The sequence below is a fragment of the Heterocephalus glaber genome, unplaced genomic scaffold (assembly GCF_053883595.1).
Source record: "Heterocephalus glaber isolate CG9 unplaced genomic scaffold, H.glaber_assembly_v1.0 deba00001553, whole genome shotgun sequence".
Taxonomy (NCBI): Eukaryota; Metazoa; Chordata; class Mammalia; order Rodentia; family Bathyergidae; genus Heterocephalus; species Heterocephalus glaber.
Genome location: NW_028258344.1, coordinates 9,397,763 through 9,524,082, shown reverse-complemented (window position 1 = coordinate 9,524,082; position 126,320 = coordinate 9,397,763). Strand labels below are relative to the sequence as shown.

General features: G+C 35.4%; 1 long non-coding RNA gene across 1 annotated transcript; it reads right to left on the bottom strand.

Annotated features, from left to right (window-relative positions):
* Nucleotides 1–5,290: 5,290 nt before the first annotated feature.
* Nucleotides 5,291–75,477, bottom strand: LOC106009197 (uncharacterized). Its single transcript, XR_001183284.2, has 3 exons — nt 75,407–75,477; nt 74,605–74,693; nt 5,291–5,943 (listed from the first exon to the last, which is right to left on the bottom strand). It is a non-coding gene; the product is annotated as an uncharacterized LOC106009197 (long non-coding RNA).
* Nucleotides 75,478–126,320: the final 50,843 nt, after the last annotated feature.

Below are 126,320 nucleotides of genomic sequence, written 5' to 3'. Positions count from 1 at the left end.
GGAAAGAAACAGCTCATACTCTTGGCTCATGTGCTGACAGAGAGGGCTCTGCATGCCCGCTGTGGCACCTTGCCATAGGTTCGCCACCACTGAGCCTAGGCTGAGATATAGTGTTAATTTTGGAGACAGAGATGTGGAGGGGAGGAGCTGGGCTTCCCAGCAAGTCTGCTTCTGAGTAGCCAGAGTTCTGGAAATGTCCTATATTTTAATCTAGGTGGAGTGTTTATATGTCTCACACACACATATTTGGATTTTTAAAATATATATGTTTTTCACTATAAATTATACCTAAAAGGCCAAAAAGTTGAGGATCACTTTCTTTACAATTAATGTGTATTATTTTGGCAGGATTTACTTTTTCACATGTAACAGTTCAACTCTGGATTCTTTTAAGTGCCTGTATGTGTCCCTCACAGTGAGTGGTCGTGGTGGTTTGGGAGAAGATTTGCCTTTTTACCAGCAGCCCCTGTCTGCTCTGTGGGTGTTCAGAGCTGAGCAGCTCAGTGCTCCAGCCTATTCCCAGCTTACCCCTCATGTTTCCTTCCCAATACACAGTGTACTAGCAGGGATTCTTTTCAGAGTTTCACTGTACCAGGGGCTTTTCCATTCTTGCTTACAGTCACCAGTATCTAAATCTCTTTCTGGACCCTTATACTTGATGCACAGGTGGTTGGTGCTTCTCCTGAGATTATTTCAGAAAATCAACACGGAGTTTAGAAATATGTGACATGAACTAAAAAATCCTTAAATGGAAAAGAATAGGCTAATATAATGGAAGCCAAACCCCAATAACAAAAACTGCGATGAAGTTTTATTTCTAAGCAGTGAGGCTCTTCTGATCTCTTAAAAAATCAACACATTAATGGTACATTTGCAAACAAACTTGTTTTTACCTAGTGCTGACATTCAGGCAGGCAGGGCGGGGACGGGGGTTAGAAAAGAGAAAAAGAGGGAAGGCCAGGGGACTGCTTTGCTGAACCGCCTTGGTTTCTGAGCCTCGGCTGATGGAATTATTGTTTATTTTTTTAATTTTCTGAGGTAGGCCGATGACAGCTGAAGAAGACTGTATTTGCCGAAGAGCAGCATGAGGGTAGAGAGGAGCAGAGCTCCTGAGGGAGACCTAATGGTTCCTCTCCTTCCTGCACAGAGATAAAGACTTATAATAAGCGTGTATGTTCACCATCTGGCTCTGCGCATGTGGTCCTTATGGAGGAGAGAGCAGCACAATCTGTAAGTGATCAGGAGCCATGGCGCTCTCTCCAGAGAATCCTCGATGCAATCAAGGTGACAGATGGCATGGCCACTGCTGTGGCCTCATGGAGAAGATCAAAATCACCTTCAATAAACTCTGACTGAAATGGGCATGAGCACCTCAAAAAAGTCAGTTTGTCAGTCAAACTGCGACAGGGAACTGCATTGGGGAAACACGGCGGCCAGCTCTCTGTTTTCAATTGTTTCCGTCTGACTGGGCCTGAACTATGATCTTTCTCAAATTGTCCTTTCTGTTTAGCTGAAGCAGGCCAGCAAATTGCCATATTCATTGGTTTATTGAGGAAAATTGAAAACACGATGTCCTCAATTCTGGAGACGTGCAGCTGGCAGGTGCCAGGACACCCAAGTGCAGAAAGGGGACCTCATGTCTATAGCTCAAGTTTGCCCAACTTTAGGTGATCTTTGGATACAAAAACAAAATGCAAATGTGTGCCCAACAGCAGTTATGTAAAGGGTATTAGATGTCCAATAAATGTCTGCAGAATAAATAAGTGGTTGAAAAAACAAAAGAGAAGGAAGGCAGGAGAAAATAAAGAAGGGAGAAAACAAGAAAGTCAGGGAGGGAGGAAATGAACTCTAGTGTTGTTATTACTATGCATTTTTACATCAGGCCGCTGACATCACAAACTGATACCTGTTTCCATTTCTACACATGTTTATTGCATAAGGGTTTTTGTGGACATGAAGCCTTGGACATAAGGCTATGAAATACAGATCTATTATTTTGTCTAAGTAAATCTTATGGGATTTGCAGGTATCAGCAAGTTCAGACAAGTTTCCATTTCACTCCCCAAATGAAAAATTTTCAAAACTTCTAACTGCTTATAAATCTAGAAGGAAGTGAGTAAAAGCTACTTGCAGTGGCAGAAAAAATATACTACTATCTTTTGTTATGTCAGGACACTGATTTTGGGTCAAAGATGATGGATCTTAATGAAAGAAATCTCTCCTCCAATTTCTGTCCTCCTTCCTTGGCAGAGTTCCACTGTTGTTCTTTCTCCTGAGCTCCAAAACCTAGAGATTGAAAGTGGAAGTTGACTTTCCCAAACTCGTGCCCCCTAACCCCAATATCTGTTTTCTGATCCTGGTATCTTATATTAAAAGACTGTGAGGAGACTTTAAAATTCCAACTTCCAATTGATTTTCCTATTTGAAAGTATAACCTTCTGATTTTGTACATTTGCTTAATTTAAAATCCAAATCTGTGCCTGTGTTTTAGTCATCCTCCTCATTGTAAATTATTTGTTTGACAGTTGAGAAATATTTTATCATTGGGTTCTGGATTCTCATAAATGCTTCACTCCTCTTATAGATGCAATCTGAACGCTCATGTTCTGGCCCAGAGATTTATACACATAGCTAAAGAAATCTCGTTCTTAATCTGTGTACACAAAATAAGAGAAACCATGAAAAAGGGCTCACATTTTGAGTGACAGATGTGGCCAGCTTTTTGTACAGGACTCTCTTTTCACAGGTCATGCAGGTAAAGCAGACTTATTTCATGTCACAGCAAAGTGTGGCCTCCTAGAAGCAAAAAACTATATGCGTTCTGGAGAAGATATCCTCTGAGTGCTGAATACCTACTATGTGGCAGCTTTGCAAATTTGAGAAGTAAATCTCTATGCAGGAAAAGTAGATATAAAAGCCACTTTTTATGGGCACTCTGGTTGTCTGCCCTTTCTTCCCTGAAGTTGTCTTTCTGGGAGGCAGGCGTGGCATCCCTAGAAATATTTAGTTCTTATGCTACATTAGGGTCCAGTGTGGGCTGGTGGAAGCATGCATGCTACTGTCACACAGGGACACTGTGCGATTTCTTGTCTTGGCCTTTGGCTCTCTGGGATGGCAGGCTCTGTAATAGATGTGTTCATCAAAGCTGCCACCAGGAGGTGTGGCAGGATGGGTCATTTCTCTTTCATCAGCAGTTCTTGCCCTCAGACTCCAGTTGCTACAAAGAATGAGGCTTCTGAAAGACAATAGGTCTGATCCCTTCTTGAAGAGAGATTACATGGGGAGATGCAGCATGGTCCAGATGGTAAAGGTGGCTTATTCTGGAACATAGATGTTCTGAGAGTACATCTAGCCTGAAATTTAGTAATCAGAGTTTGGCCTAAATTCAGATAATTACGTTCTAGCCTGTGGCATGGACTATTTACTGCCTGATCTATGGAAGTTATGTAACCATATATCATTGATTTCTTGTATGTTTTCTGGTTCTCTATTAACAAATTGCTTAGAGAAAGTTTCTTTGGATAATTTTTAAATTTTGTCAGCAGAGCTTTTTCTTTAAAATTCTGCATATGTATTTTGCATTTGTTCTATTTTCATCATCATCATCATCATCATCATCTGTCCATCCACAGAGAGTGTGACAGTTAAGAGGATATAAAGATACCCCACCTGCTATAGAAATTCACAAAGGAACAGCCAGGAGAAGATGGCTTGTAGTTACTATAAGGGCAGTGTCTCCAAGATTAACTAAGTAATTTTTAATTGTGGATTTTTTTTTTTAAAGATAGCTACAATGTTGGCTTCTTCTTTAGCTAAGGGACCTATTTTTTTTCAAGGCTGCTATAAAATCAGAGATGGAAACTAGAACTAAATCAAAGGTTATACAGAAATTTAAACAAATTATTATATTCATAAAGGTATGAATAATATTTGGTTGACATTTTTGTGTTAAGGGTTGTGTGATCCTTTGAAGGTGTTAGACATTCCTATTTGGTTAGCCGTTGGTTGCTCAAATTTATTTTTTGCATTAATTTCAGAATCTTTCTCTTTAACTATATTATATTAGATTGAGGAATATGCATGTGAAAGAATGTGGCCTTATAAGAGAAAAAACTGAAGCAAAAGTAGATGATTGCATAGTAAATTCACAGCTTATACTGTATGCCACAAATTTTGTTTTTGTCTTGCAAACAATAATGAAGTAAAAACAAAGAAAGGCAAAATTGAAGCCTCTTATATACACATTGTTGTTCCCATTTTAACTGTTCAAATTATTTTAGATTATTAGGCTGCACAATACCATCTGAGTTACATGTACATTGAGCCTTGTTTAATTATAAAAGAACTGTGGTATCCAGACATGCTGGTGGATGCTTGTAATTTCAGCACTCTTGGTGGGTGAGACAGGAAGATTGCAAGTTCTAGCCCTACCTGAGTGATTTAGTGAGCTCTCGTCTTGAAATAAAAGATAAAAAGGAATGAGGATGTCACTCAGTGTGTCAGTGTAAAGGCCTTGAGTTCAATCCACCACCATCATCATTAAAAAAAAAAAAAAAGAAAAGAAGAAAGGACTATGGATTCAGAAGATTTTTAAAAAATAGAATATTGAAGTTAAACAATAAGACATTATTTTGTCATTGAATAAAACAACTTAAAAGGATCAAAAGGCTAAATTTACATGTACATATTTTTTTCTTCTATCCTCAGTTTATAATATCAAAAAATAGTTTTCTTTCTTCAGCTGCTTTTTATCAAAAGGAAGAGAGAGTAAAATAGTGGAACAGGGAACCAAGAGAATGGGGATGAGAACTGGGTTTGACTAAGGAAGAGACCAAGAACAAGGATCTCCAATTGTGGTCTGGGCTGTGAAATTAGGCTGAGTTCAAATTTTCTACAATGGGGCTGTCTAATGTTTTTGAGTTTTCCCCTTCTTGTCTATCGAGACAGCAGGATGTGGATGGAAAAAGAATAGGCTTCAGAAATACCTCCACCTGGGTTGGAATCCTCATTTCAGCTCTTACTTGCCTTGTACTAATCTCTTGGAGCCTCCGTTGTCAATTTTAAAAGTGCTGATAACGAGCTTCCCTCCAAGGTCTTTATAAGATCTAATGAGATTACACTGGCAAATCACTTACTACAGAGTTTGGTATATGGCATATTAGAGTGAAATATTACTTTCAAAGCAAGGGGCTAGATCAAGTGCTTTTGAGCTGCATTATTTTCTGATTTAGGTACTAGTATTTAGCATCCAGATTTTAGAGTAGCAACAAAAGTTTGCTGACAGCCCAACCCAACCTCACCAGCATCATATATGTGGCAATCATGGCATAGTAGGACATAGAACATGTTAGAGGCATAAATATCAGTTTGAGTTAGTTTTGTGCCTAGCATGGAAGGAGGACACAACAAAACCCTAAAAACGTGGTCACCTGAACCACAGTTTAATCATCCACCATGACTAAGTGACCTATCTTTTTTCAAGGCTGCTGTAAAATCAGAGATGGAAACTAGAACTAAACCAAAGCACTATGGTTCACTGTTACATATTTTCTTGATTTCTATCCAACCTTATTTTAAATATCCTTAGGGATGGGTTTTCATCCCTTTTCTTGGAAGATTTTTCTTGTATAATAATTTTTACTGTCAGAAAGTTTTCTTTTCATTTGGGGTAAATTTTTCTTTCCTTCTTTATACTCTTGTAGTTATTCTGCCCTGAACCTGATTAAATAATTCTTCCTGCCTGTTCAGTATTTCTCCTGTCAGATTTTTGCAGTCAATTATTAGTCCCCCCTCAGCCATTACTTAGCAACTCCAGACATAATCTTCATCTTTAATCATTTCTCATAACTCACTCCTCCATCACCACAATCATTATTCTCCCTTCTCTGAATTAATCCATCTGCTCTTTTGAAGGTAACCTCAGTGTCTTCGGTGTATCTTCCTCTGGAAATAAAACACATAAGCATATTTACTTATTTTACATTTTCTTTGAAGTTATATACTACAATTTTGGAAACAAAGAAAAAATTAAACTGTGATTTTAATACAACGAATGATTACCATACTTTTGTCTTTTCCATTTTTATCTTTCGAAGTATTTTAAGTGTAAATACTTTATACTATTGAATTTTGCATCAGACCTTGTGTTAAATCCTTCATGTGCATTTTCCCCATTGCACCACAGCAGCCCTGTGAGCTAGCTTTGTAACCCCCATTTCACAGATGGGGAAATCAAGATTTGGAGGACTTAAGTAAGTTATCTATCTGGCTGCAAGGATCACTCTTAACCATTGCACTATCTTGCCCGTGCTATTTTTTGCCATATCTGTGTCATCATCATTATTTAAATGGCAATATATTAGATGAAAAATTATTAAGTAACTACATTGATGGTTCTTTAGAGTGCTTCCAAGTTATCACATTACAGTCAGCTTTAAAGGGAACATATTTAAGCAATGTATGTCCTAAACTGGAGAATTATTCTTTCTCCTATGTTATATTTTTAAAATTCTTAAATCAAGAAATCATCAAAATAAATATTGATGGATTTGATTAACTTTAAAATGAATTCCATTTAGCATACTATACCATTAAATAAGATTGAAAGACAAATAATGAATTAGGAAAAAGTATTTGCATAAAATTTGATAGGTGATTTATCAAAATTCATAAATATTGTTTTCAATACGCAAAAAACATATAAATGAGTTGAGAAATGGCTGTAGGTGGAAATCTAGTTCACTGTATGTCTTTCTGGTTTCAGATGACTATGACTTGCAGGCTGGATTCAGCTGCGATGGTTGATCAGAGTGACCACACATGGTTTAGTTCGTGTGGCTTGGGTGCCTCTCAGCATGGCAGCTGGGTTCTGAAAGGGAATGCCCTGAGGGGAGGCAAGCATTCCAAAGGAACCAGGTGGGAACTGCATGGTCTTTTACAACCTAGCTTCCAACATCACTTTGTGATATTCATGCCAAAGCTGTCAAAACTCTACCCAGTTTCAAGGGAAAGAGGCAGATCCCACTCTTGATGGGAGGAATGTCAAAGAATTTGCAGCCATTTTTTAAAACTTTCACATTCCATGAGAATGTTTGATAAAAATATGAGAGCTTGTTTTGTAGATATGCAGAGCCACTGTTCTCCCACCCAAGTAGAAATATTTTATAGTTGCTCTAAAATTAGGAGCTTCCACGTTTATAAACTTTAGAGAGAGATTTCACAGTTCTATGGGTTCAAGGTCATTTCTTAAATCTTTTTCTATCAACTTTCAAAATTTGCCAGAGTTGGGCAGATGAAATCCACTAACTTCTACCCTGATTACTACCCTCCCTAATCATACTGCACTAATCTATTTTCTTTCTGACTATTGGTGATATTATTGAAGCTATTCTAATGATAGTATTTTTTTCTGAAAAAGTATTTGCTAGAAATTTAATTTTATTTGATTTCTCTTTTCTTCTTTATTTCCTTTTTGTTATTTTAGATAAACATTCATTGTTGTCATCAGTATTTCCCGACTTTAAAGGTCAAAAGCATTTATTTTTCTTCTTTATTTTCTCTTTGTATTTTTTGTTTTGTTTTGTTCTCCTTGTCAAAAAAAATCATTCCACACTACCCAGTTGTGTTACCTGATTCCTGGGCCAGTTTTGAGCAGTGAGTTAGCATGATTTCTTTTTTACTTATTAAAATGAAACCAGAGACAAACTTTGGAAGCTCATGGCCAGAATGATCTTTCTCAGAGCTTTCCTGATCCTGGGAACGATGTCACAGGAAGCTGTGCAACTCTCAAAAAAGAGTCTATCCTTGGCCAGCAGATGGTGAGGACCTCAGCTGTGTGGAGCCCAGCTCCTTCCCCATTGCATGCCCCCCAGTGACCAGCTTAATCACAGGGGTCCCTGTAGCACCCCCTCCCACATGCCTCTGGCCTCCTGGTTGTGCTGCTACCTGGTTCCACATTACAGAGGCACAGGGAACCATAAAGACCATTGTCATGAGCTCCACAAGATAGAGCAGAACTGAGCAACAGAAAGAGGGCCTCTCTCAGGCTCCTTGATGAAAACTGAAGCCCACTGGAAAAGTGAAGAGAATCTCTGCAATAAAGGCACACCAGATCACCGTGCTTGGTGAGTTGGAGGGATCATCACCTCCCATTGGAACCTGGACTATCTTCAGGGGAAGGGAAGCTGGAACCTGCAGTAGAACCTTGCAGACTTCAACCCTGCATGAACACAAGGAGCTCAACTTGAGACTTCCAGCCAGAAATCTGCCTGAATCTCACGGGTCTGCTACTGCCTTGCTGAGACTCAATGACATATCTGCACACTGTTGCCCACATTGTCTATTGTGACAACACAGACATACCCTAAAGGAGGCCCTTCACTTTTATTTTTTGTTATTTTCAAAAAATTTTTTTGCTTATTTTTAAATTTAAATGTTTATTTTTTTCTACTCTTTTCAAATTTTTTACTCTTTTTGCTTCTTTTCTCTTTTCTTTCTCTCACTCATTCTCTCACTGTCCCACATTGTTCTTCATCTCCCTTTTTGTTCCTGTTCTGGCCCTAATTTGGATTTCTTCTTTATTTTTCTTTTCTTCTCTTTTTCCTTCCCTTGAGTGTCATTATTTTAAAGGAAAGTAGGTACAGTTTCTAGGTTCCCTATTGCCGTTAGGTTGTTCTGTTATCATCTTTGTTCTTTCATTCTGTCTTTTCCTCTTGTCTTTGACACTTCCTTAGAGTTTGCATGATCTTCCTGTGTCCTCTGCCCACACTGCTAACCTTCTCCTATCCTTCTTCCTATCTATCCCTCATCCCCAACTCCTAACTCCCCATCCTAAAGAGTAAATTTGCTATACTGAAGAGTTTATTCACTATAAACATATGTTGGGCTGGTCCACGATTTTGATTTAATTCACAGAGTTAAAGGTGATAGATTAATAACTACCACAAATTGTCATTTTCTAAGCTGTACTTGATGCTATGGTGTTGCTGATTGTATCACTTGGGCTAAAGTATTGTGATTAATCTAATCAGATGTCCTTCCTGGTATAATGAAAATGAGCTAGGCTCAGAGTCATTAGAGACTCAAAATCTAAAGACCAGCTATATCTGTAAGACACCTCTGAGAAGAAACCATTCTATGAGGGTTCTAAGTGCAAGCAACAAAGATACTTACAATAAGCAATTTTGAAGTATCAACTCAGGAATTAAACCAAGGGCAGTACCAAAAACAAAAATGAGAAGACATTTGAGCAAGGCACAAACTCAGACTTCCACTGTACCAAAGGCAAATGCTGGGGGAAATGAGGTGGAAAAGTCTCATAATCAACCACCTAGACACCGTGAACTGAGCAAAGGAAGTAACAAAACAGATGAATGAGGCTCTAGAAAAATTCAAAATGGAAATAATTTCCCAGATAATTACAAAGATGGTGAGCAGAGTGAAAGACATAAGTGGCTCTAGAACAGAAACAGATAAAAAAATAGATGAGTTCAGGACCATAATGGAAGCCACAAATGTCAAGCACAGGAAAGAAATGAAAATCATGAACACTCAATATAGGAAAGAAATAAAATCCATGAAAGAGATTCAAACAGATATCCAGGAGATTAAAAACTTCATTGAAAGTATACACAGCAGACTGAGGCAGTCTGAAGATAGAGTATCAGATATAGAAGACAGGACAGCAGTCAGTGACCATGAAAACAGAGATTTCTTAAAAATAGTAAGGGGCCACAAGAAATCAATCCAGGAGCTGCTAGATGTTGCAAAGAAGAATAACATAAGACTGATAGGAGCCCACAAAAAAGCAGGAGAAAGTACAATTGACATAAAAAAACTGTTCACAGAAGTAATAGTAGAAAAATTCCCAGACAAAGGTAGAGAATTGGACATACAGTTAAGTGAGCATATAGAACTCCAACTAGCCATGATAAAAAAAAAAAAACTACACCTAGACAAGGTCAAGATTCTAGAAACCCAACAGAGGAACAAAATCCTACAAGCAGTTAGAGAAAAGAAACAAAACACCTACAAAGGGAAGCCCATCAGAATCACAGCAGACTTCTCAACACAAACCCTCAAGTCAAGGAGAGCCTGGAGTGAAGTATTTCAAGTCCTAAAAGAAAATAATTTCCAACCTAGACTGCTGTATCCTGCAAAATTATCTTTTGAAATTGATGGGGAAAGTAGATGCTTCCATGACAAAGAACACCTGAGAAATTTCATGAACACTAAACCAGCACTCAAGACAATTCTAAACAATATCCTAGAAAAAGACAATGAAGGTCACAACTCCATGAAGCCCAACATAAGGAAGACACCAGGCAAGGCAAGAAACTAAAGTGAAGGGGGAAAAGTAAGAAATAAAAGAGCCAACAACACTAAAATATCATGACAAGGATGAGTCAATATCTATTAATTATAACCATCAATGTTAATGGCCTCCATTCACCAATCAAAAGAAATAGACTGGCAGAATGTATTAAGAAGCAAAATCCAGCAATATGCTGTACTGAAGAAACACACCTAACTCAAAAGCAAATTCAGACTGAAAGTAAAAGGATGGAAAACAGTTCTCCATGCAACAGGAACCCAGAAAAAAGCAGGGGTAGCAATCTTATTTGCAGAAAAAGTAGATTTCAAGCCAAAACTAATTAAGAGAGACAAAGATGGTCACTACATCCCTGTGAAGAGAACAATCCAAGAGAAAATATGACAATCATAACTATATATGCATCAAATACGAATGCCTCCAACTATACAAAACAAAAATTAATGGACATGAAAAACCCAATGAGCATTAATATAATTGTAGTGGGGGACCTCAATATCCAACTATCACAAATAAACAGATCATCTAGACAAAAAATAAACAACAAAATTCTAGAACTGAATCAAGCTATTGAACAAATGGACTTAATAGATGTTGACAGAGTGTTCCACCCCACAAAATCAGAATGCACATTCTTTTCAGCTGCAAGTGTGTCATTCTCCAAAATAGATCACATGCTAGCTCATAGGACATGTCTAAGTAAATGTAAAAGAACTGAAGTTACCCCTTCTATATTATCAGACCATAGTGCAATAAAATTGGAGATCAATAACATAAGAAACCACAAAACCCCCACAAAAACATGGAAATTAAATAACACCCTCCTGAACAACCAATGGGTCACAGAGGAAATTAAAGAAGAATTTAGACAGTTTATGCAAGTAAATGATAATGCTAGTACAACATACATGTATCTATGGGACACAATGAAAACATTTCTAGGAACGAAATTCATAGCAGTGAATGCCCATATTAGGAAAACAGAGAGAGCTCAAATAAACAACCTAATGCTGAACCTCAAGCTCCTAGAGAAAGAAGATCATGACAAACCCAAAGCTGATACAAGAGAGGAAATTATAAAGATCAGACCAGAAATCAATGCAATGGAGACTAAGAGAATGATACAAAAAAAATCAATGAATCAAAGAGTTGGTTTTCCAAAGAATAAAAAAAAATCAATAAACCTTTAGCCAACCTTATCAAAATAAGGAAAGAAAGGCTCAAATCCATGCAATCAAGAATAAAAAAGGTGAAGTCATAACAGATCCAGGAGAAATCCAAAGCATCATCAAATCTTACTTTGAGAAACTGCACTCTAATAAAATGGAAAACACAGAAGAAATGGACACATTCCTAGATACATATGAATTGCTAAAGTTAAATGAAGAAGATATAGAAATTCTAAACACTCCAATAACAATGAGTGAAATTGAAAACATAATTAAAAATTTACGAACAAAGAAAAGCCCAGGTCCTGATGGCTTCACTGCTGAATTCTACAAGACATTTAGAGAGGAAATACTGCCACCACTGTTTAAACTCATCAATGAAATTGAAAGGGAAGCAATACTCCCAAATTCATTCCTGGAAGCAAGCATCACCTTGATCCCCAAATCAGAAAAAGACCTGACTGAAAAAGAGAACTATAGGCCAAACTCACTAATGAATATAGATGCAGAAATTCTTAATAAGATACAGCAAAAAGAATGCAGAAGATCATCAAGAAGATCGTACACCCTGATCAAGTGGGATTAATCCCAGGGATGCAGGGATGGTTCAACACATACAAATCAATGTAATACACTGTATCAATAGAGCCAAGGACAGAAACCATATGATCATCTCAATAGATGAAGAAAAAGCATTTGACAAAATCCAACCTGCATTTATGATAAAAGCCCTACAAAAAATTGGAATACACAGTCTCTACCTCAATCCAATAAAAGGCATGTATGATAAACCAACAGCCAATATCATACTAAATGGTCAAAAACTGAAATCCTTCACACTAAAATGAGGAACAAGACAAGGATTTCCACTGTCTCCACTCCTGTTCAATATAGTCTTTGAAACTTAGCCATAGCAATTAGATAAGAGAAAGAAATAAAAGGAATAAAGACAGGAAATGAAGAAGTTAATTTGTCATTATTTTCAAATGATGTAATATGCTATATAGAAGGCCCCAAGAACTCCATCAAAAGTCTTCTAGACTTAGTAACTAAATTCAAGAAAGTAGCTCGATACAAGGTCAACACACAAAAATCAATAGCTTTCCTCTACATGAACAACAGACACACTGAGAGAGAAATAGGGCAAACAATTCCTTTCACAATAGCATCCAAGAAACTGAAATACGTAGGAATCAACATGACAAAAGAAATCAAAGAACATGTCTCTGAAAACTATTGCACTCTGAAAGAGAGATTGAAGATGATATTAGAAATATTAGCAAATGGAAAGACATCCCTTGCTCCTGGGTAGGAAGAGTCAACATTGGGAAAATGGCCATAATTAGACAGTTGCTATATAGATTCAATGCAATCCCAACTGAAATTCCAGCAGCATACTTCACAGACCTTGAGAAACCAATCCAAAAATTCATTTGGAACAAGAAGAGACCCAGAATAGCAAAAGCAATTCTAGGCATGAAAGATAGGGTAGGAGATATCAGAATCTGCAACTTGAAACTATACTACAAAGCTACAGTGATAAAAATAGCATGGTCCTGACAAAGAAACAGACCCAGGGACCAGTGGAACATATTAGAAGATGCAGACACAGCTCCAGACACACTCAGCCACCTCATCTTCGACAAAGGAGCCAAACACCCTCACTGGAGGAAAGATAGCCTCGTTAATAAACAGTGCTCGAAAAATTGGGTTTCAACTTGTGAAAGACTAAAACTAGACCTATATCTCTCAGCATGCACTAAACTAAAATCTAAATAGATTAAAGATCTAAATATTACAACAAAAACTCTCAACCAGATGGAACAGAGGTTAGATAGAACTCTTGTAGACATTGATGTAGGAAAAGCTTTTATGAACAGAACCCCAGTTACCTGTGAACTAGCACAAACTATCAACAAGTGGGATCTCTTGTTATTAAAAAGCTTCTGCACAGCAAGAGAAGTGATCAACATTGTGAAGAGACAACCCACAATGTAGGAAAACATTTTCACCTGCTGTTCCTCAGACAAAGGGTTACTATCTAGAATCTATAAAAAACTGAAAAAAATCAGACCTCCAATTTTAAAGACCCAATCCAAAAATGGGCATCTGAAATGAACAGACATTTCTCAGACAAAGAAGTAGAAATAGCAAATAAATACATGAAAAAATGTTCAACATCACTGGTCAATCTAGAGATGCAAGTGAAAACAATGCTGAGATTCCACCTCCCTCTGAAAGAATGGCTGCTATCATGAAATCAACCAATAACAAATGCTGGCAGGGCTGTGGGGAAAGAGGAACCCTGTTCCACTGTTGGTGGGAGTGTAGACTGGTGTAACCACTGTGGAAATCAGTATGGAGATACCTCAAAGAACTAGGACTAGAAGTCCCATTTGACCCAGGTATGTCCCTACTGGTATCTTTCCCCAAAGAATTAAAAGAATCACACCACAGAGATATATGTTCACCCAAGTTCATAGCAGCACAATAGTAATAGGTAAAACTTGGAAGCAGCACAGTTGCCCATCAACTGGAGACTGGATTAAAAAAATGTGTTCTTTTTAATAAAGTGGAATAATACTCAGCCACAAAAAATGAGAAATTAGAGTCATTTATAGCTAAATGGATGCATATTGAGGCCATACTCTTAAGTGAAATAAATAGGACACATGTGTGTGTGTAAATACTGAATAGTTTCTCTAGTGTGAGAAACTGAAAGTGTAAACAAGGGTTAAAATGATTAAAATGAATAATTGATAATTTGAAATAGGAAGAAGATATCGAAATGTGTATGGCATGTGGGAGGGGAAGGAAAAGAGAAGAAGGGAAAGGAAAAATTATGAGAAAAGAAAAAAATGGAAACATAGTCTTTGTAAATAGGGAAGTGTGGAGGGGGTGAAGGGAGGACAGGAAATGGGGAAAAAATAAGAATCAAGATACTTCATGTACAGGTACAAGCACCCAATGATAAATGTAAACATATTGTATACATAAAATATACCAATAAAAATATTTAATAAAAAAAGTAGTTTTGATATAAAATAGAGTACTACTATGCCATGAAAAATGAGAAATTAGAGACATTTATAGCTAAATGGATTCACAGTGAGGTGATACTCTTAAGTGAAATAAATAGGACACACATGTGTAAGTACTGAATAGTTTCTCCAGTGTGAGAAAATGGAAATGTGAATAAGGACTTAAAGCCATAATAGATAATATGAAATAAGAAGAAAAGGGGCAAAGGGGAAGGGGAAGTGGGAGGAGTAGGGGAAAGGAAAGAAGACAATGGAATTAATATAAGAAAAGGAAAAAATTGAAACGAAGTCTTTTTAAACAGGCAGGGATGGAGGGGTTGAAGCGTGGCAGGGGAAGGGGGAAAGATAAGAACGAAGAGAAATTATGTAAAGGTGCAAATTTCCAATGGTGAATACCATTATATTTTATATCTAAAAAGTACCAACAAAACTATTTTTAAAAAAAGAATACAGGGGGTCATCAAGAAGATTATACACCCTGACCAAGTTGGATTTATCCCAGGGATGCAAGGATGGTTAAACATACATAAATAAATAAATGAAGTACACTGTATTAACAGAGCCAAGGATAAAAACCATATGATATTCTCAATAGATGCTGAAAAAGCATTTGATAAAATCCAACACCCATTCATGATAAAAACCCTACAGAAAATTGGAATAAAAGGTCTTTATCTCAACCTGATTAAGGCTATCTATGAAAAACCAACAGCCAACATTATAGTAAATGGTCAAAAACTGAAAACTTTCATGCTAAAATCAGGAACAAGACAAGGATGCCCACTATCACCACTCCTGTTCAATATAGTTCTGGAAACATCAGCCACAGCAATTAGAAATGAGAAAGAAATAAAAGGAATAAAGATAGGAAGGGAAGAAATTAAACTGTCATTATTTGCTGATGATATGATACTTTACATAGAAGACCCAATAAACTCGGTCAAAAGCCTTCTAGACCTAATTGACAGATTCAGTAGAGTAGCTGGATACAAGGTCAACACAAAAAACAAAATAGCCTTCTTGACACAAATAACAGAATCACTGAGAGAGGAATTAGGGAAATAATTCCTTTTACAACATCATCCAAATAAATGAGATATCTAGGAATCAATCTAACAAAGGAAGCAAAAGACCTCTACATAGAAAACTACAGCACTCCAAAAAAAGAGATCAAAGAGGATATAATTAAATGGAAAGACATCCCTTGTTCCTGGGTAGGAAGAACCAATATAGTGAAAATGGCCATACTTCCAAAACTGCTGTATAGATTTAATGCAATGCTGATTGAAATTTCAACAATAAATTTCACAGAACTAGAGAAAACAACCCCAAAATTCATTTGGAACCAGAAGAGACCGAGAATAGCAAAAGCAATTCTAAGCAACAGAGACATGGCTGGGGGTATCACAATCCCCAACTTGAAACTATACTACAAAGCTACTGTGATAAAAACAGCACGGTACTGGCAAAGAAACAGACACGAGGAGCAGTGGAATAGACTAGAAGATGCAGAAACAACTCCAGACATACTCAGCCACCTCATCTTTGACAAAGGAGCCAACCACCCTCATTGGAGGAAAAATAGCCTATTTAATAAATGGTTTTGTAAAAACTGGGTTTCAACCTGCCAAAGATTAAAACTAGACCCATATCTATCACCATCCACTAAACTAAGATCAAACTGGATTAAAGGTCTACATATTAAAACAGAAACACTAAACTTGCTGGAAGATAAATTAGGTAGAGCTCTTGAAGATATTGGGCATAGGAAAAGACTTTATGAACAAAACCTCAGTAGCTTGGGAACTAGCACAAAGAATCAACAACTAAGATCTCATCTCATTAAAAAGCTTCTGCACTGCAAGAGAAACCACCAATAGAGCTAAGAGACAACCTACAATGTGGGAAAAACATTTTAGCAGCTGTACCTCAGACAATGGTCTATTATCTAGAACATATAAAGAACTGAAAAAATCAGACCCCCCAAATTTAAAGACCCAATTCAAAAATGGGCATCTGAAATGAACAGACATTTCTCAGACAAAGAAGTAAGAGCAGCAAATAAATATATGAAAAAATGTTCAACATCATTGGTCATTTGAGAGATGCAGATGAAAACAACACTGAGATTCCACCTCACTCCACAAAGAATGGCTGCTATCCAGAAATCAAACAATAACAAATGCTGGCGGGTTGTGGGGAGAATGCAATCCTTCTCCATAGTTGGTGGGAGTGCAGACTGGTGCAACCACTCTGGAAATCAGTACGGAGATATGTCAAAGAACAAGGACTAGAGGTCCCATTTGACCTAGCTATTTTCCTGCTGGGTATCCTCCCCAAAGAATTAAAAGAATAATTCCACAGCTATATATGTGCCTCCATGTTTATATAGCAGCACAGTTTGTAATAGGGAAAGCTTGGAAACAGCCCAAGTGCCCATCAACTGGAAACTGGATAAAGAAGATGTGGGGTTTTTTTGTTTGTTTATAAAATGGAGTACTACTCAGCCATCACAAGAACAAGAAACTAGAGACATTTATAGCTGAATGGATGCATATTGAGGCCATACTCTTAAGTGAAATAAATAGGATCCACATGTGTAAATACCGAATAGTTTCTCTAGTGTGAGAAACTGAAAGTTTAAATAAGGAATGAAGTGATTAAAATGAATAATTGATAATTTGAAATAGCAAATAAAGGTCTAAAGGTGTAGCGGAAGTGGGAGGGAAAAGGGAAAGGAAAGAAGGGAAAGGAAAAATTATGAGAAAAGGAAAAAATGGAAACAAAGTCTTTGTAAATAGGGAAGTGTGGAGGTGGTGATGGGAGGACAGGGAATGGGGAAAAAATAAGAACCAAGATGCATCATGTACAGGTAGAAGTACCCAATGATAAATGTGAAGTTATTGTATGCCTAAAATGTACCAATAAAAGAATTTAAGCAAAAAAAGTCTATCCTTTCTCAGAGATGTTTATTAAAGCGTAAATAATATTTTTCCCCAAGTCACTTCATTATAGATGTTACCAGTGTAATTTTGGAAGAAACAGTGAAATTGCCATTCAATGCTAGAATCTTTTCAATTGTTTTAAACTTATACTAATATGTGGTTTATAAAAATTCTCTTCCATAGTATACTATCATAAATCTACACACCTGTAGTCATCATTTATTAATCTCTCTCATTTGTTTTTTTCAGTAAACATTTTTTAACTTAATTTTAATTCACCAAGTGCTTTCACTTTTATCTATATCCTCCAGCACCTCATATGCTTATAGGTGGGGCTCTTGTGAGGTGATTGGATCATGAATGTATGATGTTGCATCATGGGTGTATGATACTGGATTATTCCACTGATTGCTTCAGCATAGTTTTAGGTGGGGATGATGGATTTACTGAAGAAGACCCACCCTTAGGTGTGGCTGGCATCAACCAATAGACTTATATTTTAGATTGGATAAAAAGGGAAAGAAGAAGGAAGTCTCACTGCTTCCTGCTTGCCATGCCCCTCTGCCATGCCATTCTGACTTGGGGCCAGCTGACAGACTGAAACCTCTATAAATTGTGAACCAACCTAAACCTTTTCTCCTTTAACATCTGTCAAGTATTTCATCCCAGCTATAAAAAATGTAACTGAGATATCAAGCTTTGCACTTAAATTGTGGGTTATATAAAGTAACTTTTGTTGAGCTATTTTATTTAAATACATAATAAGACTATATAAAGTAGCTTTTGATGTCCGCTTAATATATGCTGGATCCTACACTTATTGTTTTGGTAATGAGAATAACACAGCTGCAAGAGAAACAGAGAAACAGAGATACATAGGAAGAGATTTATTGTGGGGATCTGGCTTATATAATTATGGGCTCTAGCTAGGCAATTCCAAAATCTGCAGGGCATGAAATTGTCAGGAATGGCAAGCTAGACCTTTTGTTCATGGGCTATAGCTGCTGTTCATAAATGGAATTTCTTTTCTTAGGGAAGCCTGACCATGCTTTTAAAGCTTTTCAAGTAATTGAATCAGGCTCCCCTGAATTTTCTAGGCTACTTTCTCTTATGAAAGTCAACTGATAAGGACATTAATTACATTTATAAAACTCCCCCATAACAATCAATGAGTGTTTGAATATCTGGGGATGTAGCCTTTCAGGTTGGCATTTAAATAATTTCACCTCTTTTCACCTGGGCAGCCAGGCATATCTCCTAAAATCAAACCTAGTCTCCAATCATACATAGTCTCCATAACAACAAAATCATACAGCTACCTACTATGATATAATTCTATGTACAACCAAAACTGCACTAAACTTTTACTCAGAAGATATGAAGTACTGAGTGATGTTCACCTTTCTTGTTTGATATCCTATAACTTAAAAGCTGTGACACAAAGTTAACTCTATTAATCTTATGATAGATGATAAAGAATATGATGAATGATAAAGGAATAAAAGAAGAAAACACAAACATCTGGTCCATATATTTACAGTTATATTTATAACAAATCAGGAAGAAATACAGCTACTGTGGTTCTTGCTTTTGCATTGATCGGATTTTTATTTTGCTACCTGTTCCAAATTCCCATTGCTCTTAGCAAAGGCCTAAACTCAGATCATGGTTCTTTACTCCCATTCCTGAAGGCTTTGGGTTTTTATTAGTTACTCTCTGAATTGGGTTGTGTACTTTTCCATAGACTTCAGTGACAGGACACAGTGGTACTAACAGATGCCCTCTAGAGAATTTCTATGTTCCAGACTTACTCTTCTCTACTTCCACTCTATAGTAGCAACCCAATTTCTTGACCCCAGCCTGGACAATTACACCTTGGTTTTGCTTGTTTATTGTAAGACATGAGGAATCTAAAATGACCAGATTATAGTCTCATTTTTCACTTTAGTACACTCATTGCTTTATCTACTGGTGCAAGAATTCCTCCCTTTAAGACCTCTGACAACCTAAAATAATGGTGACAGGAAACAAAAATGACACTAGTAGATGCTTAAAGGTGATATTAATTAAAGATACTCCTATTTCCATCCTTTGCTTCCTAATTCCATGAGTCGTGGGCATATGAAAAACTACATAGCATCATACATTGAATACTGATTTAGATGCATACAGTCTCCTATCTCTGCAAGACATTTCAGCCTAGAGGACAATGTAACTGAATGTTCACAAGGCCATTTCCCATTTCTCTTAAACTGGCTGCCTACAAATGGTGGGAAAGATGGTAAGATCAGTGAATTCTATGAGCATAGGATGTTGGCTCCACTCCTTTTGCTGCAAAGGGATTTCCTTTGTTATAAACAATGCCAGATGCGATACCAGGACAGAAAATTAAAGTATTCTGTATGTTCACCAGTGTTAATTTTGGCAATTATTAAATAATTATCTATCCCATGTTAGTTAAAAACAAGAAGAATGACTTGATCCTTCCTTAATAAAATGACACAGTTGAATCCTGTTGTAATTCTAGGGAAGAAAAAAAATAGAAAGTAGGGAAAGGTACATCATACCTATTTTTCCCTTTACTTAATCACATGCTTTATTTTTTCCACTTATATTTTTTCTGTAGAGCAATTTTCTGGGCAGCAAAATATTCATTTAAAGATTATGATTAGGAACATGCGTGCCACTAATTTTACTTAATATGATTTCTTAAATGTCACTTGTTTGTTTCTACTTCTGAGGTGGGAGCATATTACTATTTTGATGTGTCCATAAGTGTGATATAAAATGATTTATTATATTTAACTGATTATACTTTATGCTGAGAAAGGGCTAAATTTATACAGAGAGAAAGTTATCCATAGCTTTTCATTGTAAAATTGGGTTTCTTTTATTTATTTAACTTGTAATTATTTTCACTCAGAGGTATACACTAAAAGATTGAAATTTAATTTTAACATATTTCAATTTTTTCATGAGATTTATTTTTAAAAATCAGAAATTGTATACTAAGTGTTAAAGATACAAATACATAGGACTCTCTGCTCAAGAGACTGGGAGGTATAGTACACTTAATAAAATGCTTTCTCTTCCCATAGGCCAAATAAAGACCACCTCCTTCCAATCTATTTGCTTTGCATGCTACACTAAACATCCATCTGAAACAAATTACAGAATTTTCATTTAAATAACAAAGTCTTATTTACAATAAGTGGCATTTCGTCACCTTCTTATATTATTGAAATGTGTTAATATCAATACAGGATATTTGTAAATACCGAAGGAATTATATAGTCCAACTATAAATACATAAATTAATATGTAGGACACACTAAAGATACATAATCCAAAAAAGATTTCGGGAATTTCAAATTTTAAATGAAATAAAAAGTATTTAACTAGGTAATACATTGCCAAAGAATTTTATGATTTCCTTATATGGAATTGAATGATGATTATCTATTTGTGATAAAGATGGGAAAATGAACTATATAACTTTTCTGTTAGGTCAATAACATTTTATGTATTAAAAAATGGAGATATAATAGAAAAGGGATATTTCATAAGAGAAAAAGTACAAAAAATAAAATCTATAGTAATCTCAATTTTCAGAAATAAACATTTTCTCCAATCTTTTCTTTAACCCAGAGATGTAAATTATGTTTTATGTTCACACATTCATTTAATGTATAGCTGTATTTTTGCCTAACCTAAGTCATCTTGTGTATATTCTCATTCTTGCATTTATTTACCATGTTATGAGCATTTTCTCAGTTGCATATTTTTAAAACATAATTATAACACCTACAACATATTCCTTTTCAAGTATTCTTCTTTAATTTCTTAGAGCATTCCTCTTTTATTACCATTTATGACTATTTCTTCCAGAAGTATACATTCCAAATTTTATTGTAGAAACTTTTTATCTTTAAAAATATCTTTAATACTTCTGTGCTCCTTCCAAGTGTAATGCCTCTGTTTGCCTGATTCTGAACTTAATATAAATGGAATCATAATGTTTATATTGTGTTCTTAGTTTCTGGCACTTACTTTTACAGATTTTTAAAATCATCTATGTTGTTGCATATAATTATTATGTGCTCCTTTTCTTTGATATACTGTATGACATTGAATGGATATACACATTGTATTATGTGCTTTGGGCTCTTTTTCCTCCTTCTGGTTTGTGGATATTATAAATAGTTCTTCGGTATATTCTTGTTATGTACATGTCTCTGAGTACACGCACATATGTACATTTCTCATGGTTATGAACCTAGGGTATGTTAAATTTTGTAGGAGGCCATGGAGTTGGAGGGGACACCTGCACAAGGTCCAAAAGACCAATCCAGTATTGAGTTTAATTGCAGTTAATAAGCTTTGGTTGGCTGCAGGAGGCCCTCTAACCAATTAACTAGTTAGGCTGTAACCAGTTGACTGGGTGATTGACTATACTTTAGCCATTTAAGTTTTTTTTCTCTTCCTCAGGTCTGTTTATCTATAAATAAGGTCTGATCATATTTTTTGGTTGGAGCTCTCAACATATGTTCTGGTTCAGGGAAATGCCTGATTCGAATTATTATTATTTTTTTTTATTATATCAGCTGCCTTGACATAGTTGATCCAAGAAACTTTCTCTTTAAGAAGTGAAACTACCATTGGGTAGACGTATCTTCAACTTGGTTGATAATTTCAAATTTTTGTCATGTGATTATACCAAGTGCCTTTCTTCAGACATAGGAGTTCAACATTTTATATTCTAGGTAATATTTGATATTGTTGAATGTTTCAGTTTCTTTGTGTGCATGTGTGTGTGTGTGATATCCATGTAACACATAATTATATATTTCTTATCTGAAATGCTTGGGCCCAGGAATGTTTCAGATTTTGGATTTTTGGAGTTTAATAAAATCTTGGGGATAAGATCCAAGCCTAAACATATAAATCATTTGCTTCAGGGTACATTTACCCTGAAGGGGTAAATTTATGCAGTACTTTTAGAGCACCTGCATTTTGACTGCAGCATGAAGTCAAGCACAGAATATTCCACTTGTGGCATCATGTAAGTCCTCAAGAAACTTCAGAATTTGGAGCATTTTGAATTTTTGCATTAGTGATATTCACCATGTTTGCATATACATTGCATATGCTTCTCATGATTTTAACTTGAGTCTAATATGTCTAAATATACTGTGGCTTATTTTGGGCATTTTTTTAATCCAGTTTAATATTTGATAAAATCTTTGAATCTGTGAGTTAAGGCCTTTCTAATTTTGGGAAATTCGTAGTTCCTACCTCTTCAAACATTATTTTTGTGGAAGTTTCTCTCTTTCTGGAACTTCAGTCACGTGATTCTTATCCTCTTCACCGTATACTTCATGTTTCTTTTCATCCTGTTTTTTTTTTTTTCGGTACTGGGGATCGAACTCAGGACCTTGCACTTGTGAGGAAGGCAGCAGAACCACTGAGCTAAATCCCTGGCCCTCATCCTGTATTTTTTATCCTTTTGTCTCTCGGTTTTATTCTCAATAATTTATTCTGGTCTTTATATCTTAAGTTATATTTGATATCCACTTCATTATTTAATTTGAGCTTTTTCCTTTAGAATTTCTATTTGTTTACTTTTTCTTATCTGCTAGTTTTTCATAGTTTCCAGTTTTTTAAATCTTTTATTCTTGAATATTACATAGATACCTAATAGATGATAAATGATTTCATGTTTATTTTATCTCATAAGCCTGATTATTTTTATGTTCAAACATTTTATTTGCACCCTTTTCCAAGACAGTCAAGGGCCACTGAGGGACTAAGCACTCAGAAGCACAACATCTGCTTCTAGGTGGTTATTCCTTGCCACTAGGGGCTTGCTTGGCTGGATTATGACTTGTTGTAAAGTGCTAACATGTTCCCACTTCTCTTGGACATGAGTGAGTGGTGGTTGTCCTTGTGATGAGGGTTGAGGCCCAGGATACTTTTCAAGGGTGGCTTGATTGTTTACTTCCTCTGACTTTAGAGTGGGTTAGAAAAAGCCAGCACTCAGGGGGCACTCTAGGAAGTGAATCTAGGCTGGCAAATCCCTCCCAGATAAATGACAGGTGCAACTACGGCTTCTCAGAGAGTAATGACAGGCCCCCTTCTGTTGGGACAGGTCCTTCACAGATGGACAAAGAAATTAGGTTGCTACCCCCCTCTTTGTTTTGGACGTATATCATCTTGCAAATTTTCCATTAAACATATGCTACTTACTTTGTTTTTGTCTATATGTACAAAATCATGTTTTGTGCATTTTGCCCTCAGTTGTCTTTTATTTCCATTGAATCTATATATAAGAGAGTAGACTGAGACATAGATCTGGTAAGTGTCCAATCCAAGTAGGTCCTTGGGGTCAAGATCCATTAGACTAGCAAAAATTTCAAAATGGGTGCCTTTAAGTTCTTCACAAAATGTGTGTGCATTCCTTCCCTTGTGTTTTTGAAAGAGGGTCACTTTCTTTAATTTCTTTTTTTTTTTTTTTTGGTGGATCATATAGCTCTGTCTTCACCTCTGCTTGGCCTGTAGAGGAGTTTTTCATAAATGCATACATTAACTATAGTGGATCTTCTTGCTAATTTGTCATGGAGTTGTATATGTAAAAGATTCAGCTTTCTCTGGGAAAAAAATCTTACCATATCAAGTTGCATTATAATTTCAGCTATTATATTTTCCTTGTTAAGTACAAAAGAAAAGAAAATATAAAAAAGAAACTGACTTCAACAATCACAACGTTTATCACTTGAAATGTGAAAAACAGAAAGTTAATATACTCAGAGGAGCTCTTAACATTAAATCAATAGCTTCTTAAATAAATATAAGACTAACTAGACTGAGACCTTTAAAATTCTTACTTCAAGGTAGTCTTTACAAAGACTGTGAAACTTTCTGAAACTTAGCCTTTCTGGGTATCTTCTTTTTTCTTTGTGCTTTATATAACTTTCTGAGTTACCCTTTTTCATAATGTAGTAAGGAAAATACACTGTAAAGTAGCCTAACTAGAGTGTGGGTCTATAGAAGTTGAAATCTGCTAGAGACAAGTTAAGAGCTACAATTAAAGGTTTTCTACACTTCAAAAGGTTATGCAAAAATTTCCTATGAAATTTAGGACTCCATTAGCTAGATAATAATTATACTGAACTAAAGATCTGTACTAACTAATTAATTTTTAGCCCCCTCAGAAGGTAAAAGTTATTTAAGCATAGTAGAAAAGATTTAAAGAACACAATTATGTAAAACACAAACAGAGGCTTCTCTCCTCAGGTCAAGGGTCGGCCAAGCAGCCTGAGTCTCCTTGGCTGTGTTCCGGTTCCTGTCCACAGCATAGTGAGGTCCCGGGAGTGGCTTGGAGCCCTGCCTTCATCTAGTGTTCCTCTTAGCCATGCGAGCACCTGCAAGGCCCAATTCCACCCCCCACCACCACCTTATGGCTCTTCTGATACCTGGTCCCTCACTACAGAGGCACAGGGGATTATACTTCACATAGTTAAATGTGATAGATTAATAACTACCACAAATTGTCATTTTCTAAGCTGTGCTTGATGCTATGGTATTGCTGATTGTAACGTTTGGCCTAGCAGGTGATTGATCTAATCAGTTTTCCTTCCTGGTATAAGGAAGATAAAATAGCCTCAAAGTCATTAGAGCCTCAAAACCTAAACACAGTCCATATCTGGAAGACACCTCTGAAAAGCAATCATTCATTCTACAAGGGTTTTAAACACAAGCAACAAACATACCTGCATTAAGCAATTTTGAAATATCAACCCAGGAATTAAGTGAAGGACAGTACCAAAAAAAAAAAATGAGAAGACATTTAAGCAAGGCACAAATGCAGGCTTCCATGGCACAAAAAGGAAATTCTGGGGGAAATGAGGTGGAAAAGTCAGATAATCAACCACCTGGACATCCTGAACTGAGAGCACAGGAAGTAACAAAGCAGATACATGAGGCTCTAGAAAAATTCAAAGCAGAAATAATCTCCCAGATAAATACAGAGATGGTGAGTAGAATGAAAGACATGATTAGAGGCTCTAGAACAGAAACAGACAAGAAAATAGATGATTCAGAAACATGCTGGAAGCCATGAATGCCCAGCATAAGAAAGAAATGGAAACCATGATCACTCAACATAAGAAAGAAATGGAATCCATGAAACAGATTCAAAGAGATATTCAGGAGATTAAAAGCTCCATTGAAAGCATGCAGAGCAGACTAAGAGAATCTGAAGACAGAATATCAGATATAGAAGACAGGATTGCAGTTAAGGACCAAGAAAACAGAGATTTCTTAAAGATAGTAAGGGACCATGAGAAATCAATCCAGCAGTTGCTAGATGATGCAAAGAAGAATAACATAAGACTGATAGGAGTCCATGAAAAAACAGGAGAAAGTGAAATTGACATAAAAAAAAAACTGTTCACAGAAATAATAGTAGAAAACTTCCCAGAGAGAGGTGGAGAATTGGACACACAGATAAGTGAGGCATATAGAACTCCACCCAGCCATGATCAAAAAAAAATCTACAGCTAGGCATATAATAGTCAAGATCCCAGAAACCCAACAGAAAAACAAAATCCTACAAGCAGCTAGAGAAAAGAAACAAATCACCTACAAAGGAAAGCCCATCAGTATCATGGCATATTTCTCAACACAAACCCTCAAATCAAGAAGAGCCTAGAGTGAAGTATTTCAAGTCCTAAAAGAAAATAACTTCCAACCTAGACTGTTGTATCGTGCAAAATCATCTTTCAAAATCGATGGGGAAATGATATACTTTCACGAAAACAACACCTGAGAAATTTCATCGACACCAAACCAGCACTCCGAACAATTTTATGCAATATCCTAGAAAAAGACAATGAAGGTCACAACTCCTTGAGGGACAACAGAGAGAAGACACCATGCAAGGTAAGGCACTAAAGGGAAAGGGGGAAAAATAAGAAAAGAGCCAACAACAATAAAACATCATGGCAAGAATGAGTCAATATCTCTCAATTATAACTATCAGTGTTAATGGCCTCAATTCACCAATCAAAAGAAACAGACTGACAGAATGGATTAAGAAGCAAAACCCAACAATATTCTGTGTACAAGAAACATACCTAACTCAAAAGTAAATTGGTAGACTGAAAGTAAAAGGTTGGAAAACAGTTCTCCATGTTTCAGGATCCCAGGAAAAAGCAGGGGTAGCAGTCTTATTTGCAGGCAAAGTAGCTTTCAAACTAAAACTAATTAAGAGAGACAAAGATGGTCACTACATCCTTGGGAAGGGAACAATCCAAGAGGAAAAGATGACAATCCTAAATATTTATGCACCACATATGAATGCCCCCAACTATACAAAACAAATATTAATGGACATGAAAAGCCAAATAAGCACTAATACAATGGTAGTGGGGGACTTCAACACCCCTCTATCACAAATAGAGAGATCATCTAGGAAAAAAATTAACAATGAAATTCTAGAACTGAACCAAGCTATTAAACAAATGGACTTAGGAGATGTTTATAGAGTGTTCCACCCCACAAAATCAGAATACACATTCTTTTCAGCTGTGCATGGGTCGTTCTCCAAAATAGATCACATGCTAGCTCATAGGGCAAATCTAAGTAAATGTAAAAGAATTGAAGTTATCCCCAGTATATTAGCAGATCATAGTGCAATGAAATTGGAGATCAATAACATAAGAAACTGCAGAACACCTGCAAACACATGGAAATTGAATAACACTCTTCTGAACAACCAATGGGTCACAGAGGAAATTAAAGAAGAAATTAGAAAGTTTCTACAAGTAAATGATAATGCCAGTACAACATATAGGAATCTGTGGGACACAATGAAAGCAGTTCTACATGGGAAATTCATAGCAGTGAATGTCCATATTAGGACAACAGAGAGAACTCAGTTAAATAACCTAATGCAGAACCTCAAGCTCCTAGAAAAAGAAGAGCATAACAAACCCAAAGCTTGTACAAGAAAGGAAATTATAAAGATCTGAGCAGAAATCAATGCAATGAAGACTAAGTGAATGATACAAAAAAACAATGAATTGAAGAGCTGGTTTTTTGAAAGAATAAATAAAATTGATAAATCTTTAGCCAACCTTATCAAAAAAAGGAAAGAAAAGGCTCAAATCAATGCAATTAAGAATGAAAAAGGTGAAGCCACAACAGATCCAGCAGAAATTCAGAGGATCATCAATACCTACTTTGAGAACCTGTACTCTAATAAAATGGAAAACACAGAAGAAATGGACAGATTCCTAGATACATACAAATTGCCAAAGTTAAATGAAAAAGATATAGAAATTCTAAACACCCCAATAACAATGAGTGAAATTGAAAATGTAATAAAAAATTTACCAACAAAGAAAAGCCCAGGTCCTGATGTGTTCAGTGCTGAATTCTACAAGACATTTAAAGAAGAACTATCGCCATTAATCTTTAAACTCATCAAGGAAATTGAAAGGGAAGCAAGGCTTCCAAATTCTTTCCTGGAAGCAAGTGTTACTTTGATTCCAAAACCACGGAAAGACCCAACCCAAAAAGAGAACTACAGACCAATCTCCCTAATGAACATAGATGCAAATATCCTCAACAAGATACTGGCAAACAGAATACAGAGGGTCATCAAGAAGATCATACACCCTGACCAAGTCCGATTTATCCCAGGGATGCAAGGATGGTTCAACATCTGTAAATAAATAAATGTAATACACTATATTAACAGAGTCAACAACAAAAACCATATGATCATCGCAATAGATGAAGAAAAGGGATTTGACAAAATCCAGCACCCATTTATGATAAAAATGCTACAGAAAATTGGAATAGAAGGTCTTTATCTCAACCTGATTAAGGCTATCTATGAAAAACCAATAGCCAACATTATAGTAAATGGTCAAAAACTGAAAACTTTCATGCTCAAATCAGGAATAAGACAAGGATGTCCACTATCACCACTCCTGTTCAATATAGTTCTGGAAACATTAGCCATAGCAATTAGGCAAGAGAAAGAAATAAAAGGAATAAAGATAGGAAAAGAAGAAGTGAAACTGTCATTATTTGCTGATGATATGATACTTTACATAGAAGACCCAATAAACTCGGTCAAAAGCCTTCTAGACCTAATTGACAGATTCAGTAGAGTAGCTGGATATAAGGTCAACACTCAAAAGACAATAGCCTTCTTATACGCAAATAGCAGACCCATTAAGAGAGAAATTTGGGGAAATAATTCCTTTTACAATAGCATCCAAAAAAATTGAAATATCTAGGAATCAACCTAACAAAGGGAGCAAAAGACCTCTACACTGAAAAGTACAGCACTCTGAAGAAGGAGATTGAAGAGGATATAAGAAAATGGAAAGATATCCCTTGTTCCTGGTTAGGAAGAATCAATATAGTGAAAATGATCATACTTCAAAAACTACTATATAGATTTAATGCAATACCAATTGAAATTCCAACAATATACTTCACAGAACTAGAGAAAATAATCCAAAAATTCATTTGCAAGCAGAAGAAACATAGAATAGCAAAAGCAATTCTGGACAACAGAGACATGGCTGGGGGTATCATAACCCCCAACTTGAAACTATACTACAAAGCTACTGTGATAAAAACAGCATGGTACTGGCAAACAAACAGACCCAAGGATCAGTAGAATAGATTAGAAGATGCAGAAATAACTCCAGACATACTCAGCCACTTCATCTTTGACAAAGGAGCCAATCACCCTCATTGGAGAAAAGATTGCCTCTTTAATAAATGGTGTTGGAAAAACTGGATTTCAACCTGCCAAAGATTAAAACTTAGACCCATGCCTATCACCATGCACTAAACTAAGATTGAAGTGGATTAAAGAGCTAAATATCAAGACAGAAAGAGTAAACTTGCTGCAAGATAAGTTAGGTAGAATTCTCAATGACATTGGCATAGGAGAAGACTTTATGAACAAAACTTCAGTAGCATGGGAACTAGCACAAAGAATCAACAACTGGGACTTCATCGTATTAAAAAACTTTTGCACTGCAAGATAAACTACCAACAGAGCTAAGAGGCAACCTACAATGTGGGAAGAAATTTTTAGCAGCTGTAACTCAAAGGTCTACTATCTAGACTATATAAAGAATTGAAAAAAATCAGACCACCCAAATTCAAAGACCCAATTCAAAATGGGCATCTGAAATGAACAGACATTTCTCAAAGAAGTAAAAGCAGCAAACAAATATATGAACAAGTGTTCAACATCACTGGTCATTTGAGAGATGCAGATGAAAACAACACTGAGATTCCACCTCACCCCACAAAGAATGGCTGCTATCAAGAAATCAAACTATAACAAATGCTGGTTGGGGTGTGGGGAGTAAGGGACCCTTCTCCATTGTTGGTGGGAGTGCAGACTGGTGCAACCACTGTGGAAATTGATATGGAGATACCTCAAAGAACTAGGACTAGAGGTCCCATTTAACCCAGCTATTCCCCTACTGGGTATCTTCTCCAAAGAATAAAAAAATCATACCTCAGCGATATATGTGCACCTATGTTTATAGCAGCACGATTTGTAATAGCTAAAACTTGGAAACAGCCCAAGTGCACATCAACTGGAAACTGGATAAAGATGTGGTTTTTTTAAAATAAAATGTTGTACTACTCAGCCATAAAGAACGAGAAATGAGAGTCATTTATAGCTAAATGGATGCATATTGAGGCCATACTCTTAAGTGAAATAAATAGGACACATATGTGTAAATACCGAATAGTATCTCTAGTGTGAGAAACTGAAAGTGTAAATAAGGATGAAAATGATTAAAACGAATAATGGATAATTTGAAATTGGAAAAGTTCCAAAGGTGGAGGGGTGGCCGGAAGGGAAGGGGAAAGGGAAGAAAGGAAAGGAAAAATTATGAGAAAGAAAAAAAAATGCAAATGAAATCTATGTAAATAGGGAAGGGTGGAGGGGGTGAACGGTGCATAGGTAATGGGGAAAAAAATAAGAACTAAGATACATCATGTTCAGGTACAAACACCCAATGATAAATGTAAATGTATTGTATACCTGAAATGTACCAATTAATATATAAATAAAAAATAAAAAATAAATAAAACACAAATAGAAAATTAGGGATTTCCCTAAGTGTATATTTTAATAGCAGATTGAGTTGTGACTCAAAAATTTAAATTAAATAAAAATGAATTGTAGACCTAAGAAAAACTTTGAAACTTTATTTTAGGATCAGCCAAACACTAAAATAAGGGGAATCATGTTGTATGTTTTTGTAAATGACCTCAAACTTGAGTTAGAGAATTTAAGAAATAAATGTACATATGAAATTGACAACCTAGAAAACATGCAGATAACTGGGTATTTCTAAATAGTCTTCAAAATAACCAAGTTATAAATTCATCTAGCTACTGATTCTTTTGGAATCCTGAAAGAAAAGCCCTTGAAGAAACTTCCCATACTGGTTAATAAGTAATAGCACAGGGCCAGAGATTTAGCTCAGTGGTTCTGGCACCTGCCTCGCAAGTGCAAGGTCCTGAGTTTGAGCCCTGGTGCCAAAAAAAAAAATAATAATAAGTAAAAGCACAATAACCTAGAACCTGTCCATTGATGTCACTACATGAGATCGATACATAGTAAGGTACCGATTTTTATTTTGCCTTCTACTTAACACTTAAGGGATTTGTATTTATTTATGCAACAGTGTAGCTTTCTATTTTATGAGTTTTGCAATATCTACCATTTATAATTCCCTATTGTAAGACATCTAATCCTTCCAAACAAAATGTTTAAGTTGTCTGGAAAAAAACCCAAATTGATTCATATTCTATAACAAAATTTCATGAGGAATTTTGCCTTAATGTGAAAATGATTCCTTATGTGAGCTGTTGAAAACAAGTAAAAAAAGGACTTTGGTTTCTTGGAATCTGTCAGATAGTGAAAATCTCTAAAAATTCTATGAATTCATCCAAGACATTTGAAATCATTATCAAAGAAATTTATGTTCCTTGTGGTACAATCTACAGATTTATAGACTATTTCAAAGCAAAAATGTTTTAAGGTTTCACATAATATTATAGACTATGCATGTTAACATATTTCCGTTATATATGTTTCAAAAAGTTATAGGCATGATCTGATGTTGCATGAGCAAATTAGACTACAGATAAAGGAAAATTAATTAGATTAGAGTTCATAAGAATCCAAGTCAATATATCCTGCCTATATAAACTTTTCTTTTTGTACAAACATGGAAAGGATAAGCTATGCTATAGGGAAATTAATTCAATAACATGGTGTACATTGAAGAACTGTTACCTATGAAGGCCCACCTCCCAGTTTAGTAGCCAATGCTCACCCTCCCTGTCTCAGAACAATTACAGGTACCATCTAAATTAGTGAAATTACCTTCAGAAATTTTACTAGGCCTGTAAATCTTAATGTAGCTACTGGAAGCCATCCAACCTTTTTATACTAGTTGAGTAACTAATGATGAATTACTGTTACTCTCAGCTTGTACATTCACTAGTTAATCTAGCCACTCTATACCCCTTAATGAAGGAGAATCTATCTTTCTTTAATTCAAAAAGAATCCGTGCCCAGAACAGAACTTTTGAGTACTCCAATACCAGTGATGACTTACTATTGTTTGTTTACGGGTCTCATAATACAAATAAGGACAGTTTTGTCTGAATTTAAGTAGTCCAGTTTCTCTTGTAAATCTTAACTCCTCATTATGTATATCTAAAATGTACCCATAAAATGAACTTTAAAAATCTAAATTTCTTAGAAGAAGCCAAATTGTTTAAATGTCTGATCTGTGCAGCCATCCTTGTGACATATAAAATACCAAGAGAACAAATATAAAACTAGTAGCCGTAATGTTTTAAAATAATTTCATTATTTTAAATACTAAAAAGTAGTTCATAAGAAACTTTCTTGGATAAATATAAATACTAACCATCAAATGAAATGATGAATAGTTATTATAATGTGACCCTAAGAAAATTGCTGTAAAAAACAGGGAGTTATATGCTATTAGAACTGCTCTAAACTAGATTATAATGATAGTTGTCTAATTTAAAATCTGCCTAAAGCCATTGAACTGTTCGCTTAAAGTGTGTAAGATTTAGGTAAATGAACTCTTAATAAAACAGGTTTTTGATTTTTTTTTTGGTACCAGGGTTCGAACCCGGGACCTGGCACTTGTGAGGCAGGTAGCAGAACTACTGAGCTAAATCCTCAGCCTAATAAAACACTTTTTAAAAAGTTAAAAAGTATCATTGCAGCTGTGTATTATACTGTCTAGATCTTGTACTTTGAATGTATTATTGAATAAGTTGTAAATAATACAGAAATACTTTAAAATACTATAAGAAGTTCTTGAGAGTACCTCCAGAAGTGGATGACCTGAGGTTGACAGCACATTTAAGAACTTGGAGCAAGCCCATGATCTCATGGAGCTGAAAGCTGCTGCCCAAGACCACAGGAAGGAAATTCTGTGTTATATGAACTTACCTTTGCATAATCTTTATTACAGTTTCAGTCATTTTTTTTTACTGCTTCACAGTTACTGTATTTTCAATTTATCTACTATGTTCAAATTACTATAAACACATGACTTGCATAAATTCATTTTAAGGGTCTTTGCACTAACATGGTTGTAAGGCTGGTAACTGTCAAATTATAAAGGGAAGAATTGAGGCCTTGTGAACCATGCACAGTCTGTATCATACCTTCTTTTCTTTTTCCTTTGTCTACTTCCAAGTTTTTTAAAAATGTAAAAAACATTCTTCTTTGGGCGTTATTACACAAGCCTATAATCCCGACACTCTGAGAGGCTGAGGCAGGAGGATCACTAGTTTGAACCCAGCCTGGGCAGTTTAGCAAGACCCTGTTTCAAAAAAAAATGGGGACTGAGGATTAAGCTCAGTGGCCATAGACCCTGGGTTCATGACCTAGTATTGCACACCCCCCCCCCCACCGCCCCTTCTCAGTGTGTAGTCTCCATTTGGGCCTGTGCAGAGCTAGGTGGAGTTTGTGAGAAAGCCACCTCCTAAACCAATGCAGTGGAATATCTGTGGAGTCCCAGAGATGGGAACATGCAGTGGATTCTTACCCTTAGAGGGTCTAAATTCATACAATAACTCACTTCTCATGCTGGGTCCTGGATACAGCACCCTGGATGTTTACTGGGAGATACTATGAGATTCTTTATCAGAGCAAAGCTGCTGTAGAGATTTTAGGTTATTTATCCAAATGGTCTGTAAGCATATGAGGATTATGAAAGCATCCCATAGCTAGTATTGCTAGTATTTATGCTGGTAGGTTGCTGGGATTCTTTCTTTCACCTTTACACTTTGCTGTAGCTTATATCTAGATGTCCCTCCCAAACCTCATGTGTTCATAGGTACGGCTTTTGGGAAATGATTGGATCATGGGTCCATGATACTGATCAGTCCTCTGATGGGTTTATAGCTGGTTGTGATGTTGAAAAGTGAAGTCTGGAGGGAAGTGATAGTTCATCGTGGGTGTGGCTTGGAGGGTCTATATCCCTCATCTTCCCTTGATCCCACATGCTGCTTCCTGCCTGCCGTGCAGTGGATGTTTCTCCCTGCCATGCCTCTCTGCCTTGGAGCCAGCTGACTGCAGATTGAAACCTCTATACTATGAGCTAAAATAAACCTTTCATCATTTAACTTGTAGGTATCGGGTATTTTGTTCCAGCAATGAGAAAGTAACTAAGATAATCTTGAAAAGAGGAGAACAACCCCTGCCCTGGGGTGGCAGGTGCCAGGTATTTTGCTTCTTTTTCTATATATTGTCTAGGTCTCTGAATCATACAAGGTTTCAGACTCATGATCTTAAAACGTAGGTATAGACCTGTTACTTTGCTTCTTCCTTGTGGAGGAGAAGGTAAGCACTGGGTGTCTCCATTCATCTTGAATCCTTTGAACAATTATTCTTTAACATCACTCAATACACAACATATAATCAATTTAACCCACTTGTTTCAAATTTATGAGCCAAACTCTGCATATTATGATTTTGTGCATCATAAGTCTTTTTTGCTATTATCTTTTATAATCTGTTATTTTAATACTCCAGTTAATTCCTTTAGAAACTTTCTTCAATTTTTTTCATTCATGAGTTCCTTGGTTTTCTTCTATGTAGTCCCTATGCTCCTGTGATTTTTTGAGAACATTAATCAAATTTCTTTCAAAATTTTGGTCTTTTTAAAAAGAAAATCAAAATTAAAAATATAATCCTCTTAATCATCAGAGGAAAAGATTCCTTTGTCTTGTGTAGTATTTCTACAAAATGAGCCATCTTTCTTTTCTGTTTATTCTGTGTGCATGTGCGTGTGCATGTGGCAAAAAACTGCAGAAATGTATTGTTTCATTGTACTGGCAGCTAGAAGTTTGAAATCAAGGTGTCAACAGATCAGATGATGCATTCTCTGACAGCCCTGGGGTGAGGGAATCCTTTCCTTCCCCTTCCCAACTTCTGATGGTTTTCTGTCAATCTTCATTCAGTATTACTTGGTTCGTACATGAATCATGCCAATCCTCTATCCAAATGTTCCTTCCTCATAAGAACACCAGTCAGATTGGATTATCATTCATCTTAATTATTTCATTTTAATTTAATTACCTCTATAAAGACCCCTTCTCCAGTTAAGGTAACATTCTATGTATGGAGGCTGAGGGCTTCAATATGCCCTTAATGGAAACACAAACGTAATAGGTACAATGCTCAGCTTAATAATAAACCAGAGACTGTAACAATAGCAGCATAAAATATTCTATACTATTTTGTATTCTATTTTGAGGAAGTATGGTTTTTCAGATGTCAAAAGAAATCTTTCTGGAACTTAGCTCTGGATCATTATAATGATGACTAAGTTATAAAATTTTTCTGCTTTACAATAAAAAAGCATTTTAAGGGCAATAATTAAATACAGATTAATAAAAATAAAAATTAAAAAAATATGGACATATGTCATACCATAACTTTTATACACATATATTTCTTATTTTCTTTCATTCTGGCACCAAACACCACTCATCAAATGTCCCTCAGTACTATAAGCATCATTTTCAGTGGAATGGCCTGCAAGGTCTCCAGATATCAACAGATAAAAATCATGCGTTTTCCAACCATAATCATCCATGATGCCACCCATCTTCAGTGACAATTGTTAATTTCAAATCTACATGTGGCTTCCTGAAGATTGGTTTCCCCAATATTGCTGAAAATATGCACTTCTTTCTTCTGAATACCTACTGCACATGGAACCATGGCATTCTGTACAAAATTAGCAAAATACTCCAAATCAAGTGATTTTACTTTTGTAGCAGTTATGAGGAATTGAATTATCTCTCAGGTATAATAAAAAGTGAAATCATCCACCTTCTCTCTGTGTAGTCACTGAGGAACTGATACTGTGGTATCTCCACAGAATTCAGAGGTACAGCACAGCCGTATAATCCTGGATGGCCACACTCTGTTCCTTGTCCAGGTGCCTCCTCTTTGGGGACCTGTGCCACAGAGGGTGCCTGTGGGAGCTGGAGTTGGAAAGTTACCCACTATAAGCAAAGCAGTGGGGTGCTGCTCACAGCTGGTGAGAGGAGAAAGCTGATTGTTATTCATATTGAAATGGTAGAGGTTGCTTTAGTTCTAGAGTTTCCAATAGGTGGGGCAGAATAATCTAAATTCCTTTAATGGCCAGCTGTGCTAGAATATTTTCCCTCTTATGTATAACCTTAAAGTTCCAAGTTGGTGGAATTTACAATGGCTAGCTGGTGTTCTTCTAATGCAATTATTATGAATTAAAGTTGGATTGTTCCATTCAGTACAGGATTTTCTAATCCAACTGGATAGTCAAACATAGTTTATTGTTTAACAATCTGAAGGCATTTAAAAATGGTTATCTTCTAATTTCTTCAAAGATAATTGCTCTGCTTTGATAGAGAGGTAGAGTATATGGTGTTCTATAATCCAGCACTGTTAATAATTCATCTTAGTCAATTTTCCAATTGGTTCTCATTAGCACTTGGATTTTGACATGCCCTTTTATATTGAATGTCTGAGGTGGTCACCTGTTTTTGTGTGGGAATATTTTTGATATCTTCATGGGTATTTTAATGGGAAGTTGAGCAGAAACATTTTAGGTTTGGTTCCATTTTAACCTGACTGTCCATAAATACCATCATTACTTTTTATTTGCAGGATTCTGCCAAAGGACAGAAAAATAATATGATAAATAAAATGCACAATTTAGAAAGAAAAGCTATATATATTTATATTCGGGAGGGAAAGTATAATACCAAAATAAGAGAAAAATATGATAGAAATTGGATATGTTGCTTTCTTCCTTACTTGTCATTAAAGAAGGAACAAAAATAAAAGGAAGAAGGGGACCTAATATAGTCCCCTATATAAGACACATATTTGTGACACATACTCAATTTTGAAAGTATGCCTGGGCATATATTTAGTTTCCACTGAAACTATGTTTTTAATTAGGTGGAGATTATGATTGCCTTGTTTATGATGATACTTTGTCAATGGAGGTAATTTTCTCTAAAAATTAGGAGACTTTTTGGGGGGGGGCGGTACCAGGATCGAACTCAGGACCCTGAGCTTGCGAGGCAGGAGGGGTAGGGGACTTTGTAAACAAATGATGCAGTTAGTCTTGTTTTCTTAAGAGAAACTATTAACAGAAATAATTGCATAAAATAAGATATACATTATTTATGGAAATGCATGCAGCTAATAACTATTACTGTTCATAAATTTTTACTTCATTAACATCTCAAAATATTAGATAAAACAGGATTTAAGTAAAGATTTGTTTATCACATTTTACTCTTTTAAATCTGATTTTCCTTCCAGTTTTCAGAGTTTTTAAAAGATAACATTCCTGAAGACTTTTTTGTAAACATCTTCTTTAGGAAAAGTTGAGGGGACAGCAGAAAGGAATTTGTTGGCTGGATTTTTATTTTTTTGCTTTTTCTGACAATAGCATAACAGCCTTTAACTGTTTGCTTTGCATCTATATCCTTTATATATTCTTTATATTTTCTGGGGAATTTCCAGCTATGGTGACCCTTTTATATCTCTCTTCACAATTAAAGCATCTTTTTGTTTCTCTATATGAGTTATCAGGACTAAATCCCTATGTGGTCCCTCTTTAGATTAAATGAAATTAAAATCTGAAATAATGACCCCTCTGTATAGTTTGTCATTATTTCCTCTAAATTAAAAGGATAGTGTTTGTTTAAATGATACTGCTGTCATTCTCCTTGTTTTTCCTAGTAATATACCACACTGCTTGATAAATTTAATAATAGAAGTTGAACTGTGAAAAGAAGTTGAACTGTGACCATGCTTTTTACTTTAGGAATTGTATTAATGAATGTTTTCTATATCAAATGAAATGCAAATCATGTGCTCACATAGTTGTGAACACAATGATACCTGCCTAAAGGGTTCTCCATATATATTCAACACATAGTTATACCTTAACATCTTTATATACATTTGCTAATATGACTCAGTCAATTTCTTCACCTATGCCTGAAAGAAAGGGTCTAAAAATATTTAAAGTTGATAAATCTAAAAGAATTTCCCTAAATTAGAGCAAATGTACATTTTTGGCACTCTGTAACTGCCAAAGTAGGTAAAACCATTACGCTAATAGTTACCTTGAATTGATGTAGTTCAAAATTGTCAGTACAACCAGTATGAAAATCTGTAGGAGAGTCCTCAAAAAACACAAGCTAGATATTCCATTTGACCCAGTTATTCCTGTTCTTGGTAACTTCCTATAAGAGTTAAAGACATTGTATTACAGTGATACATGCATACTCATGTTTACAGCAGGACAGTTCATAATAGCTAAATCTTGGAAGTGGTCTGTATGTCCATCAACAGGTGAATGGACAAAGAAAAAGTAGTGTTTATACCCAATGGAGTACTACTTTCTATAGAGAAGGATGTGTGTCATTTGTAAGAAAATGAATGTACCTTGAGACTATAATGTTAAGTGAAATAAATCAGACACACAAACTTGAATCTTGTTAGGTTTCTCTTGTATGAGAAATCCAAAATATAAAGAGCAAAATAAAATAGATAATAGAAAGTTGTGAGAGAGATCTTTTCTGAATGTGTAAGGGGATCAAGAGATAGAGGGGAGGGATGGTAAAAAGAATAGAGATAACTATATAGAAGACCCCAAGAACTCCACCAAAAGTCTTCTAGACTTAATAACCAAATTCAGTCAAGTAGCTGGTTACAAGGTCAACACACACAAATCAATAGCTTTCCTCTACACCAATGACAGACTCACTGAGAGAGAAATAGGGCAAATAATTCCTTTCACAATAGCATCCAAAAAACTGAAATACCTAGGAATCAACCTAATGAAAGAAATCAAAGATCTCTTCTCTGAAAGCTATAGCACTCTGAAAAGAGACATTGAAGAGGATATCAGAAAATGGACAGAGATCCCCTGCTCCTGGGTAGGAAGGATTAATATAGTGAAAATGGCCATACTTCCAAAACTGCTATATAGATTTAATGCAATTCCAATTGAGATCCCAGCAGAATACCTCATGGACCTTGAGAAAACAATCCAAAAATTCATTTGGAACAAGAAGAGACCCAGAATAGCAAAAGGAATTCTAGGTAACAGAGACATGGCAGGGGGTATCACAATCCCCAACCTGCAACTATACTACAACTACTGTGATAAAAACAGCATGGTACTGGCAAAGAAACACACCTGAGGACCAGTGGAACAGATTAGAAGGTGCAGAATCAATGCCAGACACATTCAGCCATCTATCTTTGATAAAGGAGCCAAACACCTCACTGGAGGAAAGATAGCCTCTTTAATAAATGGTGCTGGAAAAATTGGGCTCCAACTTGCCAAAGATTAAAACTAGACCTGTATCTCTCACCATGCACTAAACCAAAATTGAAATGGATTAAAGATCTAAATATTAAATAGAAACTCTGGACCAGTTGGAACAGAGGTTAGGTAGAACTCTTGAAGACATCAGTGTAGGAAAAGATTTTATGAACAAAACCTCAGTTGCCCTTGAACTAGCACAAACAATCAACAAGTAGGATCTCTTCTTATTCAAAGGCTTCTGCACAGCAAGAGAAACCACCAGCAGTGTGAAGAGACAACCCACAATGTGGGAAAAAATCTTCACCTGCTCTTCCTCAGACAAAGGTCTACTATCTTGAATCTACAAAGAACTTAAAAAGATCAGACCTCCCAAATTTAAAGACCCAATCCAAAATGGGCATCTGAAATGAACAGACACTTCTCAGACAAAGAAGTAGAAATAGCAAATAAATACATGAAAAAATATTCAACATCACTGGTCATTTGAGAGACACAAATGAAAACAATGCTGAGATTCCACTTCACTCCAGAAAGAATGGCTGCTATCATGAAATCCACCAATAATAAATGCTGGCGGGGCTGTGGGGAAAGAGGAACCCTGCTCCATTGTTGGTGGGAGTGTAGACTGGTGCAACCACTGTGGAAATCAGTATGGAGATACCACAAAGAACTAGAACTCGAAGTCCCATTTGACCCCACTATTCCACTGCTGGAGATCTTCCCCAAAGAATTAAAAGAATCATACCACAGTGATATATGTGTGCCCATATTCATAGCAGCACAGTTTGTAATAGTTAAAACTTGGAAACAGCCCAAATGCCCATCAACTGGAGACTGGATAAAGAAAATGTCGTTTTTTATAAAATGGAGTACTACTCAGCCATAAAAAATGAGAAATTAGAGACATTTATAGCTAAGTGGATGCACATTGAGGTGATACTCTTAAGTGAAATAAATAGGACACACATGTATAAATACTAAATAATTTCTCTGGTGTGAGAAACTGAAAGTGTAAATAAGGACTAAATGTATAATAGGTAATGTGAAATAGGAAGAAAAGGGGCAAAGGGGAAGGAAGTGGGAGGGCTAGGGGAAAGGATAGAAGGGAATGGAATTAATATGAGAAAATGGAAAAATAAGAACAAAATCTTTGTGAACAGGAAGGAATGGAGGGGTTGAAGGAAGGGCTGGGCAAGGGTGAAAAATAAGAACCAAGAGAGACTACAAATTTCCAGTGATGAATGTCATTATATTGTATACCTAAAATGTACCAATGATTAGAATGAATAATCGATAATGTAAAATAGGAAGAAAAGGTCCAAAGGTGTAGGGGTAGTGGGAGGGGCAGGGGAAAGGAAAGAAGGGAAAGGAAAAATGATGAGAAATGGAAAAAATGGAAATAAAGTCTTTGTAAATAGGGAAGGGTGGAGGGGGTGAAGGGAGGGCTAGGAATGGGGAAAAAATAAGAACCAAGATGCATCATGTAAAGGTACAATTCCCAATGAGAAATGTAATTGTGTTGTATACCTACAATGTACCAATAAAAGAATTTAATAAAAAAAAAGAATAGAGATGAAAAAGAATGGAGATGTGTTATATACATGTACCAACTCTCCACAAGGAATGTAATCATTATGTACTGTAAATATGTACTAATGACAGATTAACACTAAAATACTGTCAGTGCCTTGCTAAAATTATGTGCATGTAAACTTTAATATTCATTTGCATCATTCTAAATTTTTAAATTTTATTTGGCCATTTGAAATTGTAAAACATAAAATATTTGTTTAAATTGTACAGTGTCTTTGGAGGGATGAGATTAATTGTTTTTTTGAAATACGCTTTTTATTTTGAGAGTACAGGGATAGACTCACATGCAGTTCTAAGAAACAATACAGAGATCCTCTGTACCTCTTACGTATCTCCTGTTCCTAATAGTAACAGTTGCAACACTGGTGTAATATAACAACCAGAATATTCACATTGAGGTAGTCAAGACACAGAAAAATTCCATTATCACAGGTCCCTCATGGTGTCCTCTTGTAGCCATTTCCATTTCCCTTTCATTCTTTTGTTTTTTTTTTTTTGGTACCAGGGATCGAACTCGGGACCTTGCGCTTGCGAGGCAGGCGGCAGAACCACTGAGCTAAAACTCCAGCCCTTTCATTCTTTTCTTAACTGTGCCATCATTAATCTATCATTGATTTCTGTAATTTTGTTCACTGAAATACCTGTACATGAATGCTTAGGGCAACTTTATCCTTAATGGTCAAAAACTGCAAATAATCTAGCTTTCTTCAACGGGTGCCTGTTTTAAGCCAAGTACAGTTTACTTGTATCATGACGATTACTCAGCAGCAGAAAGGAATGGACTACGAGGACCCACATCCACCTGGATGAACCTACAGGGCATTATATTAAGTGGAAAAAGCCAATTTTAGTTAAAAACTGTGTCATTCCACTTAAGTAATATTCTTGATAACAAAATTATAGAAATAAATGATGTTCACTTTTTAGAATAAATTTCCAGATATACAATTACCGTGTCATATGGTAGTTGCATGTTTACTTTTTTAAATGAAAAATTAAAACTAAGCTCTTCTTTAGATTGGCTGTGGTCTTTTATATTTCATCCAGCCATTTCTTTCACCTTCTTCATCTTCTTCAGCATTCGTTGTTGTCATCGTTTCTTGTTGTATCCCTGCTAATGAGCGTGTAGCAGTGGCTTGACAGGGTTTTAATTTTGCATTGGCCTCATGGCAAGTGATATTAAATAATTTTCATATGCTACTTTTCTATATATGTCCTCTTTCCTGAAATATCTTTTCATGTTTTCCCTTTTGTAATTTTATTTTTTGCTGTTACGTTTTAAAAGTTCTTTATTCTAGATAGTAAGCCTTGTTGTATATGTAACTTGTGAATATTTTCTCCCATCCGTTGCTTATTTCTTCATCTTCCTAACAGCGTTTTATAGAACAAAGGTTTTTATTTCTGATGAAGTCTTAATTTATTACTATGTACTTTTATTGATCGTGCTTTGGTGTTGAACTAGTTTCAAATTTCAAAGATTTCCTGCAACTGTTTTCTACAAGATTTTACATCTTTAATTATATGTTAAATTTCATTATCCATTTGAATTAATTTTTGGTAAGAAGTAAGACTTTGGTCTAGGCTGATTTTGGTGTTTATTTTTACTTCTGCACATTTTATTAAAAAGTATGGGTGTTCGTATATGAGAAACTCAAAGTATAAATAAAGAGCAAAATAAAAGATAGGATCTTTCTCAAAGGGCAATGGGATCTGGAGACAGAGTGAGAGGGGAGCGAGGGAAAGCAAAGGGGATTTTAAAAAAAGAATGAAAATGTGTTGTGTATTTGGACCAACTTAGCACAAGGAATGTAAACATTATGTATTGCAAACATATGTGAAAAAACAGGAAGGGGATCGAGAGATGGATGGAGGGGGAGGGAGGGATGGGGAATGGTATGAAAAGTAACGTGTATTGTGTACATGTACCAATTCTCCACATAGAATGTAACTATTATGTACTACAAACACGTACTAATGACAAAAGCTATCTTCTGTTGAAATGCGTTTGTACCTTTGAAAAAAAACAGTTGAGCATAGTTGTTTTGGTCTATTTCTGTTAATATGTATCTTTTCCTCTACCAATACAACATATTCTTAATTCTTTTAGTTATATATATATATATAATCGGGTAGCTTGATTTCTCCCACTTTATTCTTTTCCCAAATTGCTTTAGCTCTTAAGTTCCTTTGTCTTCTCATATAAATTTCTGAATAATCTTTTTTGTATCTATTGCATTGAAACTAGATGGCAACACGGGGAAAATTGCTATCTTTACTATGTTGAGTCCTCCACTTCAAGAATATAGTCTGTCTCTGCATTATTTAGATCTTTATAAAAAACATTTCTTTTACCTGTATTTTATGGTTTCTAGTGTTCAAGTCCTATGCTTTGGTAAATTAATACACAATTATTTTACTTTTGTAAATAATTATAAATGGCATGTTTTTAATTTAATGTTTATATGCCATTTTTAGCACATAGAAATACAATTTAGTTTTACATGTTTATCTTTTATTTGTGACCATCTGAATTCAGTTATCTAAGAACGTTTTGGTAGACATCTTGAAATTTCCTAGGTAGATAATTATCACTGGCAAAAAAGTATGCTTTCGTTATTTTTTTTCTCAATTTGAAGGGCCTTTCTTTTCTTGTCTGTAATGCACTGGCTAGAACATCTAGCATTATGTTGAAAAAAATAGGTAAGATTAAACATCCTTGCCTTTTTAAGAAAAAAGTATTTAGCCTTTCACCATTAAATCGAATGTCAGTTGTATGTATTGATCTTGTGGATGCTCTTAGTCAAGAGAAAGATGTTCCTCCCCCTTTTCTATTTTCTCTGATATTTTTAAAAGCATGAATAAGGTTTGATTTTAGTCAAATTTTTTTGTCCCTGAATTCAATCATGAGATGTTTTTTATTTAGGTTGTTAATATATTAAGTTACATTGATTGTTATTCAACTATTGATTGGACTAGGTTGTCATCCTTGGAATGAACTCTTCTTTGTCTTAGTATATAATTCTTATATATTGTTGAATTCTATTTGTTAATATTTTTAGGGGTGTTTGTATCTAAATTCATATGGATGCTGGTATGTGAAATTTTTCACTATTTTTGGTTTTGTATCAGAACAACTTTGTAAAATGCATTAGGAAGTGTTCTCTCTTCTATTTTCTGAAAAATCTGTGTAGAATTGGTACTAATTCTTCTTAAACTATTTGGTAGAATTTACCAATGAAGTTCTCTGGGTTTGGAGATTTCTTTATGCAAGATCTTCAATTACGAATTCAATTTTCTGAGCAGTTATAGGGCCATGTTTTTTCTAGAGTTGTTTATAATTTCTCCTTATCTTTTATTATCTATTCCAAATGACAGTTCTTCATGATAGTTCTTAATAATAGTTGCTGCTTTTTCTAGTATTGGTATAGCTAGTACATAGTTACATATTAATCATTGATGTATTTGTCTCTTGTCAGTCTTGCTGGATATCAATTTTATTGAATTTTTCAAAAGGAGTTTCTTACAGTCCTATATTGTTAGGTCATTTTAAAATTTATGCTATCAATATATTTCTTTTAATATATTTAGACAACTTGCTTTGAATATAAATATTAACATATTAGGGTTTAGGCCTGCCAATTATTTTGTTGGTGTTTTTTCATTTTTCTCTTTTTTTTTCTCTGACTTTCTATTGGGTTACTTAATTTTTTTTCAATTTCCACTTTTATTTACCTTTTGTGTTTTTTGAGTATATATTGTATAGCTCTTTTAGTCATTGCTAGATGTATTACATTATATGTAACATCAATATATTAATGATTAATAGTTCTAGCTAAGTGCACAAAATTTACTTCCCTGTATGTAACATTATCCCTCCCCATTGAGAATACAGTTGTTTTAAATATTTCCTCTATGTACATTTGTAACCACTTCAGATAATGTTACCATCTTTGCTTTCACTCTCAAACATAATTCAAAAGATTTAACAGGAAAAAGCAAGTTTCTTATACATACTCATATTTTTAGTTTCTGTATTCTTTTTTCCTAATCTTCTAAGATTATAAACTTTCTGTTTAGAGAACTTTTTAAGCCCTTTCTAAGGGATAGATCTATTGTCAATAAATTATCTTAGTTTTCCTTCCTTTGATAATGTCTTGATTTCCACCCCCTTCTTGGAAATTATTATCTCTGGATTTAGGATTAGGGATTGACACTTTTTTTCAGCACTTGGAAAACATACCATTTCATCTTGGTCCTTTTCATTTCTGCTGAGAAATTTGCTTTCATTTGAAATGCTTTTTTTTTTTTTTAATATAGTGTTATTTCCATCTTGCTGCTTTCAAGACATTTTCCTTTGTTCTCAGTTTTCAGATGTTTGGTTACAATGTGTTAGTGTGAATTTCTTAAGTTTTATCCTGTTGGAGGCTTTTCAGCTTTTTTTAATCCGTAGGTTTATATTTTTGTCAATTTGGAAAGATTTCATCTTTTATATCTTTGAGTAATTGTTCTTCCTCTTCTCTTTCCATGACTTCACTGACTAGAGCATCATATCTTTTGTTATAGCCTCACTAGCTCCCGTACACTTTTTTTTTGGTCTGTTTCTTTCTGTTGTTCAGATTGGGTAATTTCTATTGTATCTTCCAGTTCACTAATGTTTCTCATTGTTTCTTACACTCTGCTGTTGTGTTCATCTAATGAGATTTTTTTCTTTCAGTTACTGCAATATTCTGTTTTAGGCACTGAAATTGCCACTTAGTTTATTTTATATCTATCATCCCTTTGCTGAGACTTTCTAGTGCTTTGTTGATACTTCGTATTTTCTTTTGTCATCAAATATGTTATTAATTGCACCATGAAATATTTATCATGGCTGCTTTAAAACCTTTGTCAACTATTTCTAGCATCTCTGTCATCTTGTATTGGTATCCATTTTTTAAAATATAAATTCAGTTTCTGTTCTTCCTTCTTAATATGACCAATGACTTTCATTTGAAATGTTGGCATAATTTGGACTACTGTTATGAAGTTCTGGATCAGGTAATCCTTAAATGTGTGCTATGTACCATGCAGGGTTCTAAGATCTTTCTATATATCACACTATTTAATTATGCAACATCTACAAGAAGAAGTCACAATATTTTACCACAATGATGAAATAATTTGCTCTAAGTTAAAAATACAGTTCTGAAAAGGCAATACTAAACTATATACAACTACAGCAAAGTCAGTAAGATTTCTCTTAGGACTGGCAGTCAGGAGCACTGGAGAAAGCAGTGATGCAATCAAATTGTTTGGTTGAAAGAACTTACACCTCCTACAACTGAGTAGAAATATCTCAGATATGGAGTAATGGCTCATGTCTGACACTGCTATACCAAACATACTAAAACAGAAAGTAAAACCTCCCCAGAAGGTTTACCCACATCACACATTTTCCCATTCATCTCAAAGTGCTACATCATTAAACTGATAGAAGTTTACCTCAGACCATCTTCCAATTAGAGCTTTGAGAGAATTTTAATATTTCAAGGCCGAGTAAGGAGATCAAAAAGAAATTCACCTGTGCCTTTCTCATATAATACTTACCCAAATGGAGAGCTTATCACATGCTCATCCTTCAAAACCAAAAACCCTGCTATACCTATTCGCACACATGCGCAGACAGAAACAAGCCTGTCAGATTCTGTAACACAGAAGAAACATAGCAATTAAGAACCAAAGAACACTTTCAAACAGGCACACCACAGGAAACATGTAGTATATAGAGTGCATGTCCTTGTGCACTCAATAAATTCAAGACATGATTTTTTAAAAACAGGAAATAAAACATGAAATGATAGGACAGATGAGATAATTTGAAAAGGCAGTTAAGTTTAAAAAAAAGCAGAAATTTAAAAAATAGTTGGATGATTACATTGAAAGAAGGCAACACAGAATTACTACTGAAAGTAAGGGAAATTTTTGGAAGAAAGATAAATAGTTGAAGTAAGGAAGAACAGGCTTGATAGTCCCTAATATTTTATCAATCAGGAAATTCAGCCTGAGCAAGTCTTCCAGAATAGAGAAAGAAAGAGGGATGAAAATGAGGATTAAAAAAGTGTTCAATACTGAAAACAAATAACAAAAATACAACAAAAAAATCCTACCCCTTGAAGCTGACAGAGCTGATTATATACTAAGCAAATCTCACATGTCTGAGCATACTGCTTATATTTAGAGAAACAAGAATGTACAATTATAAAAATGAAAAAATAAAAATATATGATGCCTATCAAAAGGAAATTACACCAACTGTCGACATTCTCTTCTGCAATATCAAAAGGTGGAAGATGACATGTAAAGAGAAATATCTTTGCATTTCAGGTAAAATATTTATTACCCAAGAATGGTATATTTTGTCACAAAATAATTTATACATAATGCTACCTATGGACATCACTGGATATAGAGAAGCTCAGAACGGTATCTATAGTATTTTAAGATCCACTTCCACAACCAGCATATGAAGTGACTTGAGGAAGTCACACCAGGACAGACATGGTTAATAGCACTGAAAACATTTAAATATTAATTAGTCCAAAAATCTCATAAATATAGTTAGAAAGTAGAATATATTTGCTATATCAAGATCTATAAGTAGATCTTAAAGAGAAGATACATAGTATAAAGAATAATTTGGCAGTGATATCTAAACATTAAATTTCAGTATATCGAACTTATCAAGAAGCATAAGGAAGAGAGATGAAAGAAAATTATAACAGTCTAACTTTCTGTGATATATAATGTAGATGATAGTTTTTTACATTGCTATTAAAATTAGAGCAATATATGTCCAAATATTTTATTTTATTTATTTATTTTTTATTTTGGGTACTGAGAATCAAACTCAGGTCCTTGTGCTTGCGAGGCAGGCAGTAGAACCCCTGAGCTAAATCTCCAGTCCCTTGTCCAAATATTTTAAAGTAATAATGTTACTAATGTAATTTAAAGCAGTCTGTTTTCTTAATTACTAAAAAAGAAAAACATTTTTATATGTAATATTCATGAAAAACTGATAGAAAACAAGTGAAATAAAATATAAGCCCCAATTACTTAGAATTCACAAAATAAGATTATTGAAGTTAAATGATGTGAGTGAATATAAATAAGTCAAAAAAATTTTGCAGTGGCTAGCTGTATTTTATATTTTGTGAGAAAACAAAAATCATCCCTGTGTAGTATATAATAGATGTATCTAAGATACATTGATTTCAACAGGCTAATGATAAAAGCATGGGCAAATACTCATCAGGAAAGTTTATTCTAAGGCCCCTACTGCTCAAAATGTTAATATACCAAGCACAATTGAAAGAACATAGATGATAGAACAAAGAGGATAAAAATTTGAACAAGATAAAAATGTGAACTTGTGATGAACACTCACTAATAAGTTATGTAATTATTTAAATTAGCTGAAAATAATTGTGGGGAATTTTGATGCACTAAAAGAATTAATAAATAATTAGTAAATATGGAGAAACTGAGTAAAATAATTAATGCTCATTTTATATAATGTATGTAATTTTGAACCATGCAAAATGAGACCACGTATTTTCTCTACTTGCCTAGTTTGCAAAAGTTGATTATATATTTAGCAATAGGAAGTGTGAAAAACTCTAAAAGGAAAATTATAAGAAATTTTCTGTAACTCATCAACAAAACCAGAAATGAGTAGTTATCAAACAGACATCAGTTTTAAACTATTCTTATCCATAGATTAAAGTAGAAATTAAAGTTTTTGCAATTATGAGTTGTTAAATAACTTAAACAAGAATCATACTTATAAATCTTGTAGGAGATGACTGAAAACTTATTTGGAGATAAACTTGTGATATAACTACAGAAAGAGTAAAAGTAAATAAATTTAACATTACTTGAAATATTTAATGAAATATATTCCACATATCTATTTCTATATAGGTATATGGAAGTCAGGAGGAAGGAATTGACAAATATATAAGCAGAAGTGAGTGAATCAGAGAAATGATACCAGCAAGCAAATTCAATAATAAATTAGAACAATTTACTATGATCACATGATCAAGTAAGACTTATTTTTAAAATGTAAAAGCAGCCCAATGTTAGGAATAGTGGAGTTATTTATAACATAGATAGGTCAAAGGAGAAAAAAGTCACTATTGTGATAGATGACAAAAATTTACTTGAAAGAAAGCAGTTATTGGTATTAAATATTGTTTATTGAAGTAGAAGTAGAAAGACATTTCCTTAACTTTAAAACACCTATCTTTAAAGCACCCAGGGTTAGGAGAGCCAGAAATATATGACATCAAAGCCCACAGCTACTGGGGACCCCTAAAATGTTACTGGAAACCTCTGCTGTAGGCTCTAGTATGACTCAGGCCTGAGAAAAAACTAAAGGACAAAACTAATAGAGACAGAAAGTGGGGTGGCAGGACATCCGATGCTGGTGCAACTGACAAAGGTGCTGGCCAGTCCAAGCCACTGATATTTATTAGTAATCAATGGGAGTAAAGGCAAGCTACGTGCAAGGGGCAGGACTACATGTGCAGATGTGCTGTTGTGCAGTTTCTATGGAAATTAATGTAAGCAAGGCTCCTAAAAGACAAGCCAAAGCATTCTTGAATCAGGAACAGAGTAGACAAATATATGGTTATAATTAGAACATAGTCCTTCTAGTTAAGAAAGTTTTATTTGTGGGAATGGAATTTGAGTCCGAGTTACTCTGACCTCAGCATGTAGGCTTTGGCTAGACTTACTTCTATAAACAAGCCAGTTGTGGGGTTAACTCTTTACAACCTGCAATGCTTATAAGCTTGCTTTGGAGCATATATTGCAATCTCCCTTGCACAGCCTTAGTGAACTACAAAAAAGCACAGAGTTTTGGTCCAAGGGGACACTTTCCACATGGTAGGCAACAGATGAAAAGGGATTCAATTGTATGTGCTTGATCAGGTGCCTTTTGGGGAAGAGGTTGGTTGTTTAAATCTGAGACTCAGAAAAACTGAAAAACAACTTTACTGCAGGGCTCCCAGTGTTACCCTCTTATAATAACTGGGTAAGAGACAGACATGGGAGATAGCCACAGACAGTGAGAAAACTAGAAAGAGATTCTCTTAGAATATTAAATTCAGGCCTGGAAGGACCCTATCCCCTGCAATGAGAAACCAGGCTCACCTTAAATTGTTCTCAGAAACAGCTGAGACTGAAAGTGCCTGCCAGCATTAAATATTTGAACCCTTGCCCCATTGCCTATATCCAGTACAGATCTGAAGTCTGAGTGCCTTGCCAATGTGAGCAAGGACATGTCTTGGCAGAGATATTGCCACAGCCAGGGATAAAAAGAAGAGCCTCTGGAATAGGGGGCACACCTCACAAATTCACAGTCCGTATGGCTAGGCAGAGAAAATCAACACTTGGTAAATTCCAAAACTGTGAATCCTAGAAGGAAACCACTCATTCAAAAATACAGACCAAAAAAAGTTTTTTGTCCATTTTTAGATCCATTTTCTTTCTTTTTTCTTACTGTTTTTATTCCTTTTCCCTTTTCTTTTTTTCTCATTTTTTTTCTATTTATTTTTTCTCCCTTTTATCTTCTGTCTTTTGTTTTTCTTTTATTACTACCTTTATCTTATTCTACAAATATCCTTCTATTCCATGATAGGATCCTTTGTCTTAATTTTTTCTATTTGTTCTCATCTCCTATTAATTTTTCAAATTATTCTTTTTGCATTCTCCCATTCCCAACCCTCTATATCTTTAATAGTATAAGAATTAACTATATGTTACTAGTATTGAATTCTTTTCCATCATTTGTGCAAGTATAGTTATCACATTTAGTAGGTATTTACAGTATGTCAATATTTGGTTTATCTTAGGGTTTATATTATAATTATAGATTTGTTTTCTAAGGTTAAGGATGGTATGTTATTGGTTTTTATGGCATACCTTTATCCAGTTTGTCATGGATGATACCATTGCTGATTTACTTGATATTCCCAGGGTTGCATAGTTGTTACTATTAATAGGTTTTCTTTATATGCCAATACCTGGATTAATTTTGTGGCATTAACAATACTGCATTCCATTGGGTGCTGAGCTAATTACACTGGATCCCTTCCCCATATAAACAGAGGTAATTGGATCTTGGAACAGAGGCAAAGGACCATAGTTAGCTACTCCTAGAGTGTATCATTAAAACAAAGACTAACTAAGGTGTGTGTAGATCCCAGTAAGGAGCCCATGTGAACCAGAGCTGTGTGGGTGTGCACAGCTCCCAGCCAGGGCCCCACCCAGACCCCAGCAGCTTGGGCCTACAGGCTCCAGCCAAAGGCCCATCTGGAAAAGAGTTAAGCAGACAAGCAAGCAACAGCCAGAGGCTAGCCCAGATATCATTGGTAAGTGTGTACAGACCCCAGCCAGAAGTCCTCTCAGACACCAGTGACTCAGGTGCATGGAGCCCAGCAAAAGGCCCTCCCAGAATACAGCTACACAGAGGGACAGGCCTCAGACAGAGGCATGCCCAGATACCATTCCAAGTGTACACAGACCCCAGCCAGAGCCCCACTGGGACAAAACAGGGCAGTGTAGGGATCCAGAATTCCCCCTTTCTAAACCCAGGAATTGGTACACTGGTGAGTAGCAGAGAAAAGGCCTTTTGGTGGCTTGCTGAGAATTGAAGACCACTGAGCAAAAAGTTGCCTCAACAAAGGTGCACCAGGCTGCATCTGTTGAAATGAGAAGACATGTAAACAAGTCTCAAAATCAGACTTCCAGATCACCTAAGGCAACCCGAAAAGGCATAGAGATGGAACAATCTGATACTCAACCACCTGGACTCCCTGAATTGGCAAGAAAGAGGATCTGGAAAAAATGAAATCAGAAATAATTTCTCAGATAATAAAAGAGATTATGGCCATAGTAAAAGATATGATTAATAACTCTAGAGCAGACACAGATTAAAAGAAATAGAGGATCTGAGGAACGTGTTGGAATCCCAGCATAGGAAACAAATGGAATCCATAAAACAGATGCAAACAGATATACAGGAGATTAAAAACCCCACTGAAAATTTACACAGCAGAATCAGCCAATGTGAAGACAGAATGTCAGATATAGAAGACAGGATTGCAATTAGTGATAAGATGGAAAACACAGAAGAAATGGACAGATTCCTAGATATGCATGAATTATCAAAGTTGAATGAAGAAGACCTAAAAAATCTAAACAACCCAATATCAATCAATGAAATTGAAAATGTAATTAAAAACTTATCAACTAAGAAAAGCTCAGGTCCTGATGGCTTCACCACTAAATTCTACAAGACATTTAGAGAGGAACTACTGCTACTACTGTTTAAACTCTTCAATGAAATTGAAAGGGAAGCAATACTCCTGAATTCATTCCTGGAAGCAAGCATCACCTTGATCCCCAAAGCAGAGAAAGCCCCAACCCAAAAAGAGAACTATAGGCCAATATCACTAATGAACATAGATGCAAAAATCCTCAATCAGTTATTGGCAAACAGAATGCAGAAGATCATCAAGAAGATCATACACTCTGACAAAATGGGATTCATCCCAGGAATGCAGGGTTAGTTCAACATATGGAAATCAATAAATATAATACACTATATTAGTAGAGTCAAGGATAAGAACCATATGATCATCTCAAGAGATGCAGAAAAAGTATTCTACAAAAAATAAAACACATTCATGCTAAAAACTCTACAGAAAATTGGAATAGATGGTCTCTACCTCAACTTGATAAACACCATCCATGAAAAACCAACAGCCAATATCATATCAAATGGTCAAAAAATCCTTCACACTGAAATCAGGAACAAGACAAGGATCCACTATTATCACTCCTGTTTAATATAGTTTTGGAAACATTAGCCACAGAAATTAGAAAAGAGAAAAAAATAAAAGAAATAAAGATAGGAAATGAAGAAGTTAAATTGTCACTATTTGCAGAGGACATGATACTTGATATAGAACTTCTGTATAGAAGATCTTCACCAAAATTCTTCTACATTTAATGACCAAATTCAGTAGATTAGCTGGATACAAGGTCAACACACACAAAAAAATTAATAGCCTTCCTGTCCATGAACAACAGACTCAGTGAAAGAGAAGTGGAGAAACAACCCACTTTGAAATAGTATCCCCCCAAAAAACCCCTACAAATCAACCTAACAAAGGTAATCAAAGACCTCTACTCTGAAACTATAGCACTCTGAAAAAAGAGATTGAAGAGGATATCAGAAAATGGAAAGACAACCCTTGCTCGTGGGTAGGAAGAACCAATATAGTGAAAATGGCCATACTTCCAAAACTGCTGTATAGATTCAATGCCATCCAAACTGAAACTCCAACAGCATACTTCACAGACCAGGAGAAAACAATCCAAAAATTCATTTGGAACAAGAAGAAACCTAGAATAGCTAAAGCAATTCTAGGCAACAAAGACAAGATAGGAGGTATCACAATACACAACTTGAAACTATAGTACAAAGCTACTGTGATAAAAAAAACCCAGCATGGTACTGGCAAAGAAACAGACCTGAGGACCAGTAAAACAGATTAGAAGATGCAGAAACAGTCACCTCATCTTCGAGAAAGGAGCCAAAAACCCTCACTGGAGAAAAGGTAGCTCTTTAATAAATGGTGCTGGAAAAATTGGGTTTTAACTTGCCAAAGATTAAAACTAGACCTATATCTCTCACCATGCACTAAATTAAAATAGAAATGGATTAAAGATCTAAATATTAAAATAGAAACACAATCAGCTGGAAGAGAGGTCAGGTAGAACTCTTGAAGATATTGGCATAGGAAAAGATTTCATGAACGAAACCTCAGTTGCACATGAACTAACACAAAGAATCAACAAGTGGGATCTCTTCTTATTAAAGAGCTTCTGTACAGCAAGAGAAACCACCAACACTGTGAAGACACAACCCACAATGTGGGAAAAAATTTTTACCAGCTGTTCCTCAGACAAAGGTCTACTATACAGAATATAAAAAGAACTTTAAAAAATATCAGAGCTCCCAAATTTAAAGACTCAATCCAAAAATGGGCATCTGAAATGAACAGACATTTCTCAGACACAGAAGTAGAAATAGCAAATAAATGTATGAAAAAATGTTTAACATCAATGGTCATTTGAGAGCTGCTAATGAAAACAATGCTGAGATTCCACCTCACACCAGAAAGAATGGCTGCTGTAATGAAATGAACCAATAACAAATGCTGCCAGGGCTATAGGCAAAAAGAAATTCTTCTCTATTGTCCATGGGAGTGTAGACTTGTGCAACCACTGTAAAAATCAGTATGGAGATACCTCAAAAAACTAGGATTAAAGGTCTCATGTGATCCAGCTTTTTCTCTAGTGGATATCTTCACAAAAAATTAAAAGAATCATACCACAGTGGCATATGTGCCCCCATGTTCATAGTGCACAGTTTGTAATAGCTGAAATTTGGAAACAGCCCAGTTGCCAATCAACTGGACACTGGATAAAGAAATTTTTTTATAAAAGAATGAGAAATTAGAGACATTCATAGCTAAATAAATGTATATTGAGGCAATACTCTTAAGTGAAATAATATGCAAAACACATGTAAATATCAAATAGTTTCTCTGGTGTGAGAAACTGAAAGTGTAAAAAAGAATTAAAAGGTACAATGGATATTGTGAAATAGAAAGAAAGGGTCCAAAGGGGAAGGGGAAGTGGGAAGGAGTGGGGAAAGAAAAGAAGGAAATGGAAGTAATATGAGAAAATGAAAAAATGGAAACAAAGTCTTTGTAAATAGAGAGCGGTGGAGGGGTTGAAGGGAGAACAGGGGAATGGGGAAAAAATCAGAACCAAGAGAGACTATGTAAAGGTGCAAATTTCCAATGATGAATGTCATCATGTTGTATACTTAAAAGGTATCAATAAAATTAATTTTTTTAAAAAAGAAAGAAAAGCTAACTAAAGGGATCTCCATGCTAACAACAAATTAGTTTCGTTATAAGTGAACTAAGCACAATGAAAACAAACAAGCAAACAAAAGACAAATAGAAAGATGAGAAGACAAGACAACAAAGTGCCTCCCACAACTCCCAGCTTCCCCAGAGCTGATCTATGGGAACATCAAAGGGGAGGAAAGAAAAAGCCTCACAGGCTAAAGATTAGAAAACATAACAGAGGAGATTTAAAAACAGATAATGAGGTGCTCAGTGGGCTCACAGAAAATATAACTACTCAAACAATGGATGTAAGAAACAAAATAATCAGGATGTTTATAGAAGACACTAATGAAAAGCTAATTCAGCTTTTAAAAATGATTAAAGAAGAATGACCAGTGTAGGAAAGAACTAGTGTCCATGAAAGGTTCCAAACAGAAAGCTAGGAGATTAAAAATTATATTGAATGTATGGGTAGCAGAAGTGATCGTGAGGACAGAAAATCAAAATTCGAAGATAGAGATCCTTTTGAAGACCAATTACTCAGAGATACCTTAAAAACAAGAGAACATGAAAAATGGATTAAACAACTGCTAGATGACTCTAAGAAGACTAATTTAAGCTTAATTGGAATAAATAAAATGTCAGAAGACAGAACAAATGTCATACAAATTTTTTACAAAAATAATAGCAGAAAACTTTCCAAATACTGGAAAAAAATCCATACAGTTAAGTGAGGCATACAGAACCCCAAAGAACCATGAGCAAAAGAGAACCTCTCCATGCCACATCATAGTCAAAATTCCAAAAGTCCAACACAGGGACAAAACGGTAAAAGCCATTAAAGAAAGCAACAAATTACTCATAAAGGTAAAGCTATTGATTAAGGACACAATTCAACAAGAAGAGATAATAATAGATGCTCACGCTGCATTAGTGATGGGTGTATCTTCCTTGTTTCTTCTGCTGATCATTAACGAAGCTCAGGTAAAAGTTGAGTAAGACTTGTATTTCTCATGAAGTGGTTTAGGCTGGTGCACTGCCTCACAGGCTTGTGGCAAGGAGGATGAAAACTCTTAGAATGGTGTCCAGCACAAATATGTCATGCAAGTATCATTAATCCTGTTATACAACAGTTTTGTGCAGGTTTCACCGGATGCATTAAGAGATGCACATGTTCTCTTTCCACAAGCATAAACGTAAGTATTTATTCTTTCAAAGAATCAACTCTTAGATACATTAATTCTTTGTATTTTTTATCTCAATTTCATTGATTTATAATTTGAGACCCATGGTCTTTAAAATGTATACTATCAACCACTCTGGAGCAAACATAGTAAGTAATAACATTGCCAAGAACTATTATATTTACTGTTGTTTTATCTTGGGTGACAATCTGTTTTGTACATTTCATTTTCCTCAGTAAAATCAAAAGGAAACTTTTCACTGTTCAAGTGTAGTCATGATCACAGCAAGATCAAATGAGTTCAGTGGGGTACAGAGGAGAAAAATATGAGTGAACACTGATGTATGGTCCTCTGAGCAAATGAGAGTATATGAGGAGAAACTATATCTAGAATGTTTTAAATGTCTTGTGTGTAGAATGATTTGTTCCACTGTAGGAGATTAGAACTGGCTTTTGAGTGCAGAATGGAGTTCTCCTTTGTTTCAAGCCTCCTCTGCACTTGTACAGGCATTGTTCATTAGCAATCTCAGAAGGGAGTGGGTAAATGTGAATTCCTGGAGAATAGCATCTTTGGGTCTTAGTCATCTTCATTTTCAATACTTAACTATTGCTTGCTATGTAATAATTTCTCAATACTTTTTTGCAAAGTGGGTTGAACCAATTTATTCCAAAACTCACATCATTTTCTTTAATGTCTTTATCCCCATCTTATCCCTTACTGTTAATAAGCTTGAAGAAAAACCTTCTCAAAATATGTCTCTTATAAACTGACCATTTGGTAAGGATAGCTTAAAATTAGTATAGGAATAACGGGTAGATAGTCACATGTCTTTGTTATTTTTCTGTTGCTACAGCAAAATACCCCAAACCAAGAAATTTATAAAGAATAAGCATTTTTAGCTCATGGTTCTGGACGCTGGGAAGATCAAGAGCATGGTGCCAGCATCTGCTTGACATCTGGAGAGGGCCTTCTTGCTGCCTCAGAACATGGAGTAGGGCATCACATGTTCAGAAAAGGTGCCAGAGCTCACTTCTATAATAAGCCACTGCCTTGATAATCAATTAATACACAAGTCTACTAATCCATTTATTTATTTATTTATTTATTTATTTATTTACTTATTTATTTGTACCTGGGATCGAACTTGGGTCCTTGCACCTGCAGGGCAGACAGTGGAACTGAGCTTACTCCCTGGTCCCCCACTAATCCATTTATGACGGCCCCCAAGACCCAATCACAACCCACAGTTGCATCTCCAGATATCATTAACATGGGACTAGAAATAAATTTCCAATATATGAATTCTAGGGGACAAACATTCAAACCATGGCATCATGTCCTTCTCATATTCTTGTTTAGGAAATTGTAAGGAAACTAAAACACATTTAAACTTTTTTATGATATAATAATTTTTACAGTAATTTAATCCTACATTATAATGGTTTTGTTACTATACTTTAATCTGGGTCATTCAGAAGATGGAGAGAACTTGATGTTCTATCAAAACGTACCAGAACAAAATAACTCAAATGGATTGGAATCATTTTTTTTCTTTTCTTTCTTTTTTTTTTGCCTCTCAAATAATTGTAGATGTTTTGATTTAATCCTCTGTGGATGTTTATTTTAACAATGAGGGAGTGTAACTAAAAGACTATTGTGATTATAGGTTTCAGAATGAATTCAGTTTAAATTTGAATGTATTACTCTTTGCTTTTGAGATATATTTATGTCAATATTGCTTTGTAAAAAAACTGGCAGTGATGTGTTTATAATGAAAATCATTATATTTATTGAAATCATATCTTCTGTAATGGCAACATCCTTAGGGAGGGGATGGAAGATAGTACTCATTAGATACTTTTCTTCATTCGTGAGCCAGACAGTATATTAGTTTTATCCAATTGCCATCTGCCATCCATTTTGTATACAGTATGCCTAAAGAGCTCACTCCATATAAGATTCTAGGAGATAAAGGTAGACCATATTGTATTTATATTTGTAAATACTGTATGCATTAAATTACAAACATTTATGTGCCATTAAGGTCTGGATAAAGGAAATACAGAGTTAAAACAGACATGTTTCTCTTGCTCAAAGCTGGGGGTTGAGGATAAAGTTTGGCTAGAAGTGTGGTTCATGTGTGTGTATAGTTGCATTTGTCATAACTATGTTGAATGTGTCACTTTGATCCATTTTCAATTAATTTTCTCACAACCACTTGATAAAGTCATAGTGAAGAATTTCTGAGTAAATGAGTTGATTTATGATTGCACTGTTGAAATACACAAGGTATAGAGTCAATGACACAATAGAGGTACCGAGGAAACTCACATTTAATCAATTTTTTAAACATGTAAAGAATTTTAAATTGTATTATGTGAAATTATGTAATGATATTACACAATAACCATGGCAATACATTTTGTCAACACTGCGCCAAACAGTTTTGAAATGAGATGAATAAAATTGCTTAATTTTTGAAGTTGCATAGTTTTAGTCATACCTGGAAATACGAGTTTTCAGCAAGAAATATGTACTATAAAGTAAAATCTACTTCAAGGAAAAAATTTTAAATGACAAGAGTGAAAAATGAACCCTAGTCAAAACATTCAAATAAACCTATATACTTGCTTAAAGGAGTCTACACTGACTCAGAAGAAAACTTGTATTCAGTTTGAAACTGAAAACTTAGTTTGAGATTTTGAAAATAGAAACCTCAATGTTAAGTGTTAACTGATGCTTTAGTGTGAATCACTAGAGAGGCAGGGATGAAGCAATTTCAATATACCTGTTGGAGTTTAGTGGATTAGGTGGTACTGTTACAGTATGGCAAAGATCTGGATGTGTGCATGTATGTGTGTGCCTACACATGTGAGCATGTATGTGTACAGGAAAACACACTCAAGAAAATGAGAGGAAATGAGCCAGAGACTTCTCACATATTGGTGGCATCTGTGGAAATGTCGCCATATGAAAACCATATGACTGTTGGCAGACTGACATGTCATCTCAGGCATGTAAACTTGACCACTCTGAGCTCGGGGTTTATCAGTTTGTAACAGGAATATTGATGCAATTTTAACTGCACTCTCTTTGTGCAGGGACACTTTATCCATTCCAAATGCCTCTAATCCCATTTCCACCCTTGAAACTATCTCCAAAGAAAAGTAATACAATATACATATATAATTTTTCCAGTGGAATTTATATCATTTGTATAAATTAGATCAACCAAATGATTGGAAAAGTCATTATCAGTGTATTTAGTTTCCTTATCTCTGCATAAACCTTACTGTAATCATCCTATAAATTCCATTAAAAATGAACTGTTGAAGACAGTGGCAACAGTAGCAATGTTTTGTGTAGTAAAATTGGTCTTTAATGTCTTTTCTTGTGTGATAGAAATATACAGAGAATGTTTAAAAAGTTTATTACAGTAAAAGACGCATTGTCATTAATCCCCCTCAAAATATTCCCCCTCAATTTGAATACATTTATCCCATGGCTCTTGCCACTTTCTGACACAGTTCTAGAAGTATTTTGTGAGAGTCTTTATGAAGTGTGATGAAGAAAATAGTGGATGCTGCTGTTGAGTACCACTCAAGGAAAAGGTAGATTCATAAAAATATTGTGGTGTGTCCTTATCCACCTATTCACTGGATTTGGCACCATGTGACTTCTGGCGCTTCCCCATCATGACTACGAAAGGTAAATGTTTCAACAGGAGCAGTGTTTGATTCACGACAGCGGAACAAAAGACACTAATGAAAGATACCTCCCAAAACTGCTTCAGAAAGTGGCAAGATGGGCTGGGGATTTACCTCAGTGGTTATGCTGCCTGTCTCACAAGCACAAGGTCCCGAGTTCGATCCCGAGTTCGATACCCAGTACCAAAAAAAAAAAAGAAAAAAGAAAAAGATAGTGGCAAGAGCCCTGGGATAAGTGTGTGAGGTTAGGGGGAGAATAGTGAGGAGGACTGATGACAATGTGTCTTTATTGTAATAACTTTTTCAAAAATTTTAAACATTCACTATTTTCTTCAATCACACCTCAGATTGAAGGGTGATCATAAACCTCCCTATAAATTGGTTAAAGGAGGCCTATCTTGTGTGATCTATACTTTGTATATTTTCCACAAGAGGAAATTGTTGGAGAGTTGAGTAGCTTTGGGCAGGAGGAAGATAGTCTTACCTGATATTTTCAAGGTAAAACAATAAAGGGTGTGAAAGAAACAGCCTCTACAATGTTTAAAAGGAAATTCTCTTCTTCTGTTGGTATGGTCTTTACATGGCTGCTTTTTAACAAGTGACATTTTTGAAATTCTATTTAATTTTCATAGCCATGGTGGAGAGCACAAAGGGGATATTAATCGATTTTTCATGAAATCTACTAAAATCATGATATTTGTACTTATTTGCACAAACTAAAACTGAAGATGACTGAACTCAGCTCTAGTCTTTGGGGAAACTACCAGGTGGGTGGCATTGGCTTCCTCTTGGAGAGCCCAAAGCCTCTTTTCCTCAGTCCACCTTTTTATTAACACAGGGGTACAGTTTTGTGTGTGATATCCTATAATGAGTGTTTATAACTGCTTTGTCTCTCTACCTTAGATACTTGGAGCTCTCTCTAAAGCCCAATTGGCAGTGAAATTAATAACTTGAGGATAGTTGTAAAACAATGGGGAGCATAGAAGTAGGTGGAAAAATTTAAAGGCACCTTTTCCATACTTCCTCAGAGGGGACCTGGAGGTATGGAAGCCAATTGCCCTGAGCAGTAACCAGTTCTCTAACTGTACTTCATTGTCTTGGACTAGTCCTTTTTTCTTAATCATAGTGAAATGCATAGAAATCAGCTTCTTTTTTAAAAAAAGAAGTTTATTTATTTCACAGTTCTGGAAGTTCAAAGCTATGGTACTGGCATTAGCTGGGCTTCAGTGAAGACCTCTCAGTTGACGGCATCACAGTAACTAGAGCAGATGGGAGAGGAAGAGATGATATCTCCAAACAGGAAGCTAGAAACTGATTCTGGAGTTGGGCTCACTATTACAAAAACTTGCTCCCATGACAGCTCTCCTCAGTCTCTCAGTGACCTAAGGACTTTTCACTAGGCCCCACCTCTGGTTAAAGGTCCAACTAGCTTTCACCCCTCTCTAGCAAAAATGCATCAAGCACATTAACCTTTTGGGGGACACATTCAAACCATATCCAAATCATAGCATGGCTTTTTACCATTCCCTGTATTGTTGTCCCTACTACCTCACTACTAATTTCTAGGGTCACATTCAAATAAACAAGTTGTACTGAGGGCTTCATGTCTGGCCCTTCTTTGGGGGAATTCAAAGTTAGGAAGTGTGTCTTTTGTGTCTCATAGTGTTTCATAGCCTATTTGGGAACGTCTATCACCCGATGTAATTTTCATGTTATGTCCAACATGATCTTTATCTCCATGATCCATGATCCCGCTGTTTTGAGTTATCTCCGGGCTATGACCTTCACCCAACTTTTTTCACACCTGATAGAAACTTCCCTATTTTGTTTTTGCTTATTTCCCTTGAGTAACCTGAATAAAAGGACCTTTAAGCATGTGTTCAAATGGCACCAATGAGCTATATTATTTATACTATTTGATATATTAACTGATATTTTACCAAGTCTTAAAACAGTAAGTCCATTCATAGGAATCTGTGTTCTCATGCCAATATTATTGACAAATTCTGAATCTGCCCTGCCAAATCCCTTCAGCAAGAAACAAATGCCCAAAAGAAAGGGTCAAATGAGAAACTAGAGAGCATAATATAATCCATGATTCAAGTATCATTATATGGGAGTTGATGTTTATTCAAGAAAATCTTGTGTGTGTTTGAGTAGAGCACCTGACACAAGAAAATACAAAACAATGAAATTGACTCAGGGATGGTTTATGCACTATGAGAATTTCTGTCTTTACAAAACTTTCTCCTTTATGACATCCTTTACAAACAAAGATTCATTACAAATACAATTTCCTGTAATTATTTCCCTTACAAGTCAATCCTCCTTGAGGTATGGGAAACATTTGTATGTTTTTTATTTCTATCATGTAATCCTGTACTTAGACATTCAGCAAACATTTGTGGAAATAAACATGAAATACCTAACCATTTCTCTTAAGTGTTTATATAGCATCAGTTATTTAGCAAATTCTGTTTAGAGTGGATGAGTGATCTAACAGTGAAATTTAAAACAGTATTAGGTGGTATTGTGAATAGAAGATGACTTAGGAATGATACACTTTTTAAAAGATTGAATAGATCAAGAACATACTTAGCATCATCGAATAACTAGAAGCAATGGCTTGAGAATGAGACAGACGATCTCGATTTGCCAATTAAGAGCTAGATGACGATTTTTCTAACATATACAAGCCTTACTTTAAAAGTTGAGTAATAATACTTACTTCATAGTTGTTGTTTTTTTTTGGTAAAAGTTAAATGAGATCAAGTCCATAAAGACTTTAACACATACCTACCCATGACTGTTTTTATTCTTTAATTTCCCAGGTTTTTCCATAGCTAGTGAATGATAGATTTATGGTTTAAACATTATAAAATGTATACATGTAGCAAAACATCTCATGATACCCCCAAGAAGTGATAATTTTATCTATGAGTTAAAAATAAATGTGAATAAAAATATTATGGCTAAATGACTTTCAAACTAGACTTCTTTTATTTGTAAAAACTAAGACAAAGCAAGTATCTCTGAAATCCCTTGTAGTCAATGAAAACATAGTGTTTGATATGTTGGTATTTTTTCAGTATATGACTGTGGCCTTAAAGTGTGCTTTGACTGATTTAATCCATTAAGTGACCCACAGACTACTAGGTCAGGTAAATGACAACTGTAGGGATTCTATTTGGGGCCTCAGGTAAACAATTTGCATACTTTATCTCCTAAGAATGAGATCATCTAGATATCTCTGTCCTTAAGATTGTACTAGCCTAAATGATGCTCTTAGGGGAATAAACAAGCTACTCTTTTCTCTGTTGGGTGGATTCCCTGTACCATGAGCATCGTAGTCCATGGAGATGAGCTCATATGGCAAGCATCACATGGCTGTCCTTTGTACTTTGTCTTATAATGGATTCCATAAGGCCCAAGAACTATTAACATTGGAGCAAAACTTGGCATGGATGTTCACTCCAATTAAGAAAATGGTTATCTTTTCTTACTATGAGCTAGAATTTAGCTTTTTTCCTGTCTAAATTAAAGTTTTATTATAAAATGTATAGCTGCAGAAATTAATGTCTATTCTAACAATGAAAAATTATTCTAGAAACCTGAAGTCAAACATTTAAAATAGTCTCTATAACACTAGATCTCAACCTAGTTCTGTTACAATCACAATGCCTGATATCTTGGCCCTACTCAGACCCTCAAAGCCTGTTTGTCTACTTAATGGTCTCTGTTGTGATTTAGTGTGCACTTAATGCTGATAGCCTGTCGTCTAGAAGAAAGCTTTCTCCTGTCTTCCCTCTCAAATTTCAGTTTGCTTTTTTGCAAGTGAGTTTAAGCAATCGCAGAAGCCAAAACAAAGACTTCAATTAATTTATATTTTGAAAAGCAAGCCTATCAGTATCCTGTGTTCCTAATGTTATAAAATGTTCAGAATTTCAAAACCTTCCATGTGTAATAGGAATTTTGACTCAGCTTGCAGAATTATATGTACAAGAAACATGCAAGAGAAATCCTGATAGTTTAGTTACTATTTTTATTATTTATATATGAATTGGTACATTTTAGGTATACAATACATTTACATTTCTCACTGGGTGCTTGTACCTGAACATGATATATTTTAGTTCTTATTTTTCCCCCATTACCTATGTGCCCTTCACCCCACCACCCTTCTCTATTTACATAGACTGTGTTTCCATCTTTTATTTTTTTCTTTCTCATAATTTTTCCTTTCCCTTCTTCCATTTCCCCTTCCCCTCCCACCACCCCTACCCCTTTGGACCTTTTCCTATTTCAGATTATCAATTATTCATTTTAATCATTTTCATCCTTATTTACACTGTCAGTTTCTCACACTAGAGATACTATTCAGTATTTATACACGTGTGTCCTATTTATTTCACTTAAGAGTATGGCCTCAATATGCATCCATTTAGCTATACTTTTTAAAGAATGACATCAAGAATAAATGTACAAATCCAAGATATCATTGGGTCATTTTTTTATGCCCACTCTTTCCTGGCAAGAAGGTGTTCTATCCCCGATCCTCGGTAGAAGCCATGAGGACTCTGTAGGCTCAGTGGATCTTCTAAACTGTGCATAATAATTGAGCTGCCCTGTATATTCAGATCTACCCACTCCCTCCTCTGAATAGTTCTAATGGCTTTATTTAGGCCTCCCTATTGGCAAACTACCCCAGTTTGGGAAGTCTCTGTCTACCTTCATGAACCCCAGCAAAATAGATCTGTCCTTACTCTTTGCATTGCCTATAGCTGCCTGAATCTGTAACACACAGCTCTTACAGCCTTCATGTTAAAAGGGTAGGTTTTGTGAGTAAACCCATTCAGAAAGATCAGAATATTTCCTTTTTGGAAGAAAGATGAAGTCATATTCCAACAAAAATCTGCCTCAATAAAAGTTGTTTTTAAAAAATCTGTTCAGTATATATCAGAGGATCAAATTACACCCATCTGGAGAAATGCATGGGAAAAAAATGCAGTAAACAGCAAACCACATCTATAGTGTTTCTTGCAGCAAACAAAGAAAAGCTGGATGTATCAACAGGCAGGGTTAGGGGTCTTTTGATTAAAAAGTGCTTTTGGAGGAGGACAAATCAAGCTCTTTTAGCCTTTCTGATTGTTTTCATAAGGTATGGACAGGGGGCAGCTGCACATTCCAAGTCATTCATACAGGAAAATACCATTTTCAGCAGCCTGAGAATGGCTTTGAGTGAGAGCAGATTTCCATGTAGGAATGATCTATGGGCCAGGGATTACACCCCTTTTTGCTCACACAAGGACTGATTGCATGACCCACAGCTGGAGTTAATCCAGATTTCTGTTTAATTAAATAGGAGCCATGATTCTATTACATTATATCAAAGCCCAGGAAGGTGACACAGAGGTGAAATGGCAAATGTAGATTTTCAGTCCTTAGTTTCTTATGTAAGGAAGGGATTAAAAAAATTGTTGTTATACGCATGTTTATTTGTGGAAAAAGAATATAAATATAACTGAGACATCTATGATTGTTTGAATTTCCCATCAAGATCATCCTTCATAAAATCATATATTTTTGTAAGGCAAGAGGTTTGGTGGGTAAACCTAAAAAGATATCGGTGAAACAATTCTTTTCTTCAAGAAAAATACACTTAAGTGTCCCCTGTGGAAATGGCATTACAAATAACATTATAATGGACCCAGCCAAAAGTATGGCTAGCTAAAAACAATACTGGAAGGGCACTGCTTACATGATTTAATGATTTGATGAACCACAGTGTTTACTATTCTTACTATTCAGAGCTTAAGTGTTGATTAAAACCAGTACTTGAATGGATGTTTTCATTGGAACTGAAACCAACAAAGGAAGGCTTTGTTAAAAGGATAAAATCACCACTTTAAAGTAAGAACTACAGTGGACCCTCAAGTTATGACTGGCCTGACATATGAACAACTTGCGTTACAACAGAAATTTTAGTTTTAACTTATGCCAAAGTCTTGTGTTATGACCCCAGTGCTGGCTGCTTGCACATCCAGATTGTCTCAGATACAAATGCAACCTTTAAAGAGTTCTGGAAGGAACATTACAACATCCTTTCCTGTGTGGGATTAATTGAGAAATCCTGAGCCAGTGTCTAAGTACAGTGAGACCTGCCTGTATACAGGAGAGAGACTTTGAAGGCTGTGTAGAGGAGCCTAACCAACTTGAGTTACAACCAGCCCTAGAGAGCAAATTGAGTTTGTAAGTGAAGGGTCCACTGTACTTGTAAGTTATTACGATTAGCTATAACATGATGTGTATCTGTGTCTATATGTATATGAAAGGTCTATATTTCAGTAAGATTTTCATATCAACCATCTTCCCACTGAATTAAAACTTTCAGTGGGAAAAAGGGAGTAAACTTTCAGCTGGAGAAATATGTCTGAGGGGCTCTCTAGCCCTTCACTCTCCATGTCATATGTTTTCTGTAATATTTGTGATAGAATTGTCACTTCCATGTAGAATGGTCTTTATTACTAGTTTTAGAAACTGAATCTCTGCCTGCATTTGCTCAAAATTTCTGAAGTAAAGAGACTTTGTGAACTGTAGGAACAGAAGGTGTTTTTTGGTGATGATTGCAATTCAGGTACCTTTTCCTTTAACATACTCTAAAACAGGCCTCAACAATGGATGGTCCTGTATAAGGATTTCTTGTTTGCATGATATTACCATTCTTGGCTTTCTTTCTCAGTCTGAATCCTGTGATCACACTACACTTGAACAGTGAAGAGAAAATTTTCCTTTTGGTTTTACTAGGGAAAAGAAAATGTAAAACCCAGATTGTCACCTAAGATAAAACCACAGGAAATATAATAGTTCTTCGCAATGCTATCATTTATGTTTCCTCAGAGTGGTTGATAGTACACATTTTAAAGACCGCAGGTCTCAGATTATAAATCAATGAAATTGAGACCAATAAAAACCCCCAACAATACAAAGAATTAATGAATCTAAGATTTGCTTCTTTGAAAGAATAAATACTCACACATATGCTAGCGGAAAGACAATATTTGTATTTTTTAACACATCCAGTGAAATCTGCACAAAACTGTTGTACAACAGGATTAATGATATTGCACAACACACTTGTGCTGGACACCATCCTAAGAGTTTTCAACCTCCTTACAACCAGTCTGTGAGGCAGTGCACCAGCCTAAACCACTTCACCTGAAATACAAGTCTCATTCAACTTTTACCTGAGCTTTGCTAATGATCAGCAGAAGAAACAAGGAAGATGCACCCATCACTGATGCAGTATAAGCATCTCTTATCATTTCTTCTTGTTGAATTGTGCCCTTAACCAATATATAGTGACCCTCATCTAATCAGTTTTGGCCTGAAATCTACTTTGTCTGCTTTTAGGATAGGTACTCTTGCTTTTTTCTGAGTTCCCATTGTATGAAATATTGTTTCCTATCCTTTCTTTTTAAATCTGTGTCTTCCTTTTGGGATTAAGTGTGCTCTAGTAGACTATACATTGTTGAGTTTCATTTCTTGCTCCTTTTTTGCCAACTTATGTCTTTTGAGTAGGGAACTGAAACCATTCATATTGAGAGTTATTACTGAAAAGCATTGACTTATTCTTGTTGTTGACTTATTTTCCTGTCACTGACCCCTCCCCCTTTCTGCTTAACTGTTTACTCTATCTGGTGTATTCATTCTATTAATTTTGGTATTTTGGGCTTCCCTGTCTCTTTCTAGGATATCTTCGAGAATTTTTTGTAGTGCTGGTTTGGTGAATATGAATTTCTTGAGGTGCCCTATTCATGGAAATACCTTATTTCCCCATCAATTTTGAAAGATAATTTTGCAGCATATATAAGTCTTGGTTGAGAAATGTTACCTTTTAGAGCTTGGAACACTTCATTCCAAGTTCCTCTAGCCTTTGAACATTGTGTTGAGAAGTCTGATATAATCCTGATGGGTTTTCCTTTATAAGAGATGGTTGTTTTTGCCCTAAGGATGTTTCAGATTATGTTCTTGTGTTGGACTTCTGGGATTTTTGACTATGATGTATCAAGGAAAGATTCCTTTTCTGGTAGTAGCTATATGGATCCTATATGCCTCATTATATGTTAAATTATATGTTAACATTAAATGTTAAATTCTTTTACTTTATTTGGAAAGTTTTCAGCTATTTTTTAGAAAACAAGTTTTTTTGTGCTATTTGTGCTATCTTCTGATTTTTTACTAATTCCTATTAATCTTAGAGTAGTCTTCTTTGCATCATCTAGGAACTGTTGGATCTATTTTTTCATGCTGTCTTGTTGTTTTTAAGATGTCTTTCATTAATTGGCCACTAACAGTAGCACTGTTTTCTAGTTCTGAAACTCTGTCACTTCTACTTCCTGTACTTTCAGTAGAATTTTGAATCTTCTGAATTTCTTTTTGTATCTCTTTCACAGTCTATAATCCTTTTCTTTGCTGTTATATATGTTTTGCATTTTTTAGTCCTTCTAGCCTCATTCTCGTGTCTTATTTAGACTCACTGATGATTTTGTTTAATTGAATCAATGCCTTGTTACTTATATCTATTGTGATGTTGCCAATTGCTTTATTGAACTGTTTATTTTCTCCTCTGATACAATTCTGGATAATACGAGTGTGAAGCTTTTGGTTTTCTCCACTTAAATTCTCCATGGATCAACTTTGAGGGAGTTGGGAGTATTTGGAGGTGTTTTGTTGGTTTGTCTTCTCATGTTTCTATTTTTGCTTGTTTTATGTTGAATTTTGTGGATTTATTGAGGTGGAAAGTTTTTTTTCTAGAATGAGGACCTCTTTAGTTCATATCTATTTTTCAGTAGTACTCCTTGGGCATAGCTAACTATTGGCCTTTATCTCTGTCCCAGGAACTAACTACCTCCACTTACTTGAGATAGGAGATCGCAGTTCTTCCAGAATAGGCCACAATATTGTTAAAGACCCATAGACAATGTGAATATTACTGTCTCAAAAAAAATTAATAGCAACAGTTACAATACCTTGGCTAAAATGATAAAATGAGCATCAAATATAGCATGAAATACAAACTGAATATTGACAAATTCTAAAAGCTAATAAAGTGCCATCCTTGTCCACAGGAAAAAAAATCTATGGTTATGTATGAATACTAAGATAAACCAAATATTGACCTACTATTGACCTACTAAATGGAACAACTTTACTTTTACTAAGAATAGCACAGTATTCAACAGCATAGCACAATGTTAATTACTTGTCTGGAGATTTATAAAGCTTTGTAGTTATACTAGTAAAAGTGGAAGGATTGGGAAACCAGAGAAATTTTTTAAAATTTGAAAAATTAATTGATAGGATATGAAGAGAGAAAAGTAAAATGGAGGTCCTACTAAGGAGTAAAAGGAAATTAATAGTGACGGAACAGTTTCTAGAAAGAATAAAGAAGAAAAAAGAAGGAAAAAATAAACAGCAAAAACAAAAGACAAAAGAAGAAAGAAGAGAAAAAAAAGTTGGAATGGAAAGGATAAAATGGGGGGAAAAAAGAAAAGAAAAGAAACTAAGAGAAAAAGTAAAGTGGAAGAAAAATCCTTAACCTGAAAGAACCTAATGAGGGAAAGACAAAAATATTACAAAGTTGGAAAATCAAACTAAGACTGAGTGAAATAAAAATTCCTCTGTTATTGAATGAGAGGTTTCTTTCCAAGATCTGCAGTCTCGGTGTCCAGGCAGACATGATTTTCTATACCCAGCTTTAGAGACTATGGGTCTTTGAGGTATTCTCCTTCCACCAGAGGGCTCTCTGTTTAATCCCCTCAGACTGGTTACCATTCAAGCCAGGAATGTCTTCCCTCTCATTGGTAGATGGGGAATGTGATCAGTCCTCTGGTCTTTGCTGGGTGTAGGCCACAAGGCAGAGGTTTAAGTAACTGTTAGACTTAATGTCAATAACGTCATGGGGTCTAGTTGCTCCCTTTTTCCCCAAGTGTTGTCTTCATTCAGGCTTTCATTTGCTGGTTATTCTTTGCCTCTGTTGCTCCATGTTATGTTCCCTTGGGGTTAAGGTGCCATTCCTCCATTAGGGGCCTACTCTGTCACATGTGTGGTGGTGTGCTGCTCCTTGTCTACTCTGTCATGTGGGGATGTGGCCCCACTCCTCCCATTTGGCTCCATTTTCTCACATGGTGGGGGTGTTGCTCTTGGTATACTATCTGCCAGGTGAAGGGTGAGGGTTGCTCCTCCAGTGAAGATCTGCTCTCTCACATGGGGGTGGGGTCCTGTTTCTCAGGCTGGGGTCTGCTCTTTGACCACAGGTGAGTGTTAAGAGATGCAAATGTTCTCTTTCCACAAGCAATTTAAAGAAAAGACGTTCAAAACAACCCCAGCTGCAGGAGTTAGTGTGTAGGAGTTTCCATGCTATTTCTTTAGGTTTGGGTTGCCAGGAACAGAGCTTGAGACAAAGAAGTCAATGTAAGTGGTTTATTTTGGAGGTGAAACAGTGGTACAGGAGTGGGTGTATGCGATGAGGAGGACAAAAGCATTCAACCTGGGTGAATTATCAACCAAATATCTACCATGAATTTCTCATTTCCACTGGACAACTCAGGGAGGCCATGTAGAACCAGAGCTTCAGAATTATTCTAATCTAATCATAAAAAGAGGAAGTTGGTATATTTTATACCACTTTCTATCAGGAATTTGTTGAGAGCTGCTTGGCATTAAGAAGGAAGACTTAATTTCTGATCCTTTCAGTCCTCCCTGGCAGGGCAGCTTGAGCTCAGAGAATGCCCTCAGGCAAAGAGAATCAGAGCTTGCAATTGGCAGTTGGCTAGCACATATATAATGGTAAGGTTGGAAGGGATATGGACATGCCATGCACTAAGGTTGCTGTACTCTAAAACTGCTTCTTGTACTTCTGAAAAATGGAAGAAAGAGACTAGTTGAAAAATTTAAGCCCTAATTTTAAAAAGTAGGGTGGAAATCAGGAAAATATATATGAAAGTTCTCATAAATAATTACTTCTGGAAAAAGTTTTAAACGTTACATTAAAATACTGTATATATTTTATGTTAGAATTATTAATATTACTTTATTATAAATTATATACTGTTATTTTACCCTCACATCTGATCTCCCATCCAAATGTTGAAAACACTTTATGATCTGAGAGTTATATCTTTTTTTTTTTGGTACCAGGGATCAACCTCGGGACCTTGCACTTGTGAGGCAGGCAGCCTCACCAGTGAGCTACATCCCCTGCCTGAGTTATGTCTTGTTTTGAGATCCCCTTCATGCCTTGGAAATCTACTTCCTGTCTCCTGAATTTCACTTCTTAAAACCGTGGGTCTCTGCCCTTGTCTTCCATCTCCCTAGTTCTATCTCTGTAAATACTAGCATCCATTTCTTATATTCTAAACTCCACTAAAGAACTATTTTATCATAAACATCATTTTCTCTTATTTGATTCCATTTTTTCGGTACATCACCATCAAATTGTCTTTTTCCTTAGTCTCATTTCATACCTCTTTTCTACCTCAAATACCAATTTAAAGTTTTATAATTATGCAAAATTTGATTTGATTTCTTAAATACCTTCAGTTAAGTGTTATTAAGGACAAATTGTTGATTAACAGACAAAGCAAGCCCTTCCTTTATGAAATGCAGCATTTGTTGACAAGAAAACCACTGAAAAAAATAACTTAAATTAATCTATATTTTAAAACTGCCATGGTATACAAAGATGATATTCAAAGCTTGCAAAATTACAATCTAACCCTGCTGAGTGTGTGTGTGTGTGTGTGTGTGTGTGCGTGTGTGTGCGAAAGTGAAAGGGGATCTTTGGAAAATATCTCTGACATTTGAGCTGAGATGTGAAGGATGAATTGGATTAAATATTCTCCCAGGTGTATGCTCTGTTCAAGAGAGCAAGTATATGCTTAGTTTCTGCAGCAGTGGAAGGGAGGGCCCTAGAAGCAGCTCAAAGGCCAGAGTGGCTGGACATAGAGGACAGGCATAAAATAAGCTCAAGGGGAAAGTAGGGAATAAATTAGACTAAGAGCTATGGATTTTTGTCTTTATTCAAAGACCAATGAGAAGATATTAAGTTTTTTTTTTTTCAAATAAAGGAGTGGTATGATTAGAGTTTTGTTTTAAAATGATGAAAACAGGGAGACTCATTGGGAGATTGTTGGAGTGATCCACCTGAGAGATGATGGAACCTTAGACTAGCCTCATAGATAAAATGGCATGTTCAGGAGATAGGAGGTTATTTTCACTGAAATGAAGACATCATTTTAAATACATCATTCTAAATAGTAATGTATGCATTAAAAGGTTTGAATGGTTTCATACTTATGTTAATTGGCTTTCTGTGGCTGTAATAAAATACTGGGAAGGACAATTTAAAATATAAAAGATTTATTTTAGTTCATGGTTTGAGGTTTCAGTGCATGGTCAGCTGGCTCCATTGCCCTGAGGTCTATACTGAGGCAGAAATATCATAGTTGAAAGATGTGATGGAGGATAGATGCTCACACCTCATGGGAGCCAGGAAGGAGAGCAGAGAGAGAAGAGAGAGGAGAGAGAGACACACACACAGAGAAAGAGAGAAAGACAAAGAGAAAGTCAGAGAGAAAAAGAGAAAGACAGAGAGAGAGAGAGAGAGGGAGAGAGACAGAAAGAGGAAGAAGAAGAAGAAGGAAGAGGAGCAGGAGGAGGGTAGTCTTAGTTACTCTTCTTGTTGCTGAGGCAAAATACTCAACACCCAAAGTTAAAGGAGGAAAAGTTTCTTTAGCTCACAGTTTGTAGAGGTTTCAGTCCATAATCAGCTGGCTCCAAGGCAGGGTGGCATAGCAGAGGGGGATCACAGAGGAGAAAAAACAGTTCATGGTGTGAAAGTCAGGAAGCAACAAAAGCAGCAAGCAGCAGGAGACAGGTGACCTGAGCAGCCTTCTGTCTGTCCCATATATTCTGTCCAGGCTACCAGCCCTTAGAGTGTGCAGCACTCATACCCAGGGAAGACCTTTCCATTATCCACACCCAGAGTATGCCAAATCAGTCAGTGGACTAATTTAGTAATCACACACCCTTGGCCCCAGCAACACACACTTAATTACAGCATCACACACTCTAAACCCAACCACCTCTGAAAAGCCCTACCTATGTCCTCCTGAGGCTTTGGTGGGGACATCTAGATACAGCCATAACAAAGAAAAATAAGAAGGATAAGGGGAAAAGGAAAAAGGGGAAGAGAAGAGGAGAGAAAAGCATGAGAGAAGAGGAGAGGGGAGCAGAGGAGAGCAGAGGAGAGGGAAATATACTAACCCACAGGGAAAGAAACAAGGGATAAGATTTCCCAACATCATGCCCTCTTGACTCACTCCTTTCAACTAGGCCCCACCACCTCCTAAGAACTCACCAGTGGGTTACTCCATTGATGAGGTTAGTGCCCTCCTGGTCTGATCCTTTCCCAAAATCTGATTAGCTGACCTATGGGAGACATTTTAGATCCAAACCATAATATTTTTGATAGAAACCAGGTCACATTTTTAGTTTTTCAATTAAATTTTAAAAATAAATTAAAACTAAAGATGCCATATTGACAAGAATTCTATTATCATGTTCCTAAGGTTTACTAAGATCAATGAAGAACCTTGGGCCAGAGCATAGACCAAAAATGAGGTATACTCATTAGCTACATTCAAGTGGGGAAGTTTGATGGTACATTAGCTTCATTACACCCTAAGTTATTGCATGATAAATCCAGCGCTGCTAGTCCCTGCTGCTCCTCTGTGTACTAAGCTTGATCACTTAGCCCCTATCAGTCTTAGTGCCAGGAACTTCAGATTTATATGCTCATATTATTCTCCAATGTCTCGCCGATTAAAATATGCTGGCATAGAGTGAATTTAGGCATTTTCTTCTTATGGAGTATATAGTAACCCAGGCAGCTAGGAATTTGGCTGCTTTCTTTCACCAATCAACAAAACACAAAGAGTTTATTCAGTAACTTTCTTACACAAAGAGTTTGATTTCCTTTCAGGAAGTCTCCATTCATTTACTCTCCTTCATGTAGGAAGAGTAGAATACTCTTTCTTACTTCTTAAAGAAATACAGTAACCTCTTATTTTTCTACCTCAACTTTCCCAAACACCGAAAGGGAATTTCTTTGTACTTTGCTAAAGAAGTAATGCAGAAGAAAACCTTTTTTAATTCGTAGGTCACTGAGAATGCGGTGGATGTTTATATGTTCAGATTGCATGTGCTTGTGAACTCCATTTCTATGGAGTTCAGAGGAAAGAGCAATGGACTACCCTTGGAAAGTATCAAGGGAATAAGATCTTGAACAGAAATATAATTTGAATTTGACTTCACAGGGTGAATAGGAGCTTGCCCAGTACAGGAGGAGAAGCAAAACAAGTAGGTAAAGGTAACAAATTATACAAGAGAATTGAGAAATAATCTGCTGCAGTAAGAACATAAGACGATACGTTTGGGATGCACAATGTCAAATGATTCTAGAGTGGTAGGAACAGGCCATATTGTGGAGGGCTTAGAATGTTACATTTAAGAGTTTAGGCTTTTTCTTTTATGTAATGAGAAAATACAATAATATTTTTCTGTATTTATTTTAACCAGATTTGGATTTTGGGAAATTGGTTCAAGAAAAATACTTACAGAATAATTGGAAGAGAATAATACCTGATTTAAGAAAATCCATGAAAGGACCCAGGATTTAGCTCAGTGGTTCAGGTACCTGCCTTGCAACTGCTAGGTCCCGAGTTCGACTCCTGGTACCAAAAAAAAAAGAAAAAGAAAAAGAAAATCCATGAAAGGCTACCGCAGTTGTCCTAAAATGATATTTATTTAGCATGTCACATGTACCTGAAACTATACTAGTCACTTCGTATATGGAGTAATTTGAAAGCATGGGGCTTAGAATCATTCTGCCTAAATTCAAATCCTGACTCCTCTGCTTACTATCTGGATGACCTTAGGCAAATTACTTAACTTCCTGTGTCTTCATGTAGAAAATTTTGATAATAAAATGCATTTATATGAATATTTCTAAAGGACTGGTTTTGTGATACTTATTTGTACCTCTTTTATTCAAAGAACATCTCATTGCTTCTCCACCTTTTGGCTAAGATCAAATATTCAAAGAACATCTCCTGAGGTAAGAATCATTATTCTTACTCTACAAATGAGGGTATTGAGTCTCAAACGGTTGTATAGTTCATTCAAGTCACAGAAAGAGCAAGGAAGGGATTGACCTGGTATTTCAGTCCCACTCTCTTTGATCACGAAGAACATGGTGTTCTCTTTTTACTTTCACTTTATGAATGTTCCCTATTAGGCAACTGCCTGGGAGTGTCTAGAGGCTGGTGAATCTAACTGATATTTTGGAATAGAATCTATAGGAAGTGAAATGACTTCTGAAGGCACTTGAATAATGGAAGGGAGAAAGTTTGGCAGTTCAAGGAAGAAAAGTTTTCAGACTCACATGTTCTCCCTAAACTCCAGGCTGGTGTAGTCCTGTACACAGACTGGTTTAGGCATGTGCCAGAGACCACATCATCTGTCTCTGATGCAATTTGTTGGTCTTGCATTTGTGCAATGATCAGGAGGATGTGACTACAAGGTACAGTATGTACTCTTAGGAAAAAATAAACATCATCCACCCCACTCAACCTAACAGGTTGTACGAGATAAATTCATGAACTTATTTCTAGAGAGCCTGTTTCCAGGTGATTTGAAGCATCATGCTAATAAGCCCAAACTACCACTAAGTCTTCTCTTTGATTGTCACAAAACAAGGCTTGAGAGTTTTAGCTTGGGAAGGTCATGAGGTTGGTATTTTTTGAAAAGATGATTTTTAATTTTGCCTTAAAAATAATCTGATGAATGTAATGAATGTTGTAGTAACAATTGTCCAAGACCAGCAGACAGGATACACAGATAGGGAGCCATTGGATAGTTGCATACAGGCAACTGGCCATAGAGGTGGAAGTAGTACAGGTCACCTGCAACCCAGATTCTAACTTGGCTGTAGTTTTTGCACATTCAAAAGCTTAAAGTTATCAATTTTTCAGGTTAAAAGAAATAGAATTTTGCTGATCAAATTCATAAAGGATTATTGAATTATATGTTAAAGTTTATAGTTTATAATGAAAAGCCAACTGATGTGTTAAATAAAAAACTAAATTTAGATCTTTGAGTAGTTATCTGTGTTTTAGAGATCAAATTGTTCATCTCAATATTGCTTCATAATTTTAGAATTATTGTGAAAAGTGTACTTATCATAATGTATATGTTTACTGGACAAATTATTCTTCCTTAAAAAATATTTCTACCTCTGCCACAGCCATGCTGAAGTTATGCAGCCTTTACCCTATAGTAAAATGGAAACTGGGAGACCAATTATAAGGCACGAATTAGAATAATACAGATGTGAGAGAGCATGTAATGAAACTTTACTCTGGAAGGGAAAGGGAAGATTTGAATGATATTACAGAAGTAGAATCAATATAAAGATGGGTTGTATGTGGGGAGATAAGGCAAAAAGAGAAGTTGAGGCTTATTTGTACATTTCTAGCTTTGAACATGTCAAATGAAGAATAATTATAAGACTTTATTCATGGAGGAGACAGAAGCAATCTCCTTAGAGGAGACTGAGTCTAGAAAGGTAGATTTGGAAACCATCACTTTGTGCAAGGATGAGATTTTCTAGGAAGTGTGTATGGATGTAGAAGAAGAGAAGGTAACCTGTAGAACTGTGTGACCCAACAGTTAAATAAATGGCAGGTGGGAGAAGAGGAACCCACAAATAAGGAGAAAAGCATGCCCAGAGAGGGACAGAAGAAAAACCAGGGAGAAATAATGCTGTGTACAACAGACTGAGAAGATTTTTCTTTCTTTTTTTTCTTAAGTTATTTTATTGGTACATTTTAGGTATACAATTCATTTACATTTATCATTGGGTGTTTGTACCTGTACATGATGTATCTTGGTTCTTATTTTTTCCCTGTTACCTGTGTGCCCTTCACCCCCTCCACGCTTCCCTATTTACATAGGAATTGTTTCCATTTTTTTTTCTTTTCTCATAGTTTTTCCTTTCCCTTCTTTCCTTTCCCCTTCCCCTCCCTTCACCTCTACATCTTTGGATTTTTTTTGTCTATTTCAAATTATCAATTATTCATTTTAATCATTTTAACCCTTATTTACACTATCAGTTTCTCACACTAGAGAAACTATTCAGTATTTACACATGTATGCCCTATTTATTTCACTTTAGAGTATGGCCTCAATATGCATCCATTTAGCTGTAAATGTCTCTAGTTTCTCATTCTTTATGGCTGAGTAGTACTCCATTTTATTAAAAAATCTTCTTTATCCAGTTTGCAGTTGATGGGCACTTGGGCTATCTCAAAGCTTTAGCTATTACAAACTGTGCCACTATAAACATGGGTACACATATATCACTGTGGTATGATTCTTTTAATTCTTTTGGGAAGATACCCAGCAGGGGAATAGCTGGATCATATGGGACCTCTAGTCCTAGTTCTTTGAAGTATCTCCCTACTGATTTCCACAGTGGTTGTACCACTCCCACCAGCAATGGAGAAGGGTTCCTTTCTCCCCACACACCCGCCAGTATTTATTATTGGTTGATTTCTTGATAACAGCCATTCCTTCTGGGATGAGATGGAATCTCAGTGTTGTTTTCATTTGCATCTCTCCAATGACCAGTGATGTTGAACATTTTTTCATGTATTTGTTTGCTGCTTTTACTTCTTTTTCTGAGAAATGTCTGTTCATTTCAGATGCCCATTTTGAATTGGGTCTTTAAATTTGGGGGGTCTGATTTTTTTCAGTTCTTTATATATTGTAGATAGTAGTCCTTTGTCTAAGGTACAGCTGCTAAAAATTTTTCCCACATTGTAGGTTGTCTGTTAGCTCTGTTGGTGGTTTCTTTTGCAGTGCAGAAGCTTTTTAATAAGATGGGATCCCAGTTGCTGATTCTTTGTGCTAGTTCCAATGCTACTGAGGTTTTGTTCATAAAGTCTTTTCCTATGCAAATGTCTTCAAGAGTTCTACCTAACTTATCTTCGAGCAAGTTTAGTGTTTCTGTTTTAATATTTAGATCTTTAATCCACTTTGATCTTAGTTTAGTGCATGTTGATAGGTACGGGTCTAGTTTTAATCTTTGGCAGGTTGAAATCCAACAGTTTTTCCAACACCACTTATTAAATAGGCTATTTAACCTCCAATGATGGTGGTTGGCTCCTTTGTCAAAGATGAGGTGGCTGGGTATGTCTGGAGTTGCTTCTGCATCTTCTAATCTATTCCGCTGATCCTCAGGTCTGTTCTTTTGCCAGTACCATGTTGTTGTTGTCACAGTAGCTTTGTAGTATAGTTTCATGTTGGGGATTGTGATATACCCAGCCATGTCTCTGTGGCTTAGAATTGCTTTTGCTATTCTAGATCTTTTATGGTTCCAAATGCATTTTTGGATTGTTTTCTATAGTTCTGTGAAACTATTGTTGAAATATTGTTGGAATTTCAATCAGCATTGTGTTGTATCTATATAGTAGTTTTGGAAGTATGGCCATTTTCACTATATTACTTCTTCCTACCCAGGAGCAGGGAATGTCTTTCCATTTTCTTGTATCCTCTTTGATCACTTTTTCAGAGTGCTGCAGTTTTCAGTGCAGAGGTCTTTTGCTTTCTTTGTTAGATTGATTCCTAGATATTTCTTGTTTTTGGATACTATTGTAAAAGGAATTATTTCCCTAATTTCTCTATCAGTGAGTCTGTTATTTGTGTACAAGAAGGCTAGTGTTTTTGTGTTGACCATGTATCCAGCTACTCTACTGAATCTGTCAATTAAGTCTAGAAGTCTTTTGGCAGTTTTTTGGGTCTTCTATGTAAAGTATCATTTCGTCAGCAAAAAATGACAGTTTAACTTATTTTTTTCCTGTCTTTATTCCTTTTATTTCTTTCTCTTTTCTAATTGCTGTTCCTAATGTTTCCAGAACTATATTGAACAGGAGTGGTGATAGCAGGCATCCTTGTCTTGTTCCTGATTTGAGCATGAAAGTTTTCAGTTTTTGATCATTTAGTATGATGTTGGCTGTTGGTTTTTCATAGATAGCCTTAATCAGGTTGAGATAGAAACCTTCTATTCCAATTTTCTGTAGCTTTTTTTTATCACGAATGGGTGTTGGATTTTGTCAAATGGCTTTTCTGCATCTATTGAGATGATCATATGGTTTTTATCCTTGACTCTGTTAATATAGTGTGTTACATTTAGTGATTTATGAATGTTGAACCATCCCTGCATCCCTGGGATGAATCCCTCTTGGTCAGGGTGTATGATCTTCTTGATGACCCTCTGTGTTCTGTTTGCCAATATCTTGTTGAGGATTTTTGCATCTATGTTCATTAGGGAGATTGGCCTGTGGTTCTCTTTTTGGGCTGGCTCTTTCCCTGGTTTTGGAATCAAAGTAACACTTGCCTCCAAGAATGAATTTGGAAGCCTTGGTTCCCTTTCAATTTCCTTGATCAGTTTAAAGAGTAATGGCATTAGTTCTTCTTTAAATGTCTTGTAAAATTCAGCAGTGAAGCCATCAGGACCTGGGCTTTTCTTTATTGATAGATTTTTTTATTACATTTTCAATTTCACTCATTGTAATTGGAGTGTTTAGAATTTCTATATCTTCTTCATTTAACTTTTGCAATTTGTATGTATCTAGGAATCTGCCCATTTCTTCTATTTTTTTCCATTTTATTGGAGTACAGATTCTCAAAGAAGATATTGATGATCCTCTAGATTTCTGTTGGATCTGTTGTGGCTTCACATTTTTCATTCATAATTGCATGTATTCGCGTCTTTTCTTTCCTTTTTTGATAAGGTTGGCTAAAGATTTATCAATTTTATTTATTCTTTCAAAAAACCAACTCTTTGATTCATTGATTTTTTGTGTCATTCTCTTCATCTCCATTGCATTGATTTCTGCTCTGATTTTTATAATTCCCTGTCTTGTACGAGCTTTGGATTTGTTATGCTCTTCTTTTTCTAGCAGCTTGAGGTTCTGCATTAGGTTATTTATCTGAGTTCTCTCTGTTTTCCTAATATGGGCATTCACTGCTATGTATTTCCCTTGCATAACTGCTTTCATTGTGTCCCATAAATTCCTGTATGTTCTACTGGTATTATCATTTACTTGTAGAAACTGTTTAATTTCTTCTCTAATTTCTTCTGTGACCCATTTTTTGTTCAGGAGGGTGCTATTCAGTTTCCATACATTTGTGGAGGTTTTGTGGTTTCTTATCTTATTGATCTCCATTTGATTGCACTACAGTCTGATAATATACAGGGGGTAACAAATTAATTTATATTTACTTAGACATGTCCTATGAGCTAGCATGTGGTCTATTTTGGCGAATGACCCATGTGCAGCTGAAAAGAATGTGTATTCTGATTTTGTGGGGTGGAACACTCTGTAAAAATCTATTAAGTCCATTTGTTTAATAACTTGGTTCAGTTCTAGAATTTCCTTGTTAACTTTTTGTCTAGACAATCTGTCTATTTGTCATAGTGGGGTATTGAGGTCCCCCACTACAATTGTGATAGTGTTTGTTTGGTTTTTCATGCCCATTAATATTTGTTTTGTATAGTTGAGAGCATTTGTATTTGGTGCATATATATTTAGGATTGTCATCTCCTCTTCACGGATTGTTCCCTTCACAAGGATGTACTGACCATGTTTGTCTCTCTTAATTAGTTTTGGCTTGAAATCTAGTTTGTCTCCAAATAAAATGGCTATGCCTGCTTTTTTCTGGATTCTTGTGGTGTGGAGAACTGTTTTCCATCCTATTACTTTCAGTCTATGAGTTTCTTTTTGAGTTAGGTATGTTTCATGTATACAGCATATTGTTGGATTTTGCTTCTTAATACATTCTGCCAGTCTATTTCTTTTGATTTGTGAATTGTGTCCATTAACATTGGTGGTTATAATTGATAGGTATTGATTCATCCTTGTCATGAAGTTTTACTTTTGTTGGTTCTTTTATTTCTTATTTTTTCCCACTTTCCCTTTAGTGTCTTACCTTGCCTGGTGGCTTCCTTCTGTTGAGTGTCATGGAATTGTAACCTTCATTGTTTTTTTCTAGGATATTGTTTAGAATTGCTTGTAGTGCTGGTTTGGTGTTCATGAAATTTCTCAGGTGTTCTTTGTTGTGGAAGTATCTAAATTCCCCATTTATTTTGAAAGATAATTTTGTAGGATACAACAGTCTAGGTTGAAATTTATTTTCTTTTAGGGCTTGAAATACTTCACTCCAGGCTCTCCTTGACTTGAGGGTTTGTATTGAGAAGTCTGCTGTGATTCTGATGGGCTTTCCTTTGTAGGTGTTTTGTTTATTTTCTCTAACTGCTTGTAGGATTTTGTTTTTCTGTTGGGTTTCCCGGATCTTGACTATTATAGGTCTAGATGTACATTTTTTTTTTTATCACGGCTAGTTGGAGTTCTATATGCCTCACTTATCTGTATGTCCAATTTTCTACCTCTGTCTGGGAAGCTTTCCTCTATTACTTCTGTGAACAGTTTTTTATGTCAATTGTGCTTTCTCCTGTTTTTTCATGGACTCCTATCAGTCTTACGTTATTCTTCTTTGCATCATCTAACAGCTGCTAGATTTCTCATGGTCCCTTACTATTTTTAAGAAATTTCTGTTTTCGTGGTCTTTAACCATGATCCTATCTTCTATATCTGATATTCTATCTTCAGATTACCTTAATCTGCTGTTGATACTTTCAATGGAGTTTTTAATCTCCCAAATATCTGTTTGAATCTGTTTCATGGATTCCATTTCTTTCTTATGTTGGGTATTCATGGCTTCCAGCATGTTTCTGAGCTCAGCTATTTTTTTTATCTGTTTCTGTTCTAGATCCTCTAATCATGTCTTTCACTCTGCTCACCATCTCTGGAGATATCTGGGAGATTATTTCTGCTTTGAATTTTTCTAGAGCCTCATTCATCTGTTTTGTTACTTCCTATGCTATCAGTTCAAGGTATCCAGGTGGTTGGTTATGGGACTTTTCCATCTCATTTCCCCCAGGATTTACCCTTGGTGAGGTGGAAGTCTGAGTTTGTGCCTTGCTTAAATGTCTTCTCATTTTTGTTTTTGGTACTGTTCTTGGTTTAACTCCTGGGTTGATACTTCAAAATTGCTTATTGTAAGTATCTTTGTTGCTTTTAATTAGAACCCTTATGGAATGATTGCTTCTCAGAGGTGTCTTCCAGATATAGCTGGTCTTTAAATTTTGAGTCTCTAATAACTCTGAGGCTGTCTCATTTTCATTATACCAGGAAGGATCACTGACTAGATCAATAACAACACCTTAGCCCAAGTGATACAATCAGCAACACCATAACATCAAGTACATCTTAGAAAATGACATTTTTGTGGTAGTTATTAATCTATCACTTTTAACTGTGTGAATTAAATCAAGATAGAGGACTAACCCAACATATGTTTATAGTAAATGAACTGTTCAATATTAACAACTTCATCCTTCAGGATGGGTAGTTAGAAGGAGTTGGAGAATGAGGATAGATAGGTAGAAGAATGGGGGAAGGTTAGCAGTGAGGCCAGAGGACACAGGCGAGAAGGAAAAAGAGAATAATAGAAAAAAAAGAACTCTGAATGAGGACCAGAACAGGAACAAAAAGGGAGATGAACAATGTAGGACAGCAAGAGAGTGAGTGTAAGAGAGAGAAAGGAAAGAGAAAAGAAAGAAGGAAAAAAGGAGAGAAAAACAAAAATTTCTGAAGAGTAAGAAAGAAATTAAAGATGAGAAAAAGAAAAACACACACACACACAAAAAACAAAAACAAAAAACTCAAACCAATGATACTAATTTTTGAAATAAAAAATAAAAATGAAAATGAAGGGCCTCCTTCAGCATATTTCTCTGCTGTCACAGTGGACAACCTGAGTGGCAGTGTGCAGGTATAAGTCAATGAGTCTCAGCAAGCCAGTTGCAGACCTGTGAGATTCAGGCAGATTTCTGACTGTAAGTCCCAAGTTGAGCTCCCTGTCCTCCTGCAGGGTTGAATTCTGCAGGCTTGTACTGCAGGTTCCAGTTACTCTTCCCTAGAAGGCAGTCCCAGTTCCAATGGGAGGGTACAGTGGTCTGGTGGTCAGGTGTCCTCTGTGTCTTTGTAGTGTGGAACCAGGTGGCAGTACAGCCAAGAGGCCAGAGGAGTGTGTGTGTGTGGGGGGGGGTGTCCAGTGGATTGCTGCAGGGGCATGGGCTGGATCTGCGTGTTTCCCCTGACCAGGGATCCCGCTACAGAATCCACAGATGTCAAGATTTTTCAATAAAGAGTCTTCAAAAAAGCCCATTGCCATGAAGAGGCAAAATAAGGAAAAGACAGAAATATTGCCTGGTATGTAGCATCTTGGGTGTCCTTATTTGTGTTTTACTGACTGTTGAGCCCAGAAGTCAGATTGTAATCCATGGAAAGGTGAGTAGGGGAAAGAATTCAAGGCATTAATTTTAGGTTACTCTTTCAGGAAGTGTAGCTATGAAAATTAGGTCAGTCATAGCTTGGTGTTGTCTCGTGGGCTTTATAAGGCCATGGAGTCCAAGCATAGTTATTTGCTGATTAGAAGCAGCAGAGAAGAAGATGTAGAATTTACAGAATGGAAAGGAAATAAGTAGTGGAACATAAACAATCCTGATTTTATTAGTTCTTAGAATGAGAACATTTTTAAGTAATTATTATTTCCCCTTTGTAATTGAAACATGATTTTCTATTTCTGAAAGGCATTTATATATCAAATTCTCCAAAACTCCTATTTTTTTATTATAATTAAGAGTAAAATTTTTTATTATCAGAGCTCTAGGCAAGGAGTGCTGTTGGAAAAAGAGCATCAGGGAAATTTTGATTCTAACTTAATGAACTAATAATATGAGAGCATTCTGTTAGAAGCATTGATAGAGACAGGACTCACAGGATAGGATCTCTGAGTGCTTACTGACCAAGAATCTCTAAACTATTGTTCATTTATTCGCAAATGTATTTAGGATGCTAGATTCTACACAATGCTAAGTATTGGGGAAGAATGGTGAGCAAAGCAGTTCTGGCCTGGACTCTATATAGAATATAATCAGATACTGGACATAAGCATTAAACAAATAAATATGTTGTGGAAATTTCCCCTGAGAAAGACTTCTTGAACCAATGTAGCACTAAAAATGATCAAATTTTAACTAACCAAAATATATGCGGAAAACCTATTTCTATTCTAATAACGTATGGTGAGGCTCTGGATTAAGAGGCATCAGTTAACATCTTACTCATATCTTCTTTTTGTTTCCCATTAATTACCCTATCCTATCCACTTTTTTTATTTGGAGGGCAGGAAGGAACAATGAAAGTTTTAAAAAAATAAAGGGTTGAATTTTACCAAAAATTTTAAAGGAATGGTCAGTATAATAGATGGGATTAAAGTAGGAACTTGAAAATATGGAGTGCTTGGAAATTACTTTTTAAATCATACATACAATTCCCATTATAGGGTTCTCCATTGCTTAATTTAAAGGGAAAAATTTCTTGCAAGTGCTCAAGTTCTGCTGCTATAGATGGTGGAGATCTGTTTGGAGGCATCTTCTGCACATGGGCAAGATCAGGCAGGTGTACAGCCACAATGGGACTGTGAGAAGTGTTCCTTTAAGTCACAAGAAGTCTACTGCCTGCATATCTTCTTATTGTAAGAAAACTTTTTTTGGCATAATAAGGTAGTTCTCTAATTTTCCTAGGTAGTTGCAAAAATTGCAAAGGTGATTTTAGCTTTCAGCTTGATGAGTTAAGTGAAAACTTTGACAAAACAAAGGTGCTTAAAAATCCAAAGCTGAGGCAAGAAAATGATATGGCAAACTGAATATAAATGGTGCCTTATATAGTGAAGGTCCCTAGATCTCAAACCTGTGATTGCAAAGGACAGAAGGCCTCTTCCTGCCTTCTTCTTTCATTGTGATGCCTTTTTGTATGGATTTTTCACAATCTTATTTTTCCCTTCCACCCTTCATTCTTTTTGGCTTATTATATATAAATAGAATAAATAAGGGTAAATATTTTTAGATCTAAATTTCAATGAGCTAAGTTTTGTCTCTACAATGGAGACAAAGTAACACAGAAACCAGAGTTTTATAGATTTGTCTATAAAATCAGACAAGAGGACAAATGAAGGGTTAAAATATACTCCCAATCAGTGAAATTTCAGGGTAGAGAGTCATAAATTACTGAGTAAATTTTTTATGAGCAAAATGCAAAACTTTTAAAGCAGGTGTTGAAATTATTAAAGGTACTCCTTCCTGAACCCAAATTTAAATTTTTTTCTTTCCCCTTCTCTTTATCATACTCAAACATGAGAATGAAAATTTTAGGGAAGGAGCAGAAAGAGTAAACCTTATGAGAAAATATGACTAATAAATTAATCATAAAATAATAAATGGATCAAGAATATAATTAGAATGTCCTATTTAACTAAGAATAATGATGCCTCTGTAGTGTGGCCTTCTGTTTTGTTGAAATTCTATATCTTTTTATTCCATTATAAAAAGATACTGTAGTGTTTCATTTGACATTTTCTTCATATATTCAAATCACTTATGGGAAAAAAAATTTGTGAAAATATTTGTCACTTCATTAGAAGGAAAGCGTTTTGTTCACACCAAAATAAAATTTTCATGAGGAGAAAGACCTGAAATGAGAAATAACAGCTGGGAAGTTTATAATATGAGGGAGCATTATGTACATCATGTGCTTAGTAAAGTCCATTGACTTTGTATAGAAGATCACCTAGTTTTTAAAAAATGGACACTAATTTACAAATTCACAGTAGCTCTGTAGTATATAATATTTTTCATACTCAAATGCTAAACTCAGAAGTCAATTTAGAAATCAAAATCAAAGTACAAGTCAAAATATTCACCCTGCATCTGTTTGTATTTTATTGATTCTTTTCTTTCAAGAAAATTAAGAGGCTTGATTATTTGGTCATATCACTTGTAAAATGTTAAGTATGATCTTTTTTTTTTTCTTTTGGTACCAGGGATCGAACTCAGGATCTTGTGCCTGTGAGGCAGGCACCAGATCCACTGAACTAAATCCCTGGCCCTAAATATGATCTTAATAATTACATTTTAGCTGTTTTAAATGCTCAAATCCTCATCTTACTTTATTTTTAAGTAAAGGCAAAAGGTCCACAAATCTGTATCTACTTTGCAAAAACATGGTAACTGCTAGTCTTCTTCAAGTGACTGCGGATCTGCATCTAGTTATTCAAGTGAACAGATTAACATTAACTAAAAGTGAATTCTTGTTCCCTGTTGAGCTTCACACTAAATGATCTAGCCAAAGATGGCATCTAACAAACTGCCCATCCATCCCTGGCACTGACTGCCTGAGGGTTTTATTTAGCTCACTGAAGCAACATGCATGGTTAAAAAGGACTAGCAGAGGTCACTCTAAGAGCTGGAGGTGAAAGAGCATGACTCACCTGAGCAAAGCCAGGCACTCCGTCATTTTAATAACACACTAATTTCAAAAAGTTTCACCATTTATGGCCTTGGAGCTTAATTACTCTCATTTGTCTTAGTAATAAATGATGCCAGAGCTTATAAATGGAAGCAATTTACTCATGATAAGTCAATAAATGAATGTGGGAGCATAGCTACATGAGAACATCTTATCTGTGTATGCCTTGGACCACCCCTATGCCAAATTAGTATCCAAAACACCAACTCAGAAATCACTGTACTGGTCAGATGGTGGTCACCCTTTTAGCTGTTTTCTCCAAAGAACTGGCTGAGACTTCATTTTTTGGCCACGTAATTTCACTACTTAAATGAACATACAAAGATGAATAAAATAAACGAATGCACGAAATAATTCCAAGAATGAGAATTAGAATGAAAGATTGATTCTAAGCCATTTCTCTGAAATTTAATAGAAACAAACACAAAAATTGAAAGAAGCTAATAAGTCATAGAGATCTTAAACTTAAAAATAGATTGAGCAAAAAGGACTTTAGAGCTTATGTGGATCAATGAAGTGCTCAGGTTGATGGAAAAAATATATATAGGTCAAGGAAAATTAAGATTCAAGCTGCTTAAAATAATACTTGGTGCTGTGGAAAATGAAAATGTTCACTTTGTAAATTAATGTAATGTGCAAGTGTTTCTTTAAAACTACAAATTCATTACACAGTTAGTGAAATATTAAAATGTTTATTGAAATTAAACCTACATTGCAGACATCTTCTGCACAGATACTTGAGTTTTTCTCTTAATCATGTTTCTATTTCAATCTCTGGAGGAAAGACATGCAGTTACATATGGTAAGCATTAGTTTGAAGTGGTCTGTTAGCATTTTGTTAAGTCCTCTCATTAAATTTCTTGGATGAGTTCCTATCCAGCTTATCCTACCAAATCTAAAGTTTGTTCAGGTGTCGAGAGTGAACTTCAAAAGCAAGTAAATAGCCTCATGAGCTGGCACTGAAATGTAAGAATCAGCTAGAAATCTCATGTGTTCTATGTAGAGGTCAGAGGAGAAAATAGTAATCAGAGAATGAACAATGAGATGTATGAGAATGAGAAAATAAAACAAGAAGGACTGCCACAAAAGGCTCACCAGAGAATAATGTTTATTTGACAGTATTTCGTTAAACTCTAAAAACCCAAATTCCAGCACAGTACTAGAATACTTTGGTGGTGATAAATGAGTTATATTTACTGAAAACATTTTCACTGTGAAGCTTTGCTCCTAGAAAAGAACAGACATTTAGAAAGAGTTTATTAATTTATTTTATCTTTATAGCAACCCCAGTGGGTAGAAAGTCTTATTATCATCACTTTACAAATAAAAAAGGCTGAGGTACAGAATGTAAAGTCAGTTGTCTAGGCTATACAGCTAATACACTTGATCTTAACCAAAAGGCTGAGGGGTGATGGCTATACAGGTAATAAATGGGAAACCTGCATTAGCAACCAGGAACAGGTAATATTGATTGTATAGTTATTCACTCCAAGGACTGACTCACCGAGAGGGAAGGTTTCTTGTGCAGCAGTTCATGTTGTAAAAAGAAGACAGTGCTCTTTTCTGAGTCCAATAATGTATATGAAAGTTTTATGCAAACTATAACAATTCATTGTTTAATATTTACTCTGAAGATATTCCATAAAAGGGGCTCTGAACTATGTATAAGGGAGACAAAGATGTATTCTTTGGTAGATATCACTTTTGCAGCATTAACAATCTGTTTTTCAATAAATCAATCTACAGGCTATAACAAAAACTAACCATAAGGATAAAAACAAAAATAGCTGCCATTTACTGAGTACACGCTATGAACAAGACAAGGTTCTTTGTGTTTATCATAATTTATTTAAAGTAGTCTACATTAAGATGCTATAACATTGATATAATGTCATTTACTTTACAAATGAGGAAATAAGACTCAGATAGGTTAAAGTAACGTTGGTCAGCTTCAAACAGCTAGTAAATGACCGAGCCAGGATTTGTGCAAGCAGAGTACAAATAGATTTTAGAGAGTGTAAGTGATGATTCCAGCAGGAATATGAAGTTATCCTTGAACCAATGTCAAAATCATCCTTTTTGATTTTGGAATGCTGTTTTCTTTAATGGAATGAGCAGCTCTCAGAAGAAAAGTATGACCTAGAAAATGATTTAAAGATTGAAATAAAGGATTTATAATACGTATCAGGCAGATAAATCTTACACAAATGGGAAAGGGATCTAGAGATGGAGGAAAAGAGAGAGAGGTAGGTGGAGGAAAAATAAAAACAATTAAGATGTTATGTTCACATACCAATGATGCGTGATAAATGTAATCACTATTTACTACATACACGTGCTAATGAAAAGTTAAAATTAAAAAATTTTCCCAGAAAAGACAAATGTGACAAGTGGCTAATGAATAAGACTTGAGATGTATGTAACAAGAAGTCTGTGGGAAACCCTCCCACATAGCAGACAGGTGAAATTGCAAATAGTTGTCCCTCAGTATCTATGGAGGACTGATTCCAGGATCTTCCACAGATACCAAAATCCATGAATTTTCATTCAAGTGCCTTTTACAAAATGCTATAGTATTTGCATATAATCTGCGCACATCCTCCTGTGGTCTTTAAGTCATCTCCACTCTACGTATTGTGTCATTTTCTGTTTCTGGGACGAAATGCCTGATACACACAACCTAAAGGAGAAAAGATTTATTTTTGGCTCATGATTTCAGAGGCTTCAGTCCATAATTAGTTGGCTCTAAAGCAGAAACATCGTGGTAGAAAGTTGTGGCAGAGGAAAACTGCTTAACATATTGCAGCTAGGAAGCAGAGAAAGAGGGAAAAATTCAGAACAAGGATACACCCTCCAAGGCAAGCCCCAAGTGACCCACCTCCTCCAACTGGGTTCTACCTCCTAATGGCCCATTCAGGCATGAATTCATAAGTGGTTCAATCTTTTGGTAAGGTCAGTGCCCTCTTGATCCAGCCACCTCCTCAAACCCTTATCTCTGAACACAAAACTTTTAGGGGACATTATAGATCTAAACATAACACATAATTCCTGTTGCAGTACGAATGTAATGTAAGTAGTTGTATTGCTTAGGGGATAAGGACAAAGAATCTTTGCATGTTCAGTGCTGATTTATTTTTTATTAGTGGATGTATTACAGAAGAGTGATGTTTATTTTGAAGAGTTGTTACATAAATAAAACATATTATGTTCATTTTCAGTCCCTTTACCCCCTTTCTATTCCTCTACCCTTCCTTGATCTCTTTCTTCAGGAATCTACCTTCTTATTTTCCTTTTATGTCTACTTTATTTCTTTCATTTTATTTACATTTTAGGTTGATCAAATAAGAGAAAAAGTGATATTTAACTTGCTGAGTCTGGCTTATTTCACTAAGCATGGTGGTCTAAAATTCCATTCATTTTCATGCAAGTGACATTATTTCATCCTTCACTGTGGCTTCATTTTCTTTATTCATCTGTTAATGGGCATCTAGGTTCTTTCCAGTGCTTAGTAATTATGAATTGTTTTGCTATAACTATGGGTGTTCAGGTTGCACTATATTATGATGACTCTTTTGAGAATATACCCAAGAGGGATACAGCTGGGTCAGATGAAATTTCTACTTTTAGATATTTTAGGTATCTCCATACTGATTTCTATAAGAATTGTACTTGAGTACACTGCCACAGTCCATTTAGGAGGGTTCCTTTATCCACCAAATGCTCACCAACATTTTTTTTTTGTTCTTCATAATAGCCATTCCAATCAGGATGCAAAATAAAATCTCAAAGTTGTTTTGATTTGCATTTTCTTTTATTTTAACTTTTATTTTTATTTTGTTTTTATTTTTATTTTTTGTTAAATTCTTTTATTGGTACATTGTAGGTATACAACACAATTACATTTCTCATCGGGAACTTGTACCTGTACATGATGCATCTTGGTTCTTATTTTTTCCCCATTCTTAGCCCTCCCTACATCCCCTCCACCCTTCCCTATTTACAAAGACTTTATTTCCATTTTTTCCATTTCTCATCATTTTTCCATTCCCTTCTTTCCTTTCCCCTGCCCCTCCCACTACCCCTACCCCTTTGGACCTTTTCTTCCTATTATGCATTATCGATTATTCATTCTAATCATTGGTACATTTTAGGTATACAATATGACATTCATTATTGGAAATTTGCACCTTTACATAGTCTCTCTTGGTTTTTATTTTTCAACCTTGCCCAGCCCTCCATTCAACCCCTGCAGTCCTCCCTATTCACAAAGATTTTGTTCCTATTTTTCCATTTTCTCATATTAATTCCATTCCCTTCTATCCTTTCCCCTAGCCCTCCCACTTCCTTCCCCTTTGCCCCTTTTCTTCCTATTTCACATTACCTATTATACATTTTAGTCCTTATTTACACTTTCAGTTTCTCACACGAGAGAAACTATTTGGTATTTATACATGTGTGTCCTATTTATTTCACTTAAGAGTATTGCCTCAATGTGCATCCACTTAGCTATAAATGTCTCTAATTTCTTAATTTTTATGGCTGAGTAGTACTCGATTTTATTAAAAAAACACATTTTCTTTATCCAGTCTCCAGTTGATGGGCATTTGGGCTGTTTCTAAGTTTTAGCTACTACAAACTGTGCTGCTATGAATATGGACGCACATATATCACTGTGGTATGATTCTTTTAATTCTTTGGGTGAAGATCCCCAGCAGTGGAATAGCTGGGTCAAATGGGACCTTCAGTCCCAGTTCTTTGTGGTATCTCCATACTGATTTCCACAGTGGTTGAACCAGTCTACACTCCCACCAGCAGTGGAGCAGGGTTCCTTTTTCCCCACAGCCCCGCCAGCACTTGTTTTTGGTTGATTTCATGATAGCAGCCATTCTTTCTAGAGTGAGGGGGAATCTCAGCGTTGTTTTCATTTGCATCTCTCAAATGACCAGTGATGTTGAATATTTTTTCATGTATTTATGTGCTATTTCTACTTCTTTGTCTGAGAAATGTCTGTCCATTTCAGATGTCCATTTTCAGATTGGGTCTTTAAATTTGGGAGGTCTGATCTTTTAAAATTCTTTATAGATTCGAGATAGTAGACCTTTGTCTGAGGAAGAGCAGGTGAAGATATTTTCCCTAATTGTGGGTTGTCTCTTCACACTGCTGGTGGTTTCTCTTGCTGTGCAGAAGCCTTTTAATAAGAAGAGATCCCACTTGTTGATTGTTTGTGATAGTTCATGGGCAACTGAGGTTTTGTTCATAAAATCTTTTCCTACACCGATGTCTTCAAGAGTTCTACCGGACCTCTGTTGCAACTGGTTCAGCGTTTCTATTTTAAAATTTAGATCTTTAATCCATTTTGATTTTAGTTTAGTGCATGGTGAGAGATATAGGCCTGGTTTTAATCTTTGGCAAGTTGAAGCCCAATTGTTCCAGCACCATTTATTAAAGAGGCTATCTTTCCTCCAGTGAGGGTGTTTGGCTCCCTTATCGAAGATGAGATGGCTGAGTGTGTCTGGAGTTGTTCCTGTATCTTCTAATCTGTTTCATTGGTCCCCAGGTCTGTTTCTTTGCCAGTACCATGCTGTTTTTATCACAGTAGCTTTGTAGTACAGTTGCAGGTTGGGGATTGTGATACCCCCTGCCATGTCTCTGTTACCTAGAATTGCTTTTGCTATTCTGGGTCTCTTCTTGTTCCAAATGAATTTTTGGATTGTTTTCTCAAGGTCCATGAAGTATGCTGCTGGGATCTCAATTGGAATTGCATTAAATCTCTATAGCAGTTTTGGAAGTATGGCCATTTTCACTATATTAATCTTTCCTACCCAGGAGCAGGGGATGTCTGTCCATTTTCTGATATCATCTTCAATCCCTCTTTTCAGAGTGATATAGTTTTCAGAGAAGAGGTTTTTGATTTCTTTCATTAGGTTGATTCCTAGGTATTTCAGTGTTTTGGATGCTATTATGAAAGGAATTATTTGCCCTATTTCTCTCTCTCAGTGAGTCTGTTGTTTGGGTAGAGGAAAGCTATTGATTTGTGTGTGTTGACCTTGTAACCAGCTACTTGACTGAATTTGGTTATTAAGTCTAGAAGACTCTTGGTGGAGTTCTTGGGGTCTTCTATGTACAGTATCATGTCATCTGCAAATAATGACAATTTGACTTCTTCATTTCCTATCTTTATTCCTTTTATTTCTTTCTCTTGTCTAATTGCCATGGCTAATGTTTCAAAAACTATATTGAACAAGAGTGGTGATAGTGGACATCCTTGTCTTGTTCCTGATTTTAGTATGAAGGATTTCAGTTTTTGACCATTTAGTATGATATTGGCTGTTGGTTTTTCATAGACAGCTTTTATCAGCTTGAGGTAGAGACCATCTATTCCAATTTTTTGTAGGGTTTTTATCATAAATGCATGTTGGATTTTGTCAAATTCTTTTTCTGCATCTATGGAGACAATCGTATGGTTTTTGTCCTTAGCTCTATTGGTATAGAGTATTACAATGATTGGTTTGTGTATGTTGAACCATCCCTGCATCCCTGAGATGAATCCCACTTGATCAGGGTGTATGATCTTCTTGATGATCTTCTGCATTCTATTTACCAGTATTTTATTAAGGATTTTTGTATCTATGTTTATTAGTGAGACTGACCTATAGTTCTCCTTTTTGGTTGGGTCTTTCTCTGCTTTGGGGATCAAGGTGATGGTTGCTTCCAGGAATGAAATTGGGAATATTGCTTCCCTTTCAATTTCATTCAAGATTTTACACAGTAGTGGCAGTAGTTCCTCTCTAAATGTCTTGTAGAATTCAGCAGTAAATTCATCAGGACCTGGGATTTTCTTGGTATGTTTTTAATTACATTTTAAATTTCATTGGTTGATATTGGGTTGTTTAAAATTTTTTGGTCTTCTTTGTTCAACTTTGGTAATTCATACTTGTCTAGCAATCTGTCCAGTCTGTGTTGTCCATCTTATTGGCATATAGGTTCTGGGAGTATGTATTGATGATCCTCTGGGTTTCTGCTGGGTCTGCTGTAATTTCACCATTTTCATTCCTAATTGCATGGATTTGGGCCTTTTCTTTCCTTTTTCTGATAATGCTGACTAAGATTTTGTCAATTTTGTTGATTCTTTCAAAGAACCAACGCTTGGCTTCATTGATTTTTCTGTATCGTTTTTAGTCTCCATTACTTTGATTTCTCCTCTGATCTTTTTAATTTCCTCCCTTGTATGAGCTTTGGGGTTGTCCTGCTCTTCTTTTTCTAGAAGCTTGAAGTGCAGCATCAGGTTGTTTAATTGGGCTCATTCTATTTTCCTAATATGCGTATTCACTGCTATGAATTTCCCTCATAAGACTGCTTTCATTGTGTCCCATAGATTCCGATATGTTGTATTGTCATTGTCATTTAATTGAAGGAACTGTCTGATTTCTTCTTTAATTTCCTCTTGACCCATTGGTTATTCAGAAGTGTGTTGTTCAATTTCCACGTGTTTATGAAATTTTTTGAGTTTCTTTTGCTATGGATCTCCAATTTCATCGCACTATGGTCTGATAATATACAGCGGATAACTTCAATTCCTTTGCACTTACTTAAACATGACCTATGTGTGAGTATGTGGTCTATTTTGGAGAATGACCCATGTGCACCTGAGAAGAATGTGTATTCTGATTTTGTGGGGTGGAAGACTCTGTAAACATCTGTTAAGTTCATTTGTTCAAAAGAGTTTGCTTGAGTTCTAGCATTTCATTACTTATTTTTTGTCTAGTTGATCTATCTATTCGTGACAGTCAGTTGTTGAGGTCCCCCACTACATTTGTATTAGTGCATATATGACTTTTCATGTCCACTGGTATTTGTTTTATATAGTTGGGTGCACTAGTGTTTGGTGCATAGATATATGATTGTCATCTCTTCCTCTTGGATTGTTCCCTTTACAAGGGTGTAGTGTCCTTCTTTGTCTCTCTTAGTCAGTGTTGGTTTGAAATCTACTTGATCTGCAAAGAGAATAGCTATTCCTGCTTTTTGGGGGGGTTCCCGCTGCATGGAGTACTGTTTTCCACCCTTTAACTTTCAGCCTATGAGTTTCCTTTTGAATTAAGTGTATTTCTTGTATGCAGCATATTTTTGGATTTTGCTTCTTGACCCATTCTGCCAGTCTATTTCTTTTGATTGGTGAGTTGAGACCATTAACATTGATGGTTATAACTGAAATGTATTGACTTGTCATTGCCATGACTTTTTCTTTTTTTGAGTTCTCCCCCTCTACATTTAGTTTCTTGTTGCGCCAGATGCGTTCATTCTGCCTTGCTTCCTGGGGTTGTGATCCTCAATGTCTGTTCTTAGGATATTGTGTAAAACTCTTTGGAGTGCTGGTTTGGTATCCAAGAAGTTCCTAAGGTGCTCTTTGTCATGAAAGTATCTTATTTCTCCATCCATTTTGAAAGATAGTTTTGCAGGGTCCATCAATCTGGGTTGGAGGCTGTTTTCTTTTAGGGCTTGGAATATGTCACTCCCAGCTCTTCTTGCCTTGAGGGTTTGTGTTGAGAAGTCTGCTGTGATTCTGATGGGCTTTCCTTTGTATGTGATTTGTTTCTTTTCTCTAACTGCTTATAGAACTTTTTTCTTCTGTTGAGTTTCTGGAATCTTAACAATTGTATCCCTATGTGTAGATTTTTTTTTGATCAAGGCTATTTCGAGTCCTATATGCCTCACTTATCTGTATGTGAAGCTTTTTTCCCCTGCTTGGGATGTTTTCTGCCATCACTTCTGTGAACTGTTTTTTTTATGTCATCTGCACTCTCTCCTGTTTCTTCATTGAGCCCAATCAGTCTTATGTTATTCTTCTTTGCATCATCTAGCAGCTGCTGGTTTGATTTCTCATGTTCCCTTATAATTTTGAAGCAATTTTTCTTTTCCTGGTCATTAATTGCAATCTTATCTTCTGTATCTGAAATTCTGTCCTCACATTGGCTCATTCTGCTGTGTAGACTTTCAGTGGAGTTTTTCATCTCCTGGAAATCTATTTGCATCTGTTTTGTGGATTTCATTTGTTTTGTATGTTGGGATTCCATCATGTTCCTCAGCTCCTCTCTAGATTTATTAATCATGTCTTGCACTAGGAGCACAATTTCTCCTGTTATCTGAGAAATTATTTCTGATTTCATTTTTTCCAGATCCCCTTTTGTTGCCAGTTCAGTGTGTCCAGATGATTGATTATCAGAGTATTCCATCTCATTTCCCTTTGGGGTTTCTCTAAGTGATCTGGAAGTCTGGTTTTGAGACTTATTTACATGTTTTCTCATTTTGACTGGGGGTGCAGGGAGGGTGCTGTTGGCACCCATGCGGCTCACCTCCTCTCAGCTGGGAGAGGTGGGACAGGGGCCAGGAGCAGCAGTAGGGATGGTGGCCCGGAAGCCCCTTCCTCTGGGCTGGGAGTGGCGGGACAGAAGGCGGTCCAAAAGCCCTTTCCTCTGGGCTGGTTGTGGTGGGGCGGATGTTATGTTTATTTTTTTAAAAAAACTATTCTTAAAATTTTTTTATTTTTAAAAATTTTTTATTTTTTTGGTTTGCATTTTCTTAATAGTTAAAAATTTTGAATATTTTAATATATTTGTTGGCCATTGCACTTCTTTTAATAAGTTCAGTTTATTTATATACTTTTTGATTGGGTTATTTGGCTTTTTGGGGGGAATAGTTTTGTGAGTTCTTTATATATTCAAGATATTAGTCCTCTACCAGAAGAATAGCTAGCAAAAATTTTCTCCCATTCTCTAGGATGTATTTCCACTCTGTTCGTTGTTTTCTTTGCCATGCAGAATCTTTTTAATTTACACTTGATCTTAGCCAAAAGGCTGATAAGTGATAGAACCTTTTTAATTGGTTATTTCCAGTGCTATTAGAGTTCTACTCAGGAAATCTTTAAGTGTCTCCTCTGTTGTCTTCTATTATTTAAAAAGTTTCTGGTTTTATACCTCTGTCTTTGATTCTTTTTTATTTGATTTTAGTGTATAGTAAAAATAAGGATCTAGTTTCAATCTTCTTCAAGTGGATATTCAATTTTCCCAGCACCATTAGTTAAAAGGCTATCTTTGCTTCAATGTATTTTTTGTATTCTTTAATTAATTTTATTGGTACATTTTAAGTATACAATATAATGACATTCATCATTGGAAATTTGTACCTTTACATAATCTATCTTGGTTCTTATTTTTTCCCCATTCCCCTGCCCTCCCTTCAACCCCTCCATCCCTCCCTATTTGCAAAGACTTTGTTTCCATGTTTTCATTTTCTCATATTAATTCCATTCCCTTCTTTCCTTTTCCCAGTCCCTCCTACTTCCCCTTCCCCTTTGGACCATTTCTTCCTATTTCACAATATCTATTATGCCTTTTGATCCTTATTTTCACTTCCAGTTTCTCACACCAGAGAAGCTATTTGGTATTTACCCATATGTGTCCTATTTATTTCACTTAAGAGTATTGCCTCAATGAGTATCCATTTAGCTGTAAATGTCTCTAATTTATCAGTTTTTATGGTTGAGTAGTACTCCCTTTTATTTAAAAAACACCACATTTTCTTTATCCAGTTTCCAGTTGATGGGAAATTGGGCTCTTTCCAAGTTTTACCTATTACAAACTGTGCTGCAATGAACATGGGTGCACATGTATCGTTGTGGAATGAATCTTTTAATTCTTTTGGGAAGATACCTAGTAGGGGAATACCTGGGTCAAATAGGACCTCTAATCCTAGTTCTTTGAGGTATCTTCATACTGATTTCCACTTCACCAGTCTTCATTCCCACCAACAGTGGAGAAGGATTCCCTTTCCCCCACAGCCTCACCAGCATTTGTTACTGGTTGATTTCATCATAGCAGCCATTCTTTCTGAGGTGAAGTGGAATCTCAGTGTTGTTTTCATTTGCATCTCTCCAATAACCAGTGATATTGAACATTTTTTCATATGTTTACTAGCTTTTTCTACTTCTTTATCTGAGAAATGTCTGTTCATTTCAAATGCCCATTTTTGTATTGGGTCTTTAAATTTGGGAGGTCTTATTTTTAACGTTCTTTTTAATATTCTAGGTAGTAGACTTTTGTCTGAGGAATAGCTGGTAAAATTTTTTTCCCCCGTTGTGGGTTATCTCTTCATGCTGTTGTTGGTTTCTCTTGCTGTGCAGAAGCTTTTTAAAAAGACAAGATCCCCTTTGTTGATTCTTTGTGCTAGTCATGTGCAACTGAGGTTTTGTTCATGAAATCCTACACCAATGTCTTCAAGAGTTTTAACTGACCTCTCTTTCAGCTGATTTAGTGTTTCTGTTTTAATATTTAGATCTTTAATCAATTTCAATTTTAGTTTAGTGCATGGTTAGAGATATAGGTCTCGTTTTAATTTTTGGCAAGTTGGCAAAAGTTTGGCAATTTTTCCAGCACCATTTATTAAAAAGGCTATCTTTTCTCCAGTGAGGGTGTTTGGCTCCTTTCTCAAAGATGAGGTGACTGAGTATGTTTCGAGTTGTTTCTTCATCTTCTAATCTGTTCCACTGGTCCTCAGGTGTTTTTGTTTGCCATGCTGGGGTTTTTTTTATTGCAGTAGCTTTGTAGTGTAGTTTTAAGTTGGGGATAGTGATACCTCCTCCCTTTCTTTGTTGCCTAGAATTGCTTTTGCTATACTAGGTCACTTCTTCTTCCAAATGAATTTTTGGATTGTTTTCTCGAGGTCAGTGAAGCATGCTGTTGAAGTTTCAATTGGGATGACATTGAATCTATATAGCAGTTTTGGAAGTATGGCCATTTTTACCATATTGGTTCTTCCTCCCCAGGAGCAAGGGATGTTTTTCCGTTTTCTGATATCCTTTTTGATATCTTTTTTCAGAGTGATATAGTTTTCAGAGTAGAGGTCTTTGATTTCTTTCATTAGGTTGATTCCTAGGTATTTCATTTGTTTTGGATGTTTCCAATGTATGTTTGTAAGGCCCTTTGTCAGAGAACAGATGGTTGTGGGTATATGGGTTTCTTTCTGTGTTTTTTATTGCATTTCACTAGTTTACATTTTTGTTTTAATGCCAGTACCATGTTGTTTTTATTACTATAATTTATCTTAGTCACTTTCTTTGTTGCTGGAACAAAATACCTGACACTTGCAACTTAAAGAAGGAGAGGTTTATTTTGGCTCACACTTTAGCAGCTTCAGTCTATGTTTGTCAGACTATGTTTGTCAAAAAATTGCAGGGTGGAAGGGCCTGCTCAAGAGGAAAGCTGTTCAAAGTCATGGCACCAGCAAACAGAGAGTAAAAAGCAGAGCTGAGAAGAGTGATATACCCTTCCTGCTCATGGCTCTATTTTCTTGCCTTTTTGACCAGAACCCACTTCCCAACAGCAAGTCAGCTATATCATCTTGTGAATCAGTCATCTTTCCAAAGCCCTGCCTATGAGTGCCTGAGGCTTTTGGGGGGACATTCTCGATCTAATCCATGACAATAGTTTTGTAGCATAACTTGAAATCCTGTATTGTAATACCTCCTGCTTTACTCTTTTTTTTTTTTTTTTTTGCTCAGAATTGTTTTGACTATTCTGTCATCTTTTCTGATTCCATATGAATTTTGGGATATTTTTGTAATTTGTGAATAATGTTTGGTATTTTAATAGGAATTGCAACATATATGTATATATATATATATATATATATATGTTTGTAATATGACCATCTTAACAATATTAATTCTGCCAATCTAAAAAATAAGAGATTTCTAAAAATAAGAGATTTCTTTACATTTTCTAATTGTCCTACTTACTTTTCTCATTGCTGGGACAAAATACCTGACACAAAAAGTTAAAGGAAGAAAAGTTTATTTTGGTGCACAGTTTGTACAAGATGGATCAGTTACCTGGCTCTAAAAAAGGGTGGCATGGCAGAGGGGCATTGCAGAAAAGAACTAGTCCATAGTGAGCAAACAGGAGATAGGAAAGCATTTGACACATTTGTCAAAGATAAATTGTCTGAGTATGTTTAGATTTCTTTCTGCATCTCCTAATCTGTTCCACTGATCTTTGGGTTTGCTTCTTTACCAGTATCATGCTGTTTCTGTCACAGTAGTTTTGTAGTATAATTTCAAGCCAAGGATTCTGATGCCTATTGCATTGCCTTCATTTCCCAGAATTGTTTTTGCTATTCTAGGACTTTTCTGGTTTCAAATGAATTTTAGAATACTTTTCTCTATTGCTGTGAGGTATACTGTGGATATTTTGATTGGGATTGCATTAAATCTGTATAATACTTTTGGATGTATGGTCATTTTTACTATATCGTTTCTTCCTATCCAAGATCATGAAATATCTTTTCATTTTCTGATGTCTTCTTTGATCTCCCTTTTCAGAGTACTGTAGTTGTCAATGCAGAAATCTTTTGTTTCTTTTGTTAGATAGATTTCTAAGTATTTTTTTCTGTTTTGATGTTACTGTGAAAGGTGTGGTTTCCCTAATTTCTCTCTCAGTGAGTACGTTATTTGTGTACAGGAATGCTATTGATTTTTTAGTGTTAACCTTGTATCTAGTTATGATGCTGAATTTGGTTATTAAATCTAAAAGTCTTTTGGTGGTGTTTTTGGGGTCTTCTACATAGAGAATCATACCATCTACAAGTGATAATTTACTGTCTTCCTTTCCTATCCTATTCCTTTTATTTCTTTCACTTCTCTAATTGCTCTGGATAGTATTTCCAGGACGATATTGACTAGGAGTGGTGAAAATGGAAATCTTTGTCTTGTTCCTGATTTTAACATAAAAACTTTCAGTTTTTGACTATTTTGTATAATGTCTAGCATGGTGTTAGCTGTTGGTTTGTCATAGATGGCCTTTATCAGATTGAGATAAAGACCATCTATTCCAGTTTTCTGTAGCGTTTTAATCATGAATGGGTGTTTGACTTTGTCAAATGCTTTTTCTGTGTCTATTGAGATGATCATGTGACTTTTGTCCTTGGTTCTGTTAATATAGTATATGACATTTATTGATTTGCATATGTTGTACCATCTATACATCCCTGGGATGAAACCTACTTGGTTATGGTGTATAATTTTCTTGATGATTTGGTGCATTCTGTTTGCCAGTATCTTATTGAGGATTTTTGCATCTATGTTCATTAGGGAGATTGGCCTATAGTTCTCTTTCTTGGTTGGATACTTCTCTAGTTTTGATATCAGGGTAATGTTTGCTTCCAGGAATGAGTTTCAATTTCATTAAAGAGTTTGAGGAAAAGTGGCATTAGATCATCTCTAAATGTCTTGTAGAATTCACCAGTAAATCCCTCAGAACCTTGACTTTTTTGTTGGAAGATTTTTAATTACATCTTTAATTTCATTGTCTGGTATTAGATCATTTGGAATTTTTATATTTTCTTGATTCAGCTTTGGTAAGTCATATGCATCTAGGAATCTATCCATTTCTTCTATGCTTTTCATCTTATTAGAGTACATATTCTCAAAGTAGGTATTGATGATGTTATGGGTTTCTTCAGGATCTGTTATGACTTTTATTCTGAATTGCATGAATTTGAGATTTTTCTTTGCTTTTTATTGATAATATTGGCTAAAGAATTGTCTATTTTATATTTATGTTTTATATAATCTTTCAAAGAACCAGCTCTTTGAATCATTGATTCTTTGTATTGTTCTCTTAGTCTCAATTGCATTCATGTCTCCTCTGATTTTTATGATTTCCTCCCTCCTCATACATGCTTTTAGTTTAACTTCCTCTTTTTTTTCTGGTCGCTTGAGGTTCAACATAAGATTGTTTACTTGAGCTTTCTCTGTTTTTCTGATGTGGGAATTCACTACTATAAATTTCCCTCATAGGGTAGCCTAAGCTGGCCTTGAACTTGCAATATCTCTTCAGCCTCAGCCTCCTGAGTGCTGGGATTACAAGTGTGTGGCACCACACCTGGCATGATGGAAGCTGTCCTTTTAAAATTGCCTTGTTTCTCTTTTTATTGCACAATAAAAATAGTAATAATCATTTAACATCTTAGATATTGGAGTCTTAGTACTTAATTTGCAAATATTTTCTTTTAATTGGTTCACTCCTCATCATCTCAGCAGCATTCTTTGATGCACAATTTTCAATTTTCCTGAAATCCAATTTATTTTTTCTTTTGTTGCTCATTATTTATTTTGTTGGATATTTTATTTAAGAAATCATACCTAAAGCAAGAAATCCAAGATTTACACATATGTTTCCTCCCAAGAATGGTTATTATTTTGCTCTCTGGAATAGGTCTTTGATAATTTGGTATTATTTTTATATTTGACTGGGGGGAGGGGGTCCAAATTTATTTTTCTGTATATGGATACACAGTTGCCTCTGAATTATTTGTTGGAAAGATTATTGTTTCCCCTTCTTATGTTTGGTCTTTGATACCCTTGTAAATATCAATGGCCCATAGCTATATTGGTTGGTTTGTGGCTCTCAATTCTATTCTATTGACCTGTATTGTGTATTCTGATGCTGGTACCATGCATTTTGACTACTGTAGCTTTGTGTTAAGTTTTGAAATGGGGAAAAGTGAGTCCTTCAAGTTTGTTTTTGCTTTAATATTGTTTTTGCTATCAGAAAACACATAAATAACAAAAAGTATATATTACATATACACAGGAACAAAACTCATATTGTGTAATGCTTATGCTGTTAGATTTGAGTTGATAATATTTTGTTGAGGATATTTTTGTCTACATTAATGTGAGATATTTGACTGTAGTTTGTTTTTCTAGTGGGATCTTTTTCAAGTTTTGATATCAGGGTAATATTTACTTTACAGAATAAATTAGTAAATATTTCTTTCTCTTTTTTGGGGGGTAGAGTCTTAAAGTTTATTATATATCTCCTTATATCAGTGTCTTACCATGTTGATTAGAATTATAGTAGTATATTAGGGTAGTTTTTCCAACTCTTTTTCAAGGTTGTTTTGATTATTCTGAGTCCCTTATATGTCTACTTTAACCACTTAACAGCTTACCCCAAGCATTTATTTGTGAAAAATAGCATATAATTTTGTGCTGCAATCTATAAATCCTTATCATAAGTACATTAGATATAATTTTATGCTTTTCCAGAACTCAGTGATGTACATGTACAGTACAAAATGGACAAGTCTGAGATAATGCGATTGATTAGGAAGAAGTGCCAAAAGATCTGGAAAAGAAAAAACTGAAAAGGGAGAAATGTTAGCATATCAGAGAAAAAAAGTCTGTGTTATGAAATGGAAAGATAAAAAAGACATCTCCTATTATCAACTATTTATAATACAGAAATAATAGAACTTGAAAGAAGAAATTAAACTTAAAAAAATCCAATGAGGTCAATGATTATAATAATTCTATGGGTGGTATTGATAGAGTTGACTAACATTCAACAAGCTATATTGTAATTAAAAAGTGAGGAAAATATTATAAAATATTTACGCATCTTCTGGACCAAACAATATGGAATGCTTTTGTTATTTATTAAAAACAAAGAGGTTCAAAAGTCATTTAAAATTTAGATTAGGTCTAATAAATGAAATAATTGAAAAGTACAGGACAGTGAAACACCAACCAGGATGTCCATCACTGACATCTTTCCCATTACATTTAGTGAGTAGAGATTTTATTGAAATTATGTCACCACAGAAAAAAAGGAAAGGCAGCACGACAGTGGAAAATATATTGTTCAAAGAAAGACTATAATGATAAAAGAACTTGGAAAAAGATTCAATACTACTATTCAGACTGTAACATTACGTTGTATATGGAATATTTTAAGATACACCATACACAAAAAAATCATTGAATAAATCTGATAAAATTGTAATTGTTATATTTCCTGTTATTTTATCTTATAAATATTAATGAAAGAAATATGTAATTTTTTTCAGGTGTGGTGGTACACACCTGCAATCCCAGCACTCAGGAGGCTGAGGAAGGAGGATTGCTGCAGGTTTGAGGCCAACCTGGGCTACATAGTGAATTCAAGGCCAGCCTGGATTGCATAGCAAGACCTTGTGTCAAAAAATATGCAATTTTTGATCACCTTGTATTTAAATAATTGAACTAGTAAGTGGTTCATTTTAGGGTTAGCCTTTTGATTTATGCCAAAATGTCAGCTGAGATTTTGATAGGGATTTTAACCTGTGTATCAATTTGAGGAATATTGCCATTTAACAATAAGTGCTCTAATATCTGAAACTGAGCAATCTTCCATTTATGCAGGGCTTTTATTATTTGTTTCAAAAGTTTGGTCATTTTCAGTGTATAAGTCTTACATTCCCTTTGATAAATTTACCTTAAGTATTGATTCTTTTTAATGCCATTATAATGGAATCTTTAAAAATTTCATTTTGAAATAGTTCATTGCAAGTTTATAAAAATACAACTGACTTCTCCAATATTGATCTTTTATTCTTCTACTTGTTTGATTTATTACCTTTAATAGCGGTTTTTGTGGATGCTTTGTAGTTTTCTATATATGTTTTCTAAATATAATCATCTGAAAATAAATCTTATTTTACTTCTTGCTTTGGAATCTGGATTCCTTTTTAAAACTTTTCTTATCTAATTGCTTTATCTTAATGTACCAGTACAATGTTGAGTAGAAGCAACAAGAGTAGACATCTTTGTCTTTCTTTTAGTTTAGGGAAATAGGTTCTGTTTTTCACAAGAATAAGATCAGATGTGTATTTTTTCTACAAGTGTTCTGAACTAGGTTGAGGAAGTTTCTTTTTATTTCTATTTGATGTTTTTCATAGAAAAGGGTGTCTGATTTTGTTAAATGCTTCACTAATAAAGAGGATCATATGTATTTTTCTTTAGTCTATTAATATGGTATATTACATTAATTGACTTATATTTTGAATCAAACTTTTATATCTGGGATAAATCTTATTTAAACATAGTGTATAATCCTTTCAATATGCTGCTAGTTTGGATTGCTAGTATTTTGTTGAAGATTTTTACCCTTTAATTATTAACTATGTTAGTGTATGGTCTGCTTTTCTAATAATGTCTTGTTATTAGGGTGGTACTGGCTTCACGGAATAAATTAGAAAATATTCCTTATCTTTTATGTTTTAGAAGTGAATTAACATAAATTTGTCTTTAAATTTTGATAAAATTTACTAGTAAAGACTGATGGTCTTAGACTTTGTTGAAATTTTTTTTTATGATTGATATAGACCTTAGTTATATGTCTACTTAATTTTCTATTTCTCCTTAAATCAGTTTTGGCAGCTTGTGACTTGCTAGGAATGCTTCTATTTCATCTAGGTTATCTAATCTGTAGGGTAAAATTGATCATAATCGGGCTGGGGATTTAGCTCAATGGTGCTGCCGCTTGCCTCCAAAGCGCAAGGTCCTGAGTTTGATCCCCGGTACCGCCCCAAAAGTAAAATTTATCATAACATTTTCTGGTAATATTTTATATAGTATTTCTGTAAGGTCAACATAGCTGCCCTGCTTTTATTTCTCATTGTAGTAGTTTTGTTTCTTTTATTTCTCTTCAGTCTAAATGAAGTTTTTTCCAATTTAATTAATAGTCTTAGAGTATTTCTTAGTTTCATTGGTATTCTTTATTGTTTTCTGTATTTTATTTGTCTGGTAATCCTTATTATTTCCTTCCTCCTTCTTTCTCTAAGGTTAGTTCTCCTTTTTGAATAATTTAATAATTTTTTAGGAAAGAAGTTTAGGTTATTAATAGGGTAATTTTTTCTTTTTAAATTTTGCTGTTTACAGCAATAAATTTCCCCATGGGTACTGCTTTAGCTGCAGTCCATGTTTTGCTTTTCATTTTTGTTCATCTCAAAGTATTTTCTAATTCTTTTTTTCAAAATTCCTGTATTTATTTTCAATTTTATTTCATCATCACAAGAAAACCACTTTGTCTGATTTTGATATTTTTAATTTTATTAGGATTTATTTTGTGGCCTGACATATGATCTATTTTGAGGTGTGTTCCATGTGCATTGGAAAAAAAAATGTGTATTCTGCTGTTATTGAGTGTTCTGTAGATGCCTTTTAGATTTACATGGTTTATAGTGCTATTCAATTATCTGGGTTTTGTTTTCTGTTTTTTGTCTAGTTGTTTCCTTCATTATTGAAAATGAGTATTTATGTTTCCAAATACTATGTTAAATACTCCATTAATTTTGCTTCACAACTTCTGGGTCTCAGATGTTAGATAGATATATGATTATAGTTTTTGTATTTCTTAGTCCTCTATCATCATATAATGTCCATTTGTTTCTTCTAGTAATTTTTGTCTAAAAATTTGTTTTGTCTTATTTATATAGTACCTTAACTTCTTTTGATTCCTGCCTGCATTGAACATCTCTTTCCATTTTTTAACTTTCAACCTGTTTGTATCTTGCATCTAAATTGTGCCTCTGAAATATAACATATGGTTAGTCCATTGTACTTATCTTTTCCTTATAATTCAACAAAATTTACATTTAATGTCATTAATGACAAGGAAGGCCTTAAGTGTTCCATTTTGCTATTCGATTTCTATATGTCTTATACCTTTTATATTTGATTCTCCCATAGATGTCTTCTTCTGTGTTAAACATTTTTTACATGCCTCAAAATTTTTGTTAAAACCCAGATATTTTGCCATTATATAAAAAAGTCAGAGATCTTGAATATTATAATGTGACAACTAGAAGTTAGATTCTCTCTTCTCTTTAAGATTTTTTTTTTGTTGCTATTTTTGCATGTGTATGATTGGTTAGTGATTTTTTTTCTGAACTGATTTTTAAATATTTTTATCATGGCTGGCCACTTAAGTCTTCTTCAATTTCTTCGTTATTTGGCAAATAATTAAACAGACATTTTGTTAAATGCTTAGAATGACAACAAATTAGTTTTTTCCCCAAGTCTCTTACATATTTATTAGGGAATGTCTTTGACATTTCCATAAGCAGTTCACAACCCTATCTTAGCCTTCACTTTCTTCTTGTACAGAGTCTCAGGGTTATTCAGAGGTTAGAGTTTAGAACTTTTTTTGGATCTTTGCTAAGCATGTACATAGCCATGCACATGGTCTGTTTCAACTGTACATATGTGTCTTTCTAGATTCCCAGGAAAATTTCAATCTTTCAAACCTCTTACTTTCAAAATCGTCTCATTTCCCAGCTTTACCTTCCAAAGGACAATCATTTGTAATTGGTCTATTATTTTTTCCAAGATTTATCTTTGGCCTCTGGTAGAGCAACTAAAACATTGCCTGTACATGTTTTTAACAATATACTCTATAACCTTGTATCCCTACTCATTCGCTACCCCTTGCGGGTTTCACACTAGGCACATTCTGAATTAAGTAACATAAAGACAAGCCCTTAAACCAGACTAGTCAATGCAAATAATAATTCTTTGCAAAAGAGGTCACTTCTGCTCCTTCCAGTACTAGTACTTGGACTGAGGGCTATTAATTTCAAGTCTACCATGGAGCTGGGGAGCTGGGGATAAGGCAAGCATAAGATAAAATGCCACAAACTTCATTGCTGTCATCAAAAACAAGCCATTTTCTTAAACCAAATATCTCTGGATTGCTACAAGCTTTCCAAAGTTCTGAAAATTCAATTCTGCCATTTTGACATTATTTATTTTGCTTTTCTAAATGGTTTAGTTTTGGAATTCCTTACTCCATTACACTGATATTGCTCCCAAGATACCATCTTTGTGGCTAATTTCATATTTTTAATTTAATATTCCTTTTCCTAAAGGGAATCCCCCCAATTATGTAAGTATAAAGTCCCATCAAGTTGAATCTGTCCTTAAGAAGCAGTGTGGGCAATTGTAAATGGAGTTATTCAGGGGAAGGATGCAGTATCATAGAAGGAAAAAAAATTGAGATGAGGGAAGGGAAAGACTTAAACTAAACCTTCACAGAATAACCGGATTTTCCCTGGTGAAGATGAGAGGTAGTGTGGAGAAACTTAAAAGATACTTTAGGTCAAGAAAAACAAACCACATGAATGGTAGAAAAGCTAGCATTACATTTGGGAACAAGTAATTGGTCCACTTCAACTCCAAAGATGAATATTTGGGGAGAGTTGGAGAAGATGAGGTCAAAGAGTTAGGATAAGGTCTCAAATACCCATATTAGAAGGTTTTGTAACAAGGTAAATTAGTTTTTAAACATAATATTTTTCACATCCTGCATGTTATTTAGCTCTTAGGTTAGAACTTCACAGACTATTTTGTAAATAGAAATGTAATTTATTCTGCCATTTCCTCTGTTGCCATCTGTAATCCATGTCTTGCTCAATATTCTCTACACTTAAATAATAACAGTTATGAGTGAGTTTGGGAGCTTACTGAACCAAAAGATAATTTTAAAATGTGTATGCCTGGGAGATTGCATTTCAGAACTTCATTCATAACTTCTCTAGATAACTTTTGAGTAATGGGCATGCTGATTCTGGAGTCAAAACAGACCACGAAAGAAGAAAGAGGTTTCTGTGACACAATTAGAGGAAGGAATAGAGATAATTACTCAGAGCCAAAAGGAAACACAAAATTCTAAGGTCTAATTTTTGGAACTGGTGAGGCTTCATAATAGCTGTTCACTTCTAATCATTCTCAAATAATAAATGAATAGAACAGTCAATGCTATTAGAATAATTTATTACTCATCAAGAATAATAAGAGAGGGGAATAGGTTACTATTCAAATTTCTATCAAAGTAGCAAAGAAGGAGGAAAAAGAAAAACTGCTACTGTTCTTTAGTCTGGCACTATTGTGTGCGGTGGTGGCAGGATTGCTGGGACATGGAGGGTGGCAGAGGAGAAGATGGAGCCAGACTTGATTGCAGTCCGTGCCTTTGGCTTGGCTAGATACCAAAGTCAGATGAAACAATGACAAATCCTCCTGGTTATTCCTGCTTCAAAAGCAAAAGACTTTTCTGCTTTACTAATGCTTTTGCCTCAGTGGATTGCATATTCCTTCATTCATGCACAGAGGTAGATGCTTCTGATAGCTTCTGGACACAGAGGGCTGTTCATTCATTGGCAGTAACTAATTCAGCATCAGTCTCTACATCATTAGTTTAACGCACTATAACACTATGCAAAGGTAGTGCAGATGTGATTTCACTGTCATCTTCATCCACAACCCTGTTTCAAATACTATCAAGGAAATCTGTGAAGTGGCAATACACTCTGGGACACAACATTGAGGATGAGGAGAAAGGTTAATAAATCACGACTAAACTCCTGTCAGTTCATATATAGTTATGGTCTGAATTGCCATTAGCATGGCTGCTAGTGGTATCACTGAGCAGCTGAAGCCTCAGCAAAGAATTTTCCTAAGTGCTCCCTATGTTGCCTCCACGGGAGGTCCTGGGAATGTTTTCAGCCAGAGTGGAATGTGTCAAGACAATCTGGAAACTATCTTGTCCCCTTCTTGCAATTTGACTCTGTCAGTAGGACCAGGTTCCATCAGTATTAATGGCAAGTTTCCTAGCAGGGGCCCACTTATTTTTCATTTATTTTCCTATCAGGGGCCCATTTATTTTTTTACAACCTAATATGATGGACCTGGGCTACCCTAGATGATCATTTGTTAAATATATAAATTTTAAATAAATATTTATTAATGTATTTATTAAAAACATATTTGTTAAATATATTTGTTAAATATATATAAATATATTTTTGAAATATATATGTTAAATATATGTATTTGTTAAGTACGCAAATTGTTAAATATATGTACATTTGTTATATATGCATATATTTCCCATGGGGCCACTGAAGTTTTAAATCAGGATCTAAATCATTTTAATCCCAATAGGATTCTCTATTCAGAGTAACTCTGTAGATGTGATTTACAGGAAAACATGTTCTCTATCTCTCTTTGGCATGGGGCATCGTCTAACCCAAAAGGCAGTTATTAGAGCTCCAGGAATCTTTAAACATCATATTTCTGAATCTTTATACATCATAAATTTCTTTATGCTTTGTACTACCTTGGAATATCTTTACTCTATTTTAAAATTTGATAATACTTTCATCTTTCTAGGAGTTATTGCCAGGTAAAACACAGGATCCCAGGTAAGTCTAAAATTCAAATAAACATATTTTAGAATGAGTATGTTCTAACTATTGTATGAGACATTTATACTAAAATTTTATGTAAATTGAAATTTAATTTACTAAATTTGGCAGCCCTGCAAAGGGTTCTGTGTTATACAAGTATCTGCTTAACTGTAGAAGAAATGCTGCTGTGTATATTCGATTAGGAGCCCTTCTCGGATATGTGTACCTTGTAGAATTACTCATGAGCTTATTATTGAACATGTGAGAAGGCAAGTCTCTAAAGTCTGTTAAACCGCTATTAACATGTGACTTATATTGTGAATAAAATACCAATAAATATGTATTATTCTAAAATAAATAGCACACACAAATGGCTCCAAACACAATATCACTTGATTCCTCACGCCATAATCAAATGACTTCATGCAAATGAAATGGCTTCGGTAGTTATCAGTGTAATGATGCTGTGAAACAGCCCTACTGTCAGGTAACCTTATCTTTTATGCACTTCTCAAAATGCCTAAAATGTCACACTAAAATACTTTTTAAATTAAATAATAACTTGCTATTTCTGAGGTGAGATGCCTGCTGAGTTTAAATCATTTTTAAAGAAATGAAAAAACATTAGTAATTTTTCTGCAAAATTAGGTAGTTATCTGATTTCCTGGAAGAAATATATTAACATATTTTAGGTTAAGCTAAACATTTTAGTAAATGTTTAGTTACAACAATCAACATTTTCAAATAAACTGATTTTTAAGGATAAGTCAAAAGATTGAGCTACAGTGGCTGAGTCTCTCTGTACAAATATCCAGGAGGTTTTAAAATAAACTACTGCTCTCCAAAGTATTTTCTGCTCTTTTTAAAAAAAATTCAGCAGCAATATAATTTCTTATCAAGCTCTAACTCAAACCTCTTATCCACTTTACCTCCCAGCTAAGGCCACTTGATATATTCTTGTATATCAATCCAAGCACTATAAACACAATGTAAGGGTGCAGAAAATTAAGAAAATATGCCCAATGCTTCTGCATCTCATTGGCATCATGTCCTGTCTAATCGTGAACTTATAGTAATAATAATCATCCTGATTCAGCCTCCAGATATAAAACTCAAATAAGTCTCCAATTACACCATAGCACTAGGTGGTTCACATGTTTTCTACATTAAAAGTGATGATTTTCACCCTGTTGCCTCTTCTACTCAGGTGAAGTTTTTTACAATTTAGACTATGATGACAATATTTTTGTGTGATATAGGCAAGGAGGTGCTTGTAGTTATAGCTTTCCTCCACAAAATATATTAAAATACCAGATTCTAATTTTTTTTTTCAGTACTGGATATCAAACTCAGGACCTTGTGCTTTCGAGGTAGGTGTGGTGCCACTGAGCTAAATCCCTGGCCCCCAGAATCTAAATTGTTAGATACAGGCAAAAAAAACCCCCTAAAAAACCCTAAGTAAAAGCAGAAGAATGTGCTGAAAGATCCAGTGAGTTCAGTGGGAAAAAGGAGAAGAAAAAGATGATAGAGCACTGATGTGTGGTGCTCTGAGCACCACGAAGCTGGAAGATATGTTGAGCTGGGAAGGCTTCGGGATATATGATTGTGTTGAATATGCAGGAAGAAAATGCAAAAGTCAATTTTTTCTTTTTTACACATTTTGTCTTGAACAAGCTGATTTTTCTCGTTATGTCACATTTTTTTTATTTCGCCAAAGATGTATAACATGATGTTGTGATGTATGTAGACGTAATGGAGTGATTACTATAGTCAAACATATTATCTTACCTATCACCTTGCATCGTTACCTTTTGTGTTTATGTGTGGAAAAGGCATTAAAAATCCACTCTTTGGGCAAATTTCTAGTCATATTATAATATTATTAACTGTAGTCTTGCAGTATATTAAATATCAACTTATTTATCCTATAAAACTGAAAATTCATCTATATAAATATAAATTCATACCTTTGACTTCCTTCTGTTCCCTCCCTCTGCCTGCCCTGAGTAATTACTGTAATGCTATTCTATTTCTATGTGTTCGATTTTCAAATTGTATTTGTCATCCTATATCTGGCTTATTTCACTTAGCGTAATATTCTTCATGTTCACCCATGCTTTTTCAAATAAAAGTGTCTCCTTTTTAGAGGTTAACATTATAGTGTGTGTGGGGGGTGTGTATGTACATAAACGTTCATCTGTCAAAGGACATTTGGATTGTTTACATGTCGTGTCTACTGTGAATGATGCAATGAAGAAAGTACAGTTATCTCCAAAATATTCTAATTTAATTTCCTTTGGATGTATACTCAGCAGAGAGATTGCTGAGTTATGTGATACTTCTATTTTTAACTTTTTTGAGGCATCTCCATGCTGCTTTTCTGGATGGCTGTGCCAATTTATATTCTTGCCAGTAGAGTGGTAGGGTTCCCTTGTCTTTATCCACTTGTCAAGGCCCGTCTCTTGTCTTTTGATAATGGCCATCCTAATAGCTGTGAGGTGATGTCTTACTGTGCTTTCGACTTACATTTCTCTGATGATTAGGGATTTTAACACCTTTTAATATATTTGTTGTCCACTTGTATATCTTCTTTTGACTTTTAGTATTATGTTAAATGAGACTAATAAAAATGGGCATCCTTGTGTTATTCATGATCTTTAAGGAAACACTTTCAGCTTTCCCCCATTTAATATAATATTGGGCATGGGTTTTTGTACATAGCCTTGAGTATTTAGAGATATGTTCCTTCTAAATCTAATGTGTTGAATTGTTTTGAATCATGAAGTAATGCTGAATCTAACTGAATGCTTTTTCTGTATCTGTGATGGTTAAGTTTAATTGTGTTGATTTTATTGGTTTGGAATCTGCCTAGGAAATTGATGGAACACACTTCTGGGTGAGTTATAGAGGCCTTATCTTGGGTACTATATCTAGTTCCTTGCTCTTTCCTTTCCAGGCACTGTTCTATCCCCCTTCCCACTCACCATGAGCTAAGCAGCTTTGCTCCATGTTACCCTCTCCCATGACATTTCTGGCTCAGAGCCACCTGGCCAAGACTGAATTTTCTGAAACAATGAGCTAAATTAAACCTTACCTCCTTTAAATTGTGGGTGTTGGGAATTGTGACCCAGCAATGGGAAAGCTGATTAATATAACATTTATTGAAATGATTGCATAATGTTAATCCTTCAGTACAGGAAATATCTTTAGTTGTACTGACATGGCTGCCTTGGTGTCCTGAATCGATGCAAAATTTTTACCTTTTCATTATCATTTTGACTTTGGGGAGAGGCAGAGGTTGTATGGTGACAGTCTGAGTGAACAAGTGAATGAGGACACGCTGTGATAATGAAATTGCTTTTCCACTGAATGACACTTGCCAGAAACACTGTATTTTTTATTACACCTCATAAAGACATTCACAAAAGAGATTTCCAGAAGTACTTCAGAAAGTAGCAACAATGATAAAATGAGTGTGTTTGAAGTAAAGGTAAGTATTTGGAAGAGGATTAATGATGATGTGTTTTACTATAATAAATTTTTATAAATATCCATTGTATAATTTGATCCCATAGCTATATTTACCCATTATATCTGCTCGCTGCCTTGATCCTTTCATCAATATACAATGACCTTCTTTGTCTCTTTTTACAGTTGTTTATATAAAGTCTACTTTTTCTGATATGAGTACAGCTACTCCTTCTCACTTTTGGATTTCAGTTGTGTGATACCTTTTTCCTACCATTCATTTTCAGATTATGTTTATCTTTACCAATGAAGTGAGTTTCTTGTAGGAATCATAGATGAGTCTTATTATTTTTTCTGTTTATGTACTTTACATTTTCGGAGGGTGAATTTAATCACTTATATTTAAGATTATTACTGTGTATGAACTTCCTCCCGTCATTTGATTTATTGTACTCTGCTTGTTTTGCATGTTATTTGTTCCTTTCAACCTCTTTTATTATTTATATTTGTGATTTGGTAGTAGTTTTCTTGCACAGTAAGGTTTGATTCTCATTCTCTTTCTTGAATCTGTTCTAATGAGTTTTGTACACTTGTGTGTTTTCATAGCAGTGGCTAATATCCTTTTGTTTGGGGTTTAGGATTTCCATACATATTTCTGGTACAGCTGGCCTCATGGCAATGAATTATTAGTTTCTGCTTATTTGGAAAAAATTATTTGTCCTTCATTTCTGAAGGACTATTGTGCTGGGTTTGATATTCTAGGTGGGTAACTTGAATACATCATCTCCTTCACTTTTAACTATAAGGTTTCTGCTGAGACACCTGACGTAAGTTAATGGGCATTTCTTTGTAAAGGACTGGATTCTTTTTTCTTGCTGTGTTTAGAATTCTCTTCGTATTTTTGACATTTCGAATATAATGGTGAAGGTATTTTTTTTGTTAAATCTAGTCCCCTCAGCTTTGTGTATCTGGATATCCATTTCTCTTTGAAGATTTTTAAAGTTTTTAGCTATTATTTTATGAATTGGGTTTTCAAAGCCTTTCTTCCTTAAAGCCTTCTGGTTTTCAGATTTCAAAGCCTTCTGGAATTTCTACATAGTGAATATTTGTTTGCTTGATGGTGTTCAAAGTCAGTAGTCTTTTTTCATTTTTTTTAATTCTTTATAATTTTTTTTGTCTGAGTGGGTTAATTTCAAAAACCTGTTCTCATGTTCAGAAATTCTTTCTTTTGCTCGTTGTAGTCTCTTGTGAAAGCTCTCAGTTGTATTTTTTATGTTTTATGACTTTTCTCTCTTTGATTAATTTGTTATTTATATCCTGCATTATTTCTCTCATTGTCTTTGCACTGTGTACCTGAGTCCTCTTACATATCACTGAGATACCTTACGATCATTGTTTATAATTTTTTTCAGGCATTTCATATATTTCCTTCAAGTTGGAATCTATTTCCAGAGAATTATTTGTTCTTTGGAGGTCTCATGTTTTACTTTATTTTTCTTGTGTCCCTACATTGTCTGTATATCTGGTGTAATAGTCACCTCTTCCAATGTTATGGAGTAGCTTTGGGAGATGTTTTTTTTTCATTTAGATGGTATATATTTTGTCTGTTTTGTACATGCTTTGTCCTCGGTTAGAAGTTAGCAGAAAGTATATCTTGTGTGATTTCTTTGGCACTGATTGATGTAAGAAGCATCTATAAATGCCTCAACTGTCAAGAACTCAGTGATTAATAAAGGTAGTGTTATAAGTTTCCAGTGGTTGTAGGCTCTCAAAGATATGTGTAGCTAGGCTCCAGAATTGTGCACCGATGGCATGGGTCAGAAGTTGATGCAGTCTTTTTGGTTCAGGTGAATAGGAGAGGATTGTTTCCAGGTCCCTTGAGACAGGAACAACTAACATCAAGGGTGGTGGTGCCAGCAGCTATTGTCTAAAATGTGGGGGTCTTCCTCAGGTCCCTCAGGATGAAAGCAGTAGGTACTTTGGCCTATAGCACCAATAACTACAGTTGTTGAGCCTCCAGATCAGAGAAGATCTAGGGAATGTGCCATTTTCCCAAGGGGATGGTCCCACTATCCCACAGGATGAGCATAGGTAATGCTGTACACTGATGCACCAGGAACTATGAAATCAAAGCTGTAAGAAATGAAGATCTTCCCCAGGTCCTATGGGGGTGATTTCAGGTGATGCTGGGGATTATAGCACTGACAATCACTTTTCTGGAGCTTCCCATTGAGGATGTCAGAGCTTTTGATACCAGCAGCTATGGTTACAAAACCACAAACTGTGGAGAAGCCTGTCTTGAGAGAATGTGGAATGTGTGCAGGTGATGTTTGTGCTTGTGGTGCTGATATCGACACTTTTGGAATTATAAGACATAGAGAGACCTCCTTTTGTTCTCACTGGTCAAGAATGGGTAGTGTCAGGTCTTGTGGCTTTGGTATCTGAAGTCCTGGAGCTATAAGAAGTAGGTAGGAATCTCCTTAGTTATGTGTAGAAAGCAGTAGTGGGGCTAAAGTTTTGGTCTTTTGCATTGATATCCCATTTTCTTGGAGCTGAAGGATGCAGATGAGATCTCCCAGCCCAAAGAGAAAAACTTGGGTGATATTTGGGTTTTTTGTACTAGCAGCTGTCGTCTCAAGTCCATGGGTTAGGGAGGAGAACTTAACTAGTTCCCACAGGGCAACTAGTTGGTCGTATTTTGGTGTTGTGTTTTGGATGATAATATCTGTGTTTCTACAGTTGTGGGAAGCAGCTGGACTCTTCCCCAGGTCCCAGTAAATAGGGTTGAGTGAGGCTGGAAATTTCTCTTCCATTAGTTGCAGTCTCAGGTGGCAAACTTGGCGTGGGACTCTTCCTAATTACTAGTGAGAGAGTGTAGGTAAGACCTGGACTTGTGGTTATGAAAGCTGCTGGTCCTGAAGCTGCAGTGCACTGAGGAGGCTCCTTTCCACTCTGTGGGGCTCACACCAGCTGAAGGCTTCTTGTAATGTAAGGGGAGCAATCATCGGACCTTAAGACAGGATGGCACCCAGCAGTGGCTATTGTAGCAGCTTGTCTTCTAGAGGCTGGGAGAAGCAAACTGTGAGCTCTTTCTTTGGAACAATGCAGCCAGTCTTAAACAAGGTAGTGCTTTAGGCTAAATTTAGGGCCTCTGAGGACGTAGGGTTCTCCTCAGTCAGAACTGCTGGTCGGCGGCTGTCATGACAGTGACTGGTGCTTTCCGGCTTTTTCCGGACCTGTGTGGTTCCCACCACCAGAGACCTGGGGTTGAAGATGCAAGGTGATTTGTTCTTTTCTCTAAGCTGTCTTTCTGATTCTCCATGCTACTTAGGGCTCCATTTCCATTCTAATTTTCAGTGTTACCCTTCAATCATTCTTTCCAAAGTATACTTTTTCCCTCGTTGCCCTGTTCTTTGTAGCATAGTCACCTTCAGGGCACTTACATTCAGCCATCTTATATCTCAATAGCTGTATCAGCCTATTTTGTGTTGCTATAACAACCTGAGGTTTGTAGAGGCCCAGGCATTTCCATTTTCCTCAATGATCTGTTGGCCATATCTGTCCTGCATGATGCTGCCAGGCTGGCCCATGCGTGGGGCCCGGTGATCTGGTGGAGATGGCACAGAAACATGATTCTAGTGTGAAGAGGCCACAGGAGTTAGCTCCAGAAAGCTTCAAGCTAATTTCAATTGAAGTTTTATCTATGTTACCTCAAATGACAGGATTTCATTTTTTATGGGTGAATAATACCCTATCATCTATAGATACAATGTTTTCTTTATTTATGTACCAATAAACCTCAGCTGATTCCATCTTGGCTTTTGTGGAATTTCTGTCATGAACACAAGAGTGTAGGTATTCCTTTGATACTAACTTCATTTCCCTTGGATGTACAATTACATTCCCTTGGATGTATAATGATCAAAATACAAGGTAAATGTTTAAATTTTAAAACATGTATTACAATCAAAGACACATTACTACTAATCTTTGTTAAAGTACTCCCTTTTGATTCAAACACATTAATCCCATTGTTCTTTCCATTTCCTAATCAGTTCCTGGAAGTCCTCTTTGGTGAATGTCTTTAGTTACTCTGTTGTGACTGGCCCAATGTCTAAAATCAATTCAGAAGATTTACCTTTCATGGTGGTGTTGATCTTGAGAAAGAGCCAAGATTTGTGAGATTCTAGATCCAGTAAGTAAGGTACATGACACACCATACTATTTGTTTGACAAGAATTACAGTAAACCTTTTGAATCAATTCAGGGCATCAAGACAACCACAGGAAGATACTCATAAAAGAGGACTTTCATAACTGTTTCAGAAAGTGGCAAGCATGATGGGATAAGGGTGTTCAAAGATAAAAGAAAAACTTTGAGGGGAATTAATGATAATATGTCTTTATTGTAATAAATATTTTAAATTTTTATTTAAATATCCACGATGTTTTGTGATCACAACTCATATACCCTATTGTGGATAGCTGGATCTTATGATAATTAGTTCTATTTTCAATTTTTTGAGGAAACTCCATAGTGTTTTCAATAATGGCTGTACTTATTTAGATTCCCAACAACAATATATGAGAATTCCCCTTTTTCTTCATCCTCATTAGCATTTGTTATTTTGTCTTTTTGATGATTACCATTCTAACTGCAATGAGATGATATCCCATTGTGATTTTGGTTTGCATTTTCCTAATTATTAGTGATGTTGAACATTTTTCACATGTATGTGTTTGCCCATTGTATATCTTCTTTGGAAAAATGTCTGTTCAGATTATTTGCCCATTAAAAATTGAATTATGTGGTTTTTTGTTCATTTGTCTTTCTGATAAAAGCTTTGAGTTTCTTGCATATTCAGGTTATTCATCTTATGTTAGATTTAAGACCCAGAGATTACCCATCCAGGCAGAAAGACTTATTAACAGGATAAGTACAAGTACAGCAGCATGTAGGGTCTAAAGTAGAGACGTTAGCCCCAGAGGCTAGAGCCAATGCTGCAGATTTTAAGCCTGGGATAGAAGGACTGGGGAATGGAATGAGGGAGTTAGCTGGCTTTAAACCTAGAATAGAAGTTAGGCCACTGTGGGTGGGGGGCTTTAAACTAACAGTTCCCATATTTCATGAATAGTTCGTAAATATTTTCTCTCATTCTTAAATTTGTCTCTTTATTGTTTCTTTTTCTGTGAAGGAGTTTCTTAGTTTGATAAAACCTTGTTTATTTTTGCTCTTGTTGTTGTTTCGCTCTGGTGCTTTTTGAGTCTCTTTCAAAAATTTATTGCCAATTTGTTGTCTTGAACTGCTGCTATTATGTTTTCTTGTAGTTTTTTCAATTTCATGTGTGAATTTTTGAGTCATGGGCACTTTCTTGAGACTTTATTATTCATAAGGACCCAGAATTCACTTTGCAAAATTTTGTAAAAGAAAAATTTATTATAAAGAAACGAAAGAATTGTCTATCTCAGTAAAGATTCATGGGAAATAGGATACCAAGACCCTGAAACTGAAGGTTCTCTCTTTCCTACTTTAAAGGCCACATATCTGCTACAGTCTGTGTTTCTTCCTGTGTAGTCTTCCTTTTAAGAAGTCTTCCTTTTAATCTTTGTTTGCAAATAAACCAATATGGCTTTCAGTTACAGCTTATTTGCTCTGATCCAGTGTAGACTTCATCAATAAATAAGGTCTCTGTCTCTATGTCAATATTTTCAAAAGGGATTTCAACTCTCACAGTGCTAGATAGTTAATTTATAAACTTATCTGGAAAATGTCTACCAAAGGATACCAATCAGCTGTAGTCAGCAAAAGCTGAGTTTACATAAGCTGCCATAAACAGTGATCCTTTCCAAAACAAGAGAAGGCAGATGAATAAACATGTCTATTGCAAGAAAAATCACAGGACCTCTTTTTCATTTTCTATGAATGCCAATTTCATAAGTTTTTGATTAAATAATTAGGAAAGGATCCAGGAAGCAGAATGATTCCACCCCTGGCTAGTTCTCTTTCCAGGTCACTTAAGGATGAGTTTTTTAAAAAATAATAATTTTTAAAAATTATTTTAATATGCAGACTACTTAATCTGAACCTAGTAATGATAGTAGAGTTAAAGTGAAAATGAGTTTTACCAAAAAGCTAAAGGAATAACAAAGATCCATATAAGAAGAAAGGGATAAAAGCATCTGAGTGAATATTTTAATTAACTCACATGCAATTTTAATTAAAAACATAATGTGTCAGGAAAATGAGTAATACCTTAGGGCAATAAAATAGCTGTGTATCATGCTTAATCTTCTGCTTCATCTCTCTCATGGCATGTGTATGTTAGGAAAAGATTTTTTCTTACTGTGTTTCACAAAAGAGAATCCCTGCTGATAAGTTGAGTTGAGCAAAACAGGACAGTTGTAGAGAAATACCTTACATGAAGACTTTTTCTTTCTTATCTGAGAGTTCCTGGTTTCCTTTGGCTTTTGATTATTTCCTTTCTCTGAATACACACTTTCCAGGGAAATTTGAAAGCTGGATCAAATTGATATACAGGAAACAATATAACTCCTAACCTGTTAGATGCCACTGAGTTCATGTTTCCTAAAATCAAAGAATGAATTTTAAGGAACAACATCGGTTAAGAAAAGGAAAAATTTATTGAGAGACAGGAGGAGACCCAAAAGTGGGTTGTCATTGAGTCCACTTTTCAAAGGATTTTTTATAGAGCAAAGTCACGAGGTGGGTACAAAAGCATGAATGAGGTGGGTACAATGTGATTCAAAACTATGATCAACCAATAACGTTCCAAGTATAGCTTATTAGGCAATATTGATCTAATATGGAAGCAGATCATGTAGCAAGTGTACATGGAAAGAACAAAGACCTCTTTAGGAAGGGATGGATCAGTAGGTCCTGATCACCCACCTGGCTGACTGATGTCTATCTAGCTTTTATTGGACGAGGTGATATCAACTGTAGTATAATCCTCAAGTTATTGCTTATCCCTTAGGGAAGCATGTAGGCTGGGTCGTTCTATCTTTGTCTTGAGGTCTGGCCTTTAACAGATGCACCTCCAGCCACAGCTGTAATGTGTTCTTATCATTTGCACTGACTCACTCAAGGGTCTAGCCCTGTCTGACTGCCTATAATATTTTTACTTAGCTATCTACAATAAAATCAAGGCCTTTAAACTCGCTCTGGTAACAATATATTATCTCCTTTGTGATTAGCCTTATAAAGAAAGGCCAAGAATCTTTTTCTTTCCTTAGATATTAAGTATATGAAAGTACTTGGCCTAACTTGGAGGCATATAATTTGGGTTTTACCTCACTTCTTCATAGAAATAAAATTTAAAGCTTTGTGGACTTGAGTTCTGTCATTATGGAAAATAATATTTACATCCTATATTGGCAAAAGACATAAATGATATGAATGTGGAAATAGTCATTTTTCCTTAAGGGTTTTATTCTGGTGAAATAGAGACTGTTTTGTTGTTGTTGTTGTTGTTGTTCATAATCGACCACTTTCTTATAAAGGAATTAATCTTGGTAATTGTATAATAAATAGGGAAAAATGGGAAGCCAGCAGACCAAACCTGGGCATCACATTATAAAAAAATAGAAGAGGAATCTCTGATGGGTCAGATTTTGTCCAACAAACATGCCCATTACCATTTATAAATGATTTACTGTTGAGTTTCTGGTGTAAACCCCCTTTTTCATATTCTTGAAAAAATCTCTGGAAAATTCCACATTGGTTACTGTTGATTTGTGATCTGGTAAATTCTTTGCAGAGATTGCATAGTGCTACAAATCTTTGTCTCAAGAATTAAGGTTTAGGGGATGGCTGACTTCTAAGTTTCACTGGATTGTGACAACAAATTGATCCTTCTAACAGAAAAGATTCACAATCAGGATCCTCTCTTAAGCCTAGTGACAGCTCCAGTTGGCTTCTAGGACCAAAGCAGAGGCTGTCCTTAAAATCTTGTTTTTTACACTCTTAGTTATTAGAAAATACAAAGGTTATCTCTCATCATCTCAAAAAGCCAGATTTTTGGAATGTATTATAATAATCAGCATTAATGATTGTCATGGTATTATCCAGTATGCACCCAAAGCTTTCTTCAAGACTTGTGGTTAAAGGAGGATAACGGATCTATGTCATGTTTGTACCATTGTTTTCAGGAATGGCTGGAGCCTGAGGCTAGAGTAGGGTGAGCTTACCTCAAACTAAAAAGGTCACTAGTACAGAAGATGTGAACAGAATTAGAAGCTAATTAAGAGTGTCAATGTACAAGAAACTGGAAGTGATATTTAAACATCATTAAGGCCATGAGATCTGGAGGTCGAGGACTGTGTAAGGTCATTGATAACAATATAGATGCTAGAAGGTAGCAGAAAGTGAAAAGCACTTGGGTAGGAGCAGAGTGAGGAGTTGCATGCTCACCTTTCAACAAAACTTAGCTTCCCATATTTCATGGTTGTATATGAAACAAACGTGTGGCACAAGGAGTTACATATATGTGGCCATAGAAATTTGAGGTTTGGATCCATATGAACAGGTAAGAGCCACACAATGATTTTAGAAAGATGAAAGTAAGTTTATTATAAAAGTACAATAGATATAAACACAGTTAAATAATATGCTACCGCACAACGAGGCAGGGGACAGCACCAAAGATGAAGGGGAATCCTCCGGGGAAAGATCTTGCATGACATAGAGCCTTCGGCTGGTGAGAGAAAATGTTGCATGGGACCCAGTTTTTCAGTTCCCTAAGTACTGTGTTCAGACAAAAGTCACTCAGTGCCAACAGGCTTGCATGGCTGGAAAGACAGGTCCCAGGCTTAGCTAGACTCTGGGATTGAACAGTTCTTTGGGTGTTACACTCTTTACTCAGGAGATAGCCTCCTTACAGAAAGGTACACAGCCAAGGTCATTTCAGCAAACACACACATTCCAGATGCCTCACATCACTTTAACTCTTTCCCAGACACCATGGCAAAGCCCATGGACAGGTGAGCCTTGCATAAGAAAGGGCCACCAGGAGATAGTAAAGTAGGTCCAATGTTTTACTTGGAGCTCCCTGATCAGGTGAGGAAGAATGCAGAACCACTGGCTATCTTTGGGCTCAAAAGAGCTCTCACCATCTGTAGGAATATTTTTTGTTCCTTTCCCCTCCTCTTACCCCTCACAGAGCAGCAAAGTCATCATACCAGCATATCCAGGGTACTTAGTAAAAGCCCCTCCTTATTCCTTTCCATACATTATCCATGAAACACTTATTCACATTAATACAGAAGAAGTGAACAAAATTAAAGCTAAGCAGGAATGAAAAGATACAAGAAATTGGAAGTGGTATCCACACATCATGAAGGCCCAGAGATCTGGAGGGCCAATAGAATGGAAGGTCGCTGTGTTAGCACAATAGATTCTGGAAGGTAGCAGAGTCTGGAAAGGTAAAATAGTCAGCATTAATGATAGCCATTGAAAAGCAATTGGAGTAGGGATAGAGTGAGGAGTTGGGTTCTAGAACCCTAAGTATTCTAAAGTCAACCTATACTTATTAAATCCTGATAATTTTTCCAAATTTTTCTGGCAAGAAAAGCAAATTCTGTATTAAATGAGATTTGGGGGATTCTTCCTCATTAGAGATTCTATTATAATGCTTTTTTACTCAGATGTATTGGATAGATAATAAATAAGACTCCTTAGAGATTTATTTGTATAAATTTGTTAAATGTCACAAACAAGAGATAAAAGTTTAGACTTGCATGGGTTGTGTTGTAATTTTATATGACAGTTTCTGCCATGTCGATCATTCACCCCAGATTTGCCCCTGCTCCTCCCAAGCTTCTATCCTGAGACCAAGCAGAGTTTCTAGTTAATGCTGAGAGATGTTAAATCTGTGCCGTGCTGGGCTAAACATGAAGAAATATGAATATGAATCATCAGTCACAGTTTCTGAAGTATTGTATACTTTCCTCAATCTTAGTATTTATGTGTATTTTTTGATTCCTAATCTTAACTCCTATTTTGAAGTCTACTAGCTAGAATGAGAGGTTTTCATTGAATATTAGAAGTCATTGGTCACAGCAAAGACAAATGGTGACTTTTCAAATTTCCTTCATAAATATAACAGCAGTGCTTTTCTGCTTGCCTGGTCACTGTGGTGTAGGACAAGTCTATGCACACATAACGTTGGGGTCAACAATTGGGGATCCTTTCTAGGAAAGAGTGTGAGTCCTTGAGATTCTTGCATATTGTCTAAAGTTCCAGATAACCTTCTGACCTCTTTGTGTGTGTGTGTGTGTGTGTGTGTGTGTGTGTCCCTGTACCAGCTCAGAAAAGGAGGGGATGGTCCAATAAAGTAATTCACCTGGTCTTCTCTTTGTTACCATTACCTGCCCAAGCCTTCCTTTGACTTCTATTTTGCCCTGATCAGAGGTAGGCTTTTAGTTTCAAATATAAAACTTTACATTTATTAATATATTCCTTAAACCATTCTGACCTCATGTTAATCAGAAGTACAAAGTAATTACACATTGCACAATCTCAAATTGAAGAACACATTGAAAAAAGGACAGGCTTTGTCATTAGTTTTGAAGCTGCTTTTTCATTTGCAGTTTTAACAATAGGGACCTTGTCATTAGTAAAATCATTCAAGAAAAGCATACACTCTGCTTCCAAAATTGTTTTTACTGTTTCCATCAATCGTTTTGGGAAAAAAATCAATAAGAATAATAATACATATTCCACTTTGTAGTAAACAGGCCTTGGAAAAATTACAAGCATGTGAGCTTGTGCCTCATGTACTAGCCTCCTCCCCAAATATTCTCCAGGGTATCTTTAAACAATTAGTTTAGCAGGACAAGATCCTAGTTACAATGCAATTAGCCTGTAGTTTTTAAATTTTTATCCCAGTTTGTAACAAATGCTTAAAATTTCCAGGTACCTACTTCTGATAGAAGGACAAAAGTGAAGTTTGTCAAGACTTCCCTGACACAGAATGAATAGAGTGTTTAATGAGAAAAAAATGAGTAGCATGTGTAATGAGAAATGGTAAGAATTTTGAAGCTGAGATGATATGACTTCATAGTCATAATAGTTTTATCTATTACCAGCCCCAAATTAGTTTTTTCTTGTAAACAACTGCTAGTTTAGGGAAGGCTCAGAGATTCCTTAGCAACTATTCAGTGTTTCCTGGGGTAACTGAGGTGCCTTCTAAGGGCATTTAGTCCTCCAGGGAAAATAAAGCATTTTTACTACAGATCTTTTTCCTCTTGCCAAAGAAGATGTTAGTCAGTGAATCAGTATTTGCACTTCCTTGAAGCTATGAAAAGAAACAACACTGACTGTCTAGAACAGTCTTTTGGAAAAAGGAGGGCTTGAAAACAAGTCTATGCTACAGAAATTCAGAATATTCAGGGTGCTTTGGGTGCAGATTCTGGTCATTTCAATCTTCTCTCTGCTATGGCAGTGGGAATAAAACCATTTCCCAACACACAGGGGAGTAACTCCTTTCACTGGATATGAAATAATTTTTATTAGATTATTATCATTTTAATGGGTACTAATCAGCTGGTAAACATACGGGCAAAGCTTATATCAACACCTGTTCTCAGTTGGTATGGAGATCTCTTTGCAGCATTCCACATGCATAGGCTTAGTTCATTAAATACTAAATACTGTATTAATAATTGACTTCCTTGGAAGCAAATTGGCCCCAGTGCTGTGTGTTCTGTTTTAATTTTCCTTGTGGAGGCACTAAAAGCATAGAAAACTTCTCATACAGGGTATTTTAACCAAGTAATCATGATTATTGCTAAAAACAACAGTTTTGATGCATTTTTGCTAGTTTCTAGGGACTCATGAAAAATTTCTTTTTTTTCTTTTGCAAGACTATTCATTTCCTTTAGCTTTTAAAGCCTCTCTTTTTCTCCTGCTTCCCCTGTAGCATCTTGCTTTCTGAAGCCAAAACATAGCCAACTTTTAAATTTCTTTCTATTTTTCAGGCAAATAATTCAGAATCTTACCAACTTAGCCCTGTTTCCTGAATTAATGCCTGCAATTTGGATTCAATATTATGTTTTAAAGTAATTTTCAAATCTCATTCGACTTGTAAACTGTAAGAATAAGGGTAAAATGAGGAAATCAAAGTACAGAAATAAATATAGTAAAATAACCGAAACTTATCTTTAAAACAAGTCATTTTAAATATATCCCACCAAGACTCCTTTTGGGAAGCTTAATATAATATCATTGATAACAGTAATTTATTTGTTGATTACTGATGCACATTATGCTCTGTATATTGTCTGAACAACAACAAGAAGCCTATTAGGTATCTATTATTACTTCTACTTTCAAAATGAGTACCTTTGAGCTTCAGTGAGCTTAAGTTGTCTATAATACTAAGTGCCAAAGACAATATTTAACATAGGGTTTAATTTCATTGTTTTCTATGCCATGATGTTTTCCTTTCTTGATAAAAGTTACATTTACTGAGTATCTACCATGGGTGCTAGGAATTCTACAATACTATTTCTAATTTCTATAGCAACTCAGCAACATAAGTATTTTTACTTGCTTTTAATAGGAAAGGAAAATGAGGTGTAGAGAGATCCAATTTCTGACAAGACTGCACAGTTAGAAAGAGGTAGACCCCATTTGCAAATTCAGATCCATCTACCACCAAAATTCCCATTTGCATCATGGCCAAATGAAATGGAAGACATAGAGGTTGCAGCTAATTACTAATGATTAACAGGGCATTAGGAAGTAAACTATCTAATTTTACAGATTTGGCAAATTAAACAAAGGCCTTTCAATTTATGGATAGATCAAAATGTCCCCAACATCTTAAAGCTACACAAAATGCTTAAATGTAACCTTTCATTTTTCTACCAGCTTTGTTGACTTTAGGGACTTGGGCACTATCTACTTAGATACTATGTAACTTACCCAACATCAAAAAATGGAAGAAGTAGATTTCAAACCTTAGCTCTTGATGCTCAAGATCAACTGGTTCACAGTCCAATTAATCTCTATTAATCTTTTATATTTTAACAGCAAAACACTTGATTAATACTCAGAAAATACAAAAATCAAATTCTATTCCTTTATATATGTGTTTTAAAGGAGATGTTTGCCATAGGATTCAATTTTTAAACTCTGAAGATATTAAATAATAATGGTATCATTCTGTTTTCTCATTTTGTTCACATATGAAAACTAACGGTGCTGTGGAAGGGGAAGGAATGGGAGTGACATTCATAGAATATGAGGCCTTTCTCA